Source organism: Lagenorhynchus albirostris, chromosome 5, assembly GCF_949774975.1.
Source record: "Lagenorhynchus albirostris chromosome 5, mLagAlb1.1, whole genome shotgun sequence".
Taxonomy (NCBI): domain Eukaryota; kingdom Metazoa; phylum Chordata; class Mammalia; order Artiodactyla; family Delphinidae; genus Lagenorhynchus; species Lagenorhynchus albirostris.
Genome location: NC_083099.1, coordinates 87034173 through 87174122, shown reverse-complemented (window position 1 = coordinate 87174122; position 139950 = coordinate 87034173). Strand labels below are relative to the sequence as shown.

The window sequence follows — 139950 nt, the reverse complement described above, 5'->3', positions numbered from 1 at the left end:
AAGGGAGGAGCAGGTAACACAGCAGGTTGCCAGCACACAGGCGTTTTCTTCTCCAACATGATCCCACTGGCCCTGACAGGCTCCCCCACCCCTTCAGTCCCATCAGATGCTTACAGCCTGGAGATGAGGGTGTTGAAAACTGTGAGGCCCTAGGACGGAGGTTTACCCGGAGTGCTTGGGATTGAGACAGGAAGTAACAGAGAATGAGAGAGTCCAGTTTGTAATTCCAAAAACAATCTGCCTCAATATATTTCCAGCTCCAGATATATATTCCCAACAGAATCGATCCAAGCTAGGGCCTGAGATGTTCTCCCTCTTCCCCATTTTGCATTTACAGTCAAGGTAGCAGATACTCTCAGGGTAATGTGAGCTCATGAGCAGCAACTGGAAGACCCCTGAGGAGTGTAAGTACTGTCATCTAAAGACACACTGGAGCACTCTTACCAGATGAAGTGGAATTTGTGGACCAGAGAGAAGAATCATTTACAATTAGTCTAATAACATACTAAAAATGATAAGGGAAAATATTGGAAACTTGAAGCTATTGCTTCCATTATGAAGAAAAAGCCAATTGGAGATATGAAACATAAAAAAATAAAATAGGGACTTCCCTGGCAGTACAGCGGTTAAGAATCTGCCTGCCAATGCAGGGGATGCAGGTTCGATCCATGGTCCGAGAAGATCCCACATGCCGCAGAGCAACTAAGCCTGTGCGCCACAGCTACTGAGCCTACACTCTAGAGCCCGCAAGCCACAACTACTGAGCCTGCGCTCTAGAGCCCACAAGCCACAGCAAGAGAAGCCACCGCAATGAGAAGCCCGCTTGCCGCAACTAGAGAAGGCCCGTGCGCATCAACAAAGACCCAATGCAGCCAAAAAAATAAAATAAAGTCTCTTAAAAAATAAAAATAAAATAAAAGGGAATTCCCTGGCAGTCCAGTGGTTAGGACTCCATGACTCCACTGCAAGGGGCAAGAGTTCGATCTCTGGTCAGGGAACTAAGATACCACAAGATGCGAGGTGCTGCCAATAAATAAATAAAATAAAATAAAATAAAATACAGATTGATAGTAGAATGGATAAAAAGAACAAGTTAATAACTTAGAATATTAAAACAAGACACTCTGTAAAAAGGTACAACAGATGGGAATACAAAAGAAACGTTAAGTGATATGCGCCAAAAATCATATAGCTGAAACCTCAGAGGCAAAGGAAAAGAATCAAGGTAGGGGAGGAAAAATTTGAAGAAATAATTTTGAGAATTTCCCAGAATTAGAAAAGAAAAGACCTAAGAACTCAGGTTTTTTTTTTTTTTGCGGCTGAGCCTGCGCGTCCGGAGCCTGTGCTCCGCAATGGGAGAGGCCACAACAGTGAGGGGCCCGTGTACCGCAAAAAAAAAAAAAAAAAAAGAATGAAGAAAAGAAAATTAGACTGATTTCACTTGGGGCCATAGATGTGAAAAATTCTAAATAAAATAATATCTAACAATGTATTTCAAAAGTGTATTAGAATGGGCCACTTTTGAGCCATTTTCTTTATTGAGAGAATTCTTTTTTTTTTTTTTTAGCTGGATGGGCTCTATGGGGACCCACTCTCTTGTAGAGCTAGCCCTGAGTAAAACTTGAACTCATATTCCATTCCTTGTTTTTTCTCTTCTAAAGTCCTAGAGAAATCACCTATTCCAAGCCCTGTATTTTATTTAGAATAATACTGGAGACTAAAGGTGAAATGACTTCTCCAACAGCATTTAGCAAATTAAATTTTGGAGGAGGATTTAAATCTAGCTTCCTAGGGTCCCAGAGCAGCACTCATTTCTTTCTATTACATGGCCTTTCTGCTAAATCTCTCTCACTAATTCTTCCTAAGGTATTACTAACTAAGGCCCTAATGTCTCATTCTATTATTTCATTTATTTATTTATTCAAAAACTGCCCTGGTAATCAGCAAAAGCCATCTATGTGCTGAATGTAGGAAAATGATTAGAAAACCATCCCTGTAATCAGTCAGTCAACAAGAGTTTACTGAGTTCCTAATATATTTAAGGAATTGTATTATGAACCAGGAGATACAACGAAATATGGACGTGGCTCTTAATTGAATGAATTTGCAGTCTAGCTGAGCAAACAATATACCCGATACATCCTCGTATCATTAGTTGTTTGTTTAAGTTTAAGGGCCAAATCACAGCAGTGTTCACTTGGACCCTCTGAAGGAAGAGTTCTCTGACCTGGATGGTCAGGGAGTGTTTGCTAGGGGACACTGGACACGGGAACTTCTGCTTTGTGCCATTATGAGAATGTACTGGCCTCTTTACCACTTGTCCTAACCTGCCTGGACCCAAAAGAGTTAAAACAATGAGGAAGCGGCTTGGATTTCAAGACGGATCCTTCCTGGGTGGACTTGAGCAAGGGTGATTTGAGAGATCCCTGTGGTATCCATGCCTCGGAGTCTTATTCAGTCTTAGACCTCTAGGAGACAGGGTTAGAGGTTGAGATTTTTTAAGATGATTATTATGTATGTATGTATGTATTTGTTTACTTCTTTGTTTATTTTGGCTGCTCTGGGACTTAGTTGTGGCACTTGGGATCTTCAGTTGTGGCACGTGGGATCTTTTTAGTTGAGGCATGCGGACTTCTTAGTTGCTTCACGCAGACTTCTAAGTTGCAGCATGCATGTGGGATCAACCCGGGATCAAACCCTGGCCCCCTGCATTGGGAGCAGAGTCTTACCCACTGGACTACCAGGGAAGTCCCGAGATCTTAAAGAAATGCATAAAAGTTTGTTTTCAAGTTACTTTTTATTTTAAATTGGAGTATAGTTGATTAACAATGTTGTGTTAGTTTCAGGTGTACAGCAAAGTGATTCAGTTATACATACACATGCATCTATTCTTTTTCAATTTCTTTTCCCATTTAGTTTATTACAGAGTAATGAGCTGAGTTCCCTGTGCTATACAGTAGGTCCTTGTTGGCTGTCTATTTTAATTATAGCAGTGTGTACATGTCAAGTTACTTTTTAAAAGGCCAAATTTGGTCAGTGTAGTTAGAGCTCACCTTGACGTGGAATGTGCAAAACTTTCCATGGTGATGGTTGCAGGTCCCCGACAGGACCAAGACACCCAGCTCTCCACTTCACACATCTGTTGCCTCAACCCACGAACCAGAATCAAGGTTCCTTGTTATCACAGAAACAAAAAGATTTGCTAAAAGCTAGTGACATCTGTAGACATGCCATCAATAGGGTTGTACCAGGCTGCAGTGTGAATGCAGGTCCCGTTTCTGGTTCTCTGATATGTTAAAGAACAGAAAGATGATTTAAGAAAATGTCTGACTCCAGACAGACAAACTAGGCCACAGTTCTCTACTTTTTATATCATTCCTTCCACCAAGAGGTGTGACTACAGCTGGGTCTTCTGGTAATGGAAACGCAAAGCTCACTTTTCATAAGATCTTGTCTTTTTGTTTCCATGCAGGCTGCCATTTTAGTTAACATTTACAGAAAACTTTAATGACATAGTAGGCAGCAGCACTATTGCTGACAGTAAATTTAATTGCCATGGACACAAATTAGCTTAACTGCTGATTATATCCTCATTGAAAGTGACATAATCCTGTTGACTGTGTGTCTTTCACTGCTATGGTAACTGTAGAGCACAAAGATTAAAATGTAAATTATTGTGTTATTGGCAGAAATGAGCACATCGTTCCTGCAAGTTGTTTTGTAAACCTAGTTCCCTTGAACATTTTGAAGGCTAAATTTCTCCATTTAAACAGCCCAGCTTCTTGAATGGATTCAAGGCCATCTTCCTCATGTTGTGCCAATGGTGAATAAGCATAAGGCCGCCACAGGCCCTGAGCAAGGTAAGATTCTCTGTCCCCAAGCAATGTTTAAGAAATACTTCAAATGGCGGTTGCCAATCCTTGATAGTTTCTTACCCATTTCAGCTCCACAAAATAATCTAATGGTTTGATTGGATCCAGAGTATAGTCAAGTCCATTTTTTAAAAAGAGCAACCTTTTGGGAACTTCCCTGGTGGTCCCTCTGCACTTCCACTGCAGGGGCATGGCTCCGATCCCTGGTCAGGGAACTAAGACCCCACATGCCACATGGCCAAAAAGAAAAATAAAGAGCAACTTTCTTCTCTCTCAAATTATAGATCTACTTAGAATGCTATGATTCTTTCTAATTACAAGTAGTGGTGATTTAGGCAGAATAAACTCTAAATAGTCATTATGCAAACACTGTGTCTCCTCAGGGACACTATTATGCCATTAAAACCACTGGTTAGGAGGCCAACTGAGTTGTTTTCTTCTAGGCCTCTGATGCTTAGTTTTTCTCCATGTGATGTGACATACTGTAAATTGTAGAAATGGGAATTTCCATGTCAAATCAGTTCTTTGCCATCATGTGCACCCAACAAAGAAATGAAAGATAATTGAATATTTTCTAACATGAATCCTTTCTGAAATATATGATTAAGTCAAAATTACCTTGTATTGCCAGTAGTTATGACATAATCCATAGTAGATGAGTCTCTGAGGCAATACTCCTTGGAAGCGCACAATGATTCGAGACGTTGGCTTATAGTTATTTTATTATCTTGCTGCTGCTTTATTAATAACACTGATCTCAATTAATGTGTAGCATACTTAATTTACTATCACTGTAGCTTCAAAGTATTTGTGCATTGGGCCAGCATAATAACTTTTCCATTTTTAAATTTCAACATAAGCATTTTTCCCCTCTTGATAAAACTCTATAAAATATCTGAACAATTCAGGGAACATGAATGACTCTCCTTAATCCCATCATCCAGGATAACCACTGCCCACAGTTTAGTGCCCATCATCATAGAATATTAAAATACATATGTAATCAGCATCACATTTTTAGAGTGTCTCCATCTTCATTATCCTTTTGCAGGAAACTAGTTCCTCTTGGATACAATCTGTTCATCATTAAAGCTTCATAGAAAGCGAAGGGCAAATATCGTCTCAAGAAACAAGAGGATGTGACTCATGAAGATGTCCCAACAAAATAGGAAGAGGAAGTAATCCCTTCTATGTTGAAAGCTCTTCGATACGGAAACTACTAGATACTTTCCCATTGAAAATCCATTGAATGGATGTACCACATTTCACTTAATTGATCCTTTATTGTTAAATTTTAGAATGTTTCCAAATTTCACCATTAAAATTAATACTACAAAATTTTTTACAGATGTATCTTTATGATAATTTCCTTAGGATAATTTCCTAGATGCTAAATATCCATTTTTGATTAATATGGCCAAATTTTATCCAGAGTACCAGTTTACACTCACCTGTAAAAGGTAAGTGAGGCCATTTCGCTACACCCCATCAGAATTATCACTTTAAAAATCTATTTGTGGGGCTTCCCTGGTGGCGCAGTGGTTGAGAGTCCTCCTGCCGATGCAGGGGACACGGGTTCGTGCCCCGGTGCGGGAAGATCCCACATGCCGCGGAGCGGCTGGGCCCGTGAGCCATGGCCGCTGAGCCTGCGCGTTCGGAGCCTGTGCTCCGCAACGGGAGAGGCCACAGTGGTGAGAGGCCCGCGTACCGCAAAAAAAAAAAAAAAAAAAAAATCTATTTGTGAATATTCTGAAAGACAACGTCTATCTGCTAGGATGTTGGTGGAACTTGATGTTCTTCCTCAGCAGCTGCAAAGGAGTTTTATGATTGCTGGGTCCTTGCTCGAAATCCCAGCATTTTTCATTTCTGCCAAAGAGCACATTAAATCCATGAGCTATTCATGCTTGTTAATGACTCTGAAGTTGACACAGTTGGTAAAAACAGAAGCATCGTCTATAAAGAAAAATTACAAAATATGGGACCAGAACAGAAATGATTATTTCCAGAATTCAACTTGAATGTCTTAGGCAAGAGAATTAAAGCAAAATGTGGTTAATTGATTTGTCATTCAGCAAAATTAAAGTTCTGATGTGGCAATGAGCCTATTATATATTCTTAGAATAAATATGTCAACTTTCATAGCCCTGAGCTGAGAATGTAAAGCCATTTTGAAGGGCAAGGATACAACTCATATGGTTCAAATGGGTTTAGGGTGAATATTACCCTACCGACCTTTATTTAATGAAACAGATATTGAAATGGCCTTCTGTCAGATAAAGTTAGAGAGCCATTCTGGCTCCACATTCTTGGAACAATAATTCTTTGGGAGAACATTGCATCGCTCTTGTGATGGGATGAGATTGACTCACATAAATTGCAAAACGAGAAACTCTGCCAAAGAAGGAACCCTGCTTCAGAACAATTGAAGGGAAAAATAATGACCCAGGGGAATTTCACTTGAATGATATTTATTGAGCACCTACTAAATATTGGGCAATCTATATAATTCATCTCCTTTAATGCATATAATGATCCTGCAGGGTGAGTATTGACATAACTTTCCAGATCAGGAAAGTGAGGATTAGACATGTCGAAGGAAGTAGAACAGTTGTAAAAGGGGGAACTAGAATTTGAACTCTGAACGTTATGATTCCAAAGTTTTATGAATTCCATCAATACTGTTTGCTCCATCCTAAGCACACTGCTAGGTTCTGGGGGATACACAAGTGAAGACGTGGTCCCTGTACTCACCTAACACTTCACCTTCCCCCAGTGGGAACGCACAGTGAAGAGCTCACCTGTTTGTAATTCAGGAAAGCACAGATATGGAGGATTTTCTGAATTCTTCTCAAAAGATGTGCTTAATTCCTTCCTGAATTTGGAGCACCCTTGTGTATACAAGTAACCAACACTTACGGTAGCTTGTTTTATATTTGAAAGTTTAACCTATGATTCTTTTTTATTTAACTCATGATTCTTGATCAGAATTATTCCTACAAAGCTATGTAAATATTATGTAAATCTTTCTTTTTCTTTGGAATCTTTTAATTAGGGTAAGGTGAAAGTGGCATTCTCTCTGGGCACAAAAATTAATTCTGAGAAGCAAACCAGTCTATAATATAATACAAAACAGTCTCTAATACTCCTGTGGTGAAAGGAATAAGGATAGAGAAACTGGCAATGTTGTATTCATTAATTCATAGTAATTAGTACATGTTGTTAATTAAAATTAATACGTTGGCCAAGATTTACTGAGCACCCGCTATATGTCAGGCCCCATGCCACCCTCAGTGTGTTTGTAAGGAACAGAGACTCCTTCAGCTGATGTGGGTTTATCATAAGGAGAGTCCGGAAGCAGAGCCCCCTACCTGCGTAGTCCTGCCTCGTGGCTCTGGATGACTGTGGAGAATGATGACTCTCCCAGTCTGATGCCAGCCCAGTGGATAGACTCCATCCTTTGCTGGTTTGCTAAGAGACAAAGGCATTCAGTCAGTGAGGCTGAAGAGCCTGTATCTTGAGAAAGGAGATTTGGCAGCTGTGGCTAACTGTCAGGTGGTGCTCTCAAGGATTTCTAGTGACATTCAACTTGTGAAAGTACAAAAATACCTTTTAAGATAAAACCCTTTCCGGCCCATTGCCTCAAATTGATGCACTGAGTGATCACTTAGCAGAGACATCCACTCATCTGCCCTTTATGCTTGACAAGAAAGTAAGAGGATGGCAGCAATCATCTCAATAAGTCAAAAGCACTTAGCCTGTTGGGAAAGACAATAAAATCGCAGGAGGGGCTCCTGCATCCTGATGAACACTCCCAACCGTACTGTAGCATTCTCAGATGAGATCAAAAACAACATGACAGGCAGGAGACTTCCTGGCAAATAAACATTTACCTGATGCCCTGAGGTTTTAGGTGGGTCAGCTTAATCAAATTGAGATTAAAAAATTGAATAAAAAAATAATTTAGGAGTTCATGCTACAGAAACCACACACAGACACTATGTGCTGGCTGGAACAAGACCTTAACCTACAGTTTGTAATTGAAAAAGAGGAAAAAAAAAAACCCCAAACCAAAACCCTTCTGCAACACTATGTAACTTCCCTCAGTCAGGGTAGAAGATCTTGGTGAGCCCAACCATTTTTTTAGGAGAAAGTGTCTAATTCAATTCAGAAATACTTCTCTCTTGAGGGTGGAAGGGTGGGAAGGGTAGGATTTTTGTTTTACCACATCACTGATGTTTTCATCTGGATTTTAGCTGTGCTCCCAATCCTCTGATCTTTGACAGAAATGACAAGAACATATAATAAGGGATTTCTCATTTGACATTTGTAAATTACATCAAGGCCGTTGGGGTCTGTAATTGCAAACGATTTAGGATAATGAGCGAATAGTTGAACAATATTTATTTCGGATTTCAAAATATGTACACAGCCTACGGGGAAGTTGGAATGACAAGGGGCTAAACTCCAAAGAAGCTTGGAGCATCGAACAGCATGAGAGAGAGAAAATTGGTGAAGTTAACTCTGCAGAAAGCAGTGTAGGACTTGGCTCTGCTACGAAGGGGGGTGCTCTCCAGGCCAAATTATGGCATGGAATATACACTTAAAATGAATTAGTTGCTCCTGTCCCTTTGTTTTCTACTCCTCTTGTTTTTTTTGGTTTTTTTTGTTTGTTTGTTTTGTTTTTGCGGTATGCGGGCCTCTCACTGTTGTGGCCTCTCCCGTTGCGGAGCACAGGCTCCGGACGCGCAGGCTCAGTGGCCATGGCTCACGGGCCCAGCCACTCCGTGGCATGCGGGATCCTCTCGGACTGGGGCATGAACCCATGTCCCCTGCATCGGCAGGCAGACTCTCAACCACTGCGCCACCAGGGAAGCCTCTCCTCTTGTTTTTATTCCTCCTTTTCCTCCATGCTGCCCTATGCCATGTCCATTTTTGATTCATCTAATTTATTTCATTCTTTCTATCCTAACTGTTCTCATTTTCCCCCATTCTGTCATTTCCCCAATCTTATCCTTTCAATCTGATTCATCTCATTTTTTTTCAAAATAGAAATTTATTTATTTATTATTGGCTGAGTTGGGTCTTCGTTGCTGCGCAGCCTTTCTCTAGTTGCAGCAAACCAGGGCTCCTCTTTCTGCGTGCGCAGGCTTCTCATTGCAGAGGCTTCTCTTGTTCCAGAGCACGGGCTCTAGGCGCACAGGCTTCAGTAGTTGTGGCACACGGGCTTAGTTGCTCCACAGCGTGTGGGATCTTCCCGGACCAGGGCTCGAACCCGTGTCTCCTGCATTGGCAGATTCTTAACCACTGCACCACCAGGGAAGTCCTAATTTACCTGTTTTTTTTTTTAGATGCCATCTTTTTTTTTTTAATTTTTGAATTTTATTTTATTTACTTTTTTAAACAGCAGCTTCTTATTAGTTATCTATTTTATACATATTAGTACATATATGTCAATCCCAATAGCCCAATTCATCCCACCACCACCACCACCCTGCCACTTTCCCCACTTGGTGTCCATACATTTATTCTCTACATCTGTGTCTCTATTTCTGCCCTGCAAACCGGTTCATCTGCACCAAGTTTTAGGTTCCACATGTATGTGTTAATATACGATATTTGTTCTTCTCTTTCTGACTTACTTCACTCTGTATGACAGTCTCTAGATCCATCTACGTCTCTACAAATGACCCAATTTTGTTCCTCTTTATGGCTGAGTAATATTCCATCATATATATGTACCACATCTTCTTTATCCATTCGGCTGTAAATGGGCATTTAGGTTGCTTCCATGACCTGGCTATTGTAAATAGTGCTGCAATGAAAATTGGGGTGCAGATGTCTTTTTAAATTATGGCTTTCTCTGGGTATATGCCCAGTAGTGGAATTGCTGGATCATATGGTAATTCTATTTTTAGATTTTTAAGGAACCTCCATACTGTTCTCCATAGTGGCTGCATCAATTTACATTCCCACCAACAGGGCAAGAGGGTTCCCTTTTCTCCACACCCTCTCCAGCATTTGTTGTTTGTAGATTTTCTGATGATGCCCATTCTAACTAGGATGAGGTGATACCTCATTGTAGTTTCGATTTGCATTTCTCTAATAATTAGTGATGTTGAGCAGCTTTTCATGTGCTTCTTGGCCATCTGTATGTCTTCTTTGGAGAAATGTCTATTTAGGTCTTCTGACCATTTTTGGATTGGGTTGTTTGTTTTTTTAATATTGAGCTGCATGAGCTTTTTATATATTTTGGAGATTAATCCTTTGTCCATTGATTCATTTGCAAATATTTTCTCCCATTCTGAGGGTTGTCTTTTTGTCTTGTTTGTGTTGCCTTTGCTGTGCAAAAGCTTTTAAGATTCATTAGGTCTCATTTGTTTATTTTTGTTTTTATTTCCATTTCTCTAGGAGGTGGGTCATAAAAGATCTTGCTGTGATTTATGTCATAGAGTGTTCTTCCTATGTTTTCCTCTAAGAGTTTTATAGTGTCCGGTCTTACATTTAGGTCTCTAATCCATTCTGAGTTTATTTTTGTGTATGGTGTTAGGGAGTGTTCTCATTTCATTCTTTTACTTGTAGCTGTCTAGTTTTCCCAGCACCATTTATTGAAGAGACTGTCTTTTTTCTATTGTATATCCTTCCCCCTTTCTCATAGATTAGTTGACCATAGGTGTGTGGGTTTATCTCTGGGCTTTCTATCCTGTTCCATTGATCGATATTTCTGTTTTCTTTTGTTTTTTTTTTACATCTTTATTGGAGCATAATTGCTTTACAATGGTGTGTTAGTTTCTGCTTTATAACAAAGTGAATCAGTTATACATATACATATGTTCCCATATCTCTTCCCCCTTGCATCTCCCTCCCTCCCACCCTCCCTATCCCCCCCTCCAGGCAGTCACAAAGCACCAAACTGATCTCCTTGTGCTATGCGGCTGCTTCCCACTAGCTATCTACCTTATATTTGGTAGTGTATATATGTCCATACCTCTTTCTCGCTTTGTCACAGCTCACTCTTCCACCTCCCTATATACTCAAGTCCGTTCTCTAGTAGGTCTGTGTCTTTATCCCTGTCTTACCCCTAGGTTCTTCATGACATTTTTTTTCTTAGATTCCATATATATGTGTTAGTATACGGTATTTATATTTCTGTTTCTGACTTACTTCACTCTGTATGACAGACTCTAGGTCTATCCACCTCATTACAAATAGCTCAATTTCGTTTCTTTTTATGGCTGAATAATATTCCATTGTATATATGTGCCACATCTTCTTTATCAATTCATCCGATTATGGGCATTTAGGTTGTTTCCATCTCCAGGCTATTGTAAATAGAGCTGCAATGAACATTTTGGTACATGACGCTTTTTTTTAATTTCCATTTCTCTAGGAGGTGGGTCAAAAAGGATCTTGCTGTGATTTATGTCATAGAGTGTTCTGCCTATGTTTTCCTCTAAGAGTTTGATACTTTCTGGCCTTACATTTAGGTCTTTAATCCATTTTGAACATATTTTTGTGTATGGTGTTAGGGAGTGTTCTAATCTCATACTTTTACATGTACCTGTCTAGTTTTCCCAGCATCACTTATTGAAGAGGCTGTCCTTTCTCCACTCTACATTCCTGCCTCCTTTATCAAAGATAAGGTGACCATATGTGTGTGGGTTTATCGCTGGGCTTGCTATCCTGTTCCATTGATCTATATTTCTGTTTTTGTGCCAGTACCATATTGTCTTGTTTACTGTAGCTTTGTAGTATAGTCTGAAGTCAGGGAGTCTGATTCCTCCAGCTCTGTTTTTTTCCCTCAAGACTGCTTTGGCTATTTGGGGTCTTTTGTGTCTCCATACAAATTTTCAGATTTTTTGTTCTAGTTCTGTAAAAATTGCCACTGGTAATTTGAAAGGGATTGCACTGAATATGTAGATTGCTTTGTGTAGTATAGCTGTTTTCACAATATTGATTCTTCCAATCCAAGAACATGGTATATCTTTCCATCTGTTTGTGTCATCTTTGATTTCTTTCATCAGTGTCTTATAGCTTTGGTTTTTATAAATATATTTTTATATAATACTTGCAAATTGTTTTTTAAAATTTACTTATTTTATTTTTCTTTGTGTTGGGTCTTCGTTGCTGTGCGCAGGCTTTTCTCTAGTTGCGGCGAGTGGGGGCTACTCCTTGTTGCAGTGCGTGGGCTTCTAATCGTTGGTGGCTTCTCTTGCTGCAGAGCACAGGCTGTAAGTGTGTGGGTTCAGTAGTTGTGGCCCACGGGCTCTAGAGCGCAGGATCAGTAGTTGTGGTGCACAGGCTTACATGCTCCACAGCATGTGGAATTTTCCCGGACCAGGGTTCTAACCCATGTCCCTTGCACTGGCAGGCAGATTCTTAACTGCTGTGCCACCAGGGAAGCCCCAGTGTCTTATAGTTTTTTGAGTACAGGTCTTTTACCTCCTTAGGTAGGTTTATTCCTAGGTATTTTATTCTTTTTATTGCAATGGTAAATGAGATTGTTTCCTTAATTTCTCTATCTGATCTTTCATTGTTAGTGTATTGGAATGCAAGAGATTTCTGTGCATTAATTTTGTATCCTGCAACTTTACCAAATTCACTGATTAGATCTAGTAGTTTTCTGGTGGCATCTTTAGGATTTTGTATGTATAGTATCATGTCATCTGCAAACAGTGACAGTTTTACTTCTTCTTTTCCAATTTGTATTCCTTTTATTTCTTTTTCTTCTCTGATTGCCATGGCTAGTTCTTCCAAAACTATGTTGAATAATAGTGGCGAGAGTGGACATCCTTGTTGCTTTGTATTTCTGCATTGTCCATTGTAACTTCTCCTTTTTCATTTCTAATTTTATGGATATGAGTCCTCTCCCTCTTTTTCTTGATGAGTCTGGCTACAGGTTTATCAATTTAGTTTACTTCTCAAAGAACCTGTTTTAGTTTTATTGATCTTTGCTATTGTTTTCTTTGTTTCTATTCCATTTATTTCTGCTCGGATATTTATGATTTCTTTCCTTCTACTAACTTTGGGTTTTATTTGTTCTTCTTTCTCTAGTTCCTTTAGGTGTAAAGTGAGATTGTTTATTTGAGATTTTTCTTGTTTCTTGAGGTAGGCTTGTATAGCTATAAACTTCCCTCTTAGAACTGCTTTTGCTGCAGTCCATAGGTTTTGGATCATCATGTCTTCATTGTAATTTGTCTCTAGGTATTTTTTGAATTCCTCTTTGATGTCTTCAGTGATCTCTTGGTCCTTTAGTAACGTATTGTTTAGCATCCATATGTTTGTGTCTTTTACGCTCTTTTCCCTGTAATGGATTTCTAATCTCATAGCATTGTGGTTGGAAAAGATGTTTAATATGATTTCACTTTTCATAAATTTATCAAGGCTTGACTTGTGACCCAAGATGTGATCTATCCTGGAGCATGTTCTGTGTGCACTTGTGAAGAAAGTGTAATCTGCTGTTTTTTTGAAGGAATGTGCTATAAATATCAATTAAATCTATCTGGTCTATTGTGTTATTTAAAGCTTGTGTTTCCTTATTAATTTTGTTTGGATGATCTGTCTATTGGTGTAAATGAGGTGTTAAGGTCCCCCAATATTATTGTGTTACTGTCAATTTCCTTTTTTATAGCTGTTAACAGTTGCCTGATGTATTATGGTGCTCCTATGTTGGATGCATATATGTTTATAATTGATATATCTTCTTCTTGGATTGATCCCTTGATCATTATATAGTGTCCTTCCTTGTCTCTTGTAACATTCTTTATTTTAAAGTCTCTTTTATTTTATATGAGTATTGCTACTCCAGGTTTCTTTTGATTTCCATTTGCATGGAATATCTTTTTCCATCCCCTCACTTTCAGTCTGTATGTGTCCCTAGGTCTGAAGTGGGTCTCTTGTAGACAGCATATATATGGGTCTTGTTTTTGTATCCATTCTGCAAGCCTGTGTCTTTTGGTTGGAGCATTTAATCCATTCATATTTAAGGTAATTATCCATATGTATGTTCCTATTACCTTTTTCTTAACTGTTATGGGTTTGGTTTTGTAGGTCATTTTCTTCTCTTATGTTTCCCACTTAGAGAAGTTGCTTTAGCATATTTTTGTAGAGTTGGTTTGGTGGTGCTTAATTCCCTTAGGTTTTGCTTGTCTATAAAGCTTTTGATTTCTCCATCGAATCTGAAAGAGATCCTTGCCGGGTATAGTAATCTTGGTTGTAGGTTCTTCCCTTTCATTACTTTAAACATACCGTGCCACTCCCTTCTGGTTTGTAGAATCTCTACTGAGAAATTAGCTGTTAACCTTATGGGAGTTCCCTTGTATATTATTTGTTGTTTTTCCCTTGTTGTTTTCAATACTTTTTCTTTGTCTTTCATTTTTGTCGGTTTGATTACTATGTGTCTCAGCATGTTTCTCCTTGGGTTTTCCTGCCTGGGACTCTCTGCACCCCTGGAGTTGGGTGGCTATTTCCTTCCCCATGTTAGGGACGTTTTCAACTGTAGTCTCTTCAAATATTTTCTCAGATTCTTTTTCTCTCTCTTCTCTTCCTGGGATCCCTATAATGTGAATGTTGTTGCATTTATTGTTGTCCCAGAAGTCTCTTAGGCTGTCTTCATCTCTTTTCATTCTTTTTTCTTTATTCTGTTCCACAACAGTGAATTCCACCATTCTGTCTTCCACGTCACTTACCCGTTCATCTGCCTCCGTTATTCTGCTATTGATTCCTTCTAGTGTATTTTTCACTTCAGTTATTGTGTTGTTGATCTCTGTTTGTTTGTTCTTTAATTCTTCCAGGTGTTTGTTCTTTAATTATTCTAGGTCTTTGTTAAACATTTCTTGCATCTTCTGAATCTTTGCCTCCATTCTTTTTCTGAGGTCCTGGATCATCTTCACTATCATTTTTCTGAATTCTTTTTCTGGAAGGTTGCCTATCTCTACTTCATTTAGTTGTTTTTCTGGGGTTTTATCTTGTTCCTTCATCTGGTACAAAGCCTTCTGTCTTTTCATTTTGTCTTTCTGTCTATCTTTCTATCTTTCTGTGAATTTCCTTCCACAGGCTGCAGAATTGTAGTTCTTCTTGCTTCTGCTTTCTGCCCTCTGGTGGATGAGGCCATCTAAGAGGCTTGTGCAAGCTTCCTGATCAGAGGGACTGGTGGTGGGTAGAGTTGGGTGTTGCTCTGATGGGCAGAGCTCAGTAAAATTTTAATCCACTTGTCTGCTGATGGGTGGGGCTTGGTTCCTTCCCTGTTGGTTTTTTGGCCTGAGGCACCCCAGCACTGGAGCCTACCTGGCTCTTTTGTGGGGCTAATGGTGGACTCTGGGGGGGCTCACCCCAAGGAGTACTTCCCAGAACTTCTGCTGCCTGTGTCCTTGTCCCCATGGTGAGCCACAGCCACCTCTGTCCCACCTCTGCAGGAGACCCTCCAACACTAGCAGGTAGGTCTGGCTCAGTCTACTATGGGGTCACTGCTCCTTACCCTGGGTCCCAGTGGGCACACTACTCTGTTTGTGTCCTCCAAGATTGGAGTCTCTGTTTCTCCCAGTCCTGTCAAAGCCCTACAATCAAATCCCATTAGCCTTCAAAGTCTGATTTTCTAGGAATTCCTCCTCCCATTGCCGGACCCCCAGGTTGGGAAGTCCAGTGGGTGGACTTCTGTGGTGTAAGTGTTCTCCAGTTTGTGAGTCACCCACCCAGCAGTATGGGATTTGATTTTGCTGTGATTGTGCCCCTCCTACCATCTCATTGTGGCTTCTCTTTTGTCTTTGGATGTAAGGTATCTTTTTTGGTGAGTTCTAGTGTCTTCCTGTTGATGATTGTTCAGCAGTAAGCTGTGATTCCAGTGCTCTCGCAAGAGGAAGTGAGCGCATGTCCTTCTACTCTGCCGTCTTGAACCCTAGATCTCATCTGGTTTCTAAAGTTGACTTTAAAAAAGTATTCCTTTGTATTCTAGTGACCTTTCCATAATTTCCAAAATCAATACTTTTTAGTGAAGCAGATTCATTCCTTTATCAAACATTGAGTTAATTCAGCACCTACAGTGAGCCAGAACTTTTCCAGCTCTATATATTCAGATCTCTCTGTGACAGTGCTGTTTACCAACTTGGGCCAATCTGACCCTCTATGGTTTGTCTGGTAAGGGATGTGTTGTAGAACGACTTCTGGATTAGTTTACTCAAGTACTCCTTAGCCCGACCACATGCTTTTACTAAATTAAGTACTCTTTATATTACACACTTAAAAAGGGGAAAGAGGTCTATTTTTTTTTTAAGTTACAATCTGTGTGACCTGAGAGAAAGGTCACAATTTATTTATTTATTTTTGGTCACATTGTGTCTTTGTTGTTGCATGTGGGCTTTCTCTAGTTGTGGCCAGTGGAAACTACTCTTCATTGTGGTGTGTGGGCTTCTCATTGTGGTGTGTGGGCTTCTTATTGCAGTGGCATCTCTTGTTGCAGAGCACGGGCTCTAGAGCTCAGGCTCAGTAGTTATGGCTCACAGGCTTAGTTGCTCCGCACCATGTGGGGTCTTCCCAGACCAGGGCTCGAACCCGTGTCCCCTGCATTGGCAGGCAGATTCTTAACCACTGTACCACCAGGGAAGTCCAAGAGATCTTTTTCATGTGTCTATTGAACCAGAAAGAGAAGATGCGGTGGCCATCCACCACCTTATTGTCCCGTTACTGGTCTAATGTAAGACAATCTCGTCTGAACATTCATCCCTTGGTATTGATATGGCTGATCATGGATGATGTACTAACAGCTCCTCCTGGACCATGACTCAGTCATTCTACACCATCCTTCCCTCTCCTCACCAGGGAGGGAAAAGGAGTCAGAAGAGCATGGTGGGGTTTCAGGATAACATCCAGATAATATGGTTAGAATGCCACCTGCAGTTGCCCCAGACTATGACCAGGCGTTAGAATGTTTGCAATACTGTCTATTAAAAGCAAGTTTACTCTGTTGGGAGTGACTACCCTCCAAGAGTCCCTCCCACTCCTACAGAAATTGAGGGTGTTATGGACTTGTGTCATTTGTTCCAAAGACAAGCTGAAGTTTAAACTCCCACTATCTTAGAATGTGACCTTATTTGGAAATAGAGTCATTGCAGATATAATTGGTTAATATGAGGTCAAGGAGCTTGGAGATAGAATATTCAGATGACAAGCTAAATAACTGACAAGACAACATGAGAGATGCTGCAGAGTAATGTTTGATGGATTATTATAACTTTATTTAAGTCTCAAGTACTGATATGTACAATTAAGACTCTGAGTTGGGGGAAGAAGAGAGTGCTGTGGTCTGGGGTTGAAAAGCTGGCAGGAAAGTAGGCTGTTAAAAGTGGTTAGGATTTGAATAAGGTAATGTGGACTTGGGGCACAAGAGTCAAAGGAGAGGGCTGCTAATATCAGCCTCCTCTATGATTCTGTGGCATTTTGTTGACACCTCTTTGATAGCACTTATTACATAATGTTGTAATCATTGGTTTGCCTGTCTGCCTCCTATATTGAGAGCTTTTTAAGGGCAGAGATATAGTTTATTCAGTTAAAAAATATTTGGTCTCTGTCTCATAGTAGGCATGCAATACATATTGAGTAAACAGAAGGGTAGGTGAACAAATGGATGAATATAGATTGAAACTGCATGATTTGACAGAGCAGGTTTAACAGATGTGATGGGAGGACACAGAAAGGTAGCTTGGTACCACACTGAGGAAGACCTTGAATGTCAGGCTAGGGAGCTAAACAAAAGGAGACTGGGCTGCCATTGTCAAGGACGGAGGTGACACTGGAGAGTTATTTTAGGAAGATGTATTTAGTAGTGATGTGTACATGGGAAGGATGAGCCTAGACGAGGAAAACCTGTTAAGGGGATATTACAACAGTCCAGATCTAGGGGCTCTCTAAGACACTCCACGTCATTTCATTTTTAAAAATAATCCATGTGATATGATGTAAAGATTAGGATCAAGCTCCCTGTGAGTCAGCAGGAAAAGAGAGGCTAGGATCACTGTTGTGTCCCTTTATTACAGGACCCCAAGGGTGATAGTGTTAAGTGGCAGGCTGGCTTCCCAGGCTCTTGTGCAACCTTGTGTTTCCTCAGGATTCACTCCCCTCTGCAGAGAGCTTGGTGGTGAGTGGTGATCAGGTGACAACTTCGCACATGGGTATCTGTCATAACAGAGAGAAGTGGATCCTAAATAGCAGAAAAGAACTTTATCTGTTGTGGGAGAGCCGGTGTCTCCTCTGGTTAGGCAAGGATGGAAGTGTCACTCCCCCGCCACCGCCCCTTGCTAAGTGCCTTCTGTACCAGAGGCTCAGAACCTTGCTCATGTTAGATGGATGACTTGGCCCTACGCCCAGGCCTTCAGATGTGCTGGGCTCATCTTTGGGCAGAAGGTTGAGGCATTTTAAATACTTTCATGCAATGAATTGATGTATTGGCTAGGTTATGTGCTCTCAGCGATCACTGCCGAATCCAATGGCGAGATATTTCTCCTCTGACCCAGCTCACTGCACACTATTTGCTCACCAGCCAGTGGGCAGACACCTGCCTCCCTTCCCTCAGCACAGGGACCTTTGTTCCTGGAAAAGGAACAGAAACCTCTTCACTGTCTTTCAAGATCTTTGTGATGGGAAGCACTAGCTACTACATCTGGCCATTGTGATTGTCTTTGGCCATGTGTTCTGGGAATTGAAGGGATTTTTGCACCAGAACATCCATGCCAGCAAAAGGAGATGAATACAAGCTCATTCACCAAGACTTTCCTGTACCCCAGCTGCCTTTGCTATTGCCTCTCAAAACCAGTGGCTTATCTAGAGTTGACACCTGGAGATGATAATTTTCTCTCTAACATTTTATCAAGAAAAATTTGAAACATATACTTGAAAAAATTCTGTAGTGTAAATGCATATATCCACACCTAGATTCTACATTAACATTTGCTACACTTACTTTATCATATATCTATCCATCTGGAGGGGATCATTTTTAAACAATCCTTGAGTTGATACAATGAACACATTTTCAGTAATAATCATGGAATAAAGTGAAAAAACAATAACAAAACACAGTAAAAAGTTTTATTCGACTTTGTATGCATAATTTTGCTAGAAAAAGTAGTTAACAAAATAAGTATTACAGAAAAAATATTATATATAAAATATTATACCTTGCAGTTCACAGTCTGTATACTTGTTTTACATTTTAAATATTAATTAATTTCGAATGGTCACATGGAGTAACAGATATGAAATAATTGTGATTCTGTTTCTTCATCTTTACAATCATTGTACTATTATTGCTTATGTTGAATATTCTGTTTAAGTGCAGGAATATGCAGTACCACAGGAGACAAGGATTCTACTCCAAGTAAACTTAAATGATTCCAAACTGTTAGAAACTTACTCTCAAAATGAGCATGTGTCATAGAGTCCTCTCATGCTTGAGACCAACTGTACAAATGGGAGTTTTTCAAATTAACTTCTATATAATATTTCTCATTTTTTAAACAATGAGTTGTAAAACTGTGCTCATTTTGAAGCTTATGTATATATTATTAAAACTCAGTTGTAATGGAAGCAATTGTTTAGAACTTATACCAAAGATTTTTTTCAGAGAAAAGTATTTTATCACTGAAATTATTTAGAATTGCTGGCAAATGGAGATTAAAAAAATTAGCCTGTAGTTGGTTTTATGATTGTTTTAAAATTCTGTATATGTAGTTCAGCCTCCTATGATTTGCTGCCCCTTTCCCATTCTTGGTGTCAAAGAGAAACAGAGGCACACTAGTGAAAAGCTCTAAGGACAGATTTTGTTCAGTACTAGTGTAATAGGGGAAAGAGTCTTCAGAATAGAACTTAGCTCAATTCCAAATACAGTAAAGACAGCTGGTCATTTATGGCAAATGAGCAGAGTGAGGGGGTCAGTGGATGGGAGATGACTAAGAGGAAACACCAAGGGTAGATAGATTCTTGCTAAAGGCAGGACAAGGATTTATACATCAAGAATGGAGGATGAAGAACTTGATCAGGTATCAAAGTAGGGGGGATTCTCACTAAGCTGATAGCAAGATTCTTATTACAACTGGGTAGGCAGTTGCTGTCAGGACCCAAGAATGAGGCCTGGTCACAAAGAGGGCTCAGAGGAGCCTGTCTAAAGTTTGACTCTCAAGAAGAAAGTCTTCTCAGTGCCACTGCCCAGGACATATATTTTACTTATATTGGTGAAATGAGTAATTTTAGAAATAAGGGAAATAATACAAAAAGGATGGGCAATTAAAGAAATTTTTAAATTTCCCAATCTTATCATTATAAAGGCTAAAGCATTATTAGTCATTTCATCACTGTTATTAATAAATAACAAAGCCAGGAAGCAGATTTGTACAACATGACATAATTTGTTTGTGAGGCTTTAACTAGTAATTTTCCACCACTTTCAGTAGGCACTTTCTCACTTGCTTCTTTATGACCATCCCCTAAATGTGCAGAGTTTGTGTCCAAATCAGCAGAGCAGTGCTTCCCCTTTAAAGGGCAATTGATCAGCTTTCCATTGATTCTCAGTGCCTAGAGGGAAGCCTGTCTGTGTCACAGGGACAAGGGGTGCAATGTGTCAGCCTTGTTCCACCTGTGTGCTGAGGAAAACCCTGACGGTGCATCTCACAATTACTCTCTGCTTCCTACCCTTGAACCTAATTCAGATCGACATGGGGACGAATGGGAGAGATGGGAAAAGAAGATTTTCATCAGGAAAGGCCTGGGTTTACTGAGAACTGCAAGAGAAGGGGGAGAAAAAAAGGGGGGAAAACCCCCAACCTCTTGGATAGGGATTTTCAGAGAGTATAGCTGGAAAGCTAAGAGCAGAATTGGACAGTGAGGCTTCTGGAGTTGGCTTGAGATGCCAGCAAGAGAAATGGGTGTGTGTGTGGGAATTTCTTTTCTTTTTTTCTTATTGAGGTAAAATTGGAGTGAAACATTATATAATTTCAGGTGTACAACATTATAAACTGATATTTATATACACTACAATGTGATCATCACCTAAGTCTAATCACCATCTATCACCATACAGTTCACCCCCTTCACCCATTTTACCCTCCCCTGGGCAGCATGGGGATTTCTAAGAAGCAATGTTGAGGGTTATACATTAGATCTCATAATATACTTTAGTAGGTGCAGACAAAAATATAAATGACTTGTAAATATTTGGGGGTTGTTGGACTGTATCCTTGTGAGGCAACCTTGCCTTGAGGCTGGGCTCTGAGAGGCCTGACTCATATTAGGGTAACATTAAAAAGCCTTTAGTTTGGGTTTGCAAGGCTCTCTGCTAGGTCCCTTTAACATTCACTATATAGTAATGAGGCAGCTTCAGTTTCTGAACTGGAGCCGGTGGAGGTAAATTGATTCCTTTCCTCGGAAAGCTAGCTTGAATGTGGCAACCAATTCTTCTCAAGCGGGAATGTAAGGGGCTGAAAACTGGCTTGGAGGTACCTCTGGATGTTCACCTGCAGAACAACTAAAAATGAACAAAGAAAACAGTGATGTTTCATCCAAACCTGCTGATGTGAATGTAAGTACATGGAGAGAAGCCTTCTCTATTACTCGAATGCCATTTATTGCTGACCCTTTTAGTAAAATGAGACCGAGTTACTTTACAAAAATAAAGGAAACAATAATAAAATACTTAGCTTTCCTTTGGAACTTAATGGATTTTACAAATTTGAGCTTGTTTTAAAGTGCTGTACTTGGCAATTGATTTGCAGCAGTTTTTCTAAAACTCCAGGGAAATGGTACTGATCTCTACACAAATTCCACTTTAAAATTTAATCAGGGCTAACTGAGACTGCCTATAATGTGTTCCCACACTTAAAGACCAAACCTTGACCTTGTCAGTTCTACATGGGCTAGCATTTCTGTGTGTTTTCCTTTTTTACTTCTTGGGGGGAATATTTGAAAGTAGCTTGACACTATAGTCAAGTCATCCAACAACAGAATATTTTTCTCTTTAGAAACACCATCCTCAGTCCTGCAGGACATCACATTAGATGAGATCTGGTCTAGTTCAGTTTCAGCAGGAGGCATATAAGCTACATTTCACTCCAGGGGTTGACAGGAGTGTTTGGCAAAAAGAATGAGGGAGCCATGAATAATTTAGAATGTTCTTGGCCACATATTATCCCATTAATTGGTAGGATTAAAGACTGGAAGACATGTACTTTGTAGGGAACAGTGAGAGAGAGAGAGAATGAGAGCATTCTTAGAGGAGAGCTCGAAAGATTATTTCTTTGGAACTGGTGCTCCATATTCTTGCCTTTAAAAGAATGTGTGTTTAAAAGTTATTTTGTCACTGAAGTTTAGTTACCCTGACATGTATAAATCTCTCCTTCAAAGAAGTTAAACTCTCACTTACATTATTAAAGAATTGACAGCATCAAATGACAGAGGATAGAGGAAAAAAAGAGGAGGGGAAAGAGTTAAATAATGTATTTTTTCCTGTTGCACAGAACACCTTGCACTAAACCCGGTAATTTTCTAATCTAACATGAGTCCCCTATTTCGTTCTTTATTTTTTAATCATTCTTTCATTTGTATTGAAAACCTGAGTCACTGACCAGTTCAGTGGCTGGCTTCGAAGTGCATGCTTGTGAGGCAATGGTAGAACAATCAGTTTGATCCTTGTCCTGCATCCCTACACAAACGAGAGCATCATCCTCACATTTTTCTTCCTACTGAAGCTGAATCCGGCCTCTGTACCCCAACACTGAATTAATTTTTGGAGACAGAGTTTTGGGTGAAGTAGAAAAGAATAGCTTTATTGCTTTACCAGGCAAAGGGAGCCACAGTGGGCTAAGGCCCTCAAAACTGTGTGTTTCAGCCTGGAGGGGGTAGTGAGGAGTTTTATAGTAATGGTTCAAAGAGGGCATGATCAGCTCGTGGACAATCTTCTGACTGGTTGGTTGTGAGGTAACTTCTGGTTCCAACCCATCTGGGGTCTATGTGTTTGTGGGCAGCATACTGTTAATTTCTCCTACCTGATGGGGGTTTCAGTATCTGAAAAACAGCTCACAGATACTATTATATATATCCCTTGGTGGGGAACCAGGACCCTGCCCCAGGGCTGCACTATTGTTTCTTTTGACTTTTCCTCCCTTGTCTCTGCATCCCCTCCCTTCCCTAATTAGCAACTATTTGAACCAGCTTGTTGGAACTCAGGGAAGGTCATGGAGGCTGAATGAAGCCTATTTCCTGTAATCAAGAAATGGGGGACACAGAAAGGCTTTTGTGCCCAGGAGTCCCACAGGGTCCTGCTCGGTATCATTACCACCAGCTCATGAAACCATAATTAAGAAATCAATTAGTTTCTCTGAGGAACTCACTTCTATTCTTACTTTCAATCTGCCTCAGCCCAGAAGACACTGTGGGAGAAAAGCTATATCGTACAAACACACACATCCCCAGAGTGGTGGTCAGATGAATCAACCCCCATAGAATCCTGTCTGACCTTCAGGTCCTCTAGTCTACACTCCATAAAATTCAGGCCTATCCTCTACAGTGTCAGTTTAGCAGAGTTGGAGAGTTGAGGGGACCAGTTGAGGACCTGGGAACCATTTCACTAGAGTTCATATACCTCCTGTTTTTTTCTGATTGGTCTTAACTGTGTGATTCAATGCAAGTCAATGCTTATGTAAATAATTTGGCTTATTTAGGCCTTTTAGCACCAAGATTCTCCTGACTAGGTGGTTGCATTTAAGCTCTAGACTACTTCTAACTGTTAACACCTCTTTCATTCTTTTGAAGATATCCAATATCTCAGTTCAGGTGGTCAGTGTCCAAGGGAAGCTGCCAGGGAGACGACCACCGAGAAAACCCGTCAACAAACCCAAACCCAAACCCAAGAAGCAACTCAAGAAGAAAGCTCCCTTTTGGAACGTCCAAATCAAAATCATTCTCTTCACAGTATTTTTGTTCATCTTAGCGGTCGTAGCCTGGACACTGCTGTGGCTCTATATCAGTGAGTTGAAATCTGTGTACCTTTGGGGTTAAGGCTTGCCCTGTGAGTTCTGCATCAGCAATGCAGGCCCGATCTGACCTTGGGGGTTTCTGATAGAATTTTCTTATTTCTCAGACTGACAGTCATTTTCAAAACTGTTGAGGTTTTAAGGAAGAAGCCAGAATTGTCTTTCCCATTTCTTCTTTTACCACCACTGCTTTCTTCCCAGAGGAGCAGAGATGGGGGAATAGGATGAGAAGAGCTGAGGAGAATGCTCAGGAGCTTCTGACTGGTTCAGAAATGTAATGCATTTTTAGCTTTAAAAAATGAATGGAACGCTAAGCTGTTTTATTTCCTCATCCACCCGCTGCCTATTTCTAGGCAACCTTAGATTTCTAGCTCCCTGAGCTTCATTTTACTCATGCGTCTTTCTCTCCTCTGTTTTGTTTTTTTTTTTTGCGGTACGCGGGCCTCTCACTGTTGTGACCTCTCCTGTTGTGGAGCACAGGCTCCGGACGCACAGGCTCAGCGGCCATGGCTCACGGGCCCAGCTGCTCCGCGACATGCAGGATCTTCCCAGACCGGGGCACGAACCCGTGTCCCCTGCATCGGCAGGCGGACTCTCAACCACTGCACCACCAGGAAAGCCCTTCTCCTCTGTTTTTATGTTTTTATTTATCCAATTGATTGTTTTTGTCAGTCTTATTGATCCTTCTGGGTAGGAGTCATAACTAAGTTCTTCCTTAGAGAGTACTTACCCAAGCAGCTCAGTAACTACAGCATTTATTGATTTATGTTGGACTTCCCACCCTATGCATATTAATATACTTGATACAAGATATGTGTACTCTCAAAGATATTAAAATTTGGTTGGAAAGCTAGATTTATAGGCAAAGAATGAATGAATATTGTCTTGAACAGTTCAGTTCATTTACATATAGAAATTGACCACCTATAATTTGTGTGGCACAATATAAGATATCAGGCACACCAAGATACATCTCCTACCTTCAAAAAGCTCACAGATGCATTTTTCTACTTTCAAAAAATCTCATAGTTCAGTATTAGAGAGGGAGTGTGAGTTGACTTTTTTTTTTTTTTCTCAAGCAATTACTTTGCAATCACAGAAGGGAGACATCCAACAACCTGCCCAGGGATAGAGTCTAGATAAGTCTTCATGAACTGGTTCTTGAAAATTCATTTGACACATCTTGGGAGTGCCCACTATGAGCTGAGCTCTGTGATAAGCATGGAACAGAGTGGTAGACAGGAAAGAATCTGTCTTTACAGACTAGTGGGGGCGGTCAAGTCAATGAGCAATTAAGAAAAACACAAAAGACACACAACCCCAATCCAGAGCAAACCAGTTTATTTCCCTTCAGCTCTCTGCCAGCCCTAAACTGATATATTTGCATTGCCCTTGCATTTTTGTACAAGGTTTTGGGACATCATTGTGAAGAGTTAATGTGTTGGTTGTGTGAAAATCAGTTAAGGGCATTTCAGCAAAACAGACCAGTACAAACAAAGGAAAACTGGTATAAGTAAGTGAGAATTGTTCAACAAACAACAGGGGTTAGTTTTGATAGATGAAATTTGGGCATGGAGGGTGGCCTTGAGAAATGTTAAAAAACAAAAATTCAACCAAGTAAATCTGATGATCTCATTGGCTTTATTCAATGGCTCATGAATCTGGCAGCATCCCTTCTAGTAAATAAAAGGGCTTTCTGAGGGGGTGTACAAAATGGAAGGTTTTTATAGGCAGAAGGAGGGTGGGGCAAGGAAGCTATTAGCAAAAGAAAAGAAAGGATTGTTTCAGGCCAGGCCATCAAATTTTGGGGGAAGGGAACAGCAGGGGTCTTTATCATGTAGATTATCACACTAGTGTTGATCAGGAAATTTCTGTTTAAAGGTCACATTCCTGAGAGAATGTGAAACTGTAATTAAGTCTTGGCTTGCAGTCTTGGGAGCAAAGGACTCCATTTGGGGTTTGTGATTTTTTTTTTTTTTTAACAGAAATGAGATGGACAGCTCATCAGGAAAACCATGTGTTACTGAACATAAGTTAGTGTGCTCAACACACAGTGAGACCAAATGAAACAAAATGGAGCTTGGTTCAGAGAAAGGTTTATTGCAGGGCCAAGCAAGGAGAAACGGTAACTCGTGCTCAGAAAAACTGAACTCCCTGATGGTTTTGGAGGAGAAGTTTTTATAGGCAAAATTTGGGGTGAGGACTGCAGGGTGTGTGACTTTCCTCAGATTGGTTGGTGGTGAGGTAACAGGGTGGTATTCCAGGAACCTTGTGCTCATCCTGAAGTTATGATCCTCCACCTGTGTGTGGTCTTAGTTCTTGCAGAAGAACTCAAAGATATTGTTATGTATATTCCTTGAGGAGGAATCAGAATCCTGGACTATAGTTTCTTGATTGTTCCTTTGTTTCTGCATTCCCTTACTTCCCTGATTAGCAACTGTCTGAATCTGCTCTTTGTATTCAGGAAGGTCTAAGAGGCAGAAGACTTTTTTCTGTTTTTTGCAAATAAGAAAAAGGGAGACACAGAAAGGCTTTTGTGCCCAGGATGGCCCCACAGGGTCTTCCTCAGTTTCATATGGAGGGATTGTATGTTAGGCTGAGCTCAAGAGTTAGACAAATGTAATCTGGTTGAAGGCTAAATTGATCTCTCTTGCATTGCTTATCCCTTGATTACTTACTGATAGAAGAAGGATGTGTGAGCTTCTAGGTAGAAGTCATAGCTTTCATTCAAATTTTAAAGAATCTGCAACAGAAAAAAAAAAATCTAAGGACTTTCTTGGTAAAATCAAAGACAAAAACAACTATTGCTTTATACAAGAGGCCTAGTGAGGCAAGGTGATTTGTCCAAGGTTACACTGATCTTGGGTGGCCTCGGCCTGCAGTAGCTTGAAGTAGAGTTTTGGTTCCCATCCAGGGATTGAGCCAGGAGAGCACCGAATCCTAGCCACTAGACTAGTGGTCAGTGACAAGGCCCTGGCCCTATGGCTTTGCAGAAAAAAGAATTCCCACAAAGGCAGAAAGTAGTGAAACAAGTAAAGTATTTATTAGGGGAAAAAGAAGTACAGTATGTGTGGATAGACACATGGGCAGGCTCAGAGAGAGAGTCGCGAAGTGGCAGTTTGAATCACTTTTATGGGGCATTTCTTCCATGTCTCCTTTGGCCAATCATTTTGATTTGCCTAGTTCAGAGTCCATATTTGGTATATCTCAGGATCTTTCCATGTGTGCGTGTGCATCTCTTAGCCAAGATGGATTCAACCAAAGAGGCGTATGGGTAGATTTGGCCACTTGGAGGTCTACGCATGTGTAGGCGGAGAGGTCTCCTGACTTTGAGAATAAAATATGTGGTCTCTTATCTTCTATCTAGGCAGGGCCCAGTGTCCTCTCTCAATTGTCCTGTTATTCCCATCTGGAGTATGGTCCACAGGGAATGAACTCAAACTGTTTGCCCTGAGGGCCCATCTATCTCCTGCCTCAACATAACTTTTGTTGAACCTAAGTTCATGTGCCTGATGTACAGTGAGGCCAAACAAATCGAAATGTTGGAGTTTGGAGCAGAGAAAGTTTTATTTTAAGGGCCAAACAAGGAGAATGGACAGTTCATGCTCAAAAGACCCTAACTCCCTGATGGTCTTCAAGGAAGAGTTTTTAAAGGTAAATTTTGTTGGGGAGGGCTATGGGGTGTGTGACTTTCTTCTGATGGTTGGTGGTGAGGTAACAGGATGGTATTTCAGGAATCTCAACCATCAGCCTTCTGGTTCCAACCAGGCTGGGGTCTACGTGATTGTGCTCAGCCTGAAGTCACCATCCTCCACTTGGATAGGTCCTTAATTCCTATAGAAGAACTCAAAGTTATGTATTAGATTATTAGGTTTATCCCTTAAGGAGGAACTAGGACTCTGCACTATTGTTTCTTGACTGCTTTTCCTTTGTTTCTGCATTCCCTCACTTCTAATTAGTGACTGTTTGAATCTGCCTTTTGGAACTCAGGGAAGGTCTGGGAGGCTGAAGCCTTTTTCCTACAAACAAGAAATGGGGAAAATGGAAAGGCTTTTGTACCCAGGAGGGCCTTGAATGGTCCTGCTCTGTTTCAATCCCCCCTTTTCTTTGCTACTCCTTAATCTTGAGGTGAACAAGTACAGGACAAGAAAGGGAGTAAAGTTTTGGTTAGAGAGCTTAGACAGAAACTTGGCAGAGAAACTCAGTTTTAGGGGGCTCAGTTTCATAACTTCAAAGAACAAATCTAGGACAGGAGCTCAGGCCTCTGGCCCCTTCCCCACTCTCCACAGCCTCACTACACTACAGGGCTAATGTGAGCCTGGGTGGGTCACACAGGGAGGCTGTTCCCTGTCCTTCACAGAGGCTGCACCTTCTTTCTAATTCAGCCATCACTTATTTAGCATTTCCACGCACTGGGCATTGTGCTAAGAGAGATTATTCCCTCCCTCTCTTCCTCTCTCTCTTCCTTCCCAGGAACATTTACTGAGCTTGAAAGCTAAGTCAGGCACTCACTACCCTGTGCTAGGGGTTGAAGGACAAGAAGTTACTGTTCATCTAGAAGGACAGACATGCAGAAAGAAGCTATGATACCGTGGGGCATGTGTCACAGGAAAGAAAGGTACCACAGCCATGAGAGCCTGGGAGTGATGCCTCATACCCGTAAGACCTTGTAACAAAAAGGAATGGCTGAAAGGAGAGTCCCTCATCTCCCTAGGCTATTCTCAGGTGCCTGAAGGCATCTCAGACACAGCAATATCTTTGTCTGTCTTCACAGCAGTTTCTGGCCCACCTGATGCCCAGTCCCATGGTCTTCCCTGGGCAGAGTTTTTGAGCAGGAGTTGATCTCAGGTGGCCTCAGCCTGCATCAGCTTGAAGCAGGATTTCAGTTCCCTGGCCAGAGTTTGAAGTCAGGTCACAGCAGTGAGAGCACCGAACATTAGCCACTAGACCATGAAGGCCAGTGGCCAGTGATAAGACCCTGGCCCATGGCTTTGTAGAAATGAATTTCCACATAGAGACAGAAAGTAGTGAAACAAGTGAAGTGTTTATTAGGAGAAAAAAGAGTAAGTGTAGATAGACACATGGGTGGACTCAGAGAGAGAGATGCACCCTCGTGGTAGTTTGAATCACTTATATGGAGCATTTCTTCTGGGTTTCCTTTGGCCTATCATCTTGCTTTGCCTCGCTCTTCCCACCAGGGAAGTCCAGAAGAGATGTTATTAACTACATTTAGAGCTTCACAGTCTGTAAAATATGAAGCTGTCTAGGACTTCCCTAGTGGCACAGTGGTTAAGGATCTGCCTGCCAATGCCTGTCAATGCAGGGGACACGGGTTCAAGCCCTGGTCCGGGAAGATCCCACATGCTGTGGAGCAACTAAGCCCGTGCACCACAACTACTGAGCCTGCACTCTAGACCCCACGAGCCACAACTACTGAAGCCCGGACACCTAGAGCCTGTGCTCCACAACAAGAGAAGCCACTGCAATGAGAAACACGTGCACCGCAACGAAGAGTATCTCCCGCTCACAGCAACTAGAGAAAGCCTGCATGCAGCAACAAAGACCCAGTGCAGCCACAAATAAATAAATTAAATACAAATAAATTATTAAAAAAAACTGCTTAAAGAAGCTGTCTAAAATAAAATCATTTCAGGAGCCCTATAGTGACATATATCAGACAATGCCTCACTGTCACACAGATGGAAAGACTCTTAACCACCTTCTCTCCTCTCTTACAGGTAAGACAGAAAGCAGAGATGCTTTTTACTTTGCTGGGATGTTTCGCATCACCAACATTGAGTTTCTTCCTGAATACCGACAGAAGGAGTCCAGGGAATTTCTATCAGTGGCCCGGACCGTGCAACAAGTGGTGAGGTGATGGGGGGATCTTGAAAGGCTGGGGAAGGTGAGGTCAGGGGGTAAGGGATGAGGGGTTGGGGTTACAGTGTCACAGGTGAGCAGGGTGGATGAAGGAAGAACTCAGGGAAACATGGGATTTAGCTCATCTTGGTTGTAAGATAAAATTGTTTATTTGATAGAATTGCTTTTTTTTTTTCTCCTGAAATTAAAAAGAAATGGCTCTCTGAGCTTCAGTTTTTCTTATCTCTAAAATAAAAGAATTGGATCAGGTGATATTTAAAATGCCTTCCAGTACAGAAATTACATGCATACTGATTAATTCTGTGATCCATACAGATTTATTTCAACCTTGATGCACTGGCATCTCTTCACTTAAAAAAAAAAAAACAAAAACTTTCCTATTGTAGAACTGATAAGTATTTATTGTAAAAATTTATAAAATTTACAAAAGTACTTTAAAAATATAATCTCCTTTAACATCGTCTCCAGAGATAGAGCCCCTTTTGATTCTGGACCACGTAGACACAGGACATAGGGCAATATTGGAGTATTAGTAGATACTCAGTTTTATAATCTGACTTTTTCCTCTTGACATAAGATTGCGTGTCTCTATGCAAGTTCATATTCTTTAAAAAGCATAAGTTTTGATAGCTTCAAGTTGGCAAGTCCCTTTTTATTGGATATTTAAGTTGTTTCCAATTTTTGCTATTAACAGATAACACTATAACAAAACTGCCATGTAAATTGTATCTCTGATTACTTCCTTAGCTGATTTCCTAAAATTATAATTGGTCACACAGAAGAATATTTATCATGGCTCTTGGTACCTATTACCAATAGAAAGTTTCTGCCAGTTTGCATCTGCACAGTAATGGAGAGGGTGGCCTAGCAGTGGCGACTCTCCTGCAGTGACAGGCGCTCTGCAGTGTAAGATGAAGAAGGGCTGAGAGAGAGAGAGAGAGAGCAAAGACGGTAGCAGGCATAGTGGCTTTTATTGATTGAAGGCCTCCTATATACTGGGTAAAGTGTAAAACCCTTTACCATTTCAATATATCAATTATCCCTCAAATTAGCCCAAGGAGATGGACATTCTTTTAAAATCTCTTTACCATTTTTTCCAATCCCAGGCAGTATCCTTCCTTCAACACCCAAAGCCATTCCTCTCTGCTGCTGAAGTTATCCTTCAAAAATAACATCTCTCCTTTGGCTTAAGGATACAATACTGATTCTTAAGAATAGCCAGATAAAATACTGATTCTTAAGAATAGCAGGCAAGCACTTTTCTAAATCTGTCCCCTGATTGTCCCAGTCTCATTCCTTACCACTTTCTCCCAACAGAAACCTTGTGATCTAAGGCAGTCATTACTTGTGTTATGAATAATCATTGCATTTACATGTCTGGCAGCCCTGGTTTCTGCTGCTATTCACTCAGGACCTAAAGCCATCTGTCCAATTTCTATGGAGTGAAATTCCACCCGTCATTCATGACCCATCAAAAAGCCTCCTTCTCTGTGAAATCCTCCCCGGCCTCCTGCAGAGTCAATGCTGGCTTTGTGTAGACCCCATTTGTATAGTTAGTATTGCACTCAATGCATTTTATTATAGTTATTTAACATCCCACCCAAAGAGGTAGGCATTTTGATCACCACTTTACAGATTAAAAAAGAGAGAGACAGAAAGAGAAAAACAAATACCGTACGCTAACACATATATATAGAATCTAAGGAAAAAAGAAAAAAAATGTCATGAATAACCTAGGGGTAAGACAGGAATAAAGACACAGACCTACTAGAGAATGGACTTGAGGATATGGGGAGGGGGAAGGGTAAGCTGGGACAAAGTGAGAGAATGGCATGGACATATATACACTACCAAACGTAAAATAGATAGCCAGTGGGAAGCAGCCGCATAGCACAGGGAGATCAGCCTGGTGCTTTGTGACCACCCAGAGGGGTGGGATAGGGAGGGTGGGAGGGAGGGAGACGCATGAGGGAAGAGATATGGGAACATATGTATATGTATAGCAGATTCACTTTGTTATAAAGCAGAAACTAACACACCATTGTAAAGCAATTATACTCCAATAAGGATGTTAAAAAAATAAAATAAAATAGATAGCTAGTGGGAAGCAGCCGCATAGCACAGGGAGATCACCTCGGGGCTTTGTGACCACCTAGAGGGGTGGGATAGTGAGGGTGGGAGGGAAACGCAAGAGGGAGGGTATACGGGGATATATGTATATGTATAGCTGATCCACTTTGTTATACAGCAGAAACTAACACACCATTGTAGAGCAATTATACTCCAATAAAGAAGTTAAAAACAAAACAACAAAACAAAAGAAAAGAAAAAAAGAAAGAGAAAAACAAATACCGTATGCTAACACATATATCTGGAATCTAAAAAAAAAAAGGTCATGAAGAACCTAAGGGCAAGATGGGAATAAAGACACAGACCTACTAGAGAATGGACTTGAGGATATGGGGAGGGGGAAGGGTAAGCTGGGACAAAGTGAGAGAATGGCATGGACATATATACACTACCAAACGTAAAATAGCTAGCTAGTGGGAAGCAGCCGCATAGCACAGGGAGATCAGCTCTGTGCTTTATGACCACCTAGAGGGGTGGGATAGGAGGGTGGGAGGGAGGGAGATGCAAGAGGGAAGAGATATGGGGACATATGTATATGTATAGCTGATTCACTTTGTTGTAAAGCAGAAACTAACACACCATTGTAAAGCAATTATACTCCAATACAGATGTTAAAAAAAAAAAGAGAGAGAGAGAGAGAAAAAGAAAAAAAAGAAGCTCAGCATGCCTTGGTAATGTGTTCTGTGTTGCACAGTGAATTTAAACTCCATGGCCCTTTTTTTTCCACAATGCTATATTATTTCTAAGGTTTTTCATTTTTTGTTTTTTTTTCCTGGGCAATTAGTTAGGTGATTTTGCTATTATGTAAAAAGGGGACTACAGGAGGAGAAGATTTGGCAGAAGAAATTGGTTTTAGAAATGCTAAGTAAGGGCAAACAGTCAATTGACTGAAATAGCTCTCTTTTGAGATCCATTTATGGTGTTTTAAAAGATCTGGGTGTGTCCCTGGAAACGAGAGTTCTGCAGTGGGATATGGAAGTTGGACTGTGGGCACCACGCGCCCTCTAGCGGCTAATATACATTTTCCGTGGCGTGCATTGGTAGAAAAGAGGTTGGGCAGAATACCTTGTAAATACGCTTAAAGGAGTTTCGCTTATTCATTGCGGAGAAAATTAACTTTTGGAGTAGGCAGAATGCAGCAGTTAAGCTTGGTTAGGGTGTCTAAAGACAGCAATAAATGAATAAAGGTAGCTGATTAATCTTCACAGAGAGCAGAATGACAGTAAGTAACCCTGATACAGGAAGTAAGAATTTATTTGAATTCAAGGAATAATGTCTGGGTTTGGGCTTAGAGGCCTTTAGTTTGAGCCTTGCTTTTCACCTTGCTAACTGTCAGAGCTTGGACCTACGGCACACTGGGTATCATGAGAGGAAGCCAATTTGAAAGACTTCAGACATCTTGGTTCTTCTTTTGCAGGTAAACCTGGTTTATACAACATCTGCCTTCTCCAAATTTTACCAGCAGTCGGTAGTTGCAGATGTCAGGTAATGAATGTCCCTTGCTTTGGGACTTCTATGTTCACTGCTGTAATACCTCAAAAGGCTGTGGAAGGGCTGAAAGAGCGCCATTCTCAAGTAACCACTTGGGGGCAGTTGTGGGTTAATACCCTTCTAGCACAATAGCAACCCAACTCTTTTTTTACCCCTTTTATTTATTTATTTTAAAGACTTTATGTATGTATGTATGTATGCATTTATTTTTGGCTGCGTTGGGTCTTCGTTGCTGCGCGCGGGCTTTCTCTAGTTGCGGTGAGCAGGGGCTACTCTTCATTGTGGTGCACAGGCTTCTCATTGCAGTGGCTTCTCTTGTTGCGGAGCACCGGCTCTAGGTGCGTGGGCTTCAGTAGTTGTGGCACACGAGACTCAGAAGTTGTGGCTCGGGGGCTCTAGAGCTCCGGCTCATTAGCTGTGGAGCATCGGCTTAGTTGCTCCGTGGCATGTGGGATCTTCCTGGACCAGGACTCGAACCCGTGTGCCCTGCATTGGCAGGCGGATTCTTAACCACTGCGCCACCAGGGAAACCTGCAGCTGAACTCTTTGTCATGCTATCATGCTGAGTTTTTTTCTTCATTTACCAAAGCCTGCCCTCTTTCCAGAACTGGGATCCTAGACCTTTGTATTAATGCCACTGGGCAAAATGACCATAAACACGTCCACTATATTGGGTGAGGGCAAACAGAAAACACAGACCAGTCAGTGTCTCTCAAAATATGTTCAGTAAAAAACTGGTCACTAGAGATTTTCTGAGCAAAGAAGGATCCCACGGTCAAATAATTTTTAGGAAACTTTGTGTGCCTTGTACTGTATCGCATCTCCCCCCACCCCTGATATATCTGCAGAGATTCACAATCCGTTTGGGCAGATTAAAGGCACTGAGAAGTCTTGGAGTAAAGCAATTTGTTTCCTCTCCTTCACCTTCCATTTCCCAAATTATGTGCTATAGAACACTATCTTATGTTTTTTTCATAAAATATGACAATATTTGTGCAGGTAGGAGCTCCTACTCCAGGGTCAGATTGAACACCAAATTAGGCTTGATTCCTAACTTGCTACTCAGTAGCTGTGTGATTTTGAGTTGTAGATGACCTTAATTTCCTCATCTGTAAAACTGGAAGCGTAACAGGACCTTCCTCAAAAGATTAAATGGGATAAAGCAGATTTAGCACTGTGTTTGGACATGGTGAGGTATCAAACATTCTAACTGTTGTTATTTGTAATAGCAGTGACTACTGATTGACATCCATAGAAATAGTACATTCTCCATGGAGATGCAAAATATACTAACAGTTCTAGATTTGAACACAGCACAAGAATACGCATACCATGATGCTTTCCTTTCCAAATTCCCATGATAGGAGTCAATGGCTTCCTAAAGAAGGAAGTTAGTTGAAAGATGGACTTGAAAGATGTGTCAGTTGAAAGATGTGTCCATTGGCCTCACCTTGAATTTATCACTTGGGTCACTGGCTCCTTATGAAAGTCTACTTCCTAAGAGGTATCCCTGGACTTCTTTCTCTTTTCACTACAGCAGTAACAACAAAGGTGGCCTCCTTGTTCACTTTTGGCTTGTGTTTGTCATGCCACATGCCAAGGGCCATATCTTCTGTGAGGACTGTGTGGCTGCCATCTTGAAGGACTCCATCCAGACAAGCATCATAAACCGGACCTCCGTGGGGAGCCTGCAGGGTCTGGCTGTGGACATGGACTCTGTGGTACTAAATGGTGATTGTTGGGTAATTCTCCTTCAAGCACTCCTTCCTGCAGCACTCTTGATACTGTCGTTGTCGTAGTCAATGTTGCCGTGAAGTACAGTCTTCCCTCTATATCCACGGACTTCGCATTCGCGGATTCAGCCAACCATGGATAGAAAACATTTGGAAAAAAAATTCTAGAAAGTTCCAAAAAGCAAAACTTGAATTTGCCACAGGCTGGCAACTATTTACATAGCATTTACACTGTATTAGGTATTAGAAGTAATCTAGAGATGATTTAAAGTATACAGGAGGATGTGCATAGGTTTTATGCAAATACTATGCCATTTTACATAAGGGATTTGAGCATTCATGAATTTTGGTATCCTTGGGTGTCTTGGATCCAATCCCCTGTGGATACTGAGGAATGACTGTATTCTTCTCCACAATCCCAGTGGAACAGGATTAGCTGAAGACATTGGAGCTACATTGATAAAAGAAGTTGCTAAATGTTACATACAGTGATTAGACAATAGAATTGGGGTCAGAATACACATGAAAATGAATTTCTTAAAGCGTACCCTTTTCTATATTTAATTTGGCTTCATGCATCTTCAAACTAAGACTCCAAGGGATAAGGTCCTGGAGAAGGAAAATTTTGCTGAGGTTTACCTTCCTTGTTTCTTCCCTTGTTCAGACAGAACTGCGCCTGTGTTCTATAGTGTGCCCCAATGCTCCAAAATGGCCTGCCCAAAACACAGTCAGAATGCAAATTCCATCATTTATCTTGACAGTAAAGTGGTTTAATTATTGTCTAACCCAAAATGTATGCAGTTTTCTATTTTGATTTAAATTATATATATATATGTTAGGCATATAGTAGGTTGATAAGTGTTTGTAATAAGTAATGAATCAATAAAAAAATCTCTAGTGGAAAATTCTGTACCACATATACTACTTCAGATATAGAACCAATTATTACCATGTTTAGTTGCTTTTTTATCTTCAAAAAATGTTTAAAAGTTGTTACAGCAGATGATTTCAAGCACAAAAGTAAAGAGAATTGTTTAATGAACTCTTACACACTTTACTCAGCTTCAACAACTATCAACTCATAGCTGTCCTATTTGATGTCTAAATACCTAAACAACCTCCCTTTTACCCTCACAGGATTATTTTAAAGCAAATCCCAGATATGTTGCATTGCTTTTAAAGGACAAGATATTTTTACTAAGCAAAATTCTAACAAAATGAAATGCTGGGACTGATAGTGTTTTTTCTATGTGCTTTTTCAATGCAGCTGGGCTTCGGTCAGATTACTCTTCAACCATAGGATCTGGTAAATTATGTCTGTGGTTTCTCCCCTGCCCTCCAACCTCCCCATCCCCAATTGCCTCCAAATCAGTATCCTTTTTGGCTGTAGTTTTCCTGTTCACATGATGGTGTTTGTTAGTGTTCTTTCCGTTGCAAGTGACAGATATAGTATATTCAAACTAGCTTAAGCACAAAAGAAACGTAATTGCCTCATATAACTGGGACATACGTGGAATATGAGGGCTGCAGGCATGGTTGGGTCCAGGTTCTAAGACAAAATATTGTCAGGACTCTGCATTTTTGTTTTCTTCTGCTGAGACTTCATCAAGTGGGTTATTCCAATGTGGTGGCATAAATGGCCACCAGCAGATCCAAGCTTATGATTTATCAGTTTAGCTACCATGGTGGAAAAAAATCTCACCTGTATTTTGAGAAGTCCTTGGGCTGAGTTTCATTGTCTCAAATTGACTGACCTGCCCACTCCTGAAACAGCTGCTTTGGCTCTGATTGGTCAGTCTGGGTCGTGTGCTCACTTCTGGACCTAGGGTGAGTTTAACCCCAACCAAGCCACATGGACAGGGTAGGTGTAGTTTCTCAAAGTAAAATCTAGGTGCTGTTATCAGAAGAGATGACAGTGGATTCCAGGCTGGCAAAGACAGCAGATATTCTCCATGTGAGCTCTTTTGCTCTTTACTCTTCTATAAAGATTTCTAGAAAAATCATTCCTAAAACAAAACAAAGCAAAATAAAGTGCTGTCTCCACAGACAAAGGCTGCTCTCAGTACTTCTACGCAGATCACCTGTCTCTCCGCTACCCTCTGGAGATTTCGGCAACCTCAGGGAGGCTGATGTGCCACTTCAAGCTGGTGGCCATAGTGGGCCACCTGATCCGTCTCTCAATAGAGTCCGTCCAGATTGAAGCCGACAACTGTGTCACCGACTCCCTGACCATTTACGACTCCCTCATGCCAATCCGGAGCACCATCTTGTATAGGTATTATACAGGCACTCTGGTTGGCAAGTGAAAAGAATTTTTACAATGTCTCTCTTTTGCAGTATCTGGCTTGCCTTTGGATTTTTTTAAACCATTTTTGTATATACTCATGAGGTCAAAGATTGACCTGTGCCCTGTTTAGTGCCCCCTGTATTAGCCAGAGCCTATCAGACACAGTGTTTGCTTTTCACTTGTAGCATACAACAGTCAAAATCATTGGGAACTTCAGTCAATAGTTTTGATATATATTTCACATTTTTTTGGTTTAATTTTACTTTCATTGCAATCACAGTGAAGGCTACTGTTTCAATAGAATGTGAGAATGAATATTCTATTATAATTGCATAGCATTAGTAAAACAATTTATTTTCCTTATAAAGATAACACAATGTTTATTGTGAAAATGAGGTCAATCAGAGAAAACAATGTCAATTATCTTACATTCCCATTACCCAGAATAAATGTCTGTTATATTTTTGCATACATTCTTTCATTCATACGTGTACATAATTACACACACGTATACATATACATATCCTAGTATTTCTTACTCACTAGTAGACATCTTTTTATGAGTGCTTAATATTTTGGTAACCTAGTAATGTCAGTTAGGCTTTATTAAGAATTTGTTATTTTTACTCGTTGTGCTAAAGGGCGTATGAATTATCTTATCATTTTAAATGGTGTTTATGTATGTATATAATAGTATTTTATGTAAGTATTATTTATTTATATTTTGGTGGTGAATGAACATGTTAAAAATTAAACAGTGTCTAAAGATTTGTAGTGAAAAGTAAGTTTGTCACTGACGCTCACCCCTCAATCACTGTTTTTGGTTTCTTTTCACTATTCCCAGACATATTTAGTTATTATCTCATTTAATCCTCACCACAATGCTATGAGGAATATACTGTTATTATTACTACCATTTCAGAGTTGGGAAACTGGCATTTATGAAGAACTAGTTATTTCATTGCCCAGTTAAGTGATAGAGCTGAGTTTTGAATCCAGTTTTCCCTGGTGAAGAGCCCATGACTTTAGCTATTAAATACCCTGCCTGTATACCTTGTTTGCTCTCAAGGAGTGTCCAGTGACAGCCATCCAAGAGAATTCTTCATTAGTCACTGGACAAAAATTTCTGCAGCTATATCAGCTCCGCTCCATCTGTAGTCCCTTCTGGCCACTAATTGATGAAGACCTGGCTGGTAGAGTCTGATTCACAGGAACTGTGTGGATGGCCCAAGAAATGTGTGGAATTAGTGGTGGATGGAGGTCTGATCCTCAATAACCTATTATTTATGTGCTTTTGTTTTGTTATCTGGTTTCAGAATTTGTGAACCCACAAGAACATTAATGTCATTTGTTTCGACAAATAATCTCATGTTGGTGATATTTAAGTCTCCTCAGATACCAAGGCTATCAGGAATCCGGGCATATTTCGAGGTCATTCCAGAACAAGGTAAGCTTCCCCAGTTGAAAAAAGTCATGAGAAATACTTATTATGAAAAATACTCCAGTCTTATCTCTCCCAAGGCTGTGTTGTAATACTAGTTGCATTAGTCAGGACCCTGAGTCAGGTTCAAAGAGGGAGATGGTATTAGTTATTCTAACAGAGAACTTAATGTAAAGAACTGTCAACTCAGTACAGAGGTGTTAACTGGGTAACTCAAAAGGCAAAAAAACAAAAAAACGAAACACAAAAAAACTGTAAGGTATCATGGATGTAACACATGTAGGAAGCAACTAGCACTGTAGATCTAGAGGAACAATGGAAAGGAATTGGAACGATTACAATTTAGGGCTTGGAGGAGGGGGAGGTGGTCTGTGTAATGGAACTCAGACCTATGCCCAGCTGGTGTTGGTGTCTATAAATTCGGAGGCAGGTGTTCATGAACCTGGGACCCAGACCTTTGAGGAGAGGGTGCCAGACAGCTGAGCTGGCATCTTTTAGGGAGACACAATAAAGCAGAAGTTGGAAACACTGCTACAGATTCAACTCTGTTACAGGAAGGAAGAGTAGCTGCAAGGGTGAAGCAGCATTGCTGGGGTGACACTCCTAGGAATAAGAAACAGAGTGAAGTCTTATTCTTCCCTCTCCAGCCTTCTAGTCTCCCTTTAGCACCCCCTACTGGCAGAGCCTATCAGGTAGTGAAGGACAGAAGTGGTTTGTATAGTCCAGCCCAGCCTTGCAGAACAGAGTAGAGAGGGGTGGGTTTGGAACTGAGGGACAATAGCTCAGTAACTAGCACATTCTTTCATGAATTCTCATTTATAATAATGCACATAAGTGCGATCCTAGAAAGTGCTCATGATGCAAAACCCAGAGGTATTTTTTTTTTTTGCGGTACGCGGGCCTCTCACTGTTGTGGCCTCTCCCGTGCGGAGCACAGGCTCTGGACGTGCAGGCCCAGCGGCCACGGCTCACGGGCCCAGCCGCTCCGCGGCATGTGGGATCTTCCCACACCGAGGCACGAACCCATGTCCTCTGCATCAGCAGGAGGACTCTCAATCACTGCGCCACCAGGGAAGCCCAAAACCCAGAGGTTTTAATGGGTTTTTCTAGTGAGCAAAAAGTGACCTCCTCTTTGTTCTTCTCTTTTTGACTTGGGTTGACGAAGTCAAACAAAACAAAATGAAAAGAGCCTTCACTGAAACTCTAATGTTTTTGTAATATTTGTTGCCTTGGAAACTGGTCAGATCTTACAGGTCATGCATTGGTAACTTCTTTATGAGCATCAACAAAGCTAAAGGGGTCAGAATGGGAGATGGGGGTGAGGAGGGAAGAGAATTGGGCTTAAGTAGATAGTGAGAGCTACAGGTTCATCACTATTTTAGGGCAGTGGCTCATTTTGATAGGTTTTTCTCTGTCAAATTATTACAAAACAAAATGTAAAATTGATTTATTGAACTAGATATTTGAGATAGTGTTAGGTTGAAAATTATCTGTAACTCCAAAGGTTAAAAATAGAATTATAACAGAAATATTATAGTGGAATTTGTCTATCCACTCAACAAATATTTACTGAGCATCTGTTGTATGCCAGAAATGACTGTAGGTGTTAGGGAAATAGTAAACAAAATAGAAAGAAAATCAGTGCTCTTGGGCTGCTTATATTCTAGCAGAAGGATGACCATAACAGTAAGAATAGACATGTAGATTGTCTTATTTAAATAGCATAACACATTATGAAAACTGGATATCTCTTGAACAACAAATACACACTACTTTGAACAAAATTAACTCAGAAGCTTTAAAAATATATATTTACAGTGCTGTATGTCAAAATATACATACAGTGTTAATATGTTAATTATATCTCAATAAAACTAGAAGAAAAAATATATTTAAACCATGTTTTTTAAAGAAAGGAATATCCTCCTATAGATCTGTAACCAAAATAAATGATCTGAAATAGCCAGGAGATGGAAGCAACCTAAGTGTCCATCATCGGATGAATGGATAAAGAAGATGTGGCACATATATACAATGGAATATTACTCAGCCATAAAAAGAAACAAAATTGAGTTATTTGTAGTGAGGTGGATGGACCTAGAGTCTGTCATACAGAGTGAAGTAAGTCAGAAAGAGAAAGACAAATACCATATGCTAACACATATATATGGAATCTAAGGAAAAAATGTCATGAAGAACCTAGGGGTAAGACAGGAATAAAGACACAGACCTACTAGAGAACGGACTTGGGGATATGGGGAGGGGGAAGGGTAAGCTGTGACAAAGTGAGAGAGTGGCATGGACATATATACACTACCAAAAGTAAAATAGATAGCTAGTGGGAAGCAGCCGCATAGCACAGGGAGATCAGCTCCGTGCTTTGTGACCACCTAGTGGGGTGGGATAGGGAGGGTGGGAGGGAGAGAGATGCAAGAGGGAAGAGATATGGGAATATATATATATGTATAACTGATTCACTTTTTTATAAAGCAGAAACTAACACACCATTGTAAAGCAATTATACTCCAATAAAGATGTAAAAAAAAAAAAGATTTGAAAACAAGTATAGACTTTGAACAGTATATTAGCTATACATCCATAGGGTACTATTTTTTTAAAATAGTTTAATTTCAAAAATACATAAGCTTATTGACCAAGAAAATGTGCATTTGTAGTTAAAGAAATGTATGCTGTCTATTTTCCATAATCTCACAACTGAAAATCATTGTGTGTTACTGGATATTTTTTTCAGAATGTGAAAACACAGTGTTGGTCAAAGAAATCACTGGCTTTGAAGGGAAAATTTCAAGTCCATATTACCCAAGCTACTACCCTCCAAAATGCAAGTGTACCTGGAAATTTCAGGTAGCCTAGTTTTAATAGTATCTTAGAAAAATATTGCTATCCTATTTTTAGTAGCTATTTATTTTTGAATTTAATTATACTTATTTTTTAAATTACAAAAAGAATGTCAGTTAATTTTATAACATTTAAACCTTATTAAAATATATTACCTAGAACATGAAGGTTAGTTGTAATTTCAAGCCGCTGCTCACAATTAACTGCTTTTTGCAGTCTGGGGCTTATTTGTCCAGTTTCTTACTTTGTATTAAAAAGAGCAAAGACATTGTTATAGGATCAAACAATTTATTTTATTATGGTAGAGCTCATTTGTTAATTTTTAATTACTTCATCAGCATTATAATGAGAATAATAAAGAAATAATAAATTGAATTAGGCAATATATATTTCAGCTGTATAAGCAAAGCGGAGTGTAAATTTATATGAAGTACATATGTCTCCCTCTGGCGCTAGACAGGTAGTCCCTGGTTTCTGTTTGTTTCTCAAAATCTCAGTGTCTAACCTATTTTTCTTTCTCCAGCTGTTATATTAATGTGGAGGGAGGTCGCCTTTGCTCTTTCAGCATATACATATGAAATCATTTTTGTGGGGCATAGCAGTTAGATGTCAGTGACAAGCAGTGTCTAGTTTGTATTCATTCAACATATTATTATTAAATGCCTGCTCCGTGTCAGGCAGTATTCTGAACACTGGGATGCATGAGATCTCTGTCTGTCTGTCTGTCTGTCTGTCTCTCTCTCTCTCTCTCTCTCTCTCACACACACACACACACACACACACACACACAAACACAAGAGCTCTGCTGTCATGGAGTCCTCTATAAAGTAGGGGGAGACAGGTGACAAAGAAATAAACAAGTAAAATACATGCAGTGTGTTCCATGATGGTACAATGCTATGGAGAATACAGCAGGGGAGGGGCTCTGTAGCTGAGTGGGGGGGTGGTGGTGTGAAAGGTAGGAAGTCTGGGATTTGTTGTCTCAAGTAGGATGGTCAGGGAAAGCCTCACTGACAAGGGGACATTTGCATAGAAACTTGAGACACGATGGAACTAACCTGGTGCATGCTGAGGGTAAGAGTGTCCCGGGCAAAGAGAAGAGCTGAGGCAAAGGCCCCGAGGAGGCAGGAGAGTGCTTGCTGCATGTAGGGTTCGTGCACAGTCCTAACAGTTAAATATTGAAATGTTTTTATTATACCCAAATCTCTACCTACTAGTAGGCATCCTTAAATTATTTTTTTTATCATTATCCCAAATATTTAAAATATAATGAAGACATAAAGGTTCTGGATTCTTGCTCACTGCCCAATTCTCTGTGCCTTAGAGCAGCAAAAGCTCAGAGCCTCAGGTGACTAGCAAGTCTGAAGGTGGGGAGAGGGGTAGATGGAAAGAGAAGAAAAGAAGCGCTGGGGAAAGAGGAGGGAAAGACATCAAACCTCTGCCTCTTCAACTCTCCAATAAGCAGAGTTATCTTCTTTATACTATCTAGAACAAGAAAGACCCCACTCCCAGAAGCTCCATCAAGTGTTTGAAAGTCCTTTGAGATAAAACAAATGTTGATCCCATGGTAACTCAAAGATTTAAAAGGAAAATCCCTAAACGTTGCTGTGATTAAGTTTTAGTCAGGGTACAAACAAAAAGATCACTTTCTGTTTCACTGGGTCAAGGGTTAGAAATGCTGAACAATAGGAAATCTTGACAAGGAAAAGAGCATGGGGGTGGGGGATGGGAAAGGGGAGACAGGAAACATTGGGGACAGACTTGTGCGATGACACCATTCCCCAGAGGTCAAGGTTGGTTGTTCTCAGTGAGGAGGTTAAATAAAGCTATTGCTTTCTTGGAAGGCTTTGAGCAGTCACTGATAGCTGTGTGACAGCACGTTTCTTTTTTTTTTTTTTTGAATTTTTGAATGTTATTTAATTTATTTTTTTATAGAGCAGGTTCTTATTAGTCATCCATTTTATACACATCAGTGTATACATGTCCATCCCAATCGCCCAATTCATCACACCACCACCCACACCCCCTGCGGCTTTCCCCCCTTGGTGTCCATACAATTGTTCTCTATATCTGTGTCTCTATTTCTGCCCTGCAAACTGGTTCACCTGTACCATTTTTCTAGGTTCCCCATATATGCATTAATATACAATATTTGTTTTTCTCTTTCTGACTTACTTCACTCTGTATGATTGTCTCTAGATTCATCCACATCTCTACAAATGACCCAATTTCATTCCTTTTTGTGGCTGAATAATATTCCATTGTCTATGTGCCACATCTTCTTTATCCATTCGTCTGTCATTGGGCATTTAGGTTGCTTCCATGACCTGGCTATTATAAGTAGTGCTGCTATGAACATTGGGGTGCATGTGTCTTTCTGAATTATGGTTTTCTCTGGGTATATGCCCTGTAGTGGGATTGCTGGCTCATATGGTAATTCTATTTTTAGTTTCTTAAGGAACCTCCATACTTTTATTCATAGTGGCTTTATCAATTTATATTCCCACCAACAGTGCAAGAGGGTTCCTTTTCTCCACACCCTCTCCAGCATTTGTTATTTTTTTCTTCTTCTTTTTTTTTTATTCAAACAGAAAGTCACAAAAATTATAATCATCCCCATCAGTTCACTCAGTCCCAGGTAATTAATTTTTTTTCATCTTGATCTTTTTTTAGCACTTTTATGAATTCATCAGTTTTCCATTAGAGTTCTCAAAATGCTTATTCATTCAGTTCAGTAGTATAGTCAGTTACCAGAAACCTGTACTTGTCAGAGATTTTTCCATGAATTCCTTGAAGATGAAACACTTTTAGAGGAACATTTTTGCAAAAGCATCAGAGTATACCCAGAACTGTCTGTAAATGACAAAAGACTTAAAAATGACCACAGATAAAGATTTGATGAAAGTTCATAATAATGCAATTGACAAGGAAATTTAGTTACTTCTGAGATATACATTTTAAAGTAATAACTAGAATTATAACTTATAACATTATACCAGAACATATAAGATTTTTAGAAATTTCATGTAATGTCTGAAACATTTATATTAACATATTTCTATATAAATAACCCAAAGAAAGATTAGTATTAGTTGTTTTTTGTTTTGTTTTTTTTATACTGCAGGTTCTTATTAGTCATCAATTTTATACACATTAGTGTATACATGTCAATCCCAATCGCCCAATTCAGCACACCACCAACCCCACCCCACTGCGGTTTTCCCCCCTTTGTGTCCATAGGTTTGTTCTCTACATCTGTGTCTCAACTTCTGCCCTGCAAACTGGTTCATCTGTACCATTTTTCTAGGTTCTACATACATGTGTTAATATACGATATTTGTTTTTCTCTTTCTGGCTTACTTCATTCTGTATGACAGTCTCTAGATCCATCCACGTCTCAACAAATGACTCTATTTCGTTCCTTTTAATGGCTGAGTAACAGTCCATTGTATACATGTACCACATCTTCTTTATCCATTTGGCTGTTGATGGGCATTTAGGTTGCTTCCATGACCTGGCTATTGTAAATAGTGCTGCAATGAACATTGGGGTGCATGTGTCTTTTTGAATTATGGTTTTCTCTGGGTATATGCCCAGTAGTGGGATTGCTGGATCATATGGTAATTCTATTTTTAGATTTTTAAGGAACCTCCATACTGTTCTCCATAGTGGCTGTATCAATTTACATTCCCACCAACAGTGCAAGAGGGTTCCCTTTTCTCCACACCCTCTCTAGCATTTGTTGTTTGTAGATTTTCTGATGATGCCCATTCTAACTGGTGTGAGGTGATACCTCATTGTAGTTTTCATTTGCGTTTCTTAAATAATTAGTGATGTTGAGCAGCTTTTCATGTGCTTTTTGGCCATCTATATGTCTTCTTTGCAGAAATGTCTGTTTAGGTTTTCTGCCCATTTTTGGATAGGGTTGTTTGTTTCTTTAATATTGAGCTGCATGAGCTGTTTATATATTTTGGAGATTAATCCTTTGTCCATTGATTCGTTTGCAAATATTTTCTCCCATTATGAGGGTTGTCTTTTCATCTTGTTTATGGTTTCCTATGCTGTGCAAAAGCTTTTAAGTTTCATTAGGTCCCACTTGTTTTTTTTTTTTTTTTTTTTGCAGTACACAGGCCTCTCACTGTTGTGGCTTCTCCTGTTGCGGAGCACAGGCTCCAGACGCACAGGCTCAGCAGCCATGGCTCACGGGCCCAGCTGCTCCGCGGCATGTGGGATCTTCCTGGACCGGGGCATGAACCCGTGTCCCCTGCCTCGGCAGGCAAACTCTCAACCACTGAGCCACCAGGGAAGCCCCCACCACTTGTTTATTTTTGTTTTTATTTCCATTACTCTAGGAGGTGGATCAAAAAGATTTATGATCAAAAATCATAAATCAAAAAGATTTATGTCAGAGTGTTCTTCCTATGTTTTCCTCTAAGAGTTTTATACCGTCCGGTCTTATATTTAGGTCTTTAATCCATTTTGGGTTTATTTTTGTGTATGGTGTTAGGGAGTGTTCTCATTTCATTCTTTTACATGTAGCTGTCCAGTTTTCCCAACACCATTTATTGAAGAGACTGTCTTTTCTCCATTGTATATCTTTGCCTCCTTTGTCATAGATTAGTTGACCATAGGTGCATGGGTTTATCTCTGGGCTTTCTTTCTTGTTCCATTGATCTATGTTTCTGTTTGTGTGCCAGTACCATATTGTCTTGATTACTGTAGCTTTGTAGCATAGTCTGAAGTCAGGGAGTCTGATTCCTCCAGCTCCATTTATTTCCCTCAAGACAGCCTTGACTATTCAGGGTCTTTTGTGTCTTGATACAAATTTTAAGATGATTTGTTCTAGTTCCGTAAAAAATTCCATTGGTAATTTGATAAGGATTGCATTGAATCTATAGATTGCTTTGGGTAGTATAGTCATTTTTACAGTATTGACCCTTCCAATCCAAGAACATGGTATATCTCTCCATCTGTTGGTATCATCTTTAATTTCTTTCATCAGTGTCATAGTTTTCTGCATACAGGCCTTTTGTCTCCCTAGGCAGGTTTATTCCTAGGTATTTTATTCTTTTTGTTGCAATGGTAAATGGGAGTGTTTCCTTAATTTCTCTTTCAAATTTTTCATCATTAGTGTATAGGAATGCAAGAGATTTCTGTGCATTAATTTTGTGCATTGATTTCTGTGCATTAATTTTGCAACTTTACCAAATTAATTGATTAGCTCTAGTAGTTTTCTGGTGGCATTTTTAGGATTCTCTATGTATAGTATCATGTCATCTGCAAACAGTGACAGTTTTACTTCTTCTTTTCCAATTTGTATTCCTTTCATTTCTTTTTCTTCTCTGATTGTCATGGCTAGGACTTCCAAAACTATGTTGAATAATAGTGGTGAGAGTGGACATCCTTGTCTTGTTCCTGATCTTAGAGGAAATGCTTTCTGTTTTTCACCATTGAGAATGATGTTTGCTGTGGCTTTGTCATATATGGCCTCTATTATGTTGAGGTAGTTTCCCTCTATGCCCACTTTCTGGAGAGTTTTTATCATAAATGGGTGTTGAATTTTGTCAAAAGCTTTTTCTGCATCTATTGAAATGATCATATGGTTTTTATTCTTCAATTTGTTAATATGGTGTATCACATAGATTGATTTGTGTATATTGAAGAATCCTTGCATCCCTGGGATAAATCCCACTTGATCATGGTGTATGATCCTTTTAATGTGTTGTTGGATTCTGTTTGGTAGTATTTTGTTGAGGATTTTTGCATCCATATTCATCAGTGATATTCGTCTGTAATTTTTTTTTTTTGTAGTATCTTTGTATTTGGTATCAGGGTGATGGTGGCCTCATAGAATGAGTTTGGGAGTGTTCCTTCCTCTGCAATTTTTTGGAAGAGTTTGAGAAGGATGGGTGTTAGCTCTTCTCTAAATCTCTGATAGAATTCACCTGTGAAGGCATCTGATCCTGGACTTTTGTTTGATGGAAGATTTTTAATCACAGTTTCAATTTCATTACTTGTGATTGGTCTGTTCATATTTTCTATTTCTTCCTGCTTCAGTCTTGGAAGGTTATACCTCTCTAAGAATTTGTCCATTTCTTCCAGGTTGTCCATTTTGTTGGCATAGAGTTGCTTGCCGTAGTCTCTTAGGGTGCTCTGTATCTCTGCAATGTCTGTTGTAACTTCTCCTTTTTCATTTCTATTTTTATTGATTTCAGTCCTCTCCCTCTTTTTCTTGATGAGTCTGGCTAATGATTTACAAATATTTTTTATCTTCTCAAAGAACCAGCTTTTAATTTTATTGATCTTTGCTATGGCTTTTTTGTTTCTATTTCATTTATTTCTGCTCTGATCTTTATGATTTCTCTCCTTCTGCTAACTTTGGGTTTTGTTTGTTCTTCTTTCTGTAGTTCCTTTATGTGTAAGGTGAGATTGTTTATTTGAGATTTTTCTTGTTTCTTGAGGTAGGCTTGTATAGCTATAAACTTCTCTCTTAGAACTGAGTTTTCTGCATCCCATCGGTTTTGGATCATCGTGTTTTCATTGTAATTTGTCTCTATGTATTTTTTTATTTAATCTTTGATTTCTTCTGTGATCTCTTGGTTATTTAGTAATGTATTGTTTAGCATCCATGTGTTTGTGTTTTTTATTTTTATTTCCCTGTAATTCATTTCTAATCTCATAGCATTGTGGTCAGAAAAGATGCTTGATATGATTTCAGTTTTCTTAAATTTACCGAGGCTTCATTTGTCACCCAAGATGTGATCTATCCTGGAGAGTCTTCCATGCGCACTTGAGAAGAAAGTGTAATCTGCTGTTTTTGGATGGAATGTCCTATAAATATCAATTAAATATCTATTGTGTTATTTAAAGCTTGTGTTTCCTTATTTATTTTCATTTTGAATGATCTGTCCATTGGTCTAAGTGGGGTGTTAAAGTCCCCCCAATATTATTGTGTTACTGTCGATTTCCTCTTTTATAGCTATTAACAGTTGCCTTATGTGTTGATGTGCTCCTATGTTGTGTGCATATATATTTATAATTGTTATATCTTCTTCTTGGATTGATCCATTGATCATTATATAGTGTCTTTCCTTGTCTCTTGTAACATTCTTTATTTTAAAGTCTATTTTATATGATATGTTTATTGCTACTCCAGCTTCCTTTTGATTTCCATTTGCATGGAATATCTTTTTCCATCCCCTCACTTTCAGTCTGTATGTGTCCCTAGATCTGAAGTGGGTCTCTTGTAGACAGCATATATATGGGTGCTGTTTTTGTATCCATTCCGCAAGCCTGTGTCTTTTGGTTGGAGCATTTAATCCATTCACGTTTAAGGTAATTATTGATATGTATGTTCCTATGACCATTTTCTTAATTGTTTTAGGCTTGGTTTTGTAGGTCCTTTTTTTCTCTTGTGTTTCCCACTTAGAGAAGTTCCTTTAGCATTTGTTGTAGAGCTAATTTTGTGGTGCTGAATTCTCTTAGTTTTTGCTTGTCTGTAAAGCTTTTGATTTCTCCATCGAATCTGAATGAGATCCTTCCTGGGTAGAGTAATCTTGGTTGTAAGTTCTTCCCTTTCATCTCTTTAAGTATATCATGCCACTCCCTTCTGGTTTGTATAGTTTCTGCTGAGAAATCAGCTGTTAACCTTATGGCAGTTCCCTTGTATATTATTTGTCATTTTTCCCTTGCTGCTTTAAATAATTTTTCTTTGTCTTTAATTTTTGCCAGTTTGATTACTATGTGTGTCAAGGTGTTTCTCCTTGGGTTTATCCTGTATGGGACTCTCTGCACTTCCTGGACTTGGGTGGCTATTTCCTTTCCCTTGTTAGGGATGTTTTCTTCTATAATCTCTTCAAATATTTTCTCGGGTACTTTCTCTCTCTCTTCTCCTTCTGTAACCCCTATAATGCGAATGTTGTTGTGTTCATTGTTGTCCCAGAGGTCGCTTAGGGTGTCTTCATTTCTTTTCATTCTTTTTTCTTTATTCTGTTCTCCATCAGTGAATTTCACCATTCTGTCTTCCAGGTCACTTATCCGTTCTTCTGCCTCCATTATTTTGCTATTGATTCCTTCTAGTGTAGTTTTCATTTCAGTTATTGTATTGTTCACCTCTGTTTGTTCTTTAATTTTTCTAGATCTTTGTTAAACATTTCTTGCATCTTCTCAATCTGTGCCTCCATTCTTTTTCCGAGGTCCTGGATCATCTTCACTATCTTTATTCTGATTTCTTTTTCTGGAAGGTTGCCTATCTCCACTTCATTTAGTTGTTTTTCTGGGGTTTTATCTTGTTCCTTCATCTGGTACATAGCCCTCTTCCTTTTCATGTTGTCTATCTTTCTGTGAATGTGGTTTTTGTTCCACAGGCTGCAGGATTGTAGTTCTTCTTGCTTCTGCTATCTGCCCTCTGGTGGATGAGGCTATCTAAGAGGCTTGTGCAAGCTTCCTGATCAGAGGGCCTAGTGGTGGGTAGAGCTGGCTGTTGCTCTGGTGGGCAGAGCTCAGTAAAACTTTAATCCACTTGTCTGCTGATGGGTGGGGCTGGGTTCCCTCCCTGTTAGTTCTTTGGCCTGAGGTGACCCAACACTGGAGCCTACCTGGGCTCTTTGGTCGGGCTAATGGTGGACTCTGGGAGGTCTCATCCCAAGGAGTCCTTCCCAGAACTTCTGCTGTCAGTGTCCTTGTCCCTGCGGTGTGCCACAGCCACCCCTCTCTTCTGCAGGAGACCCTCCAACACTAGCTGGTAGGTCTGGTTCTGTCTCCTATGGGGTCACTGCTCCTTCCCCTAGCTCCCAGTGCACAGACTACTTTGTGTGTGCCCTCCACGAGTAGAGTCTCTGTTTCTCCCAGTCTCCTGTCAAAGTCCTGCAATGAAATCCCGCTAACCTTCAAAGTCTGATTCTCTAGGAATTCCTCCTCCCCCAGGTTGGGAAGCCTGACATGGCACTCAGAACCTTCACTCCAATGGGTGGACTTCTGTGGTATAAGTGTTCTCCATTTTGTGAGTCACCCACCCAGCAGTTATGGGATATGATTTTACTGTGATTGCGCCCCTCCTACTGTCTCATTGTGGCTTCTGCTTTGTCTTTAGAGATCATGTTTCTCAATGGAAATCATGTAAAAAATAATTTGTGACCTGTTAAATATCTTTGCATTTAATAAAAATGACGAAGAACTGCATGACCTAAGTAACAAAAATATTGACTCAAGTCATGATAAAACCTTTTCTGCACAAGAGTTAATTTTATCATCCTCAATCCTTCTTAGTGACTGGTTTGATTTCCAAATCTACTGAAGAACAATCAATTCCCTTCTCAAACTCACTTCTAGCTGAGTTTTTAAGGTCTTATTTATCTGAGAAGGATTAACTCTTGCTCCAACTTAAAGCTCATCTGATTCTTCTCCCAAGCTCTCCTGTCTGTTCAACAAATGTTTGTTAAATGTCTGCTGCATGTCAGCCACTGTACAGGGATGCCTAGTAGCAAGGTTACCAAAGTCCTTCTCTCACAGAGCTAACAGACTACAGGGCAGGAAGGAGATATTAAATCAATAAAACCAAAAAAGGACTTTGTGGTTATAATATGTTGTCTACATTTGTTTAGTACTTCAGTGTTTTCAGCACACATAATTTTATTTGCTCTTCAAAGCATACCTCTGATGTAGGAGCAATATTCTGGTCGTTTTATAGATAAGGAAACAGAAATGGGAACAAAGGATTTGCCAGAGGCCACTCCAATAGTAAGTGACCCATGTAGGATTAAAAGGGATCACGCCCCCTCCATAAATAAATTCAACAGCCTCTCCTTTTCTGGGCTCCTGAAGATGTTCAGCTTCCCTATCTGTCATAACATTCACTTATCTGAACATTCATCTCCCTCTCTCTTCCTTCTTTTTGTTTTCCAAATAATCAGTTTTGTTTTAGAGTCTTGGAAGAAAAAGTAAAGCAGTCCCTTGAGTTGTTTTATCACAGATGTCATCAGCCCAGCATCACCCAGTTAGATCCACCAGACATAAGCAGGGATCACTGTGGGCCATGCAAGTTCACCTTCTCATATCACACAGGAAATAGATGGGATTCCTCAGAAGGGAGCCTCTCTTCCATGCTTCTGTGGCAAGCATATTTGCCAAATAATTTTCCAGTGCTCATCTGAGGTGGGTTCTTGTGTTGTGTGTACATGTGTACACAACCACTGGCAAGTTAGGGGTGACCAAAAGTAAGGTATGTCCTGCATTTTGTTATCATCACTGACTAGAGAGATATTTAAATACAGCAGGTCCAGATCAGAAGAATTCCTCTCCTTACTTGGTTAAAGTTCCCAAAACAAAGGTACAACATTGGGCAGTGGGAACAGAGAGTACAGAACATAGAGGGAAATAGCGTACTTAGTAGTTTCACGTTTCTCGTTCATTTGTTGAAATAGCTTGCAATCCTTTGTGAAACTGCACCTCATCCATCCATTTATCAAGGACGGTAATATCAGTAGAGTCTCTTGGCCAATCTGAGCACGAAAGTAGAATAGTGTATGATTCTGTGTCAGCGGAATCAGTGTGCAAGGGGACATATTTCCTTTCACTGTGGAGAGGCTTTTTGCTTGGGGTGCATATAAATCCATTTTGTTTCAGCGCTCTGGAACTCAGTGAAAATGCCCAAGCAAGCTTCTTGGTGGAGGATTGCATTGGAATATGTTCTCATGCTAGAAAATTTAATTGATTCCTTAAATATACTTACTATCTTTCAGTTCACATCTTTTTTTCTTTTTTTTAATGTGAAGAAATAACCAAATGACAAGAGTGAAAAAAGTGTGGTATGTGTTCTCATGAGCCTTGTGAGTCTTATGGTGAATGAAAGACAATCCTGTTCCTCTGGGGTTCCCAACATGGGTTTCCAGGCAGTGCTGAGAAAAGGGAGGCCTTCAGAGAAATGCAGGACTGGTTTGAGTTTCTGGTCTGCGTGGGGAAATTTGCTTGTCTTTGGTTAGTCTAGGTTTCTTCTTCTATAAGATGGGAATCATACTACCTGCCTAACCATGCTGTTATGTTTAAATCGGTCATAAAGTGCCCAATCAATTTCCTCTCAAAGGTAGACTAAAGCGGGAGAGGAGCTATATTTAAACACAAGTTAGAAAGAAGTACACCATACAGCAAAAAAACTATAACATAAAATATGATGACATAACCGAAAAACCAAATGTCTGTCAGAGCAATAAAAGTCAATGGACAAAACTCATCTGTTAAAGGGATAAGACAGTAGGATTGAATTGCAAAGTATTACCTAACACTTAACTGTATGTTGTTGTTAAAAGACAAAATGAATTTAAAAAGTGATTTAGTAAAGTTGAAAATAAAAGGATGGGCAATATCATACTAGGCATATGTAAGCAATCAGAAAGCAAGGATCACAGCCTTAATGCCAGACAATGCTGGAATTACGGCGTTCAGTGGGAAAAGGAAGGCAATCTGCAGTGACAAAGAAGGCAATCCACATAACGATCTAATTACTACAATTATTTATGCACCAAAGGATATAGCGTTAATACTCGTAAAACCTATATGAAGTACAAAGAGAAATGGAGAGTGCTTCAATAAGAGATTTTCCTTTCTCTTGGTTCATGACAGAGACAGTGGGGGACAACAAATAAGGCTAGGAAGAGTATTAAATCATACAAATAATGAGTTTGGTAATATATATAAACAGAAATTACCCTTTTAAAAAAATGACCTTGGGGCCTTCAAAAATTTGATCCCAACAAAATTGTTAGTAAATTAAAAAATTAAAAGCTATACTGCAATAAATAATCTGTTATCTAACTCAGATAGAATTTAAAACCTTGAAAATAGGGAAGCCAAAATTCTGCTCCCTAGAAATGTAAGAACTCTCTCTTAAATAATTCCTGGGCTAAAGTGAAAATTAAAACAAAAATTATGGCATATCAGATGTGATGTATGTGCATGTCATACAATGCCGCAACAAGACCAGTTGCATTGCGTGTGTGTACGTGTGAGTGTGTGTATGCGCTCACTTGTGCACGTACCACATAAGTAGCTGCTTCCCTTGTTTGATCTCTTCAGAGAAGATGTAGGGATGACTCAGAAACTTCTGAAATACCAAGGTTTAATATGAAGAGGATGCTGATTCATTCCTCCTTTATCTAAAGAATCAGAATAGTGCCTTAAATAAACTGTCATTATTGTCATCTAAGGAGGAAAGTGTGTAAACTTGCTAACAAGTGGGTGTTTTCAAAGTTAAGCTCACTTACTTGGAGGAAACTGAAACCTAGAGGTGATCTAATGTATCTATCTCAGCTCATCACACTGGGGCATCACAGCTGCTCCTTGAGCACAGGGTGGGCTGGGGAGGCAGCTCACTTCCTTCTCTGTTGTGCTCTCCTCTTCAGGTCAGTTTGTTCAGGGGAGTTGGTCTACCCCACCAAGGGCCACAGGGCACAGAGAATAAAATGCCCTTAAAATAGCAAGCCCAAGGAATGAGTTCTGAGTAACAAAATCTTAGTCTGAAACATATTCTTCAATTGAGTCATTTTTCTGACTTACGTTTGTTTTTCATAGACTCCCCTATCAACTCTCGGCATAGCACTGAAATTCCATAACTATTCAATAACCAAGAAGAGTTTGAAAGGCTGTGACCACGGATGGTGGGAAATTAATGAGCACATGTAAGTGGTTTCCATATGTGAAGAATCTAATGAAAAGCCTCACCCAGGAGTTCAAAGCCTTGGATTCCTTTCCCCCAGAGAGTCTGCACTTTACTACTTACAGACAGAGGAACTGAGGACTACAGGAGTTAAATAACTTGCTCAAAGTCACTCAGCTCATAAGAGATTAACCCAGGATTCAAATCCTTATGGCTCCCAAGTCCCTGTTTCCATCACTGCTCTGTACTGCTGGGCTATGGATGTACACGCTCCATACTTTACAAAAATAATTGGCAGAAAAACCATTGCAGCCATGGAGGAAAATAGTAAATAGAAGTCCTGATGATTACAAAAGCTAGAAACCATTAGCCAATTCTGTGCAGTAGGAGAAAGAAGCTGAGAGAAATTTAGGCACCTGGGCTTCCCGAACTGATCTAGAAGGTCCTTACTCTCTCCCTTAATTCATCCTTTAGCTGTTGTTATTGTTTACTTGCTTCTAAAGTTATAATAGGTCTTGTATTAAAAAAAAAATACAGGATGCCCTGTCTTTGCCAAATAGCTTCTCAGTTTACTTTAAGGAAACTTGTGAAGTTAGCCTGAGGGACTTGTCTGCTAATTCTTTGCTCACAGCTATTCCGTGAATGAAACTTTCCCTTTCTAAATGATTTTCCTGAACAACCTTCTTTGATTTCATTTAGACTCTTAGATGACTTGCTAAATAGTCATTGATCCTAGAATCAATGACTTGGAATAGAATCTCCCTGATTTAATGGTTTTCTTGGATCCATTATGAACATGTGGCTTGTACTCCTTTTGGGAGTATTTTTGAACCAAGGGTCTATTAAGTAGGAGGCAGAAGACCTAGGTTCAAATTGCAGCCTTGCTGTTTAGTAGCTACATTAACTAGGACAAATTATTTAATCACTTTGTCAGTCTGTAAAATGAGGTAATGAGGTGGGGTTTTTCGGTAAGAATTCAATGAAATGATGCTTACCACACACCAGGACGTCTTAGCTATGACTAATATGATTAATAGGATTGCTAAGGAAATGACATTGGATGCATAAATACTATGGAATGTGCCCCAAGGCTTTAAAGATACTGCATTTTGGTATTTAATTAGCGGTCCAGAAAACAAATCTTTACAAATCTACTGTAAGCTTGTATGCTTAAAATAAAGCAGTGCTTTGAAAATGAGATGCTTTTTCCCCCAAGTAGCAACCCCTGCCACCCATGATGTATTGCTGCCAAAATATGAATAGTTTCCTTCTGCAAATACCAGGAAAGCTCTCTGCCCTAAATACTTTCCCTGAAGGACCAGCTCTTCATTTTGTCTTGTGGGTTGGCTGAAATTCTATCAGATTCTTTTGATACTAGTTGTACCCATGGGATTTAAAATGCCAGCCCTTCCCATTATCCGTCCTTTTCATTAGAAAGGCTCTGACTGAACTAATTCCTGGCACCTTGCTGCTAAGGTTAGCCTAAAGGCTTTGGGTCTGTCATGGAGAAGGGAGAAAAAGTAATGCTGAGACCAGGAAGCCTAGTGATCTTGAATTCAGAGAACATAGGGGTGGAGTATGAGTGCTCAGGGCAACTAGAATGCAGTATACAAACCTGAAGAAATGGACAGCCTTCCTAAGCTTTTGTCCAGCAAAGTTCCGGAGGGCAAGGCTATTGGTGCGTTAGAAAGTGCTAGGGTTTAGTATCTGGTGAACTGGGTCCTAATGCTGCCTCTGCTTACTAGCTATTTGAACTTTAACAAATTACTTCACCTCTTTATGTCTCAGTTTTCTTAGCTGTCACGTGTCTGCCCACGTAAACTAACACTTGCTGGGTTTCTCCAATCTCTCGCTTTATTTTACTTTCATTTCATAAACCACCACTATGCCCCATTACATACTGTCCCCCTGTAAACTCCAGCCCAAGCATGGTTTCATGCTTGACCCCTTTCCTCTTAACTCCTCTTTAATGTTGAAGTGAGGCTAATCTTTGCAAGAAAACTCTAGTAAATATTAATGGAGAATTCCAATAAAAACTATGAGATACAGATAACAATCATCATGATTTTAGAATGCAGGCTTCTGATCCCAAGATGACCAACTAGAGTAGACTCTGGCCCCAAGAGCTTGACTAGGCTTTCATGCACCTCTCAGATGCTGGCTTCCGCTTAGCCAGGTGGCCACCTGCAGCTGCTGTCTCTTCCTCGTATCCCAGGAGCTGGTTTATCCGCCGATCAGCTCCTGAACTTCAGCCAATTGCAAAAGATTCGTCCTGAAATATACGTGAATGCTTTGAACTGTAAGATGATAGGTTATCCCCGTGCTCTTCACACTGAATGCCAACATCTGATCCATGAAATGTGTGGTTCCCAAATGCTTTGGGGACCTGGAGTGATGGGCGTTAACAGATTCCAGTGGAGGACGTCCCCCTTCAAGCCTAGTGTCTACTGTTTCCCTTTGAGAAACAATAGACACCTGGGAAAGTCTTGCTCACACAAGGCAGAATCCTAACTCACCATGGGCCCCAGTGTAATCGTACTTCATGTTCCACTAACGGCAGTGCTCATGCAAGGATTACTAATAGGAGGGACATTTTCTCCTAGGTGATGCAAAGCAAAACCACGGTAGGGGAATATTGCAGATAGACATCACTATTTTGAAATTTTGCCAAGGACAAGCCCTGAAGTGCATATCAGAGTTCAATTTAGGTTGAAAGATTGTTGTCTTTTGCTTTAAGTGTTGCTGGAATTCTCTGCATGTTTTCAACCTGAGTTCATGGGTTCCACTCTGCCCCGCAGAGAGGTTTGTGGCCAGAGTAGGCAATTTTTTTTGTTAGGCAGTTATTTATGTTCAAAGAAGAGAGAGCCCTAGGAGAATTAAACCTGTATTTCTTCTAATTATAAGTATTGGTGAGGAAAGCAACAGGTAACAGATAGTTGGTAGTAACGCTATTGTTTTATTTAGCAGAGGAGAAAATCAAGGGGGCAGAAGTGACTCAATGACAATCACTTAGCATAGGATGGATAACTACCATCAGCTCTACCATAAGCATCTCCGTTTATGAAGCTCAAATGACCAAAGTATCAGTGAATTCGCTGTTGACAGAAGACAGGAATGCAGTTGACAGCCCTCATGCTGTGTGTCCCCCTACCCTCACTCCTCAGGTACTGCGGCTCCTACATGGACCACCAGACGATTTTCCGAGTGCCCAACTCCTTGGTTCACGTTCAGCTTCAGTGCAGTTCAAGGCTTTCGGACAAGCCACTTTTGGTGGAATATGGCAGTTACAACATCAGTCAACGTAAGCCGGGGATCAGCCCCTTAGAAAACCGTAATGAAGGGTTAAACAGAGGCTAACGCTTTATGACTCTAAGCGTTGAGAATTTAAGGAATGAAAACTGCTTCTTTATTTCTGCTATTGACTAGTATACTTTTATAATAATACTTAAATAACTATATAGTAAGAACAAAATATATGATAAATATTACATACAATTATGTATTTATTATGCTGAAGTTTAAATTATAGAAGAAATAATATCGTTGTTTGTTACAATTGAAAAATAGTTTCTTACATTATTCCTGAAATGTAGGACAATTTCTTGATTCATTGTTCTTCTTGCTAGCCATAAGCTTTTGTAAATATGAGGTTTACGCCAACATTTGATGGATCTGAGGGCAGCAGCTGCAACTCACTGTGGCTTCTGATGCATAGAAGGACTGGTCTTTCAAGGAAAGTCCAAATAGCGGCCTGCAGAGTGTTGAACTTCACACTGAGAACTGCTGGAACAGTGGCCAGGAAGCGGTCAGCAGAAAAGGCAATGTCTGAGGGAAGTCATTAGTGCTGGAGAGAGTAGATACTGACTCAGGAAATTCTCAACCCGTTTTTGTTTTTTTTTTTGTCTTAAATGGTAGTCTCTGAGGTTTAATAATCTAATTGTATTTTTTTGTAGTAGAAATTAAAATATATGACAATTCAAATAGGAGGCTTTCGTCTGTATTCCACCTACAGTCACTTCTCCTGCCACTGGGATGCCACTCTGTGCTTGGAGAAACAGTGATTGTGTCTCAACCCATTTTAAAAGGGGGAAAGTAAGAGTTGACCACTTAGGAATCCATGAGGTTCAGTCCTGAGAGAAAGCTCAGTTAGACCCTTCCTTCTTTGCCAATGCTAACATACCGGCTTCTGGATTCAGAATTATTACATTTCTGAATATCAGAATATTATAATTCCCATCAATGATACAGGTAACTAGTAAGCCATCTTATTTTTAACTCTTATTTCAAACCGTGGGTATTTCCTAGGAGCTCATGCTCTCCATCGTGTGCCGTTGAGTTAGTGGTTGACCTGACCATGCACCCTCCCCATTCTTTTGCACGAAGCACAGGCTAGGTAGCTAAAAAGAACAGAAATTTATTTCTCACAGTTCTAGAGTCTGGAAGTCCAAGATCAGGGTGCCGGCATGGTTGAGTGAGTGCCATCTTCTGGTCTCAGACTTCTCGTTGTGCCCTCGCATGGCAGAAGGGGTGAGAGTGCTGTGTGCGGCCTCTTTTTTTTTTTTTTACATCTTTATTGGAGTATAATTGCTTTACAATGGTGTGTTAGTTTCTGCTTTATAACAAAGTGAATCAGTTATACATATACATATGTTCCCATATCTCTTCCCCCTTGCATCTCCCTCCCTCCCACCCTCCCTATCCCACCCTCTAGGTGGTCGCAAAGCACCAAGCTGATCTTCCTGTGCTATGCGGCTGCTTCCAACTAGCTATCTATTTTACGTTTGGTAGTGTGTATATGTCCATGCCACTCTCTTGCTTTGTCACAGCTTACCCTTCCCCCTCCCCGTATCCTCAAATCCATTCTCTAGTAGGTCTGTGTCTTTATTCCTGTCTTACCCCTAGGTTCTTCATGACATTATTTTTTTCTTAAATTCCTTATATATGTGTTAGCATGCGGCCTCTTTTATAAGGCAGGCACTCATCCCATTCATGAGGGCTCTGCCTCCATCACTTATCACCTCCTGAAGGCCCCACTTCCCCCTACCATCACCCTGGGCGTTAGGATTTCAACATATGAATCTGGGGGCTGGGGCACACAAATGTTTAGACCACGGCAGAGAGAAAGGACTTATTAGTACTATCATGTTTAGCTGTAAGCCCAGGATTAAAGATTCCATTCCAGGGAATGGATCTTTGATGAGTAGCCTGGTTGAAGTGCCCTAGGAGTCCTGAGTTTTGAAACCAGTCATTAATCTCTCTAGGTCCAACTTCTAAGATCAGTGGTTCCTAATACATTTTGCCATAGAGATCCCTTGAAAATGTAATTAAAGGCACCAACCCTCAGAATAATGCATCTGGTCATAGGGGATTCAGAAACACCAGAAGGCCATTTAAATTCCCCGGGGATTCTAAAGACTGCACGCTGAGCATACTGGACTCAAAGGCAGCTTCCAGCTTTCTCTTGCTCCAAGTCTGGGATAAAGCCAGGTTGCTGAGTCAGGGATGGAGGTGTAGGAATTTGTACGTGTGACCTGGCTGCAATGTCGACTCAGAGCTTCTGGTGGATTAGTTTGATTTCTTTGTTCTTAAATACTCCTTTTTGGTCTTTCAATTACCAGCTATAGCTTCGCTTTGATGGAGAAATTGTATAATTACTACCGCTATGTTGCCACTCAGCCACTTAACGATTCACATTTCTTTGTTAATGTGGTCTGGTGACTTTTAGGGACCCACACAGATTTCCTGTGTCTTATTGTCTCTAGCCTGTCCTGTTGGATCTTTTAGATGCTCCTCCGGTTTATGTGTCCCTCAGGCCCAGCGCTGTGATGGAGTAAATGACTGCTTTGATGAAAGTGATGAACTCTTCTGTGGTGGGTATTTAAGCTTTTACTATGACTTTTTTAGGAATAAATAACTTGTCAGGACCACTGTTGCTGCTGATGCATATCCTGGGTCTTTGTAGCTGTTATCTATTGCCACATAATAAACTATCCCCCAAACTCAGTGGCTTACGGCAATCGTTTGTCCTGGATCACTCATCTGTGTGTTGTCTCAGGTAGGACCAATCTAGGCTGGGCTCAGCTGGGTGGCACTGCTTTAAGCTGTGGAGCCTCCTGAGCTTGGTTCTTCTCAGGTTGGGGTTGGTTCTACTCCTCATGGTTCTTTTCCTTGTTGAGCTAGTGGCCTGGCCCTGGCAGTGGTAGAAGCAAAGGAGGCGTGACCAAAAATATAAGGTTCCTCTTAAGTCCTGGGCTTGGAGCTGGTACACCATCACTTGTGTCATATTCCATCGGTCAAATAGCTGAGGCCACAGTCAAGGGGCAGGGAAGTTTATTCTGCACACTTTGGGGCCGTGGCAAGGGTGGGGATGCATAATACTATCATAGAGAATGAGGATCTATGGTTAGTAAATCAAGCAGCCACAATCTTAAACATAATCCTATTTTAAAGCACGGATCTTCCCTCTAGAAAGAAGTTCAGAATCTGCAGAGAAGTAAACACTTTCAGCATGCTCATTTATGGAGCACAGGTGTTGAGAATAAAAGAGTTGATTTTTTTTTTAACCTGTATAGTTTGCATCAACATCACATTGGTAATAACTAAGTGGTGGGGTATTGGATATTCTTATTTTGGGCAGAGAGTCTCTGTATTGGTTTTTCATTACTATTTGCACCTAATTCCTGAATCTATCTCCAGTTTCAGGGAGCAAAATGGGGAGAATAGTTCACTGGACCATATGACACCACTGGCAACACTTTCTCCTAAAGATCCAGAGTTTAATTCCAATACAATTGCAATGATGAAGCTATTTAATCTTTTTCATATTTTGGAGAAATATTAAAGTTAATATAACTAGCTGAAAAATTATGTTCATAAAAAATAACCTGTAACTCTACACCTTTTTTTTTTATTGACAAAACAAATTAAAACCCTCTTAACTTAGGCTTCATTAACAATTTAAATCTATAGGGTCTTCTATTTCTTAAGAAAATAAATACCATTGTATAGTGATTGAGGTTGCTTTTGTTTCTTATGTTATTTTTATTCCCTACTATTATGCTCCAAATGAAAGTGATTACTGTTACTTCGTAACAAGGACTGTTTTTTAGTAATTATCATTTCTCATCATGCCATGTTGGGAGCTATTCTCTAGGAGTTGACTAGGTACTAGATACCCTCAGAGTAAATAAATGAACTATTTCAGGGCAGCAACGTCCTCCCCCCTGATCCTCACAAGACATACCTCTGAAAAAACAGGAGCAGATAACAAAAATGATAACTTTTCAAAAAAACAGAAATGTCTAAGGAATTATACCTTCTAAGAGTGCTTGCTACTATATTGTGTCTGTCACTGGTCTAAAGGCAATTCCCGAAAATATTCCAAAGAAGAAAAATTGTAACAGATTTACACTGGTATTTCCTAGTTCAGGGAATGAATGTCTCAGGGTAAAATAATTTTAAAGAGAGTTTTCCTTACCAATAAACTACAAGTCTGTTGTTCTTTAAGATCTCACATTCGTTAATCTAGTCAACAAACTTTTAGTGAGCACCTACTATTTGATCAGGCGCCTGAAGAACAGAGATGAGTAAAACAAAATCCCCAATCTCAGGATACTCCATTTTGTTTAGGAAGGTAGACAAGTCCAATTTAGATAACAGTTTATGATTTTTATTTTCCTTAAAATCTTATGATGCATTTAATTGTAATTAAAGAAACAAACCCCCAGAGTTTAATGTATTTCTCCACAAGCAAAAGTCATATCTGACAAACTCAGATATGCTGTTTGGTGCTAAGAATTACACCAAAATTTAAACATCTGCTTTTCCTCATGGAGGTGTCAGTTTTTAGAAAACACATGTTTTGTTTTGTTTAAGTCATCTTAACAATTTGCACGTTTTGAGGGGCACTGCTGGTAATCAGGGAGTCCCACTGATATCTCAGGCTCACGAGCTTTCTGCCTGTTCTCCTTCCAGCGACTCTTAGACCTGCCTGCAACTCCAGCTCCTTCAGGCAGCACGGCCCTCTGGTCTGCGACGGCTTCAGGGACTGTGAGGATGGCCGGGATGAGCAGAATTGCACTCAGAGTGAGGAGGAGCCCTCTGCACTTTGCTGTTCTTCTAATCAGACTCTTCTAAGCCCAAATCAAAATATCTCTCTTGGGTTAGGGCAATCGACTTGTCCCAGTTTCCCCATGGAAAATCCCAGGTCCCGGGAATCCTCCTGGGCCCAGACAAAGTGGAAGAGTTGGTCACTCTAACTGGGGTGGAGTGTGTGTGTGTGTGTGTGTGTGTGCGAATTCTGGAAGATTTCCCTTGCTGACTTGCTTTTAATGCTGTTCACAACTCAAGGAAACTGAGGATCGGATATAGAGGGATTTGCCAGATACTGTGATAGGGTATGGTCTATTCTAGCCCCTGCAAAAACACACACTGCCAGAGTTGTGAACAAATGTGCAGTAATTAACAAAATCTGTCCATTCCCTCCCACCCCCAATGGTATAAAAGGACTGACTATGGTGTTGATTTTTGCTCAAAAATTTTCTTGGAGAACAAGGTAAAGTAATGGCAAAGAAGCCATGGCTTAAGCCACGGATATGGCCAACTGCTTGGCATCTCCCCTACAGTGGAAGAAAGGAGAGACTATTGGGTTGATTCTCAACTAGTGCACCTGCCTGCCTTCCTTTCAGTGGCTCTGCTGAGATGCAGGGATGGGACAGTGTGGGGTTGCTTCATTTCCCTCTGTCATGTTTCCCAGAGCAGCAAACACCGATCCTGTGGCTAAGCCATCCCTTTGTGGACGGAATTCAGTGTCATTCACTCAAATCTGTCTCTGAGTAGGAAAAATTCTTTCTTTTTTGCTCACTTTTAGGTATTCCGTGCAACAACAGAACTTTTAAGTGTGGCAATGATATTTGCATTAGGAAACAAAATGCAAAATGTGATGGCGCTGCGGACTGTCTAGATGGAAGTGATGAGGAAGGCTGCAGTGAGTAGAAACATGTTCCTTCTGATCCTTTGTATTTGTTCCTCAGTTGATCTGTTTTTCATTTTTATTCCCTTCTTGGTGTAATGCCCCAGGCAGAAGTTGCCACAGGCCAGGGAAGAATAGTAAACATTGGTGAACTGAATCTGAAATGGTTTCTCAGAATTAAAAATTCTCGAGTGGATTCTGTCTTCTTTCTTGATAATAAGCATTCATGCATTAGATGTTTATACTGAGAACTTTCACTTTCTAATAACTCTAATCCAGGGATAAGCTCTTAAATAAAAAAAACCTATGAGAAAGGAAATAGGTACTGGAATGCCATGGATGAGTTTGTTAATTATGCCTTATGTTGTGATCAATGTCAAGTGCTGGTTCGTTCCTTAGCTATGACCTGAGAACAGTAATCCACCCTATGTTACTATTAGTTGTGTGGTTTCTAATTGGCCATGTGCCAACTTGTTAATTATGTATCCTTATCAATACTATTTATACTGGAAAATAATTGCTCTGATAACTAGTTTTTCTTAACTAGGTTTTAAAAAATAATTAATTAATTAATTATTTTACTTTTGGCTGCATTGGGTCTTCATTGCTGTGCGCGGGCTTCCTCTGGTTGCGGCGAACGGGGGCTACTCTTCGTTGTGGTGCGCAGGCTTCTCATTGCGGTGGCTTCTCTTGTTGCAGAGCATGGGCTCTAGGCGCGTGGGCTTCAGTAGTTGCAGCAGTCAGGCTCAGTAGTTGTGGCTCACGGGCTCTAGAGCACAGACTCAGTATCTGTGGTGCACGGGCTTAGTTGCTCTGCGGCATGTGGGATCTTCCCGGACCAGGGTTCGAACCCGTGTCCCCTGCATTGGCAGGCAGATTCTTAATCACTGTGCTACCAGGTAAGTCCAACTAGGTTTTCATTTGTTTGGGACTTACAAATTCTCTCCCAAATCAGCACAACTTCAAGGACACTCTCAATTCTGTTGCATTTGGAACTAATCGTTTTTCTCCACCTAACAACCTGAACTCCACGGCTTCTGTTCTTATCAGTACAGCTGTTACTAATAGGTCCCCTCCTCCTCTCATGTGCGTTATTGTACAGAGACTCTGTGTCAAGGCCTGTTTTCAGGAGGGAGGTAGTGATTTGTTGGTGCTGGTTTCAGACAGACGCGCATCTCGCCTCTCTGGTTAAGCAGGGGATTTCAAATTGCTTATCTGGTTAGTCAGTTCCCAACCCGGCTCAAAACTTGACTGGATTTCCAGTTTTTCTTCCAAGTCTGCCTTTAATTTGTGTGACCCTTCCTCTCCTAAAGGCTGCAGCAGGAGTCCCTCCACCCTCCACCGCATCATCGGGGGCACCGACACCCAAGAAGGGGGTTGGCCATGGCAAGTCAGCCTCCACTTTGTTGGATCTGCCTACTGTGGAGCCTCAGTCATCTCCAGGGAGTGGCTTCTCTCAGCCGCCCACTGTTTCCATGGAAACAGGTAGGGCATCTCAATTCTTACTCTGAAGTGACCACAGACCACAGACCATACACCTGCCCCCATGCTGTGGGAAGAAGCTCCCTGTTGGACACATTCAATCATTTCAATTGGTGGTTTTTTATTTTGTTTTGTTTTTGTGACATCAATTGTATGCCGAACATTCTTTTTAGGAATTATTGATATAAAGAGAAGAACACAAAGGAATATCAAGAGTGAACAGGCTTTTACCAGACTGAGAAAACAGGATAGGGCTTTCAAGTCAGAAGAAATTCTGTGGGAACGTGTGAAGACTATGGAGTATGGGAATGTGTGGAGAATGGGTATTAAGGGATTGCTGGGGTACAGGAATCCCTATTTAGAGCGTGAGGGTAGCGATTCTGCATCCAATTTCCAGTGTAGAGCGGGGGAGGATTCCTACAGTCCCAAGCAATTCTCTGACATTAGCTGGGTGTCCTATAATTCAACTCAATTCTGACTTTGTCTACCCAGATAGACAGATTAAACAGTTTAGGGGGGCTTCCCTGGTGGCACAGTGGTTGAGAGTCCGCCTGCTGATACACCGTACACGGGTTCGTGCCCCGGTCCGGGAGGATCCCACATGCCGTGGAGCGGCTGGGCCCGTGAGCCATGGCCGCTGAGCCTGCGCGTCCGGAGCCTGTGCTCCGCAACAGGAGAGGCCACAACAGTGAGAGGCCCGTGTACCGCACAAAACAAAACAAAACAAAACAAAAAAAACAGTTTAGGGGCTCAGTCCTACAAAACTACCCCTCTCCCCCTAATTCAGATGCCAGTCCAAAGCCTAGGTCGTCACCGGAGCTTCTGACTGACTGGTTATAGAGGGGAGGTTCTAATGACCCCTTCCTTGGATTTTATTAATTTGCTAGAGCAGCTCACAGAAGTCAGAGAAACATTTTACTTGCTGGCTTACTAGTTTATTATAATAAGATATAACTCAGGAACAGTCTGATGGAAGGCATGCATAGGGCGAGGTATGAGAACGGGTACAGAATTTTCCATGCCTTCCTGGTGTGCACCACTCTCTCCGCATCTCCATTCATTCACCAACCTGGAAGCTCTCCAAACCCCGTCCTTTTGGAATGTTATGGAAGCTTCCTTACACAGCCATGATTAATTAAATCATTGGTCATTGGCCATGGATTCAACCTCTAGCCCCTCATTCCTCCCTAGAAGTTGGGAGTGTAACTGAAAGTTCTAACCCTCCAATCACATAGTTAGTTCTCCTGGTGACCAGCCCCCAGCCTTAGCTGCAGTCCCAAAGTAACCTCATTAACATAACAAAAGACACATTTGCCCCTCTCATCACTTAGGAAATTGTTTTAGGAGCTCTATGCCAGAATGTAAGGAAAACCAAGTATATATTTCTTATTATAAATCACAATATCATGGGGGGATCATGAAAAAGTCCATTAGGGTTGTCGTCCGAAGGGCTCTGTCTGCCTTTACTAATGGGGTTATTATGGGGCAGACACTCTACCAGCTAAGGGTGAAAGGGAAGCTCAGAAAAAACTTCACTAAAAAATAACCTTATTTGGAATCTATTGGAGCTTAGGTACAAAAATATGCCATTCATTTCTCATTCAGAATTTTTTAAAGTGGAGTATTTCAATGAATTTATACAATTAGAGTATTTGTTTCTCCTGGAAGTTACAGGATTCATGTTAATGACTAAAACGGCTACACTTCTGTTCCACCATTAGTCTTTTATGCTAAGAAACTGCTCCAAGTAATACGTGGCCCTCAATACTTCCCTGGGTCCCCAGTGCTGCCCGTGAGATGTCAGCTAAGCAGATAAGGGGCCACACTCTTTGGGATCTGTCCTTATTTTTCTCCCACAGCTTCCACATTCTCTTCACCCCACCAGAGCAAAGCTGCTGCACCCACGGAGACAGAAACCTCAGGTGGAGGTTATAAGACCCTCGGTGACTTCATGCCAGCCTAGCGGAGTCAGGATTAGAATTCTGGAAGGGCTCATAGGGAGTGAGACCCTGTGAATAGTCAAGTATGAACAGTTAGAGCAGTGATCTGTTTTTGCGGGCCTCTCACTGCTGTGGCCTCTCCCGTTGCAGAGCACAGGCTCTGGACGCGCAGGCTCAGCGGCCATGGCTCACGGGCCCAGCCGCTCCGCGGCACGTGGGATCTTCCCGGACCGGGGCACGAACCCGTGTCCCCTGCATCGGCAGGCGGATTCCCAACCACTGCGCCACCAGGGAAGCCCTAGAGTAGTGACCTTTAAGGCTTCTGGTAGTTTTCAAGAAGGAGTTTCCTTACATTCCTGCTTGGAATACTTTGATTTCTCATCTATTTTGGTATTCATATCATTTGAATTTGGCAAAAGGATCCCCAGACCACTGTCTTACAGGCCCTGTCTGTCTCCATCGAATACCACTGTCAGCATGAATAGGGAGAAGGTAACAAATGAATTCCAGTCACTAACCATCTTGACCTGTGTGTGATTCCTGAAATACTGGTGGCAAGAAAATCGCCAGCATGTCCTTAGAGTGTGGTTGAGGACATTTTCTGGACCTTAGCTATCATTCACCAGCCCTGCTCTACCTTACTTCATCTTTGGTTTTACTGAGGAGACAAGGGAGGCTCAGAGAAGTTGTGCTCCTTGCCATGCCCATGGACAGAGGCAACGACTAAGATAGGGACTGAAAGTCAGACCTCCCTTCCTGAAGCCCTCCTCCCCCTGTGGAGTGCTCTTTTCCAAACCATGTCTGGTTCTTCAGGCCTCTGACTCCATGCTTCATTCCTTTTGTACCAGACTCTCCGACCCCACACCATGGACTGCTCACCTTGGCATGTACGTGCAGGGGAATGCCAAGTTCGTCTCCCCAGTGAGAAGAATCGTGGTCCACGAGTACTATAACAGCCAGACCTTTGACTATGATATTGCCTTGCTACAGCTCAGTGTCGCCTGGCCTGAGACCCTGAAACAGCTCATTCAGCCAATATGCATTCCTCCTGCTGGCCAGAAAGTGCGCAGTGGAGAGAAGTGCTGGGTGACCGGCTGGGGGCGAAGGCACGAAGCAGGTGTGTGTGTCAGTGAACGCCATGCCCTCCTCTCCAGATCGTAGTAACTCGTGTTGATGTGGTGCTTTAGGGTTCATGGAGAGGGTTTTTGTATATGACCTCATTGAGCCTTCTAAAACTCTGAGAGGTGGAATGGAGGAGAGTATCATAGTTCTTGTTTTATGATGTTTCCCCTTGCCCAAAAAGAAGCAGGACCCACTTCTTAAGGGAAGGTCTCTGAGCAAGGCACTGGATAGATAGTATGGGCTCTTTGCAAACTCAGAGGGGTTTGCTAGCTCCCTTTCATCCAAAAAATTGACTGATTTTCATAAAGAAGTGAAGGATACTCTGTCACACACACACACATACACACACCTTACGGTGTCAACTCATAGACAGTTGTCTGGAGGATAATACGAGTATGTTCTTCACAAGGGCAACTAACTGGCCAAGTGAATGAGAGTGAGGGCTGAAATCCAGCCTGCCCTTAGCTTCCCAGACTGCAGATTCAGGCATAGGGGGTTAAATCAGCCTAGAATTGATCCACCCAGAGGGGATACCTTTTTACAATTCTTCCAGCCAGAGGGGGCATCTTTTTTCATATGCACAAAGGTCAGACTTTATGGTAGGGAAGTCCCTACGTCTGTCCTGCCAAGGATTTTATGGCCTAGGATTCTAAATACACAGTAAGGAGAAGAATCCAAAGTTTTAATCCAAAGGTTAGAGCTAATGCTTTCCCTTGATCTCCCAGTCATCTTGGATTCCCTTGCAGTCATTTCCAAGGGCTTAGGGCAGATACATTTTCTGTAAGTCTTGAACCTTATCTTGGCCTTGCTTTGACACTCTCTAAAGATTCACTATGGGCAGCTTCTCCAGTGCTAACTGCCTACATTTAGTTATTGAAATCATGAAATTCACCACCTGTTTGGCCCTGCTGAGGGAAGGCAGATCACTGCTCGAACACCTATAACCTATCAGGACTGCGCTCAGGGCTTTAATTACATCATCATATATCACAAGAGGAAAGAGTCTATTCAAACACCATATCATGGGACATTTTCTTTACAAGCATGAGTGTGTGAGTGTTTATTTTTCTGAATCATCTTAGCCACAGAGGTTAGAAAAGGAAGCGAAAGAGCTATATCCACAGTGTTATGTTTTTATGGTTCCGAGGATACTCCCATATGTCAGTTAACATGCTCCACTTAAGGGACCTTCCTGACCAGTGAGCATTGGTAATAACTGTTGCTGATTCATAGTCCTGAAGGCCAGAGGTACCTGGTGAAGGAGTATGGCACAGTAGCTCAGATGGTCGAGTCAGACCTTGGGTCTGAATCCTGCTCTGTTCCTAGCTATTCCTGTGCTACTGGTTAAGTCCTTTATCCTCTTAAGCCTCCATTTCTTCATCAGAAGAATGGTTATCATGATAGAATTTACCTAAAAAAATTGTTATGAGGGTAAAAGGAGAAAATGAGTAAATTGTCTAATAAAGTAAATGTAATCATTACTGTGATTTCTACTTCTATGTGTTTTCCAGACAATAAAGGCTCCCCTGTTTTGCAGCAAGCAGAGGTAGAGCTCATTGACCAAACCCTCTGTGTTTCCACCTATGGGATCATCACTTCGAGGATGCTCTGTGCGGGCGTCATGTCAGGCAAGAAAGATGCTTGCAGGGTAAGTCATCTTATGTTTCCCTTGCCTAACATGTCGTACTTTCCATAAATGCTTTCACGTTTAATCTATACAACACTGGGCAATAACTCGGGCAGGGGCCTACCTTCATTCATATATTAATTATAATCCAATAGTCTGAGATCAGGAAAAGGTGATTAAATAGTAATCAGATCTGTAAAACTCATTTTCTAGTCGCCATGTATTTTCCTCCAACAATTAGGGAATGAAGTCAGCATTTATCATTCTGCCATGATTTTCTTATAACCCAAAACTGAAAAACAAAGCAGAACACACACACGCAGTGTTTTAGGATCACTAGCTATTTCTTAGCAGTGGCCATGTACCTTCTAAAGAAACAGTGTTTTATTTACTTACTCCTTTAACGCATAGGCTGGGGGAAAGGAAAGAGGAGTGGGAGAGGCGACAGGGACACTCATTTTTATGCCTCTGGATAGGCCTCCTGACAGTGGTGAAGTTGAAGGTCATCTTTGGGGGGACATTCCTATGAGCCTCAGATTCCACTGTATGCAGATATCTATTTGATTGCCAAAAAGTGAACAGATGATTTAGAGAATGAGGAGGGCAGGGGAGCTGTTCCCGCATCTTTACATAACCTTAAAAATCATCTTATTATAATACTGTAGTGACTTCTATCTTCTAAGTTCCTATTTTGTGGCAAGAGCTGTACTAGGTCCTTTACATAAATTCATTCAAATTATTCTTTCATCCACATTTTATAGAAGAGGAAACTGGGGCACAGAGAGCCTAAGTAAATTACCCAAGGTCACACAGCTAGTTGAGCTGGGATTTGAACATTTACCTCTGTAATGCTAAAGCTACTATATTTTGGGTGCTTCCTGCAGCTAGTCGGTTCTATAGTCCTGTTCCCCATAGCCACCAGGGTTTAGAGGTTAAATTAGACTTCGTAGAGTTGGTGTGGCAACGGTTAAAATAAAAAGATCCCAGTCTCCTACTAGTTAGAATCCACCTAATCGGGTTTAGAATTGTAAGGGTGGCACCCAGGGACACATTCGGAATGCTTTTTTTATCTTTGCCTCTGAGTAAGGTGTAGCTTCAGGTATGCTCCAAAATAAGGAAATAAAAATCCAGATATTATACTTTAAATACTGAGCACAGTAGGAATTCTGTTTAAACATTGAATTATTTCAGCCTTAGCTTTTGGAGTTAAGATGTCAGAAAGGACTCTCAAGTGAGGGTGATTTCTCTGTGATAATTATCGGCCAGTGATCCTTGGGGTTTCATAATTGGACCTGGCCAGCTAAACAGGGTCTCCTTTTCTTTCTTCCTCAGGGCCATGAGCCAACACTAAAGTTGCATGACCTAGAGGTAGAAGTCAACCTACCTTCCAAGATAACCATGCCTCAAAACGTTCTTGTGAGGATTAAATGACCCAAAACAGTGCTTAGCACATACCAGCACTAAATAAATGTTAGCTATTATTATTATTGTCATTATTATTACTATTGAGGTTTGTTATTTTTTTGGAGGTATGTGAGAATTGTTTCCTCTGCAAGAATCTTCTAATGTCACTCTTGGCCTAAAGAATCTAGTTTCTTATGATGAATGCACCTTTTGATTATAGGAAAAATAATTCTAAAATGACATTGGAAGTTTCACATTATTTCTTGTTACTTCCCCAAACTGCATAGTAGTTAGCCAAGCAAGAACCTGTCAGAGTAGGCGTTGGCTCACAATTCATTAGACACCTTAATGCAAAATTGATGATCATGGGACAAATGTGCTTTTTACTTACATTATCTTCTTGTGTAGGGAGATTCGGGTGGACCTTTGTCCTGTCGAAGAAAAAGTGATGGAAAATGGATTTTGACTGGCATTGTTAGCTGGGGACATGGATGTGGAAGACCAAACTTTCCTGGTGTTTATACAAGGGTGTCAAACTTTGTTCCCTGGATTCATAAATATGTCCCTTCTCTTTTGTAATTGTGCAATTTTGATTTTTGACTGTGTTTTATGTGATAGATTCTTTTAAAAAGAATGCAATAATTATCAGTAAAACGAGATAATTTTTTTCTTCTGGAACTCTCAGATTGCATACATTTGGTATTGAAAGACAGAAAGATTAATATGTATTTTATTCCCTGAAAAATTGCCTCAAGGATAGAGCTGTATTCATTCTTAAGCGTCAAAGGGCCATTGATTCAGGAATGGAAGAAAACTAATGTCATGAACCAAACCTCTAAAATAAGATAAAAAGTGGGTGAGATGCTCAAGAATCCATACCTTACTTTATGTTCCTATTCAAGGGCAGATATTTATAAGGATCCAGGCAAAACTGATTTATTGAAATAAGTTCCATTAAAAAAACCATGCCAGATCTTCAGTGTTCTAATGAAATTAAATGCATAAAAATGACTCCTTCACAAATGCAAACAAAGCTAAACTCAGTTATTGACAGAGGAAGTACCTATATTTTCCTTATTTTCTAATCCAATTTGTCTAACCATATCACAGGACTTTTCTTCAGCTGTAACATGGTAATATTGTGTACAGAGAAACCATCAAACAACTAACAAAACTTATTTGTCAATTACTAATTAGTAATCTTCACTAAAACGATAGAATGAAGCATTGTGGTAGTTGGATTGAAAGCACTTACAGGGGATTTAAGAAAATTGTGGCAATGCTGGTCAGCAGTTGAAAGACAAAGGAATTTTTGGATGACTGTTTTTTTTGTTTTGTTCTTTTTTGCGGTACGCGGGCCTCTCACTGTTGTGGCCTCTCCCGTTGCGGAGCACAGGCTCCAGACACGCAGGCTCAGCGACCATGGCTCACAGGCCCAGCCGCTCCGCGGCATGTGGGATCTTCCCAGACTGGGACACAAACCCGTGTCCCCTGCATCAGCAGGCGGACTCTCGACCACTGTGCCACCAGGGAAGCCCTGGATGACTGTTTTGAAAGTGAAAATTTTCAGAATATTATCATCTGACTTCTGATCCCTTTATAAAACTCCAATGGCCAAAACTTTCTTTTATTATCAGAGCCGTGCAATACCTAGCATAGTTGTAAACCTATAGTACATGCTCAATACATCATAGTTATTGATTTATTTTGTTTTGATTTAGAGTGTTTCACACATAATCTCAGAATAAACTTTTCATTAATAGAGGCTGTACTTAACAATATCACCAAGTAGGTAAAAACAGCAGAAAGGAGAAGAATGATATTATTTTTTTCCCTGTGACAAAGTTAAAGAAAGTAATAGCAATGTTATTTTTAAGTAGGATCCAAAATAATGAAACTGGATTTTATAGGACCTCGGAAAATCTTAATGTAACAGCAAAAGAAGAGAGAGTAAAAGGTGTCATAACCCAGATCAGATAGTAAGACTGAAACCTGGATATGATTTCCCTGAGATAGTGAATGTTTTCCATTTCACAAAACATATTTTGAGTTGCTGAAAGACTGTTTCCTTCAGATAAAGGAAAAATGTTTTAACGATACACCTCTGAATAGGTCCCTGAGGATTCAGTAAACTGGCTGTGGCATAGTGCAATTCAGAGGGCCAAGTGTTCCCCTTAATCCACAAAGGGAGATTTAGCTACTGAACCCATGGCACAGAAGAACAAATTAGTCTGACAGTTCTTAAAACCTAGGTTTATTTTGCCTGGTATTGCTGTGACTTAGGTACACGGTGAATTGTACTTTTTACTTATGGTGACTTCTAAGGAGATTTGCTATTCAACAAAATACCTCACAACTTTGCATAAGTTTGTGATCTCAGTGAGGAGATGGAGGATGGCTAGCATGATCTATCAGATTCATCAGAGGGAGTTTTCAAACCACGCATACATGCTACCATTCTAAGCACTTGCTGGTGCTAATGTGTGTGTACCATGTTCCTCATCAGTGCAGACATGGGGAAAAGGTTGAGAAACACCAGTTTAACTTACTTGGCTACTTCATGCCAAGATGCCTTTAGAACCTGAATGATGTAGGAATATCGACTTTATTTTTGCAAAGGTGTGAGTAGAGGCAAATTCCAAGACTGGTTTAGTTAACAGAGTGGAATGGTCTCCAAAAACAAAGACAGGAGCATTTTCATGTGCTAGACTATTGGGGAGAATTTGTAGGGACTCACCCTTCACAGTGCCTGGAAAACTGCAAAATGAAATACCACAAGCCAACCAACTATTTCTCATTTGTTTTCTGCTTGATTATCCTGAGAGGCTGATCCAATTGCTCTAACTGCTGATGTTCAGCATAGTACTGCTTGCCATCTGTCAACATACGGGTACAAAATGTGGTGTTTTTTTGTTTGTTTGTTTTTGCGGTACGCGGGCCTCTCACTGTTGTGGCCTCTCCTGTTGCGGAGCACAGGCTCTGGACGCGCAGGCTCAGCGGCCATGGCTCACGGGCCCAGCCGCTCCGCGGCATGTGGGATTTTCCCGGACCGGAGCATGAACCCGTGTCCCCTGCATCGGCAGGCGGACTCTCAACCACTGCGCCACCAGGGAAGCCCCCAAAATGTGGTGTTTTGAAGAGGCATAGATCTATTTGAAGCTAATGAGATGCTTTGGTGACCTCATTTTAATGATGTTACTTTATTTTTTGTTTTATATGATAACCATTTAGGAAATTATTTGCTCTTAAAGAAGATGAAGAAAGAAGAGCAAGTACTATGACAAGAAAAGCAAAATTGAAAATCTTATACTGGTCAGCAAGTCTTGGCAAGAAGTATGTTTGAATTTTTTAATGTTATTTACATTTGACCCCCTTGAACGAACTAAAGTACTTGAGTCAATAATAATTTTTAGATTATATTAAAAAGAACTATTTGTGCAAGAACAGTATACTTTTAAAAACACATTTAAAGAACTATTTATGAAAGAACAATATCCTTTAAAAAGCTACCCCTATAGAAGTCAGTTTTGAAGAAAATGCAAGAAGAAATCTAAATAGAATTTGATTCCTTATTCACAATTCCTAAACTTCAACAAGAATTATTTAATCTAAACCTGGTTCTACCTCCAGGGAGAAACACTTCTTTCTAACTCATCTGAAAATCTTCAGTTTAGAGTCAGACTGGCAGGATAAAAAAAGTCCTCAAGTAGAAGTTGGTACATTCACCTACATTCTAGGTCAGCTGTCTGGAGATGAAGAAATTTGCAGTTATCAGAAATCAGGAACAGGTTGCAAATAAGAATTTAAGTAGTTCAGGCAATATGGGGAGGTGTGAGCAAGTGTCAGCAATCCAGAAAATGTGACAAGACAGGAACACAAATCAATATCAAAAGAAAGTATATTGGGGCTTCCCTGGTGGGGCAGTGGTTGAGAGTCTGCCTGCCGATGCAGGGGACACGGGTTCGTGCCCCGGTCTGGGAAGGTCCCACATGCCACAGAGCGGCTGGGCCCGTGAGCCATGGCCGCTGAGCCTGCGCGTCCGGAGCCTGTGCTCCACAACGGGAGAGGCCACAACAGTGAGAGGCCCGCGTACCACACACACACACAAAAAAGTACATTGAATCAAACGTTATTGCTGGGTGCAAAGAATTTGGGGTAGGTGGGTATTAGTTACAGAGATACTCATAGTTATGGAAAGGAAAGGAATATTTACTGCGATTCTGCTTTTGCCAGGCACAGGAATAAATGCTTTACTTTAATTACCTCATTTAATCCTCCTAACTCTACTGGGTAGGAATCATTTTATAAGGAGGAAAGAAGCTCATAGACTTTAAACAACTTGCCTAAGAACACACAGTTAGTGAGGGTTTAAATTTGATCCTAACTCTTCTTGTCTTCAAAACCTATACTACCATAGGGATGTCAACAGTGTACAAGGGCTAGTCTTATGAAATTCTGGAAATGCATTCGAGTCTAGATAAGAGAATTAATAAACCTCGCCTCGTGGTACTCAGAAGGCATTGAGAGATGTGGTGTAGAATATGTTTGTGACAGGAAACAGTAGCTTTCTGGTTCTCTGGGAGAGTGAAGGAGATTTTAGACATCTGTTCATGGAGAAACCAGGCTTGGAAGATAGCCACAGTCCATCCTACACAACAGAGGGAATCTCCCACTGAGAATGAGCTCCTGCAGTCAAATGAGGAAATTATGGGAAAGGTGGTCTGGGGCTGGGTAAGGATAGGAGTCAGGGTTAGAGAGGTTTTAATGGTTCTAGTCAGGGTCTAAGGCCCTGGGTCTAGCAAGCCGTCATTACCGAGAATATTCAAATTAATCAACATTTACAGAGGGCACTGTGCTGGATACAGAGCGGAGTACTGGGAACATAGATACCTCGAGGAGATTAAACAACTGGTGGAGGCAGACAAGGAAAAAAAAAATTCCTGCTTATATTCCATTTTAGCCATTCTGGCCTCTTTACTGATTCTCAGACAGTAAAAGTCAGACAGATTCCAGTCTCAGGACCTTTGTCCCGGAGTTCCTTCTTCTTTCAGAAATCTGCAGAGCTAATTCCTCGCCATCTTCAACTCTTTGCTCAAATTTCACTTTCCTAATGAGGCCTAAGTTGGTCACCTTATTTATAATCGCAACTCCCAACCGCACCGCTCAGCTCTCCAACCTCCCATACTCTTCTTTACCTTTTTTTTTTCCCCATAGCATGCACCACCTCCTAATATTCTAAAAACATTATTTAAGTTTGCTCCCCCTTAATAAATATTAGTTTCACAATGGCAGTGATTGTGTTTTATTTAGCTATCTCTTCAGCTACATCTCAAGCACCAAGAAGAATGCCTGACACAGAGCAAGAATTCAGCACTACTTGTTGAATTAAATTAGACTGAACATGTGACGTGGTCAGCACAGGAACAATGTGTATGGGTAGCAGAGAAGAGTGTGGCTAACTTTTGGTGGAGGAAGGGAAGCAGAGAAGGTTTACTGGGAAAAGTGTGTTTCAGCTTGGATTTAAAGATGAAGGGGAGCTGTCCGTACAGAAAGTGGGCTGGAGTGGAAGGAAAAGCATTTCAAGCAGAGGGAGCATCATAAACAAAGACGTGGGGAGTGGCAACAGAATGGGAGAAGGAAGGGCCAGCCAGGAAGAGGAATCTGGTCAGACCAGAGGAGTCTACTGACCACTGAATGTCTGAGAAGGAAGACTAGAAGTTAGTTATTGCAAGGAAAGGTATACATGCAGGTTCCTCTCTCTTTTCACCTCTGATTCATTCTCTGCTCTTAGCCTGGGAGGCCGACCCCCAACCTCCATCACCAGTTTCCAGTGGGAGTTAACGGGCAAAACCCTGGCAGGTGGAGACAAAGATCAGAGAATTTTTCCTCTCTGCTGGACTGTAGTCCTGGCAGTGGCTGCAAATTTTTGTGACTACGGATCCTATCAAGAGGGCCCACCTGATGGTTCTAGTTTTTAATCAAGCTCTAGTCCCTTTTAAGCCTCAGGGTATGGAGGGCTTTCTCCTGTGGCTAGTCCTTGGGTGCCTTGGTGGCCCTTCTTGGTTCCCTTAACCCTTGCTCCTTCATCAGAAAGCCTCTTACAAAATCCCAGCTGAGAATGCAGACTGAGTCCTGCCTTTTAGGGCAGAGAAAGCAGAAGTCAGTGCCGGCCAGCAGCTGAGTGGCTGCAGTTAGCACAACCCCATCCAGCAGGCAGATGGAGTCCAGAGTCCAGATGAGCTGGCAGCAGGCAAGAGACAACTAGAGACCCCATATCTAGGCAGTGTCTGAACTGTAGGCATCGAGGGTGCTGGATTTTTGGGCACAAGTCAACATCTTCTGAAATGGAGCTGATTTATATGTGCCAGGTCCAGGTCTCAAACTCATCTCAGTATGTATGTTTGTTGGGGGCAGGGAAGAAGTAGGGAAGCAAGCCAGCTCTGAGCAGAAGCTTGAGAGCATCGGCACACCCTGCAGAGCAAACATAATTTCAGGCTCTCAAGACCAGAAGTTCTGAACTATGGACTGTGGATTGTGAGTGGGTGCATATACTTTTTCCTCAGGTTGTGTGTGTGTGTGTGTGTGTGTGTGTGTGTGTGTGTGTGTGTGTGTGTGGTGGTGGTGATGGTGGGGTATCTTGACCCTCTTCCCAAAGGTAGATAATAGCCAACGTTTATGAATGTTTGCTATATGTCTGAGTGCTCTGCTGACATCAACTCTATAAATCGGGCAACAACTCCCTTAGGGGGGTACTAACATTTATGTCAGCTTTCCAGATGACGAAACTGGGCACAGAAAGATGAAAGTCCAAGGTCTCGCAGTTAGGAACCCTGTGAGAGGGGATTAATCTGGGCAGCCTGGTTCCTGAGCCTGCTGTTCCCTCCACCACTCACTACGGTGTCTTTGCCTGACTCTGGACTCGTAAGAGGAAGGAGTGTATTCGTATTATGCACCTTCATTGGCTCAGAACCTCGCACGATGCCTGGCACGCAGGAGATAGTTATATGTTCATAGTTATATGTTGATTAAATGAATGAAATTTTGCTAGACAGCGAAAACTGGGGCAAGCCCGTGCAACAGACAGCTCCTCGAGGAGGGTGGAATGTCCATCCATGCCACAGCCCGACGCCCAATCAGGCCCTCGGCTCAGCTTCTGCTTTGTATATGTACAAATAGCAAAAGGCAGAGCAAGCAGCGCCCTGAACAAACCAGAAAAACAGCCCTCTTCCTCTGTGTTCCGGAGCTCACAGCAGACCAAGGCTGCGGCACCTGGCGGGAGCTAGGGGCGCTTCCCGGGCGTCAAAGCCCGCGTCCAACCCCCCACGCCCCACCAGGCCCCGCCCACCGCCCGAGGGCTCCCCGCCCCGCCCACCGGGGGCGTAGGGCAAGCCACGCTCGAGGCCACTTTGCACCCTCGGGTGTACGCGACCTGCTTTCTGGCGGGCTGTTTAATCCTCCTCTCCCGGTCCATGGAGGGGGCCGGGCCCCCATCGCCAGGAGATGACCTGGAGCTCTCGGTGATTCAGGGGCAGCCAGACGAGCAGACGCCTCTCAGTGGAGCCGTCCAGGGCATCTTTCCTCTGGAGGAGGAGCCCTGCCCAGTTCAGGTAAGGCCGTCTTCGCTCTGGCAGCGTTATCCGACGGGCTCTGAGCCAGGCTGCTGGCCAGAACCCGGGCCTGGCACCGCAGTTTCCGGTTTCCAGCCAGCTTTCTGGGCGCAGCAGACCCCAAGCGCCGGTGGTGCGCGCTGGAATATTCTGAATGGAGCAGACACAACAATGCCCTCCACCTTGAGCCTGCCCGAGGCCCCTCGGATCCCTCCGGCTCCAAGGAACTTGAGGAATCTTATCCCGGAGGTGTGCGGCTCCTCTCTTCAGAGAGAGAATCCCCAGAGGTAGAGGTGGTTTTAAAAAGTTCATTAACTTTTAATTTGGTTTTTCTGTTTCCAGTAGAGAGAACCAGCGATAACTGGTGTCTCCTTTTCTTGAGAATTATTTGTCTTCCTTTCCTATACGACCTTGCTACTTGCCCTCACCCTCCACCCTCCCCCAGCCTTCACCCACCGCCCACCATCCCCCATCCCGGCTCGCCATCCCCTGGGTCTACACTTTTTGTCTTCTCTCAGTCTGGCCATTTGATTTCACAGGAAGAGATGTAGGGGAGAAGGGAGAAAAGAGCAAGTACAGAAGGCCTGGGGGGTGAACTTGCCCTGCTCAACTAAGGGGAATAATTTACAAGTTCTTGTCTCAAAGAACTAGACCGCCTCATTCGCTTTGGCCTCGTCTCAGTTTCTAAGTAAGTCCCTGGTGATGTTTAGGCTGAACTCTTCTGATTCAGCTCTAACAGGGACAGGAAAATTATTCATTCTGATCAAATGCTTGTAACACAGCAGAGACTTTGAATTCTACCTTCTGATTAACCCTTCTAACTGGCTTGATGTTTACTTGGTATATGGAACTCCACATATATACACATATGGTTCCAATCTGATTTTTCTAGGGCCCTCTCCTCTACTGCCATCCCTTTGGCAGCTCAACTGTTGATTTCGGGGATAAGCAGGAAATTCAGAAGTTGAAAGCATTGCTTTTGCTTCCTCCTTGATTCCTAGTAATACTGTAAAGTCTGCTTTTATAGGTACCCTGGAGAGTAATTTGCTACCTTATATTTGAATGAAAGATGAATACCATAGAAAAATGAAAGTTGGAGGAAGATGATTTGATCTCTGTGCAAGTGGCTGCAACTGTGGACTTGCCGTATGGATCCTCCAAGGCGATGTCTAGGAGGGGGAATTGGGAGTACTTGCCTCATGTCAGATAGACCCAGGACACCCCACGGACTCCATGGTTTGGGACTGAATCCAGAGATCTGAATTCTGGTGACAACTTCCCCATTAAAAGGTGTGTCCCAAGGCAAGGCACTAAGGTCTATGTTTTCCCAGCTGTCAACTGGTGGTAATGTAATGTGGCCAGCCAGTCTTCTTTGTGAGGCCTGGGAATGCATGTTGAATACAGTGGAGGAGTAGACTGTGCAGGACACATACAGGGTGTCAGTATTTTATTATCATTTAACCTACCTGGTAGAGATTGCTTTTTCATGTTTTAATTACTTCCTTGTTAGCCAGGTGTATACAGATATCTGAGACTTCCTTGTGAACCAGCTTTGTAGGAAATACAAAGCTGTGTAGGAAGTAGGAAAGCTGTGTGAGGGACAGAATGGCGTGAAGATGAAGGGTTACATCAACACTTGGAGAACATTCTAGAAATGCTTGAAGAGGAATAATTTTTAAAAAGAGGGAAAAAAAATCCTCATCTAATGTGTAAATCATTCTCTTTGGTTCCATAGAATCAGATGAAGTGTATTTTAACTTGAAAAGTCAACTAATGTAGCCACAAGCGCAAGATCCAGACTATTAAGACTTTTGTGTGTAGGTCTCTTTAAACTGTATGTTAAGATTTCCAACTTTGAAATGTAGCATTAAGTCCATGTGTTTTTATTAAACATATATTTTGTACCTATCATGTGCCAAACACTTCTGCTACATAAATGCATTTAATGAGCACAACAAACTTCAGAGGAAGGGGGTGGCATTCTGATTTGACAGAAGAAGAAACTGAGTGAAGAACTTGAGACTCAGGCGGAGTTACCAAAATACTCAAGTTCACCCAGTGGTGGCTCTGAGACTGAACTCAGGCTGTTTTTCAAACCTATGCTGCTTTTGTTGATTTATTTTATATGTCTATATATATGTACATAATTTGAATATATAAACGTATATAACTTATATTTATTTATGTATAATTGCCTGTTATATATTATTACTAGTTTCTGTAAGTTATGGAACGTAGGTGAAATATGAGGAATTGAGTAGCGTATCTGGCATGATGAGGGAGATGTGAGCAGACGGGTAGATGCGTGACGAGCAGGGAAGAGTTTGAGAATCATCGGGAAGAAGACATCCCATATCATGGATATCTTCCTACTTGGAAGGGCTCATCTGGGAGGGTATTCAAAGGCAGTAGAAAGAACTTTCTGTTTCTTAATTTGGGTTTGGGGCTTGAGGGAAAAAGATTGTAAGCCAGTGAACTTCACTTTGCCTGCCATCACTGTAAACATGGCAATATAGTTGGGTCAAAACTGGAAAAGGCATTAGGGATAATTGAGTAAGACTACTTCTCTTTTATGGCTCATTTCACGGACTCGGACCTCAGTTTTCAGGTAGAAGTCCCAGAGGCATTTTAAGGGATGGCAGCATCATTTTGATAATAGCAGTAATAATCCATGGGTAGTTTTGAGGCAGGCAATACATATATGAATGGGCTAGCTAAAAATTAGCCCATTGACATGTGTTGTTCAGAATTGAGGACAAGAATCGGCTGGCTCTTTTGTGCTTGAGTCAACAAGTGGATTAAATCCCACAATGAAGATTACAAAATATAGATTTTACTGTGTGCTAAGAAAAATTTCCCCTGATCTATATAATACCTTTTCCTAATTGAGCCAAAGAGAAGAAAAGCTTTTTGTATCCTGCCATTGTATCCTGCCAATGTAGTCCTGCCATTGTTTCAGGACCTTATGTCATGTATTTGGACCTTATTTGAAGAGGGATGTGAATATATCTGGGGGAATAGTCAGAGGAAAGTCACAGAAATTCTTGGGCCATATGCTGCCATCATAGAGTGTAAGATGCAGTTTGCAAAAATCTTCAGAAGCCACTCTGGAGAAGAACCTGTCTGTGGCCTCTCCTCATGGCCTAGAATTTGGGCAAGAAATGCTAAAGAAGGCCGTGAAGGAGACATTGTGTTTCCATGGCCCAGTGTGCGTGGGTAGCATGCATCTGCTGGATCAGAGGCTCTCTCAAGGCAGGGTGGACTCTCCTGGGGGCACTTTGAAAAACTAGGATTCCTGTGTTGATTCTGGTGTGCAGACCGCTGAGCAGCGCTGTACTCTGTTGATGGGTTGGGTGTGTCTGACAGACCATTTTACGATGACTTAAAATATGTGAAGATTAGTCATTCAAAGGATAGTGGTCTCTGCCTTCGGGCTGACGGCAGAGAAGGGGCCGGCCTGTAGGATGGCAGTGATGGGCTGGACAGGAAGAGGCATTTCCTACAGAGGAGGGCTATATAATTCTGAGCTGAGTTCCCCCAGGAAGTCAGAATATTGGTCTCCTCACACCACCAGCGTCCTAGTTTGTGGTCTCTAAGGGATAGCATAGGTGAAGGCACAAAGGGCCAAAGAGGTGCATTGACCCTCATTCATGGGCTCATTTGAGACTCCAGACCATTTCATTTTGCACGAATCTTTATGGTTCCTGCTGTGTCTTGTACAAGGACTGGAAATGGCATGTGTCTCAGGAGCTCTGTAAATAGGAAGATATGTTTCAAGTTCAAGATATGTTTCAAGTTCAAGGCTTCTTATACTGGGACTCCTCTTTCTTGTGTGCCTTGTTGAGCCGCTAGCTTTGGTGACCTTGGAGCAATGCTCAGTCTGTGGGTAGGGGTGAGCGGTGGTGCCGTCCCTGGACTCCACACCCGCTTACCTCAAGAGGGTTTCCCTCTGTCCAGATATTGACGGGGCCTTTACTGTACCCCTCATACCCCACCTGAAGGGCATGCAGGGGCTCCAAAGTGTGACCTCTACTCTAGAGCTTCTCAAAGTGCATTCTCAAAATTTTGGGCGCCCACTATAACTAAGCAACACACGTCTATTAAGTGCCTGTTACTTGTATGAGGCAGAGGTATGGGATATAAGAGTGGGGAATTTTAAGAGCCACCCTTCCTTCTATGTGGTTTCACTTTCCCTAGGAAGATAGGCCAGTATCTGTTTATATTCGGACCTGAAACCAGACAAGGCAGCAGTGGCAGCGACAGACGAGCTGTGTGTACTGGGAGATCTCTCCACGGGTGGGCTGGTAGGGAGGCCTCCACGAAAGGAGAGATTTGACCAGGTTCCTGAAGAGCAGGGAGGCTCCAGACCAGGGGTCCACCTCTCGTAAAGCAGCTGATTTACCTTGGGAAGTCTACATTGACAAACTGGGTCTGCTCCCCCCTTCCCTGCAAGCTGATCCCCTGGGTCCGGGTAGGGCCTGGGTGTTGTTTAAATGCCCCTTCACGTGATTCTGACATGCAGGCTTGGACCCTCTCCTTGAGAAAGATTAAACTGTAGTCCTTGGGTGGACAGTTTCCTTTTCTGATAGCTGCCACTAAAATCACGACAGAAGAGAAAGTTAACGAGGCGCGGATTCAGGAAGTGCCCTGCTGCCGCTTGGCGAGGCAGGTGAATACTCCACGTAACCACTGGCTCCTGTGTGTTGGGAGCCAGTGTCAAGTGCGCTCAGGGGCTCCGGAGTGTGACCTCCGCTCTACCCTTGTTTAGCAAGTGCTTCATGTGCGTGATCTCTAGTTTTTATAACAGCCCCGTGAGCTAGATTTATTACTTGTGTGTTTTACAGGTGAGGACCTTGGGGCTGGTGAGTTTCAGTAAGGAGTTTGCTGACAGTCACCCTGCCTTTAAGTGATATAGCTGGGATTGGGATCCTGATACAGAAACACATTTTTTCCGCATCATACTCCATTGTTTCCCATGGTCTCCATGTAGGAAGTAGGAGGAGAGGAATGGGACCTTTTAGGGGCAGGTGGCAGTACTGAGCGTGGAGGTGGCCGGGCGCACTCTTAACCTGGAGCCCCACGCAGTGCCTGGGGGCCCCTGTAGACCAATGGGAGAGCGAGTGAGCGGGGCAGTGTCACGCAGCAGGGGTTAGTCCTGGCTAATCTCTCCCAACTGCATCTTTGAAATGGGTTAATACCTCCCTTGCAGGGGTGTTCAGATGAAGTAAAACGGTGTTGATGTTCAGTAGACCAGAGTGGTTGAAATTATTTACTTTAACCCCACCCTCTGCCTCACTACACACATTGCAGCTTATTTTCTGATATCTCTCCCGTCCTTGTCCTCCCTTTCATTCCCTTTCCAGGCCCTTATTACATAGAGTCTGGGCCCCAGCAGAAGGTTCTCTTGGTCTAAACTATACATCATTCTCTTAATCTTCTCCTCAGCTTTTTTGTGCCAAAAACCTTCAATGAGTTCCCAGTACACGCCAATTTAAGTCCAAACTGCTCTGGCAGCATTTAAGACCCTCTCAGATATGCTTCAACCTTTCACTCCCTCTAATCTTAACTCTCATTACTTGCCTCTGAAACCCACATTCCTATCAGATGCATCTCTTGGCCAATTTCATTGTGAGTCGGCAGGGAGGATATTCTTTCCTGGGTTTGGAATGCCTTTCTCTGTCCATCCTTCAAAATCCTGCCTGTCCTTCCCACCTCAGAGTCCCCAGAGCATTTTCTTGCTAACTTCTTTGTGAGGTTCCATTCTGTCCTTTTGTAAACTTGACTCAGTAGGGTGGAGCCCCTCGAGGTCAGGATCCTGCTGCCTTCATTTCAGTGTCACTGGCCCATAGTGAGTATTAAAAAAAAGTTTGTTGAAACCAAATGCCTGCCTCTAAGTCTCCCTCTGCTTTCCAGGCTGACAAGGAAAGCCCTTGGAACTCCTGTAATAAGAACTTGGTTGGAAAGTGCAAACTGTGGATGGTCCTCGCCTCTGTTTTCCTAGGTCTCGTTATAGTCATCATCATAAGCTTATGTCTGATTGGAGGTAAGAGGTTTTAAACATGACTAAATTGATGCATTTTGAGAACTCATGTAATGCTTATGACACTTAAACGCTGAAATCAAAGACGTACTCACTGCTACTTCATCGTTTATAATATGAATTTAAAACTGGTTTGCGATATGTTGAATAGATGGGAGATATACATGATTTTTGCTTTTCTTTTTTGTTTTCTTTTTTGTGTGTTTTATAAACTCCGGAAAAAGTATGGGGGTCATTGTTTTACTTTAAACTCTACCCATTCGATGTTGAAGATTTCTTAAATTTTTAATTTCCATAAACACTATGTTTTATTGTATCTTACCCATGGTGTTTGAAAAGTTTTTAAAATAATTTGTTTAGTAAAGATAATTATTGTAAAAAGGTAATTATTGTATAACGATAACTTTATCTGATATACCTAGTATATTATTGTAATGGTAAAATGGTGAATAATGTATTTGGAAGCATTTAAAAAACTTCATAGAACCATGCATCTGTAAGCTGTCATTATTTTAACTTATTTTAGAAATCACTGTTATATTTGTGTTGTATGTGGTACAAAACAGAAACTCACATGGTGCTAAATATATATTTTACATGCATTATCTCATTTTATTTTTTATTACGAATATGAACATAGTACATGTTCAGTTACCCATAAAGCCCATCCACATTATTAATATTTTGTTATATTTTTCTCTAGTCTTTTTCTTACTTGCATTTTAAAAATAATTTGCGATCAGATTGTTTTTTATCATACTGTGGCTCACCTTCAGGATTTTAATGTTACATTGAGATCATTTTGCCAATTCATTAAAAATTATTTGTGAACTTTTTTTTTATAACTGCATGATGTACTCTTCCACATTTTTTTTTTTTTTTTTTTTTTTTTTGCGGTACGCGGGCCTCTCACTGCTGTGGCCTCTCCCGTTGTGGAGCACAGCCTCTGGATGCGCAGGCTCAGTGGCCATGGCTCACGGGCCCAGCCGCTCCACAGCATGTGGGATCTTCCCGGACCGGGGCACGAACCCGTGTCCCCTGCATCGGCAGGCGGACTCTCAACCACTGCGCCACCAGGGAAGCCCTTCCACGTCTTTTTAAAACCTTTTAGGTAGTTGCTAATTTTTTTATGATTATCAGTATTAAGGTTTTTATGATGCATAAATATAGCGCCCCCCCGCCCCCAGTGGGCAATATTTCAATTTCAAAATAGGAAAGAAGAAAAGTGCTTTCATTTCTATGTGTGGGTGATTGTAGGGTACAGGGGTGTGAGGGGGCCTCTTCTGGAACCGGGATACTTGTGAGGGTGATCCAATCATCACAAGATAAGGGTTGAGCTGGATTCTCCATAGCAAACCAAGTTACAGGATGAGAACAAGCATGGCAGCCCCTGAGTTTCTCCAGAGGGGGCCCTGGGAATTCTCCTAAGGAACTGCATTTGTCATTCACCTCCTGTTCCTCCTTGTCCCAGCCCTGTCATCTCCTGTCTCAAAATTTTACAGTACCTGAAGAAATAGGAAAACTCTGATGAGGTGTGCCAACCTCTAGCATGTGAGCTTCCCAGGCAGGCAGCATGTTTGCTTAGTTACTTAAGGCGGTGTTGAGGTGGAATGGCTGTGTCTTTGAGGCCAGAGGCTGGTCCTGAGGCAGGGAGAAGTTGATAAGAGGTGCTGCCCCTCCTTCATCACACTGAGGACAATCGCTTTGGTATGAGTGTTGATACTCCCTCTTCCCATCATCTCCCACATGTGGATATTGAAACTGAAATTGAGTCACACAGCCTTGTCCTATCACAACCAGCCAGTGCTGTCCTAAAAGTTGGCTGAACCATCGGCTGGCATCTGGGGCCTATGACAAAGGATGATGCCACAGATTTGGTTGGTTTGATATTGAGGATTCTAAAGCTCAAGACCCAGGGATTTCCCTGGCGTCCATTGGTTAAGACTCCATGCTTCCACTGCAGGGGGCACGGGTTCGATCCCTGGTTGGGGAACTAAGATCCTGCAAGCCGAGTGGCCAAAAAAAAAAAAAAAAAACCTCAGGATCCAAGAGGTGTCTTCCATTTTCATTCTCAGAAGGTCATTTGACCTCTTCAAATCCGAAGACCAACCTGCAGAAGAAGGGATTCCATTTTCCTCCACAGTTTCTCAGGGGGACGTGAGAGTTCACAGGATCAGATTCAGGGAAGAGTTTTTTAACACTTGCCTCGCAAACTTTGTTTTCAGTCTGGTTATAAAATTGTGTTTAAAATATGTTAATGCCGTAAGAGAGATTTTCAAACTTTTACTTTTTTTAAATCAGGAAAATACTTTTATTTTACTTGGCATCTCAACTTTCAAGAGTTTGGGCTTGTGGGGAGGGTCATAGTAGGCAGTGGCGGGTTTAATGGGTAAAAAGGAGCAGGGACAGGACTCCCTCCATGACAGTCCCAGCCTCACCCAGAGCAGCTCCGCGGGCACTTCTGGGATGACAGTCTGCAAAAATCAGCCATTGTCCGATTGTCAAGCCCATTGATATGAATCGAGTATTGGTAGAACTTCTGGGCGCTGTGTAGAAAATGCTGCTGTCTGGGAAAAGGGCAGGTGGGAGAGTCGAAGGCTGTGCATTCGTTAATGAATGTGGGAGGGGCGATATGTGGGTAGGGGAGAAAGAAATCCAGACTATTAGGTATATTGTACAGCACGAGGAATATGACCAGTATTTTACAATGACTGTAAATGGAGTATAACCTTGAAAAATTGTGAATCACTACATTGTACACCTGTAACTTATATAACATTGTACAGCAACTATACTTCAATTAAAAAAAAAAAGAATGAGTGTACATTCTTTAAGAAGTGATGCTGTCTGTTTCATTAAGAAGTGAAGTTTCTCAGCACCTCCATTTGCCATGCCCCTCCTCCTTCCCTTTCTCCCAACTCCTTACTCTCCTGTCTCGGGGCTCTGTAGTCTCCAGACTGAGGCTCAGAGGTGGAGGTGATAATAAATGTGGAGCTGGAGTGGACCCAGAGGGTACACTAAATACATCCCAGTACAGAAAGATATCCCATTTGGGGAGGGGCCAATAGGGTACCAGAATGAGGTGCCCAGTGGGGAGCTGTAGCTTGTCACTGACATTGATAGGAATGGCCATGATGTGGTGATAATACAAGCAGACCAACCTGTGGTCAGGTTTATTATTATTAATTCCCTACAGACTGTGCACCCCTTCTTGCCTGCACCTGGAGTGAGCTCTCCCCCGACTCTGCCCATGGTCCACCACTGAAGTGATGGCAAATTCAGGATCACGGCTCGGCGTAAGGCATTGAGCCTGGGCTGTGTCCACAGTGTGGAGGAGAGGCTAGCACTCCACCAGGCTCGCAAGAGACAATGAAACCTTCTTAAAATGGACAATTTGGGGTTGGCGGAGGGACGCGGGCAGAGCTCAGGGAATCCTTCCCGTTAAATCTAGAGGCCAGATTTTAGGGATAAAGTATTAATGGATTTTCTCTTTCTCCCTAAGGAATTATAAATTCCTTGGTGTGAGGGGTAAAGGAAAAAAAAAAGTTTTCCTCTCTCTCAAAGTCATTTCCTGTCTGGATAATTTGGAGAATCAGGTAAACATCCTCAAGGATTCTGCTTTCTTTACTAATTTGTCCGAACAGTGAGGGGAGAGACCCTAGGAATGCCTTAACTGGTGAAACCTTTCCTTGGTTTGGGCAAAATATTTTAAATGTTACAGAAACCAAACTGTGACTATCAAAGTAGGTGGATGCTTAGAAATATGAGTTAAAGGTGACCAGTTTTAACAGCCTAGGAACCCTTATATGATGTCCCCCAGCTCTCTTACCATACGGGCTTTTCTATGAGTAGGGGAGGCTCTGGTACTGAGATGCAGGCAGGGACTTCCTACGTGATGCTGTATTGGATGGGTTTGTTTTGCCTTGAGTTGGGAATAAGCATCACATCTTATGACATCACATGGTCCTGGCAGACAAGCAAGTTGCACAGGTTGCTCCCTGGTATGGGGTGGCTCATGGGAAAATCCTAGGCAGACAGCAAGCCCGGTATCTTGAAATTTCTTTGCATTTTCACCTGCTTCTCTTTCCCTCACGTCTCATATGTTCTCCTGCCTTCCCAAGACTGACCTCTTCACCTGTGCTCTCCATAGAGTCCTCTCCAGCTTCTTCTGACCCGTGGACCTTCAGATAGCGCCCTTTCTTTCTAAGCATCCTCTCGGGCCTCTTCAAACGTGCTCACATAGTCTCCCCTTCAGAGCAGTCTTCCATCAGCATCTTGCTACTTCATTTATATATTTGTCTCTCCCTCTTTTTTCACTGGCAAACTTCTAGAAAGAGAGGTCTGTGATCTTATCTCCTGCTCACTCCTAAACCACTGTATCCATTGGTCCCAAATTGTTCTTCCAAAGGTCAACAGCAAGTGTCTGATCATAAAACCCAATGGCCTTTCTCCCTTCCCCTGCCCTGTCTGCAGCCTTCAGCTCTGTCCACTGTATTGTACTCTTCCAGGCCTTCAGAACGCTGGACTTCAGGACTTTATTTCTGCCTTTGGTTCCATGTTGTGATTGCAGGAGGCATGTCTTCAGCCTTCTCACTCTTCTCATTCTTCATTCTTTCCCTTGAGAAGCTCATTTAGACCCAAGGCAGCAGCCATCCCCTCTCGGAGGTGCCCCCTGGAACACTTTTCCTGAGTTTTAGTCATGCACTTTGCTGTAGTTCTCTACCTGGGAATAACTGTCATCATCTTTATCATTATCCATGTGAAACTACTAGTCATGTGTATCCCCTTCTCCACTGAGCTCACCTTTTATAGTTTCATGGTGAGTCATGAGGCCAGGTTTATATCATCCAATTGTGTAACTTTAGGCAAATTCTTCAATGCTCCTTGCCTCAGTTTCCACATTTGTAAAATATAAATGATTTCTGGATCTGTGTCTATAAATGTACCTTGACCCTCCTACTTACTAGCTCGATTGACTGACCTAAGCAAATTATGCATTTCTTCTAAGCCTCAATGTCTTCATTTTAAAATAAAAACATTAATATTTAATTAATAGGGTTGATTTGAGGATTACATGAGGTAAATACAAGTGCATACATGTGCGTAATGCTTAATACGGTAGCTGTTATTCTTCCTGTTACCTAGGCTTGATACTTTGGAACATTTTTGATTTCTTCTTCTTTCCTATAGCTAGATAATGACCAGGTCTTATCAATCATTCCTTGGTAGTGTCTTGATAGAAACTTTCAACATTGACTACCTGCCTACGGCAAGGCTCTGTGCTGTATACCTTATATATGGTGGTTCTTATCTTTACCGTCACCTACAGTGTAGGCATTTCTGTTAAGGAAACTACTTCAGAGATTTAAGTGACTTGCTCAAGTAACATGGCTAATGACTAACTGAGCTGGAATTCCAACTAAGTCTGGCTGCCTTTACAGCCAGCTCTGTTTCCACCATCCTGGTCTTTCTTCTCCCTCCCTTCCTTCCTTCCTCTTCCCACTGCTGTCAGTCGAAATCTGTCTCTCCCATTCTTGTCCAGTGGCCTCTCTGCCTCCAGTCTCCCCCAGTTCCATTTCATCCCATCTGTCACCAGCAGGTTTACCCTCATCTCCTTCCTGGGAGGCATTTAACAACCTCCATTATCTCTTGAAGACATCTGGCATTGAAGGCCTACCTCTCCAGCCTCATTTCTTATATTCCTGCCTAAGAGCTGTTTTTGTGTACCTCCAGTGTCCTCTATGTATGTACTACAATTTTTTAAAGATGTTTTCTCTACATGGAAATACTGACTGGGTTAAATCCCATTAAAAACATGAAAATTCTGCTGACTAGGTAAGCCTATTTTTTTTTTGCTGCTGTTGTTATTTTAACAAGCACGACTATTTAGCCAGGTCGGGTACAGATTCATTCAGATAATACAAGTTAAGTATATGTCATTAGAGCTATTATTGGAGACCTCTTTTCGAACTTGGCATTTCTTTCTTCCTTTTTTTTTTTAAAAAATTATCATTTATTTATTTATTTATTTTGGTTGTGCTGGCTCCTTAGCTGTGGCACACAGGCTCTTTAGTTGCAGCAGGCAAGCTCCTTAGTTGCAGCATGCATGTGGGACCTAGTTCCCTGACGAGGGATCGAACCCGGGCCCCCTGCATTGGGAGTGCAGAGCCTTAACCACTGGACTACCAGGGAAGTCCTGAACTTGTCATTTCTTAATAAAAGGGATCCAAATTGGAAAAGAAGTAAAACTGTCACTGTTTGCAGATGACATGATACTGTACATAGAAAATCTTAAAGACACTACCAGAAAACTACTGGAGCTCATCAATGAATTTGGTAAAGTTGCAGGATACAAAATTAATACACAGAAATCTCCTGCTTTCCTATACACTAACAATGAAAGATCAGAAAGAGAAATTAAGAAAACAATCTCATTTACCATCGCATCAAAAAGAATAAAATACCTAGGAATAACCTACCTAAGGAGGCAAAAGACCTGTACTATGAAAACTATAAGACACTGATGAAAGAAACCAAATAAGACACAAACAGATGGAAAGATATACTGCGTTCTTGGATTGGAAGAATCAATATTTTCAAAATGACCATACTACCCAAGGCAATCTACAGATTCACTGCAATACCTATCAAATTACCAATGACATTTTTCACAGAACTAGAACAAAAAAATCTTAAAATTTGTATGGAAACACAAAAGACCCTGAATAGCTACAACAATCTTGGGAAAGAGAAACAGAGCTGGAGGAATCAGGCTCCCTGACTTCAAACTATACTTCAAAGCTACAGTCATCAAGACAGTATGGTACTGGCACAAAAACAGAGATGCAGATCAACGGAACAGGATAGAGAGCCCAGGAGTAAACCCATGCGCTTATGGTCAATCAGTCTGTGGCAAAGGGGGCAAGAATATACAATGGCAAACCTGGCATTTCTTAGTGCCCTTGAGTTCAGCAGTTCTGTGACTCCTGTATCCATTCTCTGGCATCCTTATTCCTTTCTGAGGCAATGATATCTACTCTGGAAATGTATATGGTGGGTGTAGAGCTCAAAGATACCCATTGCAGCAGCATTTATAAATTGGAAAGATAAAAACACTAAATGGTTTTAGAACATTAGTGCAGCCATTAAATAATCTTTGCAAGGAATTTTAAACACGTGGGGAATGGCTTTTGATATGTAAACAGCAACAAAAGAATCAAGACAGAGAGGAAATGATGACAACAAACAACAAAAAGCAGTATACAAATTACCTTCTCATTAAGACCTCAAATATATAATATAAAATATGGGGAGGAACGTTTTGATTAAAGAATTATTAGTAATTTTTTTCTTGCTTTGCTGCAATTTCCTATACTTTGCAAGTTTTCTGCTTTGAGGGCATAACTTTTATTCTCAGACAAAAATAACATGATGACTTACAACAAATAAGGATGCAGGGTTAATTCCCTGTGTTGGGGTCCCCAAGATCACCCCCAGATTCAGTGATTTGCTGGTAAGACTCATAGGACTCAGTCTATAGTCATAAAGATGACTGATTTATTACAGCTAAAGGATATAAAGGAAAATATGGAGGCAACCAGGTGCAAGCTTCCAAGAGTCTTTGCCCAGTGCAGTCACACAGAGTGCACTTAATTCCTCCAGCAATGAGTTGTGACAACACGTGTGAAATGTTGTCCACCAGGGAAGCTCATTAGAGATTCAGGTTTTATTGGAGTTGATCTCATAGGCAGGCTCTGCCCGGTACCTACCAAAACTCCAGACTCCCAGAAGGAAAGGAGAGGCTCAGCACAAGCAACACTGTTTCTGCAAACAGTTGAGGCACAGCCAGCCACTGTTTACCAGGAAACGTGGGAACACTCCAGATTCCAGCCAGGGGCCAACATTGCGCTGGACTTGCGAAGGCTGGCAGCCTCCGGCCCGCTCTGTTAATTCTCCTGCACATTCCCTTGCTTCTCATGCCTCACACTTCAGGCTTCCTCAGGGAATAAGTACCAGGACTCTTTCTTCCATCATAAACCCGGAATTGATGCCACTGTGGCCTTTTCAGAGTCCAGTAAAAGAGGCTGATAATGTTATGTTTGAGGTGTGGGATTACAGAAAAAAATTCACAACAAATACCTGGTTCCAGTCACCCACGCCTTTCTCAGGGCCGGAGAGGTTGTCCCCGAGTGATGCCGGCAGGAAGCCAGGGGAGCATAATTAGTGCCAGCATGCCAGCTTTGAACTCCTGTCTCCGACTTAGTGTGTTTTTCCTTTGGCTCTAACTGCTTAAGAAATCAATTAACTCATAGTCCTTAGAACAAAGCAGCCAACTGTTGTCTCAGGAATGTAAGTCCTGTGAGCCCTGGGGCTCTGAGTGCAAACAGAGTGTGTCAACATCCCCGCGGTGGGACATCCTGGAGAGCGATGACTTCATGCTCACGCTCTCAGATTCTATCCCTGTTCTCAAGCTGTTCTGCTCGAGGATGGTCACTTCCTCAGCATGTGTACAGAACCGAAGAGGATTCAGCAAAGTTCCTTGCTCTACTCCTTGTCCCCCGTCCCCCATTGTTTTTTGGCCCCTCCAGAACGTCTCCAGCGTCTGCCTTGACACCTGTGCATGTAGCTAAGCTACAGGGTCAGTTTAACAAAGGAGTTCACGTTCTTCCCGCTTCCTCCCACCGCCCTTCTCCCAGTCTGTGTTCAGTGGAATCTGAGCCCCCCCCGTGGCGTCAAATAAAACAACAAAATTTGTATCATGATAGAGGTGAGCCCTTGTCTTTATTCAGCCTTACTGAGAAGAGAAAACATTTCTGCTTATTCTTGCTTACTGTGTCCAGGCTTTATCCCTGATGAATATTCGTTGTTTGTTTTTTAAGTATAGCAGCCAATGGAGTAAATAAGTTTATTATTTTATGCATGTGTTTACTTTTACTTTTTATACCCCCCCATTCTCTTTAGTAACCTATGTCGATGAGGATGAAAATGAAATACTTGAATTGTCGTCTAATAAAACATTCTTGGTCACGCTAAAGATTCCAGAGGAGTGTGTTACTGAAGAGAAATTGCCTGACCTGCTCACGAAAAGGGTAGGATACCTTATGCATTGTTACTGAGTTCTTAGCATTAGAGTATGAATTCTCCTGGAACAGTTGGCTTAGAGCTAGCCGGTAGGTAGCTTCAAGCTTGGATTCTTTGTCTGGGTAGTGGCAGAAACCGGTGCTTAGAAATGGATCTTCTGTAGTGCAAAACCAGAGGGAGGAGCCCTGGCCTCCAGCTAAATGCATCCTGGAGGAGAGTGTTCTGTTTCTCATTCTGGTCTTATACTTGATTCACCCTGAAGTTTCATCGAGGGTCTGCGATGTGCTCAACAACATGCCCGGTGCTAGGGTCACAAAGTCTGAGCGCTCAATGGGAGCTCACGGTCCAAGTAGAGGAAGCAATTAAATAGTTATAAACAGTGTGATATGTTCCATCACTGAGATACGTACAGTGTGTTTTATAGAAACATGGAGGTGGGGATGGAGGCACGCAGGGCCTCCTGGAGGAGGTGACACTCAGGAAGAATCTTGAAATATGAAGTAGGGGTGTTCCGGATTAGAGAGCAGGGAATTCTAGAGGATGTGCTAGGGCCCCTGCATACTGTGTAGCGGACTTGCAGAGGTGAGGCTGAACAGGAGGGGACGGGTCAGCTCATGAAGGTTTCTGTGTTCTTTGATGAGGCCCTGAAAGGTTTTAATCTGCAGGCGGACATGGTTAGCTTCTGATTTCAGCTGTTCTGTGTGATGATGGAAAAACACTGGAAGAAGAGCCCTTAGTTAGAGGGTGTTGTAATAAGTTGGGTGACAAATGAGAGAGCCTTGAACTAGGGCAATGTCAGGGGGAGTAATTAAGGTTCAAGTGAGATTTCAGAGGTCTTCTCCCTCAGTAGGACTTCATGGCTGGTTGGATGTGGGTCTGAGGAAGAGCATGGCTCCAGGCTCCTGGTTGGGTGGCCACGTGGGTGGACGGTGACATCACTCACGGAGCAGGAAATGCAGGAGAATGAGCCTCTGTGCAATATGGGGGCTCTGCAGCCAGACCACGAGGCTTGGTGGGCAGCCCTGATCACCTTGTCAAAGACAGGGTGGTTCACGGCCAGACCCAGAAAAGTTTTTGATAAGAAAACCTAAGCAAGACTAGCCTGCCGTCTGTTACCCTCTTCCCTGCAGTTGATAGTTTGAATGGAGTGAGCCTCTTTATTTGGCTTCCATCTGATTCCATCTAGGTCGCCCCAGAGTCAGTTTCTGGGCAGCCAGGTGCATACCGTTTGATTGCCCCTTTGATCACAGGAGTTTGTACCTTGCGAGGATTATTCCAGGTTTCTCTTCCTCCTTCGTTTCCTTGTTTATATCTTATCTGCAGTTCCCTTTTCCTCCTTTCCTGCCACCTGCTTCCAGAGCAAGCTGCTGAGTGAATAGCCTATTGCTACTTTCCTCTTGGTTGCCTTTTTTTTTTTTTTAATAGTGTGGCCACGTCACGTGGCATGCGGGATCCCAGTTCCCCTACCAGGGATCGAACCCACACCCCCTGCAGTGGAAGCTCGGAGTGTTAACCACTGGACCACTAGGGAAGTAAGTCCATTGGGTGCTTTTTTGATTGAGGGGTTTTGCACTGGCCGAGCAGAAACCAAGTGAGTCAGCGTCCACATGTGTCACCTGTTACAGACTGGACACTGTACGTCAAGGGGAACTGGCTATTAATCACTCACTTTAAAGCCATATCTCTTTTGCACAGAAGCAGGCGTGAGCAGATTCTACAGGTGTTTTTAACTCATCACCGTGTAGTGGCTGAGGAACAGGGACTGGCAGATCTCTGGGGCAAGTTCACAGGCCTCTTTGAGCTTGTTCCTGCACTTTCCCTGTATACCCACAGGTGCATATACAGAACTTTGTAAAACATTTTTTTTTCTTTTCTTTTTTTTTGTGGTATGCGGGCCTCTCACTGTTGTGACCTCTCCCGTTGCGGAGCACAGGCTCCGGACACACAGGCTCAGCAGCCATGGTTCACGGGCCCAGCCGCTCCGAGGCACGTGGGATCCTCCCTGACCAGGGCACGAACCCATGTCCCCTGCATCGGCAGGCGGACTCTCAACCACTGCGCCACCAGGGAAGCCCTGTAAAACATTTTTAAAAAGAATTATCTGACTTGCAGATGATAAGCGTAAGGTGCAGTGAGCTGAAATGACTCCTGCCCCTGGCTTCCCAATCAAATATGTTCAGGAACAAAAATGAGGAACTTAGAGATATTACTATCTAATTACTATCTAATTATCAGGTCAAGAACCCCTTTCTTCCACTTAGGCCAGTTTCCAGAAGCTTCTGGACATGGAAGGTAAATGGGAGTCGATATTGAAACACTGTGCCCTCTCTTTTGCTTTACTGTCTTGCTTTTCTAAGCACAGTTTTCCTGGCCCCTCTCATATCTCACTGCCAGTTTCCTTCTCTTAGGGTTGGGGCCGATACTCTGCTTAAGGCAGCCCGTTAGCTCTGTGGTGTCATAGCTCAGTCCACGTGCTTGTTGCCGAATTAGCGTTGGCCCCTCTGATGATGCAGGGAAGGCATCCCTCTTCCTCTGGAAGCTGTTTTCTTTTCTTTCTCTCTCTCTCTTTTTTTTTAACACTATCACTTTTTAAAAGGTTGAGGTATAGTTGATATACAGTATTATAAGTTTCAGGTGTACAACATAGTGATTCACAGTTTTTAAGGTCACACTCCAATTATAGTTATTATAAACTATTGGCTATATTCCCTGTGTGTGTACAATACATCCTTTTAGCTTATTTATTTTATACATAGTAGTTTGTACATCTTAATCCCCTACCCCCATCTTGCCTGTCCCCGCTTCCTTCTCCCCACTGGTAACCACTAGTTTGTTCTCTGTATCTGTGAGTCTGTTTCTTTTTTGTTATATTCACTAGTTTGTTTTATTTTTTACATTCCACATATAATTGTTATCTTACAGCATTTGTCTTTCTCTGTCTGACTTATTTCACTTATTTCATAATACCCTCGAAGTCCATCCGTGTTGCTGCAAATGGCAATATCGTATTCTTTTTTAGGGCTGAGTAGTATTCCATTGTCTCTATGCACCACATCTTCTTTATCCATTCATCTGTTGATGGGCTCTTAGGTTGCTTCCATGTCTTGGCTATTGTAAATAATTGGAAGCTGGTTTTTGATGAGCCACTGTACCTGACTCTGGTGATCAACTCACCAGGCTCTGAGCTCAGTTTGTACCCAGCCTCATAGGCATAGCGTGAGAGACACCAGAGCAAGGGGTGAGGAGCCCCTCTTTTCACGTTTTTGGTCCCAAAGTGGGTAGTGTGGTTAACAGCTCCTAAATATGTAAATATGTCCTAATTATAGCCGGGGACCATGCCGCCAAAAAGGATGTTAGAGTGGACACTGAAAGTGATCTAGTATACCACTCCATCTCTTAATGTAAAATTTTAACTTAACATTTCTTCTGAGTACCTACTGTGTGCAAAACACAGTGATTAGGGCCCTAAGGATTAATAAAGGAAGGATGAGAGGGAGGGAAAAAAGAAGGAAGGACAAACATAACTCCTGACATAAGAAGCTCAATCTTAAAGGAAGAGAGTGGCATTATTGTTGTTATTATTGTTATTATTTTCAGCTCTTGAAAAATAATCCCGTCTGTAGCATCCTCATCTTCTTCCCTCTCCTTCTGAGCAGCCCTGGGAGAACCACTTTCCAACCTCCCGGGTTTTCTAAATGACTGTCGGCCTGTTGGCAATATTCTTTTCTCTGGGGCTCAAGAACTATAAGATGACCCAGTCGTTTTCCCCCAAATTTCTTAACACTTAATGCTACTTTCCTCCTTGATATTCGGAAGGATCCACTTTCCTCCTTGCTTCATCTCCACTGCGTGGTTTGATAAAACATGAGGAAGCTGGCCTTGGTGTCTGTAACATCTAGGATTGAATCCCTTACTAGCAGAGTGGCCTGGGCCATGTTCTGTAACCTCCCCGAATGCCTGGAATTTTTTTTCTTTTTTGATCAGTGAGAAAGGGAGAGATAGCAGAGATAGCAATGCCTCTTATGTCAAGATTCCTATGCAGATCACAGCAATAGTGACAGGATTAGAGGAGGTGGTCTAATCCCGTCTGCTCTACCTGGGAGAGAATGAATTGTCACCAGTGAGTTAAGTGGGAGCGAAATATGGAGGCAGCCTGGATGAGATTCTGCTTGGGATGGGGGGGAGACAGGTGGGCAAGCTTTCCTCAGGGGTAGTTCTGCTGCTTGCTGCCGGATAAAACACTGAGGCCCCGAGCAGTGATGGGTGCTGCAGGGCGTGCCAGGCTCAGCACGGGAGAAACCGTAGGTGTGGAATTTCTAGAACAACGTCAGGGCTGAGGCTTTAGGCCGGCAGGAGTGGCTCTGGCCGGGCTCTCAGAGGCCTGGCCGTGGGCTTGCTTCCGGCCTCAGCGCTGGGTCCATGCTGGGGGGTGTACCCAGATCCCAGCACTATCCTCCTGCCTGCTAAGAACAAGGCATTTAACCTTCAAAGTAAATTTTAAACAGATGCAACGTAAATACATTCAGCCACAAGTTCTCGGGTACCATAGGTGAGAATTCACATCTCTGAAGCATGATGAAAAGACTAAAAGACTGGGAGAAGATATTTATGACACAAAACCAACAGCTAGTGTCCAGAATGTAACACCAATCAGTTTGGATAAGACAACCCAAGAGAAAGACAGGGCCCAATAGGCAATTCAAAGGTGAGAAATCCCACAGAGTTAATAAACACACAAAAGGATACCCAACCTCACTAGAAAGCGAGACATTGCCAATGAAAACGATGTAAAACACGATGTTACACTCATCAGATTGGCAGAAATGGAAAAATCTGGTAACATTAAATGCTGGCAAGGCTGTGGGAAATAGAGCATTTATACATTGCTGGGAGGGGAGTGAAATGGAGAGCCATTCAGAAAGACTTAGTTAAGGTAGAGATGTGCTAACTCTTGGACCCAAGTCCATCTCATGGTATATGGCCCAGGGAAACTCTCACCTGTATAAGAAGAGAGGCTCAGAGAGGTTCAGGCAGGGTCACCTCAGCATAGTTTGTAGCAGGAGAAAATCGGAAACAAAGCCCATGGCCACCAGTAGGGGAAGGGATGAAGTGGAGCAATCATTTCATGGAATCTCTGCAGAGTTAGGAGTCACATTGAATGACCTCCCTCTAGATGGACCATTATGGGTAAACCTCAAATGTGATTTTGAGTGAAAAAAAAGCAAGTCAGAGAAGATTATGTAGAATATGGTATGTTTTATTTGAATAAAAATGTGCATTAAATTTATGTATAGTTATGATTACACAGGGGAGTGTTAGGTTTATAAAAACATGCATGGAAAGGATACATGCCAGCTTCAGGACAGTGGTTAGTAGTGGGGAGGGAGGGAGGAAAAACAGAATAGTGTGTAGGAATAGCTTTAGCTGTGCTGGGTTTCTTCACCTAAAGGGCTCAACTAAATATGGTAAAATGTGAGGGCATGAAGCCTGGGTAGTTGGGAACACAGATGTCATTATTTTTTATGGTTGCAGCACTTCATGGATAAAATAAGAACTCCGAATCTTTGCCATTGTTCCCCCCTTGGTCCCATTATCCAGAAACAGCGTGGCTGTTTCTCCTTGGAGTGAAGCTCTGGAGAAAGGAGAGAAGAGGCCCTAGTTCGGTTATAAACGGGGCCCTGAGCGGCCTGTTTTGCAGTCTTCCTAGCCCCGCGGGGGTTCCCTCCTTCCCATGGTGCTTCGGGTCTGTGTGGGCTCAGGCTGCCGACCAGTAAGGCCACAGGTCTCAGCGCAACATACGACATGTTGAAAATCCCAGCCTGGTCACTTGATCCTTACAAATGAGATCCCTTGAAATGAATGCTAACTTGAATTTTGGTTGGTGAGGGGCCCACCCCTTCCTGTTTCTTCATCCAGAGCCTCTAGGTAAGTTAATTCCTCCCTAGAGTTGGATCTCCTTTGCTTAGGAGTAGTTTTGCTTTGTCAGGTGATATGCAGCGTGACCTGGCAGTAATGTGTGTGGTTGTTAATTTGGCCCTGTTTGTTTTAGCTCACAGATGTGTACAGTTCATCACCAGCTCTGAGCCGTTACTTTACTTCAGTTGAAATCATAGACTTCAGGTAAGAATGTGGAGCATTATGTGCTGGTGTCTCTCTGGAAATCGACACTCATTGCTAGTTACCAAAAAGGACTTCCCTAATCCGAAAGCACGGAGGGGACCAGCGGAAGATAGAACCATAGTGTCAGTGCCGGGAGGGTCTTTGGAGGCCAACTAGCTCAATGCCCTTATTTTACGAAGGAAAAAAATGAAACCCAGATAAATTATATGACTCAACACAGTAACAGGGAATAGAGCAAAAGCCCAGACAAACCATTTCTGTTTCCCAGCAGATGCTCGAATAAGCTAAGAGTAGAAATAGAAATAGATCTCAGATAGTGCTGGATTATGTACTGGCTTTTGCTTTTGAGGAACACAAGTCATATACAAGTTCATGCTCCTTGTATAATATTAAAAAATAAAGATACATGCTACCAGCAAAGTACACATCCCGCCTTCCCCTTCCCCACTACCCCTGGACAGTTCCTGTGCCAATCAATTCCGCAGTGAATTCCAGTCCCTTCTACAAAATGAACAACAATCACTGGTCTGTGTGATTTCTTCTGTGCATGTATTTACCATATATACTTTGTGTATTATATATGTGTAACATATACGCACGCATATGTATTGTTTCCTTTCCTCCTGATCTCTTATGTTTTTATATATGTCTATAGACACTTAGGTAAAAGTGTGTATGTATGTAGAAGAGTCATTTGATTATTCTTTTATATTGTTAGGACAAGATTTACAAGGCAAAGCTTTATTACCTGCTGTGCCTAAGATAGCCCTGGAATGTGACCATCAAAGGCAATTTTACATTGAGGTTCCTCCACTCAAACCATAAATTTCCCAAACCTGGGAGGGGAAGCACCAGTGCGCAGTGGGGTAAAACCAAAGGGATTTGGAGTCTGAAAACACAGTGGCAGGTTGCCTTGTCAACAGCACTATTCCTCCTTCTTTATGGACCGCCAGTGTGCATGCTACCTTATGGTGACACTTTTGACCTAGCCTATTTTATTCATAAATTACTGGTATTAAAACGCCAATAGAAAAGGGAGAAATGCATAATCAGACCCAACTTTCCTCTTAGTGCGCTTGCCCTAACTTACAATTCAAAGACAGGTGAGTGAGGAAGGATATTCAGAGCGTAAAGGGTCTTACCAAGAATCCAGCCCATATTACGGGTCTAGAGGAGGTGGGATTGCATAATGGGTTGGGGTAAACACTGAGAAAACCCATCAGAAAACTGAGTAAAACAAAATCTGAAGAGTAATGTGAGAGAATCTATTTTTAAAAGTTATTTGAAAGAAAAACCTAGGGGTTTTAGGATTTTCGGATAAAGAAATTCTGCTGGGAAACATTTTTGTTTCATTTTTTAAAGTCCAGACAGAGTTTCAACAGTGTCGAACTGAGAAACAAACGCATTGCCTCCAAAGCCTGCGCATCAGTCCGAGTATTGGTGTATGTGACCTCTGGCCACAAGAGGGAGCTCTTTGCCAGTCGTTGGCAGGGACAGTGTTCTGATTCACTCCTGGGACTGGCTTGTCTGCAAAACTTGCCCTTGTGTAAAATAGATAGCTAGTGGGAAGCAGCCGCATAGCACAAGGAGATCAGCTCTGTGCTTTGTGACCACCTAGAGGGGTGGGATAGGGAGGGTGGGAGGGAGGGACATGCAAGAGGGAAGAGATATGGGAATATATGTATATGTATAACTGATTCACTTTGTTATAAAGCAGAAACTAACACACCATTGTAAAGCAATTACACTCCAATAAAGATGTTAAAAAAAAAAAAAAAACAACCCAAACTTGCCCTTGGGTGAGGGTCTCAGATGTGGCCACTCTTAAATATTTTATTGCTGGCTCTTAATCTGGACCTTTTTAAAAAATCTAGGCCTTCTTGAACCAAAGGATATCTGTTGAGAAATCTAAATGTTAAGGTAGCATTTAACAAGCTGTATAGACTGTTGATTAGCTGAGGATAGCCTCATGATTATTTTTATTTTAGAAATGGGAAAGTATGTTCTAAGAAGATGAAAACTCCCTTTCCTTAGGTCCCCTTACTGAGAGTTGCAAAACCTTAGGAAGTGGAAATGGGACAGAAAATGTTTCTCACTTTGGGGACAAACCAGGGAGGTATGATCTGCTGCTGGTACCCAGGGTCATCTGTGAGAGATTAGGAGTCTGCATCCAGCCGATGGCAGGGAGCTTTGGGCCCTACCTTGAACATTTTATAGGTTAAGTAATGAACTAGTTAAACTGAGTAGCTCTGACACACACTTGTTGGGGCAGGGAGAGGCTGTGGTGTGAGAACAGGGGAAAAAAAGGGGTTCCCTGGCCTGCCTCAGGGGTAAAGCCTGGTGTTGGGCAGCTCTTGGAGCCTCGTTGACAATAGCCGAGTCAGTATCTCCCCTGCATGGCCTCTCCTGGCGGACTCCAAGGGGATGGGTTCTAGGTGGAAGGAGGAGGTTAGGACCACCTCAACTTTGTGTGATGAATGCATTGATGAGGGGGCTTCTAGGGCAGTACACTCTTTGCCTTTTTGTCCTGGGAGGGAATGCAGAACTAAAAAGATGTTTCTCCTAAAATCAGTTTCATGAGTTGCAGTGTGATTCCGTTGATTTTTTTTTTTTTTTTTTTTTTTTAGCAGTACGCGGGCCTCTCACTGTTGTGGCCTCTCCCGTTGCGGAGCACAGGCTCCAGACACGCAGGCTCAGCGGCCGTGGCTCACGGGCCCGGCCGCTCCGCGGCATGTGGGATCTTCTCGGACCAGGGCACGAACCCATGTCCCCTGCATCGGCAGTCGGACTCCCAACCACTGCGCCACCAGGGAAGCCCTCTGTTGCTATTTTTAACTGTCTCTGTTTGGTTTGCCTTTCAGTGGTGAAAACGCCACAATAACCTACCACCTGCACTTTGGGTTTCCGTCAGAAGACCACAACTTTATGAAGTATGTGATGAGTGAAGAGTTGGTGCTGGGCGTTTTGCAGCAGGATTTCCATGATCAGAACGTGTCCGGTTGTGAGACTCTGGGGCTTGACCCAGCGTCCCTCTGGTTCTCTGGTAAGTCGAGCACATCAGAAGGCAGAGCTGTGATGATAAACAAGTGAACCAGACAGGGCAGATGGCTCGATTTGCTTTCTGAGCAGGTGATGTTCCACGCTCCGTGGAGGTCACCCAGTCCCTGCCCTCTGTGAGCAGACAGAGCAACTGGAAAAAATGTTACGGAAACAACTAAACTATAAACATGAGGGTTGCTATGTGTTTCCTTGCTGTGGTTCACCCACCTTCTAAGCCCCATATCCCACATCAGAATATCATTAGAAACTCATGGAAACACTGTGGTCTCACAAGAGAAGCAAGTGCTGAAGAGTTTGAAGTAAACAATATAGTTAAATTGTTGAAAGATGACCTCAGTATGGGGAATCTATCTCTTTTTCTATTGAAGGCCACTGAGTCCATTAAGACAGGGGTCCCCAACCCCCCGGGCTGTGGACCGGTACCGGTCCGTGGCCTGTTAGGAGGCGGGCCGCGTAGTAGGAGGTGAGCGACGGGCGAGCGAGTGAAGCTTCATCTGCCACCCCCAGCTCTCCCCCTCGCTCCCCATCGCTCTCATTACCGCCTGAAACACCCCCCGACTTTTCCACCCCCAGTCTGTGGAAAAGTCGTCTTCTGTGAAACCGGTCCCTGGTGCCAAAAAGTTGGGGACTGCTGCATTAAGATATTAATAGAGGGACATAAAAAGACAAGTTCGTCTCTTTCCATAGAAGATTGTAATACATTTACTCATCTACTTTTAAAACTAAGAAAAGGATGGGGAAATGGATATGTTTTTTAACAAGCATAGAAGATACCCGACTTGTCAGAATCTGAGAATGTTGTACAAAACCTGCCAGAAAGGAAGGTGGAAAGGTGAGATGACCACCAGCCTTCGAGACCTCCTTCCCTCACGTGTGTCTGCACTGAGCTTTGGCCTTACTTCCCATTCTTCTTCTCATTTCCCACTTCTGATTCCTCACTTGGAGAAGTTTTAGCTCTTGTTTAATGCCAACAGTCTTGGATGGTTTTTCAGCCATAACCCATCAGAAACACTGCACATCAGCAGTGGTAAATACTAGTGGAAAGAATGAAAAAGGTGAACGAGAAGGAGGTGTGGTGAGTGGCAGGCACGGGGCCAGCAGCCGAGGGTCAGGAGAGTGCAACAGATTATAAAGCGCACGCGTTACCACACGCTGTGAGAAGAGGCGTTTATTGTGATGACGCTTGATTCTTGGGAACGGAAAGTGGAAGTGGACTGATCTCGGCCTGGGAAGGCAGAGAGTTTTATAAAGCAGTTCTTAAAGCTCTCTTTTTCCCAAATGAATAAAAGGAATGACTTTCAGAGGGCCAACTTATAGCTCACTGGGAAAGTCACATAAATGAATAGTTTCTTCACGGAGCATCTAAATAAATGAAGTGTGTCTCTGGGCCAGGCAGATAACATACTGTGTGGAGTGAAGAGGTTCTGCCCCCTGTACAGGAATTTTAGAAAGAAAGAAGGGGGTGAGGGAGAGGGAGAGAAGGAAGGAAGGAAGGAAGGACCTTTCAGCCCACTCCTGTGCATGGCAGAGAGAGGGGAGGCCCACCCTGCCTGCTGTGTGGTGACTGACCTTGACTTCCTGAGCCTCCTCTTTGAAGCTGTGGTCCCCAGCACTTTCTAAATGAAGACCATGGGGTGGGAGGAGGGTGAGGCAAGGTTGAGGAGGATTATGAGGCCGGCAGGTCCATGTTATGAGGGCAGGTGGCTTATGAGGTCTGACAGAAGACCTGGAACTGAACCTCAGACTCTGCATCAGGGATGCAGGCCTGAGCGACACTGTTTCTGCTCCTCAGGAGACGGTACTCTTTCTCTCAGGCATTTTTCCTGGGGATGGGGATTTCTGTGACCCCCCCCCCCAAACCCACCTTGCAGATCATGAGCAGTGTTTGATATTTTCAGGAGTATGAGTATCAGTCCCTTCTCAAATAGAAGGGTAGACAGTGACCATTTGGGAAGCGAGGAAGGAAGAAGAGAGATGCAGAGAAGGCAGGGAGGCAGAGGAAGGGGCAGCTCAGAACCAAGTCCAGAGGGAGGGAAGAGAGGGGTGTGAGGCCTTTGGGAGGGACCAGTGAGGCCCGGGGGTACCGACGCCAGCTCCCTGTGTTTGTAGGCACGGTGGGCTTGGCGAGGTATCCCCCCACTCCTGTCAGGAGCTGGGCAGGCACCGTCCCACAAAGATGATATTCTGATTCTTCACAGAGAAAAGTTGTTTTTTTTTTTTTTTTAAAGAAGATGTTGGGGTAGGAGTTTATTAATTAATTTATTTATTTTTGCTGTGTTGGGTCTTCGTTTCTGTGCGAGGGCTTTCTCTAGTTGTGGCAAGCAGGGGCCACTCTTCATTGCGGTGCACGGGCCTCTTCACTATCGCGGCCTCTCTTGTTGCGGAGCACAGGCTCCAGACGCGCAGGCTCAGTAGTTGTGGCTCACGGGCCTAGTTGCTCTGCGGCATGTGGGATCCTCCCAGACCAGGGCTCGAACCCGTGTCCCCTGCATTAGCAGGCAGATTTTCAACCACTGTGCCACCAGGGAAGCCCATAAGTGAATTTTTAAATTTATATTTTCTTACAACTTTATTGAGAGATAATTAACCAATAGCACTGTGTTAGTTTAAGGGGTACAGCATAATGACTTGACACACGTATTAGGAGATGACTGCTGTGATAAGTGTAGTTAACAGCCATCATCATCACCTCGTATAGTTACAAAAGTTTCTTTTCCCTCATTACGAGAACTTTGGGGATCTGCTCTCTTAGCAGCTTTCAAAGGTACCGTGCAGCAGTGTTAGTGATAGTCACCATGCTGTACACTGCATCCCCAGGACTGATTTATGTTGTAATAATAGGAAGTTTGTGCCTTTTGACCACCTTCATCCAATTCCCCCTCCTCCACACCCCACCCCTGGCAACCACCAATCTGATCTCTTTTTCTGTGAATTTGTTTTTTTAAGATTCCACATATAAATGAGATCCTGCAGTATCTGTCTTTCTCTGTCTGACTTATTTCACTTGGCACAATGTCCTCAAGGTTAAGGGAATTTTTTTATTGGATCACTGCCCCCACCTCCCTTCTACCTTTGAACTTCTTCACCGAGTGGAGGGAGGGGTCCAGAGACAAGGAGGGGAAATCTGTTTTACAATGTAAAACAGCTGTATGAGTTATTTTGGACGTGGGGTAAGTTATTTTGTCATGTTTTCTGACATGTGAAGGCGTTAACCAGTAGACTGAGTAAGGAACAAAAGCAAAAACTGATTCATGTGAGAGAGAAGAGGAAAAAGCTCTAGGCAATGAGAAGAGTGAATCTCGTTTGCACAGATTTGGGGTAAATGGATGGGCTGGCTGCTGGCAGAGAGGCCAGTGTATGCATTCTGCCCTTGAAAGGACTGCCTGGGGTGTCAAGGGAAAACATTTAGGTTGTTGGTAGATTCCCCGGGAAACAGAGTTTAACCAAAGAGCCCTGCTTCTCAGCCAGGACAGTTTTGCCCGCTCCGAGGTATTTGGCAAAGTCCAGAGACGTTTTAGTTGTCACAATTGGGGGTGTTGGTGGGAAACTAGCATCTAGTGGGAAGAGGCCAGAAGGATTTTTCTAAACCTCTTACAATGCACAGGACAGCTCCTGATGGCAAAGAAATCCCCAACATCAACGGCCAGAACCCTGCTGTGGCGCACGTGGGTCCCCTGTGTCCTGTCCCGAGTCGTTGCCTGGGTACCTCTGCTTTAGTCAGGCCAGCTGTGCGCCATTTCCCTCATCAGAATGTCTCATTGAATATTGCGCTGTATTAAAAATGAAAATTTAGAGGTATTTTTATGGTTAGATTATGCAAAAAGACTGTTAAAATGTCCTCTGCATCCGAAGGGCCTCGTCAAAATGTTATTTATCATGAATTATACCGAAGCAAATACGCAAACAATGTCATTTGCCTTTTGAAAGGAGTTCAGAGCTGTGTGCCTTTGCGTGCATGCGTGCGTGTGTTTGCGCACGCGTGCCTCTGTGTGCGTGCGTGCGCATGTGTGCGCCTCTGCATGTGTGCCTCTGCGTGTGTGTGCACATGTGCACGTGCATGCGTGTGTGTGTGTGTTGCCTGAAGAGTAAACCTCCTCTGTTAGGAATTTACAGATATTCCACTTTTACATTAGAGTTTATAATCAAACCCAATGAAATAAAATAAAAACATCAATGTTTAGAATAACCATGCTTTTTAAAAAATGGTGACTTTGCATTTTCTTTTCAGAATGAAGCGGTCGAGGTCGATCTGTGTCTGAAAGCAGCACTCCACTGAACTCTGGGATGAGGAGAATTCATTCCGTTTTACAGAAGAGATCCTGTGAATTAACGTAGAAGGACGCACAGTGACTACAGGGCTGGAGACGGCCCTTTTTCTCCTGATTCTGCAGAGTCTGGCACTACGTCCAGCAAAACAGCACCCAGGGCTGCCCCAGCTGGGTCCACATGGGGCGGGGTGACCAGGCGGCGGGTGGACCTGCAGGGCCAGGTCGCTGCTGTTCTTGAAGCACTCTCTGCCTCCACCCACACGTGGACACACTCTCTTCAGGGTAAGGGTGGCCTTTGAGGCAGGATCCCGCCAGCCTGAGCCCCTGGCGAGAGAACGGGGAGAGGCGAGGTGAGGGAGAGCTGAGCCAATCGCTCCCTGAAATCCTCCGTCCCACCCCGATGTCTGATCTACCTCCAAGCAAGGCTGTGAGGAAAAGGCAGGCATCTCACCAGATGTAAGCAGCATCGTCTGTGTCTCCTTCCATAGCCGCATATCTCAGCAAACTAGCCTTGGCACTCCATGCAATGTTATGTAGAGCTACAGAAATGAGGTGTGTGTTTCTTATTTCCCTTCTGTGTATAGTTCCTGCGACTGCTGAACACCTCTTATGGAAACACGGGTCCATGTTAGTTTGGAACACACGACTCTCATTTTGGATAGTTTCTCCATTTATATTTTCATCAACTTTCATCAGAGAATCATTAATACTGCTTACCATCTGCTCTAGGTAGTACATGTTGGTTTTTGTTGTCCAGAGTCACTAGCCTTCCTGTAGGATTCAGTGTCTTCAGGCACTGATTGTGTATCTTATTGAAGATAGTTGTGAAACAGGAAGAACCACGCTCGGAAATAAACTGCTGGAAGTTCAACGTCAGATCCTTTTGGAGGGGTGAGGGTGGAGTGAACAAGAGTGACTCTATTGGTCGTCTACGGATATAGAATTACCTGTCACGAGGGAACAAAGTGTCTTGTTAGGAAAATGGCTTTGCTGGAAATTTCCAGGAGAGTTTTGTGGTCATGTAATGAGAGTTTCTCAGCCTCAGTTAAATTGGCCCTGGGTGGACAGTCAGGCTGGGGGCAGCTGCGTTCCGGGATGTGTTGGAGTGCGAGTCTCAGGCTAGATTTGCCTGGGGCTCTTTATGACCCCGGACTCTGCATAATGTGAATGTGCTTTGTTATTTAACTAAAAGATAGCATTTATCGTGAGTCGGTGTTTCATTTTGAGGATAGTTCCTCCAACTAGTGAAACAGGTGAATTTCCCTTCTTCCTCTTATTTTATATGTCAAACGTAAACCTGCATGTTTGTACTTTTAAGAAAATAATGAAGAACTTTATTTTTGCCTCCGCATTGCCACGTTGACCTTTGCTGCGTAGGGGTTGACTCTCCAGGGCCAGGATTTGGGTTGGCATGTTCTCACAGTAAATGGTATTGGAAGTGACCTTTTCATTTCCCCAAGGGCAGCTTCCCCTTCTGAGTGAATAAGATTGAACTGGGCTGGCCTGTGTCTTCCTCTCCCTGTTCCTGTTGCCTGGGGAGCAGGGGAGCCATCTCTCCTCTCCACTCCCCCCCCTCCCCGGGGCCCCTCAGGCAGGACCAGGTGTCTGAAGAGCCTGGGGCTGGAAGGAAGGGCTGTTTCCTGTCTGGAGGCAGGACCGGGTTTGGTTCTGATCTTCCCTTCTCTTTTGGAAACCACCAAGGTGCAGGCACCTTGTCTTGGGTTCTGACCACTTGAAAGTCATAGAGAGGATTTTCCGTTAGTTTTGACTCTTCTGCCCAAATGTGTGGAAAGAACTGAACTTTGTGACTAAAGCATTTTGAGGTGTTTGGGGGGAAAATGGCACCTATATACTGTTGTGCTATAGGGGATGAATTGATTGGCCATCACACATCTTCATGACGAGCATAATGAAGGTACATAAGAAGGTTTCAACAAATATCTGTGGTATCACTGAAAGGCTTTTTTTGTTTGTTTTGTTTTGTTCTGTTTTGTTTTGTTTTTTTGGCCACGCGGCTTGTGGGATCCTAGTTCCCCGACCAGGATCTAACCCAGGCCCTCGGCAGTGGAAGAGCAGAGTCTCAACCACTGGACCATCAGGGAAGTCCCTCACTGAAGGATTTGAGGAAAAAAAACTGGTCTTTTCTGGGAGTCACTGAGGTACAGGCAGAAAGGATACAGCCAGATCAGTGGAACCTGCCCCTCCTCCCATTACTGACAAAAATTCTAGCCACGTGTCCTATTCTTTTCTCCCTTTCAATTTAACTTAGTTCTGCAGATTTTTTAATGATCTGTGTTGCAAAAGGCTATAGAATATTCCAATGAAGAAGAGGATGATAAAGAAAAAAGCCACTGGTTTTATTAGGGAGTCAGGCTCTGCACAGATGAAACAGGAAACAGCAGGAAAAAATAGGTGTTAAAAATAAATAAAGACAAACTGCAGGGCTGCGTGATGGTCAGAGAAAAGGGTGAAAAGTATAGTTTAATTGGAGAAGGCTTTGCCTAGGAAGTAGGACTGGCGCTGAACCTTGAAGCAATGGTGGGATTTGAATAAACAGATTTGCTTTCCTTTACACATGTTTGTGTCTTAGGATGAGCTGCATGTTTTCTCCTTTCCCCTTTAGATGTGGACTCTAGACATGGATTCTGCCCTATTCAGAGTCTGATTAGTGGTGAGAAAAATGGGAGAAATCTCTCTGCTCCCATTACTGTTTCATTGTTTTAAAATAAGCTAATTCACACTATTACTGCATTGCTAGCAACAATCTTTCCTTTATGATTAAAGTTCATTATCCTCTTAGTAACAGAAGGCAGCCCTCTCATCTTATAGTTAGGAAACCAGAGTCTGGAGAGGTGGAAGGACCAGCCCAGAATTCCACAGTGTTGGGGAGCAAAGTCCAGTCTGGTGGGCAACCACACATGATCAATGGCCTCCAACTGGTGGGCACCCCAGGATCATGCTCAGTTCAGGCTGGGCTACCATCTGGGAATCCATGAGGAGCACAGGTGGTGAGGGGGAAGGGGTGGGTTGAGAGCTGTGATTATCAGACTGTACAAGACTCTCTGGGGTGATAATGACCACTCAACGCTTCACCCAGTGCCTCGCAAAGGAACCCTCTGTTAGGAAAGGGGGAGAGACTTACACAGATCCATTTAACTGTTGACAGAACCGAGGCACACTCAGATCAAGTGGTTTTCTGAACTCAGTAGGTTGGCTTGGAAAAGAACAGAGTCAGATAAATGTAAACAGAATCTCCTTTTTCTCGGAAGGCTCCTGTGGAATCTTGGGGACTCAACTTTCCTGTTCTACCTATACCTTTCCATTCCTGAGCATATTGGAAGCATCTGTCACCCAAGGTGGTCTTAAAAACGTGAGGATTTGAATTTATTTGTTGTCAACGGTAGGATTTCCTGACCCATCTTTGTCTTTTTCTTGTACCTCTCTTCTGTTCTATGTAAGAATTTATTCACAGACTAAGATTATTTATAGCTACTAGTATGAACTCAAAGCGGAAACCACAAAGCCTGCAGATACTGCATAAAATATGCCTCTGTGAACTTAGGCTATGTATAGTTTTAAGATCAACATCAGGGAGGGGAATTTTCTGATTATATATGTGACTTAAGGGACCAATTTAAATCCTCAGTCTCTTATCAAGAACAGAAATTCTTTAACTTAGGGGTTGCATCCCCAACCCCTTGAAATTGTATACAGATATTTGTGTGTGTGTGTGTGTGTGTGTATGAATGTATATTTTCTGTAAAGAGGGTACCCTGCTTTCATCAGAAATCCTGAAATCTATGGAAAATAGATCAGCATTATATACAGCCCTAGTAGGTATTTCAAAGCACTCCCAAAGGGTTCTCCCGCTCAAAAATAATTCCCTTTCAGAATCCCTCTAAATTTCATTATAAGAACAATTTTCTTTGTTTAAGCATTTATACTTAATGTGTTCCCTAGAAAACATATTTGGGACACGTAATTCTTTCATGGGGTAAGACTCAAACAACTACAACTTATCATGTTGTACTAAGAATATTTAAACCAATCAACTTCCACAGTGGTCCAACGTCCAAGTGAAAAATCCCAGTGTAAACCCCTGCAATTTTGTGTTTCTGCCTCTCTGGAAGACTGCCAGGTGGCCCTGCATTACCAGGCCCATCAGCACATGTTTTTCTATAGACATCATAAAGAGTTTTATATCCCTTTATTCTTTGATATCATTTGTTCAGAATCTGTAACAGATGATGTACGTACATTGAATATAATCCTCCTGCTTATGGGTGATGGAACTGAGCCTCCAATCTACCTGCTCAAGTTCTCAGAGGGAGGAAGAACAGGAATCAGGATTCGAATCATTGATTATCTGACTCCAGTATCCGCATTCTTTGCCCTAAGCCATGTTACGTCTTGTACTGTATTCCCTGCTATCATGCATGTCTCCTTTTGAACTTGAGTGAATCCTGGCCAAAGGTCAAAGTTAGGATTCCATGTGGAAGGATTTTGCTAAAAATAGGAAGTTAGTGGAGTATAAGATATTAAGATGTGATTGGCTCTTAGATCAAGACCATCAACTGGCTGAAGTCTCAGCAAACCTGTGTTGACACATCCAACCTTAAGCCACTGGATTTATCCCTGCTGGGCCCCTAGCACACTTTAAATAGCAAAATTATTTAACTTTGGTTCGGTTGGGGAACAAAACAGTAATTAAACTCATAATGCATCTACTGCTTATCTCAACAAACTTTTTACTATTTTAACACCCCTAAAAATTAGGACAATAGCTATGGGTTTTATAAAACAGGAAGTTGAGAACGCAGGTGTGCATATAGAAATAGTCTAATTTGCTAATTATTCTTGCTCTCACCCTAATTTTTGGTTTCATATTTCCCTACCATTTTACTGGTACTAGCTCTTACAGGTTACACCAATACCCAAACACACTTTTGTTTAGTTTATCTATAGTTATGATTATTTAAGGAAGGGGTCTGCAAACTTATTTTCTGAAAAGGGCCCCCAAATAAATATTTTTGGTTTTGCAGGGCCTACAGTGTGCATCACAACCTTTCAACTCTCCTGAGGTTGAGAAGCCACAGACAAATGAGCCATAGACAAATGAGCGGGCTGTGGGCCAGTGACGTTTTATTTACCAAAACAGCGAGTCGGCCACATTTGGCCTGTGGGCCATAGTGTGCTGACCCCTGTTTTAGGGGATAGGCATAATTGTAGAAACACTGAAAGAAAGATAAGGGAAAATAAATAATTGGGGCGTAGGGAGAAATGTTCATTAGAGAAGAGGGGTGTGTGTGTGTGTGTGTGATTTTTCCAGTGTGGACACTATTCATAGTTTATACGTGGCATATTATTTAACACATACATATACCCTGTAGTAGAGGCCCTTCTATGTAGTATATTGGAAGAGCACTGAATTGGAAGCCAGGAAATCAGGCTCCAGGTAAAGTTCTGCCACTCACTTGAAATGTTGCATTGAGCTAGTTATCCTCTTTGAGCCAGAAAAAATAATGGGATTAAAGGATCTCCAATGATCTACCCTATCCTTCTCTGATGCTATGATTTTCCTAAGATTTCTAGGGAGAAATACAAAGTTAAAAAATATGGATTAAAAATATATAAAAACTTGGCCTGGAACTTACTAATTCAACCCATGTAACCAACCACACCACCAGAGCCAATGAGTCAAAGGACGCTCTGCGAAGGACACTGCTTAGAGGTGTGGAGTAAGAGCAACGCCACAGGTGCCCACCCGGAAGGCTATGAATGAGGAGCTGGGTCTACACACATGTGTGGAATGAGGACTCCCCTTTGGGTGCACTTACTATGATGGGTGAAGCTTCCCTGTGACTTCAGAGGACAGTCGTGTGGACATTTTATAGGAAGAACCTGAACAGAGGAGCAGGGGACGAGGGAGTTCTTCCCACCACTGAGGAGAATGGCCCATTTCTTAAAGCCACTTAGAACCAAAGATGGTCACTTCCTTCTCAAAGAGTGGGTGTTTGGGATAGTTGGTTGATCTTTGGATGTTGGACATTGAGAAGGATCTAGGAGGCCCTGAGGCTTGCAAACTACATTCTCCAGTGACCCCTATAGAAAGGGCCGTTGTGTGTGTGTTGAGGGGCAGATAAGCTGAAAGGGCTTTGTGCCCCATGCCTGCTTCAACCAGAGCTCCCCAACCCTGGCTTTTATTTGCTGGTATTAAGTGCTGATCCAATCACTTCATTAGAAATGAGAAGATTGAGCCTGAGAAGGGGGCATAAGTGGATGTGACTATATCAGGGAGTCAGAGAAGATTCTACTGGGCATGAGAAGTTTATATTCATCTTCTGGGGAGGACGGACGCCTAGGGGCGGAAGGCACACGAAGAAGCGAATACTCAGTCCCGTCTCCGCCCAGCGACTCTCTGGGTCTCTCAGCCTTGAAGGAAACGTTCTCATAGCACTCCTCAGCAGCGTTCCCTGATGGCCTTTTCCCGAGGACGCTGTGGTTGATGAGGGTGTAGCACAGATCCTCCGAGGAGCCCTGGTCAGCATTCTCCTGCTGGTCAAAGGACAGCCATCATCAAGACCTGGCCTCTTGCCATTCCCTTTATACTTCATCTAAACAGAGGTTCAGTCTTGGGCAAAGTCTGTCTTACACGGCCGCTTCCCTTCCATCTCTTGTGTCTGGTTTTCCTAAATGGCTGCCCCAGCCCAACCACTAGCCCAAGCTGCCAGAGTTCTCATGCTGCTCAGAGAACTCAGCCTATTCAGGCATGCATTCTCTGCCCCACGTCCCAGAGTGACCCCAGACCACACTATGTAATTCCCAAAGTCTCGGGACCCTGAGGCTGCTCATTCTTATATAAGAGAACAATCTGAAGACACCTTAAAGTGCTCGGGTTATGGTGTTTAACCACCCATTCTAGAGATATCTGCGTTATTAAAAAGAGAATCCACTTAAGAGAAGGTCTCACTCAGTGAAATCTCAGGAGATAAAAAGCAAAACAGCAAGGTACAGGAGAAAGAGCATGGATTTGGGAGTGAGACTTGTTTTTGAATCATGCCCCTGCCATCTTGTCGGCTGTCCGGCTTTGAGGGAACATCACTTAATGTCTCAGTTTTCTCATCTGTAAAATGGGCAGGAAAATAATAGTACAAATCTTACAGGGTTGTTGTGACAGTTACATGAGCTGATGCATGTGAAGCGCTCAGCCCACTGCATGGCATGAACCAAGTACTCAAAAAATATTAGCTCCTTTCAATAAATTGTGCAACAGAGATGGCTGTTGCTTCTGCCTTCAGGCTCTGCATATGTCCCTGGGCTCACAAGCACTGGTGTCTGAAGAATTCAATATTAAGGTCAGAAGGGGTGTTGGAGGTCTTCTCCTGCTATCTGAGGTGTCTGCATTTCTACTGTCATCTCAGAAAAAGTCTCAGAAATGTTTGCATTACCTGGATGGGAGCAGACGATGTTTCTTCATCTGGAGAAAGAAAACACACTTAATGAATTTCAGGTCATGGGGAGATTTCTGGGAGGGGAGGAGAGGAACACTGAAAGAGAAGCAACTAGAGAATCAAGGAACAGCAGGGGTAGTCTTCCTCAGGCTAGCCTGATCTTCAGCTCCCTGGGGAGTGACAGGGCCATCCAGACAAGAAACAGCCAGAGCTGTGCTGAGATGCTGCGTGGACGGAAACACGTTCAGTGGGTCTTTGGATAGGAAATCACACTTCCCTCCCTTCCTCACTCCTTTCCTTCTCTGTCCTTCCTTCCCTAAAATTTGTTGCATGTCTACCCTGTACCAGGAACTGGAGAGACAAAGAAGAATCAGACAGTCCCTGTCCTCAAGGGGCTCACAGGCAAGCATAGGAGGCAGACAAGGACCTAAGAGAGATCCACAATGCAGAGGAAAGCTGTCGTTTCTACTGTAGGTGACAGGGGATGATGACAGTGTGGAAGCTGGTGCTCAGGGAAAGCTTTACAGAGAAAGAAACTCTTAAACTGAACATTCCCAGTTTTGAGACTGCTGGCAGAAACAAACATAAGCAGACCAATTTTTCAAAAGCCAGTGTACTTAAAACCAGCTGGCTCTGGCCACTCAGCAAAGAGGCAAACACACTAGCTGAATAAGCAAACATGAGAATTCACAAAGAAGCCTCAGGATACCACCCTACGTGGGAGGTGGTTGTGCTGATGCAGGCCACCTTGCTGTGTAAAGATTTATAGTCCCTCAGTACTGACATTCCAGATTCTCACATCTCTGTAAATTCCCCTGGCTATCTAGGACTTCCGTGACTATCACTGCAAGAAAAGGGTCTGTGGGGATCCAAGATGGTGGCTTAGGAAGACCCTACAATCAGCACCTCCCATGGACACACCAAATCTACACCTACATATAGAGCAATTCTTCCTGAAGAAGAACTGAGGGCTGACGGAACAGCTTTGCACAATAAATGACAGAAGGACCAAACAAAGATGGGTAGGAGAGATGGTATGGACAGGAACCCCGTCCTTGATACAGCAACCTGCAGGAGGGAGGGGTATCACTGAGGGGCCCATGTGTACATTTGCCTCCACCCCCGGGGGGGGGCACAGCAATAAGAATAGTGGTTTAAAAGGCACCTAGACTCTATGTGAAGAAATCCATTTACTACCCCTAGAGCATCTGCCTAATGGGCAGGCAACTACTGGAATACTCCTCAGGTTCAAAGGCATGGAGAGCACCATTTTTTGCATTCCTCCTTCACCTTGATAGCACAGATGGGAACATAGTCCAGGTGCTTCAGCCAGGCTGCCAAGATTGCCCCTGCAGGCTCCAGGCCCACAGAAGCTCCAGCCATCCCCCAAAAGCAACACCAGGGGGGTGCACTCTGGCTCTCCACCCCCAAATCCTACCCCAGCTCTAGCCATCCCACCAAAGCTGCCCAGCACATACAGTCTACACAGAGGCTGCTCCTGCACAAGGCCATGACTGCAAGACTGGAAGAGGTAGCTGTTTTGACTAATTCGTAGAAACAAACACAGGAAATCAAACAAAATGAGGAGACAGAGGAATGTTCCAAATGATAGAACAAAATCACCCCCCAGGTACAAACCCTAATGAAATGAAGATAAGTCATTTACCTGATAGAGTTCAAAATAATGATCATAAAGATGCTGACCAAACTCAGGAGACGAATGGAGGAACACAGTGAAAACCTCCACAGGGAATTAGAAAATGTAAGAAAGACAACCAATCGGAGATGAAGAATACTATGACTGGAATGAAAAATACACTAGAGGGAATCAACAACAGATTAGATGATACAGAGGAAAGGATCAGCGATCGGAAGACAGAAGAGTGGAAATCACCCAATCAGAACAGCAACAGGGAAAAAGAATTTTTTAAAATGAGGATAGTTTTAAGGAATCTCTGGGAAAAACATCACGCAAACTAACATTCACATTATAGGGGTCCCTGAAGGAGAAGAGTGAGAGAAAGAGGCAGAAAATGTATTTAAAAAAATAATGGCTGAAAACTTCCCTAATCTGGGGAAGGAAACAGATATCCATGTCCAGGAAGCAACAAGATGAACCCAAAGAGATCCACACCAAGACATATCATAATTAAAATGGCAAAAGTTAAAGATAAAGAGATAAAAGGCAGCAAGAAAAAAAACAAGTCATATCAAGGGAGCTCTCATAAGACTATCAGCTGATTTTTTAGCAGAAACTTTGCAGGCCAGAGGGGAGTGGCATGATATATTTAAAGTGCTGAAGGGAAAAACCTTAACAACCCAAGAAAACTCTACCCAGCAAGGTTATTATTCAGAATTGAAGGAGAGGTAAAATTTCCCAGACAAGCAAAAACTAAAGGAGTTTATCACCACTAGACTGGCCTTACAGGAAATGTTTAAGAGTCTTCTTTAAGCAGAAAAGAAAAGATTATAACTAAAAATAAGACACTGTACGAAAGAAAATATCTCACTGGTAAAGGCAAATATATATTAAAGCCAGTGGAACAGCCGCTTAAGAAGCTAGTATGAAGGTTAAAAGACCAAAGTAGTAAAATCGACTGTAACTACAATAAGAAGTTAAGGGATACACAGAATAAAAATGTGAAATATGATGACAATAACATAAACATAGGTGGGGAGCAGTAAAAATGTAGTGCTTTTAGGATGCATTCAAACAAGTAACTATCAGCTTAAAACTAACGAGATATATATATATATATATATATATATAGAGAGAGAGAGAGAGAGAGAGAGAGAGAGAGAGAGAGAGACACACACAAACAATCACAAGAGACAACTACAAGTAAGCCAACAAACTGGACAATCTAGAAGAGATGGATAATTCCTAGAAACATCCAATTTTCCAAGACTGATTCAGAAAGAAATAGAAAAAATGAACAGACCAATTACTAGTATCAGTAGAATCAGTAATCAAAAAACTCCCAACAAACAAAAGGTTGGGGTGAAACGGTTTCACAGGTGAATTCTACCAAACATTTAAAGAAGAGTTAATACCTAGTCTTCTCAAACTCTTCTAAAATATTGAATGCTTCCACGCTCATTTTACAAGGCCTGCATTACCCTGATACCAAAACCAGACAGACGCCACAGAAAAAAAAATGGTACAGGCCAATATCCCTGATGAACTGAGATGCAAAAATCCTCAACAAAATATTAACAAACCAAATTCAACAATACATCAAAAGGATCATACACTGTGGTCAAGTGGAATTTATTCCAGGGATGCAAGGATAATTCAACATCCACAAATCAATCAATGTGATAGACCACATTAACAAAATGAAGGATAAAAATCATATGATCACCTCAATAGATGCAGACAAAGCATTTGACAAAATTTAACATCTATTTATGATAAAAACTCTCAACAAACTGAATATAGAGGGAATATACCTCAGCATAAAGGCCATGTACATCAAGCTCACAGCAACATCATGCTTGATGATGAGAAGCTGAAATCTTTTCCTTTAAGATCAGAAACAAGACAAGTATGCCCAACACTTACCACTTTTATTCAACATAATATTGGAAGTCTAGCCCCAGCAACCAGACAAGAAAAAGAGATAAAGGTAATGCAAATTAGAAGGGAAAAAGTAAAACTATCACTCTTTGCAGATGATATAATACTATATATAGAAAACCCTAGGGCTTCCCTGGTGGCGCAGTGGTTGAGAGTCCGCCTGCCGATGCAGGGAACACGGGTTCGTGCCCCGGTCCGGGAAGGTCCCACATGCCGTGGAGCGGCTGGGCCCATGAGCCATGGCCGCTGAGCCTGTGCGTCCGGAGCCTGTGCTCTGCAGCGGGAGAGGCCGCAGTGGTGAGAGGCCCGTGTACCGCAAAAAAAAAAACCAAAAAACTATTAGAACTAATAAATTCAGTAAAGTTGCAGGATACAAAATTAACATACAGAAATCTGTTGCATTTCTATATATTAGTAACAAACTATCAGAAAGAGAAATTAAGAAAACAATCCTATTTACAATTGTATCAAGAAGAATAAAATACCTAGAATAAATCTAACCCAGGAGGTAAAAGACTTGTACTCTGAAAACTGTAAGACATAGATGAAAGAAATTGAAGACCATGCACAAAAAATGAAAAGATATACTGTGCTCATGGATTGGTAAAACTAATACTGTTTTTCACAGAACTTGAATAAATGATCCTAAAGTTTGTATGAAACCTCAAAAGATGCAGAATAGTCGAGCAGTCTTGAGAAAAGAAAAGCAAAGCTGGAGGTATCATGCTTGGTGATTTCAAACTATATTACACTACTGTAGTATGCTATTACTATAGTAGTACTATGGTACAAATACTATACTACTATACTGGATATTATTAAAAAGACAACAAATAACAACTGTTGTCAAGGATGTGGAGAAATGGGAATTTTTTGCACTGTTGGTGGGACTGTAAAATGCGTCAACCTCTATGGAAAACAGTATGGAGTTTCCTCAAAAAATTAAATATACAACTACCATATGATCCAGCAATTCCACTTCTGAGTATTGATCTGAAGAAAACAAAAGAACTAATTTGAAAAGATATATGCACCCCAATGTTCATTGCAGCATTGTTTACAACAGCCAAGACAGGGAAGCAACCTAAGTGTCCCTCAGTAGATGAATGGATAAAGATGTGGTATATATATATATACAATGAAATATTAGCCATAAAGAGAATGAAATCTTGCCATTTGCAGCAACATGGATGAATCTAGAGGGTATTATGCTGAGTGAAATAAGTCAGACAGAGAAAGAAAAATATCGTATGATTTCACTTATATGTAGAATCTAAAAAACAAAACAAATGAACAAACACAACAAAATAGAAACAGACTCATAGATACTGAGGACAAACTGGTGGTTACCAGAGGGGAAGGGGCAGGGGTGTGAGTTAATAGTTGACGGAGATTAAGAGGTACAAACATCCAGTTATAAAATAAGTAAGTCATGAGAACATAATATGCAGTATAGGGAATATTGTGAATAGTACTATAATAATTTTGTATGGTGATGGTATATTATATATATTTGATATATATGGTATATATATCAAATCACTACGTTGTGCACCTGAAACTAGTGTAACGTTATACGTCAATAACTTCAATAAAATTAAAAAAAAAACTAGAAGGGTCTGTGAGTTTCAGCATTAGCGGTCTTATTTCTACCATTAGAGGTCTATTTCTATTTCTGTTTCGCTGTGATGCAGATTGCGGTTTCCTGCGCCCACAATTCTCCTGGGTGAAAAGGCTAGGGGTGGGAGGGCTGTATGATATTTTTACACACCAGTAGGGCTCGTTTTTCAGAGTCAGAGTGAATGAACCAGGCTCTCCTCTTTAAACCCAGGAAGGCAAAGGCAAAACTCATTTGTTTTTCTTCTTTAGAAACGTTGTGGCCTGTCCTCAGGCCTGTACTTCCTTTGCTTCCCCCCTTACACGTGACACTCTTCGCCACCCTCTCCTTCAAATGCTTTTCTTTCCTTAACTTTAGCCCTGTTCAGTCACCAGAGACCATTGCATCAGCCTCCCAAGTGGTCTTCCAGCATCCGCTCTTGTCACTCCTTCTTACAATCTGTTCTCTGCACAGCAAACTGGGTGATGTCTTTAATGCAAATGTGGTCATACTTGGCCCTTGTTTAAAGCCTTTCAGTGCCTCCTGTAGCTCTCAAGACAAAAACCCTAACCCTAAACTTGACCCCAAGGCCCTGCCCCTCCTCTGTGCTCTCTGTGCCCACACTGGCCTCATTGCAGTTCCTTACATGTGCCTCACACCTCCATCTTTTGCTTTTATTGTTCCCTTTTAACTCCTTCAGCCTGCAGACCTTGGGAAATAACAGAAGGCTATGGAGTTCGATAAGCCCATTCTTGTCTCAATGAGCTCCCAATTTAGTGGAGAAAAAGAGACACACAATTGAACAAATTGCAGCAAATGTGTGAGTGTTATACTAGAAATATGCCCAAGGAGCTTTGGGAGCAGAGGGAAGGGGCAGCTTGGAAACCTAAGTCTGTCAAAAGTAAAAATGATGTGAAAGCAATGACTTACTTTGCTTTGGGGAGTCTTGTCTCACTTTAAAAATGTGCATTTTTTTCCTATAAAAGAAAAGGAAAAGAAATCGGTTGTTTTAATATTCAGAAACTCTCTAAGGGAGTTACATTCAACTATGAAAACTTATGCTTAACTCATTTGTTAAAGTTATAAGCCTCTTATAATACCGCCTTCAGCCAGAGAAATAAGAGGATAGGAAAAAGAAAAAATCAAAGATAAGATCGAATAGAAATCTACTCCTTTGCATTTCTCTCTCTCCCTTTTTCTCCTTCCTCCTCCTTTTTCTGAGGCTGGTATGGAATTGATTTATAGATGGAGAACTATGGTTATGTTATATATAATTTTTTTTTTTTTTATTGGCTGCTTTGGGTCTTCGTTGCTGTGTGCGGGCTTTCTCTAGTTGCGGTGAGCACTGGCTACTCTTCGTTGAGGTGCGCGGGCTTCTCACTGCGATGTCTTCTCTTGTTGCGGAGCACGGGCTCTAGAGCGCAGGCTCAGTAGTTGTGGTGCACAGGCTTAGTTGCTCTACGGCATGTGGAGTCTTCCAGAACCAGGGCTTGAACCCGTGTCCCCTGCATTGGCAGGTGGATTCTTAACCACTGCGCCACCAGGGCAGTCCCCTCTACATAACTTTTTGGAGAGTTTTTTTTCTGACAAAATTTCAATTTCTTTTATATCAAGGAGCCATTGTTATATCCAATCCCAACCTCAATCCCAATCTATGATATCCAAACAAACAAGCAAGCGAGCAATCAAACACCTCCCGTGTGAGCACAGAGGTGACTGCACTGTACTGATGACCCTTGGAAAAACACATTCTAAATATAATGGCAGGCAGTTATCATCACAGGAGACAAGGACAGCATCTACTCTAAGGAGAATGACCATATGTCCTGGTTTACACAGACAGTTTAGTTAACGTTGTTATCAATCATTTAGTGACACTTAACTATTTTTAGCCTCCTTTTCACTCGCAAAAGTTTCCCAGTTTGGACAATGAATTATATGGTCACCCTGGCTATACGTTCTCTGTGCAAGGGACGGAAATGCATGCTTCTGTCCCAGGTAGACGCTGGGATTTGCAGTGTGATTAAGGGGCCTTTCTCTACATTGATAGCCAGTTTCATCCTTGCTTCTGAGGCTTTCCCGTTTGAAGAGTGTGTAACCACCCATGAGACTATTGTTCCTGTTTCTCACCAAACTCGAAACATCACTTCCCTGACTGACTCTCGGATGATGGTGCCTGGGCTAGTGCTCAGCTTCCACTGTGGCCACAGACAGTGGGTAATTCACAGGTAACTTACAGCAAATACCACATTGAAACTACACTTATAAGGAAATAACCCCTGAAAACAGTTCTCCACTCACCACGGAAGGCAGAAACACCCGTCAGCGATGTGGCAGTCCCAGCATCTAAAATACCCAAGAGATGACACAAATCACAAGCTTAGTTTCTGCAACTTTGTTAGGGTGACTCTCTTCCCTTTGTCATTTCTGTAAAAACCCTTTTTTTTTCTCCCCCAAGAGAATATTCATTCTAGGTGACTTGGACACATCTCATACTAGAATGGCTTTGTCCTCCCAGGACATTAACTGGACCTTTGGAAATATGACATTATCAACTCCTAATCAGAGAAGGAACTTTCTGCTGTGTTCCCAGCAAAGAAAAATAGGCTTGCTTATCTCCAGTTCCAGCGATTTATGTGGCCTCTTGTGATGAAGGACACACAGAGTTATCTCCAGGAGATCAAAGTAAAAGTGTGTGGACATTTGAGAAATTTCTTCTAGGCACCGATTAGGCAATATTTACACAGGATCCCGCTGCACTCTGAATTTCTCCTATTTACACTCTATTATAATTTTCTGCTCACTTGTCTATATCCTACACTAGAAGGTGAGTTTCACAAGATTGGGGACCATATTTGTCTGTTCATCATGGTATAGATTACCAGCATATGCCACAGTGTCTGGCACATAGTAAATATATTTTCAATAAGTATTTGATAAATGAAGGAGTGGCTAAGAACAGAGCAACTCTAACTGGCTCAGATCTGCCTTATTGACCTCAAGGCATAGCTATATAAACAGGACTTGTTATCTCTTTAATGGCAGAAAGGCTCAGGGTCTCTCTGCAGTCAGACATTGAGGCTGAGTCTGGGCATCTTTCTGAACTGAGGCATGGTTAACTACCTACACGGTTGACTGGGAAAGGCCTTTATAAAGTACTGCATGTACCAGTAACACTATGCAAAAATGTTTGGAAAACACAAAAATATCTCCCCCAGTGAGATTTTTCATGGAGTTCTCTTGGAAAGGGCAGTGGAAGAGAGGCTGCTGCACTTGAGCTTGGCTGTGGGCACCAGCGTGCTGAGTCTTCTGACAGCTTCTGGGGTCTGTGTACCATTAGAGCCTTTGGGGCTGAGAGGTATGGCTGTAGTTCTTCCTCCTTTTCAGGCTTCGTTCAGGGTTCTTTAGCCCATTTGCTTATATCTCCTATTTCTGCCATTAAAGAAACACCGGAAGGAAACCACTAAATCACACTCATGCTAAGAAATCAGGTTCGCTGAGGAGATATGGGAGTGAGATGAAAGGAGATGATTAATTTTGCATTACTGGATCAATATCTCTGGACTCCCTGAGCCACAGTTTCTTTATGTATAAAATGAGGATACTTATACCGCTTACTTCATGGAGTTGTAAGGGTCACATAAAGTTAAATATGCGCAAAAGCTATTTTCAAACTAATTCCCCCAGTCAACTTTTCTGCAATATATTCTTGCATTTCAGTTTGGAATTTTGGTCTGGGGTAGGTTCAGGCTACGTGCCAGCAATTCCAGGTTCCTGTCTCTTACACAAAGCTTCCCTGGCTCCAGTCTGCCCAGTGCTCTCCCTTCTTCTAACGCCCATGGCCCTTCCAGTCTGTTTCATCCTTTGGACTGTATACTTTAACCTACACACCAAATATGTGATCCTTAATTTGCACCGAAGAAAAGCACCCTGTTGGGGGGATGCCTGTGTAGACTTTGTCTGTGTAGCTGCTTTTTAACTGATACTCTTTCAAAAACTTCTCCTGAAACCATGGGGAAAGTGTAGATAACTCTTCAAGCCACGGAACAACTGACTTTGCCACACTTCGGGATTCTTGGATTCAGGGACGCTCGTTCCATATTTTAGCGATTCCCTGACACTCAAAACGCCTGGTCAGAAAGGATCGATGAGGAAGACTTTGTTTAAGAGCATCGGGGTAATCACAAGTGTCTCTCTGCACAGCCCTTTCAACAATTGTAGCCGTGTGGAGGATGTGGTTACCTCAGAAATAGAAACTCAGAGCTTAAAGTGAAATGGCCAGGATGGAGCTGGAGCAGAAAGGTACATGAAATCGACAAAGAGACAACAGGAAATAAGGGTCTTCTTTCCAGCTGCCAGGAGTTACACTGGATTCCTAGCAAAATGGCACATCTTCTGTCCAAGGTTTCAGAGTGTTTCTGTCTTGTCTTCACGTTTACTATCATTACAACTGCTGCTGCGTCTAAGCAGGGTCCTCTGTTGGGGCGTATGTGAAGTCCAGGACCTGACAGACTTCATTCCTCACAGGCAAAGCCTGGGAGAAGTTTTGTTGGATTTGCTCTCACCTGGATGTTCTCTGTTTGGGGCTTTGATTTCTCAGATTCCAGGGTGTCTCATGAGAGATCTGCTGCCACCCAAACCTCAACATATCAAGAATGAGCTAAGTCTTTCCTTTCCAGGCTTCCCACCTTGCTTGATACTTTTTCCAGCTTTCTTCATTTCTGCTATTTGTGTGTAACCCCAGAGTTGCCTCGGCTTCCTCTTGTTGCCCTCCCATCTGTTAATACGCCCTTCTAAAGCATATACCTCAGTCTGTCCTTGATTTGACCTCCCCTCCATTGCCATAGAACAGCCCTCGCAACGTTCTCCAGCAACTGCCGTACACCACCAGGCCCCAATCATTTGTTCCCAAATGTCCAGACAGCCTCATGACAACTGCAAGAATATCAGTGTACAGAGAGGCTTATCCGCTCTATGCAGTTTCAGGGACTGTCCACAGGAACCAAGAAGGGCACTGGCCTTGTCTCATGTAAATTGCAATTTTCACAGAAAGCACCAAGGCAGAGAACATGGGATAAAAGGGAAGGAAAGAATTAAATAAAGAAAATAAATTGGCTCATTGTTTGGGTTTCTGTATAACTATCTTTTTATTTGTGGGGAGTTTAGGGTATAGAGAAAAAGAAACTAAAAATTAAACACAATTTACTATGTGCTTACTATATATATATATATATATATATATACACATATATATATGCACACACACTATAAATGCTACTTACTATTATATATATATTACTTACTATACATACTACTTCCTAAATGTAAATAACATATACATTTTCTATGTTATATTTCACTTAATCCCAGAATAAATCCATGAGGTAGGTATTATGGTTCTATGTCTTACCCATGAAGAAATTGAGGTTAAAAAATTTATGCAACTTGTCTGAGGACAAGTGGGAATAAGTGGGAGAAGCTGAGTTTGCTTCTGGCAGATTCATCCTCTGAAACTCTGAGCTCCTCTCATGAAGGGAATCGGTACCGTTCTGCCTGATGGTGGGAATTTCCCTGCTTTTTGTAACAAATTTGATCTGGAGAGACATGGTGGAGTGTGCTGACTGGATGATAACCAGGTGGTGAAGGTGAAGTTGAAAATAAGATCCAAGTAAATATAAGACTTTTGAGTATAGTAAGGAAGACATTTTAAGTCAGCATAGAAATGAAGATGCTGGGCCAACTGAGTAATTATGTAGAAAAATATGTATTTCTATCTGACACCATATAATGAATGTATGATGCTAAATGTAAAGCAATAAATCTATGAAAATTATACTGTGGATTTGTCTTATTTTAGGATGGGGAAATAATTTTAAGCGTAAATGATACATGAAGGAGAAACCAAAAAGCTTTCTAGATTTAATTCAATTATGTTTAAATATATAAGAAAAACATAAAAATTCTGTATGGGACAAGACACTCAGATTGGACAAAAATCTTTTTGGTAATATTTATGAGAAAGGGCTAATTTCTTCAAAGTAAAAATAGCTTTTACAATAAATAAAACAAAGTAGACCGAAATCCAAAACAAAAGCGGGCAAAAGGCATATTAGCTCTTCACAGATGAAAAAATACACATCTCTGATATAGACAGTAAAATAAAAATAATGCTTCTAATGTTATAAATAGTTATAACTGTGATTTCCCAGTTTATTTTCTTATTTATACTTTATTTATTCTCCAATTTCTTTTACAACTAACATGTATTAATGTCACAATCCTTCACTGCCTCACTAAAGTTCTAAAATACAAAATTACAAATGTAACATCAATCATAACTTTCTCAGTCACATCATACCTGTATTTTGTTTTATTTTTCTTTTCAAGACAGTATTTATTTAGGTTTCCAGTCATTCATTTGGTGTTTATTGAGTGCCTACTATATGCCAGAAACAATGTTAGGAAACAGAAATTCAAAGATGAATAAGAAACAGTCTCTACTTTTGAGGACCTCACATCTAGACATAAAAATAGGGACTTATAATCTGATAGAAGAATGCTAGAGTTTCAGAATGAAGGCTGTGAGGATCTGAGGAGGAGAAGGCCCAGAAAACACTGACCCTCAGGGAGGGCCGGGAGACATTCCTCGGGTTCACCAAGCCTCCTTTTGACAGGTGGCTTTTTAGATTCTATGTTCTAGCTCTCAATGGCATGAACTGAGCTCTGGGACACCAAACACAATCCTGTAAAGACCACCCCCCAACTCCCCAGCTAGCTCATTTTCTCCAAACCACCTCACTTTGTACCATAAGGATTCCCTTGTTTTGGGTGGTACTAATTTTTACAATGGCTGCTTTGACATTAATGAAGATGATGGTCCAAAAAAAGAATATCTTCTAATTATTGAACCCTACTCTGTATCAGGTACTATGCTAACATCACACACACTAGAACCCTCCAGCATAGGTATTGTGTTATTATTTCCAGTTATCATGAGGAAACTGAGGCCCAGAAAAGTTAAGCCAAGTTCTCTACCAATTTCAATGACCTCTGCTTACCTGTTGCAGGGAATGTGCACCAGGTAAGGTCTTATGCTATCAGGAAGCTTGCTGTTTATTTCGAACTTTAATAGTGACTAAAAGGGTGGTGGTGTCTTTAACCTCAGAAGAGCATACCCTCCAGGCCCCCAGAAAGTTTTCCATTTCTTAGGGGGTAGTCTATGGCACAGAACTTCCTTGATAAAGTCTTGCCTCTCAGCTGTCCTCCACCAGCTGCTCACTGTGATTCTGGGGAGAAGGCCAACCTATAAGGAATTGAATGTGTTCTCCGGCACATAGTAGGCACTTCATTCTTGTCAGTCCCTCACCCAATTGCTTTCTCCCCAAGAGTAGACCTCTTTTTCTCTTTCCGGCTACATTGCCCAGACCCATCTCCTCTGCTCCCCATTAGGGAGTCTGGGCTCACCTGTTTTCCCTCAGCAGAGAGTTCCCCATCCTCTCAGTCCTCTTGGTGCCTTCCCCTCGGCTTGCCCTGTGTTCTGACAAGCGCTGCTCCTGACTTAGAGACAGGGCTGTGCTGCTCAGCCACCAGGGCAGAGAGAGCTGAGAGGAGAGTATCCCTTTGCAGAGGAGAGGAGGAGCCCGGGGGGAGGAGATTCAGAAGTGCACACATGCACAACTTCCTAAAATGTCAGAGGCTGAACCAACTGGGTTATTGCCCTTAACCAGAAGTCGTTAGTCAATGAGAGTTTTGAACAAATGGGGAAGCCCCATCTGCAATTGTAAACAGGCCATGGGGGTTTTTCACCTCAGATGCCTGAACTTACTAAAGCACTTTGTAGTCCAAGAAACATCAGACGGGGGGAACTTTGTTTTAAAACAAAAAAGCTTAAAAATCAAGCCATAGACCAGTAGAAAATATTAGCAAAACATACATCTGGTAAAAAGATTTTTATCCAAAGTGTGTAAAGAACTCTCAAAACTTACTAAGAATAGAACAAACATCAAATAACAAAATAGGCAAAATATTTGAACAGATATTTCATCAAAGAAAATATGTGGATGGCAAACAAATTCATGAAAATATGCTCAACACCATAGTCATTAGGGGTGTAATAATATAAATCAAAACTACAACGCAATGCTTTTGCACATCTATTAGAATGGATAACATTGAAAACAAAAACAAAAACTGATGGGCTTCCCTGGTGGCTCAGTGGTTGAGAATCTGCCTGCTAATGCAAGGGGACACGGGTTTGAGCCCTGCTCTGGGAGGATCCCACATGCCGCGGAGTGGCTGGGCCCTTGAGCCACTACTGAGCCTGCGCATCTGGAGCCTGTGCTCCGCAACAAGAGAGGCCACGATAGTGAGAGGCCCGCGCACCGCGATGAAGAGTGGCCCCAGCTTGCCACAACTGGAGAAAGCCCTTGCACAGAAATGAAGACCCAACACAGCAAAACTAAATAAACTAATTAATAAACTCCTACCCCTAACATCTTCTTAAAAAAATAAATAAATAAATAAATAAAATAAAAACAAAAACTGATAATACCAAGTGCTGACAAGGGAAGTGGAGCATCTAGAAGTCTCACACACTGTTGATGGGAATGCAATATGGTTTAGCCTCTTTGCAAAAGAGTATGGCAGTTTCTTACAAAGTTAAACATAGCCTTACCACACAACCTAGCAACCCCACTCTTAGGCATTTACCCAAAAGAAATAAAAAATTAAGATCTCTAAGAACCTGCATGTGTATGTTTATAGCTGCTTTACTCATCATTGCCAAAAAGCCCCCGAAACAAAACAGAAAAAAATCCCTGGAAATAACCCAGATAATCTCAAGTAGTGAATGGCTAAACAAACTATGTCACATCCACACGATGGGATTCTGCCCAGTAATAAAAAGGAATGGACTACTAATATATACAACAACATAGATGATTCTCAAATGCATTATGCTGAGTGGAAGAATCCAGATTTAATATCTACCTTTTGTGACATTCAGGATGAGGCAAAACTGTAGGGACAGAAAACACATCAGTGGTGGCCAGAGAAGGGGTAGGGGAAGGTTTGATCTTCAAGGATCAGGAGGGAATTTTTTTGTTATTGTTCTGTATCTTGTGGTGGTGGTGACATACATGACTCTATGCATTTCTCATAATTCATAGAGCTGTATATCAAAAAACATGCATTCTACCATGTGTAAATTATCTCAATAGAAAGAAAGGTTAAATATGAAAGAAATTAACTTAGGGACAGGAATTACAGAATTTTAAAATTATTCTTATAGTTGATGGTTGGTTCAAGTTTGGCCACTCATTTGTTCCTTCATTCCTTCAACAAGTATATGCTGAGCACCTACTGTATGCTGGGCACTGTGGGTTTAGTGGTGAATGAAGCAGATACAGGCCTGCCCTCATGGAGCTCCTTGAAATGAAATGAAACAAAGTGCAAAAGACCTTACTGCTTGTCCTCGAGTAATGGAGAGGTTATACCTGCAACAGGCAGGGCAGCATGGGGAAGCAGCTTAGAAGAAACCATGTTAGAGAAGCTGGGGTACTAGTTGTGCAACACCAGACCCATCACACATCACTCGTGCCCCCGTTGCTGCTCTCCATACATCAGGCTGTCTATGTGGGGGGTTTCCAGGAGCACTTTATGACAAATGGGCTGAGAGGTGGACAACACTTGCCTAGGAGGACAAAGTATTCTGGAGTGAGTAGGGCTTGTGAGAGGGAAAGAAGGGTTATGCCAGTCTAGGAGGACTCAATGCATGAAGTAAAATATATTATGATTGATAACATTTTAGCGTTGCAAGGGAAAATACAAATGAAAGATAAGAGCCTAATTCTCTCTGTTGAAAATAAGGGCAGAGTCTTTTTCCCCTCCCTTTTTTTAGAGCATTTATTTTAGAAAACTTGTAAGTTCTTTCTCTCCATCTTTCAAATACATGTAAATCTTTTAAAAATTGAATAAACAATCCGGAACATTTCCCCCGGAACCTGGGACCCATCTTTTTGAAATGCAATCACAAGGAAGATAAGGCCCTTATGTCCCAGTTTTCCTGGGAGAATAGGAGCCAGACTTCAGCTGACCCCTGGCTCCAAATTTCAAACCTACCTACAGGCAAAAGGATAAGAGGAAAATTTCTCTTTCAAGGACAATCAGCAAACATATTACCAAATGCATTTAGGGTGAATAATGTGTGACAAATAGTGCAGTCAAGTCCTCTTATTTGAGGACTAGACATTGTTTATCTTGAAAAAGTGTATACAATGGATTGTATCTGTTTGGCTACAGAAAAGGGCAAGATTTCTTTGTTTCTGTAATCTCTTTAGCGGATTGCCTATGATTCTCATTACATTCTGGTTTAATGCTTATTCAATAATAAAACTTTCTCTTCCTTCTACTTTTGTGGAGAGATTTTCTGGGGCAGCAGGAGATTGTGCATTTTTAATTATATTTCTCCAACAGAACCTCCATTCAATTTTTCATTAATCCCTTGGGTAATTTATCCTAGGAAAGATATTAAGATAGCAAATTTTCTTATCTTGGGAATATCTGAAATTCAGGAAACCTTCTCCTCAGTAAGTTAGTTGAACAGTGAAGAAAGAAAATTCTTAACAAAGCATATATAAAAATTAGGGATGTCTACTGCATACAGATCTAAGAAATCTGGGGCTGCCCTAATCTGTTTCTCCCATTCTCCTATGTCAAAACCACTTCCTTTCCCAAGTTGAATAATTACAATAAATTTTAAGGAATTTCTTCCAAGTTATCTAAAGCTTTCTATTCTGTTGTGGGGAGAAAAAAAACAAAACTAAACTACACTTCCTCTACGCTTCTAGGTTCTTCTGGCTCGTCTAAGAATTAAATCCACAGGAGACAGAGTAACAGGAAAAAAAAACAAATTTAGTTATATGCTTACGGGGGCTCCATAAGAATATGAGGCCCAAGGACAAGTTAGGCAGTTGACGCTAATATGCCTTCTGAGAGCAGAAGAAGGGGGTAGAGACCTGAGACTTCAAAGGGGAGGAAGGCAATTCACATGGAGATGGAGATGTAAATGTTGGATAACAAATGTTTGCTGGGCCATGCAGAGACAACGGGACACAGACAGGACTTTGGGTTCCAGGCTCTGGTGAGCTCCCCATACCACACGTAGCCCGAATTCATTGTAGGTATCTCTGGTGGTAGTGCTCTTCCTGGACCAGGCTCTTTGTCTAAATTCTTTTAGGCAGTTAAGGAGGAGGTGGGTAAAAAGAAAGAGTTCTTGAGCCTTTTGCTTTTTTAAAAAAATCTCCAATCCAAATAATTCTCAAGCTAAAGGGATAGTCTAGGGTGGCAAGTTTTGTTCCCCTACACCATATATAGGGAATCTGAGATAACAGCCAATGGTCTGCCATTTTGTGTGTGAAGAAAGTGGTGTGTGTGTGTGTGTGTGTGTGTATGTGTGAGAGAGAGAGTATGAAGGTGTCTTGACACACTGTTATAATAACCTTTCTCTTCCCTATTACTTTCAGGAAAAAATTAAAAATTTACTTTAAAGTCCCTCTCCTCAGTGGCCTCTCTACGTGTTGTACCACCTAGAGGTCAGAAGCAGGGAACCAGAGTTTTTCAGCATCATGGAAGAAAGAAAAAATGGACAAGGGAGTTAGCCAGTGAGTAGGGCAATTGTTGACTCCTCACCAGTATAAATTAAGTTATCCTAGACGTTGGGTAGGGCAGCTTGAGCAAACAGCCTGAACGCTGCCCCAAGGGTGGCTTAATTAGTTCCAGTGTTGAGCAAAGCCTTCTTTGCGTTCAGAGAGTCAACACCATAGGGGTGAGTGTTGGAAATCAACCTTCCATTATAATTTAAGAAAAGGCTGGGGATGGCTCCCTAACTTTCAACTTTGAGTTTTACTCAGGCCATTAGATGGAGAAGCTGAGCTGTGGAAGCGTTAGCTACTGATCATGAAAATTTCTTATGATTGTGTAAGGTAGCAGGAAGGAGCAGGACACGTATAATATGCATATTTATTGCTGTGAAAACAACTCTGGACTAAATAATCTACCTCTGCTCCACCAATGAAAGTCCAGAAATATACACACCCACACAAAGAAGCCAAAATAACAAATCTTTGAATCATACGTTCTCTGTCCTTCTTGGTGCTTACTCCAGTGCCTAATACATATGAGAAATTATATGAATTAAATTCTAAATAAAAGCCTGAATGTTTGTAAGCAGATGACTGTGAAATCAGAGAAAGGTTCAGTTGGAATCTTTAAATTAACTTTCCTATCCTTAGGCATTACTGTAAGAGAGTTAATTACTAATGCAAAGCCTGTTTTGCTATATCTCTAAGATCATAGGATAGTATAATCAGAATAATCATTTTTTGAGAGCTTTCTATAATCTACGTACTGCATTAAATGTTTTAGGTATAATTTCTTATTAGTTCATGCAAGAATTCTATGGGATAAATACCATTTCCTCTGTATTATGGATGAGGACACTAGGCTTACAGAAGTCAAGGGACTTGCTCAAGACACCCCAGTAGTAATCTAGGATATAAGTGCAAACAGGCCATGCAGTTTATTCATTTTCCTATTCAATGAGTACTTGTAGAAAGATGGCCTTGACTTTGAACTTAGGTCTGTATCACTGCAATGTGTCCAGAAAGGCTGAAACATATTTACATGTCTTGAGTGTGTCATGGCTTCCCAGTTCTTGTGTGGCTTTTGTCAACTAAAAAAAAAAACAACAAAAAAAAAACACAACATGAGAGCTGTGAGTTTAGTTTTATTTGGAGATTTATTGAGGACTATAGCCTGGGGATAGCTCTGAGGAGCTGCTCTGGAGATGTAAGGAGGGAGGTCAGTACATATGTGATTTTTGGAGAAGGGGTACATGCAGTCAAGCACACATCTCAGTAGAAGGTTGCTGCTAGTCACAAAGAACAGATATCTCTGTTAATGATTTTTCTAAATACAAGAAGATACAAGAAATTAGGTTTATAAAATTTTCTCCTGAAAATATATGCCAATTTTCCCAGAGCACAGAGTGTCTCATTCCTTATCTCCACCCTGAGCTCCTTTCAGGGTGTGTTGAAAGTCAGCGACTGCAGTGGCTAATGACTCAATCCTTGTAGAACCAGATGGTGAGTGACATTTAGTTGGCACTTTCAACTTCAGACTGACTTCAGCTGCCAAGGCTGGTTAGAGGTCTTCTGGATAAGAGTGATTCTTTGAACTTTTTCAGTCTCAAAAAAACAGATGGTATAAATCAAGCCCTAGGTAGTCCTTTTTAGACTTTTGTGATTAGAGATGGGAGCTGGGAGAGCTATTTATGCTAAGGAAAATCATTTTGGAGCATTTTATGACAGGAAAAGAACTGGTTTATTCAAGAATTCTTGTAGAGTCAGGAATATAATGGCTTAGTTAAGACATCACCATTCTGCCTTCCCTGCAAAAAGTCTCAAAGAGAGGGTGAAGGCTGCATGATGGGATAATATTGAGAAGTCTTCCTGAGTATAATTTTCTAACTACTTACTTTTTGGTACATAATATGAGTTGATTAGGAATCCTGCCTAATGTCAAAGAGTTATGTGTTTGAAAACTATGACTGTTAATTGCTGATATTCCTCATTAAGGAGTATTTGGTTTTATTTTTTTTAATTGTATTGAAATATAGTTGATTTAAAGTGTTATGTTAATTTCTGTACAGCAAAGTGACTCAGTTATACACATATATATTCTTTTTCATATTCTTTTCCATTATGGTTTATCACAGGATATTGACTATATTTCCCTGTGCTATATAGTAAGACTTTGTTGTTTACCCATCCTATATATATAATAGTTTGCATCTGCTAATCCCGAATTCCCAATACTTCTCCCCTGCCCTGCAACCACAAGTCTGTCCTCTATGTCTGTGAGTCTGTTTCTGTTTCATAGATATGTTCATTTGTATCATATTTTACATTCCACATATAAGTGATATCACATGGTATTTGTCTTTCTCTTTCTGACTTACTTTGCTTAGTATCTCTAGGTCCATCCATGTTCTTCAAATGGCATTATTTCATGATTTTTAATGGCTGAGTAATATTACATTACATATATACACCACATCTTCTTTATCCATTCATCTGTCGATGGACATTTAGGTTGTTTCCATGTCTTGGTTATTATAAATAGTGCTGTTATGAACATAGGGGTGCATATATTGTTTCAAATTGCAGTTTTGTATGGGTATATGCCCAAGAGTGGAGTTGCTGGATCATATGGCAATCCTATTTTTAGTTTTTTGAGGAGCCTCCATACTGTTCTCCATAGTGGCTGCACCAGTTTACATTCCCACCAACAGTGTAAGAGGGTTCTCTTTTCTCCACACTCTTTCCAACATTTATCATTTGTAGACTTTTTAATGATGGCCATTCTGATCAGTGTGAGATGGTACCTCATTGTAGTTTTGATTTGCATTTCTCTAATAATCAGCAATGAAGAGCATTTTTCATGTACCTCTTGGCCATCTGTATGTCTTCTCTGGAGAAATTTCTATTTAGGTCTTCTGCCCATTTTTTGATTGGATTGTTTGTGGTTTTTTTGTTATTGAATTGTGTGAGTTGTTTGTATATTTTGGAAATTAAGCCCTTATTGGTTGCATTATTTGCAAATATTTTCTCCCAGTGTGTAGGTTGTCTTTTCATTATTTTATGGTTTCCTTTGCTGTGCAAAAGCTTATAAGCTTGATTAGGTCCCATTCATTTATTTTTGCTTTTATTTCTATTGCCTTGGGAGACTGACCTAAGAAAACATTGGCATGATTTATGTCAGAGAATGTTTTGCCTATGGTCTCTTCTAGGAGTTTTATGGTGCCTTGTCTTATGTTTAAGCCTTTAAGCCATTTTGAGTTTATTTTTGTGCATGGTATGAGGGTGTGTTCTAGCTTCATTGACTTACATGAGGCTATCCAACTTTCCCAACACCACTTGCTAAAGAGACTGTCTTTTCTCCATTGTATATTATTGTTTCCTTTGTCAAAGATTAATTGTCCATAGGTGTGTGGTTTTATTTCTGGGCTCTCTATTCTGTTCCATTGATCTGTCTGTTTTTGTGCCAATACCACACAGTTTTGGTTACCGTAGCTTTGCAGTATGTCTGAAGTCTGGGAGGATTATGCCTCCTGCTTTGTTCTTTTTCCTCAGGATTTCTTTGGCAATTCTGGGTCTTTTATGGTTCCATATAAATTTTAAGATTATCTGTTCTAGTTCTGTAAAAAATGTCATGGGTAATCTGATAGGGATCACATTAAATCTGTAGATTGCTTTGGGTAGTATGGCCATTTTAACAATATTAATTCTCCTAATCCAGAAGCATGGAATATCTTTCCATTTCTTTGAATCATCTTCAGTCTCCTTTATTAATGTTTTGTAGTTCTCAGCATATAAGTCTTTCACTTCCTTGGTGAGGTTTGTCCCTAAGTATTTAATTAATTTATTTATTTTGATGCAATTTTAAAAAGGATCGTTTGTTTATATAAGGAGTATTTGGTTTCAAAAAGTAGGTAGGAACACATCTCCAATACCTCTCTAAGTGAGCTTTGTGGGAGGGATGTTAGCATATGACTTGCTGGGGGCAATACTAAAACAGAAGATTATTTTTAATGGTAAGGGAACTATTTGAAACAAAATGGGAATTTGTTCAGCTCACTGAGAGGGCTCCTACAATGTACCCAGGCAGGTGGATGGTACAGCACTCTTCCCTGTCATTTCTTGGACTACTGTTTCAGAATGAATGACCCTTGGGAAGAATATTCCTTCATCAGCAAAGTTTTCTGTTTTTAATTAGTAAGACTAACATAGACTATAGAAGGTTAAGTTATGTATCTGGAGGGAAAAAAAATAATACAAACTAGGTTTAAACACTGTAACAGTTAAAAGCTAAGTTAAAAATAAAGTTCCAAGGGTCGAAAGACCAAGTAAAGCCCTTATCTAAAAATATTAAAAGCAGACAATATTCTGGGCCTTGTAAGCAATTAAGTGGGCTTCCCCCGAGGAGTCAAATGGAAATGAGCTCTAAGCACCCTTCTCAGGCCAAAATCGGCATTACATTCATTCTGGTGAAGGAGGAGTCCTGGGCACACAATTACCATACCCTGATGAGGAGGGTGGGTATACACCTTGCAAGGTGCTGCAATTATTTCATATCTCGGTGCCTTGTTCAGGCTTCTTTCCCCACGTGGAAATGTTTACCGTCAAGCACATGGACCTAGTCAGACACTGACAATGACTAATATTTTTTGGAGTGTATCCTTCTCTTCTCCATTGGCTTAGATTTCCAACCCCTCCCCCCCACCAGAAAAAATCTAGAGAACTTAAAAAGCATTGTAAATTATTCTGAATGTATTTGGGCGATTTGAGTACCAGTGTCATCATGTCTAGCTGTGACTTTGAGCAATTCTCTGAATTCTTTAAGCTCCATTACTTTCTCTTTAAAATGGGATGATGATAGTACCTACCACCTAAAGTGTAGTGATGGCTCAAGCTGAAATGAGGGCAAGACCCTCAGAAGAGTGCCTGGTGCACACTAAGCTCGCTGTCAGTGATGGCTACTGGTGGAGAGCACTTCTTCCCTCTCCTGATTTCTGGTTCCAGATTGAGGGCTTCACTCTCCATTGCCTTAACACTCCTGGCCTGTCACCATACCTCCTCATTCATTCTGCTGAGGTGCAGTGACTTATCAGGTTAATGAATTTGGAAGCAGAGTCTGGATGTTCTTTGTCCAGTCCCTTCTTCCTGATTCCTTTTGGGGGTGAACTTGCCCTTAGAAATCTTATTTTCTACTGTTCTCAGCTATGCAGTAAGCTTAATGGTAAATGTCTAAAGTGGTAAATCTGTCCAAATCTGGGAGTCAAAAGGCAACCATGTATTCCATGTCAGCTCAGTCACTAATAAAGGTGTGTGTGTTGGTGTGGGGAGAGTGGGATGTGTGTGTTTTAGGTTCTAAGTGCCTTAATCCTCTGTCTTAATTTTCACTTGGTTCGGAACTCAGGAGAGGAAGGGTACTCATTAATAAGATCTCTCAGATATTATGCTAAATGAAATAAGTCAGACAGAGAAAGACAAATACATATCACTTACATTTGGAATCTAAAAATTGAAACAAACTAGTGACTATAACAAAAAGGAAACAGACTCACAGGTAGAGAGAACAAAGTAGTAGTTATCAGTGGGGAGGGGGAGAGGGGCAATATAGGGATAGGGGATTAAGAGGTACAAACTGTTATGTGTAAAATAAATCTGCTACAAGGATATATTGTACAATACAGGGAATATATCCAATATTTTATAATAACTAAAAATGAATTATAACCTTAAAAATTGTGAATCTCTATGTTGTACACCTGTAACTTGTATAGTATTGTACATCAACTACATCTCAGTAATAAAAAATAATGTCCCTTCAGACATTAAAAGAGCTGTCATGTAACTATCACTGGAAAAGAACTGGTTGAGTTTAGTTTTGGAGAGAAGTGATAGCAGTTTGATTTGACTTTCCCAACAGCAACAAACCAAACTGTCTTCTCCACAAGCGCATTTTGTGAATGGAGTCTCTACACTTGTCTTCTGAAAACTGCCTCCCACCAGTTGTAGCAAGAAAAAAGTTTGGAATAACATTTCCCAACCCCTGGGTGGAAGCATGATCCTAAAGACATATATTTAAATTTTTATAAATTCTTCAGATACTTATTTAAGACTTACCATACTGGAGGTATATATGGTAAAATAGCTAATCACAGGCTTGTTTTCAACTCTCTGCTCTGCCTCTTACTAGCTGGGAGGTTTTTGGCAAATTGCTCACACTCACTCTTTCAATTTACTCATTTGTAAATTGGAAATAATAGTACCTACCTTACGTGGTTGTTGTGAAGATTATGTAAGTTCATAACTGTACAGCATTTGTCATATACCAGCATACAGAAAGCACACAATATCTATTCACTGTTAAGATTATCCTTTAAAATTATGTGCTGGGTGTTGTGGTCACTATTGTAAATATAATGATGAACAAAATGGACACTGGCAGTTTCGCTTAGGACTGAGTTACATGGTTCAGTCTAAATCAATTTCCATGCTTTGCTATTTTAATTCACTGAGTGCTTCCAAGATGAGTGAAGTGCAATGAATGAAAAAAATCAATACTTGGTTCAAGAGCAACATTTAAAATACATTTTAATAGCATTTAATTTTCATAAAGTGAAGCAAACCATTTTTGCTTTAAGAGTAATATGCAAATTATTGAAGCGGCATAAGCTTATTTTCTGGCTCTAAAACTAAAACTCACTCTAAAATTTCTGAGGTGTTTTACATATTTTAAATAATAGATATTTTAAATCAAGGAAATTTTGCAAAAAAGTATTTTAAACGGAACAGTTGCAAGGTCCAAACTTCTTTCCTTGTGACACCAAGAACATTTGCACAGGATCCAACTCGAAGTTGCTCCCTCTTGAGGTAGGGAAATGCATTTCAAAAACAGGAGGCATCTCATGACAGCAGTACCAACGCATGTGTCAGTCTTCAAAACAGCCTTGTCAACCATTTCTAAAAAAACGGAAAGGAAAGAAAACAAAGGCAAAAGAACTTTGGAATCTTTCAACATTGACCCACAACCTGGGATAGGATGTATTGGAGGGTCATTTTCATTCTCACAAGAAACATCTGGTCATTATTGATGAGGCCAAGGAAGGAAGTTGAGCAAGGAAGTGCGAATCATTCATCCTCATAAAGGGGTGGCAGCGTGATTTAAACTGGGAGTCTGAATCCAAGTAGCCCTTGGCGTCTGCCGAACCGGACAGGGGTATTTTATGCATTGTCAGGAGGAGGGTTTTCCATTGTGGGAATAACTTCACTGGAGTCATTTCTGAGTCACTCACTGAGTTTCAGCTCTGACTATTACCACTCCATTTCCTAACACTATGGATTGCTGAGTGTAAACGGTGGTAAAAAAGAAAAGACAACTTTAAAGTAATTTATATTTGAATAATGCTTGATAGTTTTACAATCATATTTTTCGTTATAAGGGTAATAAAACTGCATAAAATAAAAAAGGTAAATAAGACCATCCCTACTCTCACCTTTCCACTTAATTACATCATTTGGATTTATCTTTTCTGGCCTTGTTTTATGCTAAACAAGGTATAAGTACAGTTTCGCCTTCAGCTTTTATATTTTACATTGGACGACTCAACCAGTCTTTTTCATGGTTTTATGATAGTCCGTGTATAGATGTTCTGCAGTGAAATTATACATTTTCTCATTGTTGAACACTTAGGCTCTTTTAAATTTTTTGCCCCTAGAAATAGTAGTGTACTAGACATGTTGTACATATGTCTACTTGAATACTTCGGATTTCTCTCTTTGGATTGATTTTTACTCTCTTAGGATTTCAATTTTCAGACTGATTTTTTCAAAAAACACTGAGCCCAAGTGTGTAAGCATTTTTATGACTTTTGTTAACAAATTACTTTTACTTATCCACCAGCTAAATATAAGAAAACAAGTATCACTCTATTTTCAGTTATTTCAAAGGCAATAATTCTACCATTGAATAAAAATTGTTCATTTAAAAAAACAAATGTTAATACTTCATTGTTGTTTAGTTTTGCATTTTTTATTTTCTCTATATTCTGGGTATTGTCTTTTCCCTGAACTGGCTGTTCATAAGTTTGCCTGTTGGAATCATAGTGTTTTCCTCATCATTTTGTATAAATTTTTCCCATGTGTTGCAAATAATTCTTGCAAACACCTTTTTGATGGTGTATTGTTAGCTTTTAAATCTATTTTTAAATATGATCTTTGTCATAGAAAGTGGTATGCAAGAGCTAACGTTTTTTAAATGGAGATAAGATTTATCTGAAGGTCATTTTTAACCCAGTGATATTCTTAATGTAACATAGAGTCATATAAAGCACTTATGAACACATATTTCCCCAGAGATACCACATTTTGAATGGTCAACAGTCAGGCTGGTCTACTCATTTTTCCCCCAAAGTCTTGCTCTCTTGTGTCTTCTATTCTGAGCGTCCGCTTCATTTCTCTACAAAGACTTTGTTTATGCTCAGTAGCTACTTTTCCTCTTTTGAATTCATTTAGCTTCAGTTGACACTGTCCATGGTGTATCTCGTATTGTTATTTTAATTGCCTTCTGTGTGGTATGTTTTGTCTCCTTAACTAGAACATAAACTTTTGAACATGAAGTCATAG

At 41.6% G+C, this 139950-nt stretch overlaps 3 protein-coding genes across 4 annotated transcripts; 2 read left to right on the top strand and 1 right to left on the bottom strand.

Moving 5' to 3' along the window:
* Positions 1-21342: 21342 nt before the first annotated feature.
* On the top strand, positions 21343-71476 carry TMPRSS7 (transmembrane serine protease 7). 2 transcript variants are annotated; one of them, XM_060149347.1, is made up of 18 exons: positions 21343-21432; positions 23661-23874; positions 29620-29750; positions 33309-33376; positions 34920-35113; positions 36383-36421; positions 37162-37390; positions 38719-38849; positions 41596-41708; positions 54267-54373; positions 57516-57652; positions 60114-60221; positions 62326-62436; positions 63221-63337; positions 64636-64807; positions 67593-67861; positions 69378-69514; positions 71306-71476. In XM_060149347.1, the coding sequence occupies exons 1-18, from the start codon at positions 21385-21387 to the stop codon at positions 71474-71476; spliced, it is 2496 nt and encodes an 831-aa protein (XP_060005330.1). In that variant the 5' UTR covers positions 21343-21384. The 2 variants fall into 2 exon arrangements, with proteins under 2 accessions (XP_060005330.1, XP_060005331.1); XM_060149348.1 differs by lacking the exons at positions 21343-21432; positions 23661-23874; positions 36383-36421 and having other exon boundaries at positions 29658-29750; positions 34923-35113.
* A 6890-nt stretch (positions 71477-78366) lies between these two features.
* Positions 78367-107428, top strand: C5H3orf52 (chromosome 5 C3orf52 homolog). Its single transcript, XM_060149346.1, has 6 exons — positions 78367-78504; positions 84418-84547; positions 93506-93633; positions 99675-99745; positions 102607-102788; positions 107034-107428. The coding sequence occupies exons 1-6, from the start codon at positions 78367-78369 to the stop codon at positions 107036-107038; spliced, it is 654 nt and encodes a 217-aa protein (XP_060005329.1). The 3' UTR covers positions 107039-107428.
* Positions 107429-113358: 5930 nt separating this feature from the next.
* Positions 113359-127194, bottom strand: GCSAM (germinal center associated signaling and motility). Its single transcript, XM_060149345.1, has 6 exons — positions 127166-127194; positions 124267-124341; positions 122003-122047; positions 120632-120678; positions 114522-114550; positions 113359-113628 (listed from the first exon to the last, which is right to left on the bottom strand). Exons 1-6 carry the CDS (start codon positions 127192-127194, stop codon positions 113359-113361), a joined length of 495 nt encoding a protein of 164 aa, XP_060005328.1.
* Positions 127195-139950: the final 12756 nt, after the last annotated feature.

Coding starts and splice junctions, on each gene's coding strand:
- TMPRSS7 (XM_060149347.1), top strand. CDS start 21,385: ATGAACAAAGAAAACAGTGATGTTTCATCCAAACCTGCTGATGTGAAT. Junction 33,377..34,919: donor TCGGTAGTTGCAGATGTCAG/GTAATGAATGTC, acceptor TTTTCACTACAG/CAGTAACAACAAAGGTGGCC. Junction 69,515..71,305: donor GCAAGAAAGATGCTTGCAGG/GTAAGTCATCTT, acceptor CTTCTTGTGTAG/GGAGATTCGGGTGGACCTTT.
- C5H3orf52 (XM_060149346.1), top strand. CDS start 78,367: ATGGAGGGGGCCGGGCCCCCATCGCCAGGAGATGACCTGGAGCTCTCG. Junction 84,548..93,505: donor AAGCTTATGTCTGATTGGAG/GTAAGAGGTTTT, acceptor CATTCTCTTTAG/TAACCTATGTCGATGAGGAT. Junction 99,746..102,606: donor GTTGAAATCATAGACTTCAG/GTAAGAATGTGG, acceptor TTTGCCTTTCAG/TGGTGAAAACGCCACAATAA.
- GCSAM (XM_060149345.1), bottom strand. CDS start 127,194: ATGGGGAACTCTCTGCTGAGGGAAAACAG. Junction 122,048..124,266: donor CCCAAACAGAGAACATCCAG/GTGAGAGCAAAT, acceptor TGGGTATTTTAG/ATGCTGGGACTGCCACATCG. Junction 120,679..122,002: donor GGGTGTTTCTGCCTTCCGTG/GTGAGTGGAGAA, acceptor TTTCTTTTATAG/GAAAAAAATGCACATTTTTA.